A 106,071-nucleotide genomic window follows, 5' to 3' on the forward strand; every position below is an offset into this window, starting at 1 on the left:
GCACTGCTGAAGCCTTCAGAGCAGCTGCTACTTATGTCAATAGGAGGGGTCCTCTAGTTGCTGCAGTTAATCCACTTCTCTGAGAACTTGTCTACACTTACTGCGCAGTGGCACAGCTGCATTGGTGAAGATGCTACCTATGGGGACTTGGAGAGCTTCTCCTGTTGGCGTAGGTACTCCACTACGCGGAGACACCATAGCTATAGGCTTGTCTACACTCGCACTTATGCCGGCAAAACTTTTGGGTTTTTTTGTGGAAAAACTCTGCTCAATGACGTAAGTTTTGCCAGCATAAGCGTGAGTGTAGCTCTCTCCCGCTGACATAATAAAACCACCTAAATGAGCAGTGGTTGCTATGTTGGCAGGGGAGCTCTTCCACCAACATAGCACTATCTACACTATCCTGGCAACACTTATGTTTTTTCATACACCTGAGTGACAAAAGTTTTGCTGGCATATGTGCAAGTGCAGACAAGCTGTATGTCAATGAGAGAAGCCCTCCTGTTGAAATAGCTCTGTCTACACCAGAGGTTAGGTCAGTATAATTGTGTCACTCAAGAGTGTGGGTTTTTCACACCCCTGAGCAACAGTTACAGCAACATAAGTTTGTAGTGTAGGCCAAAGCTGAGAGATGGTAGCTAGGTTGAAGGAAGAATTCATGTATCAGCTTAAGGCTGTCTACACTAGGGGATAGGTTGGCATAGCTACATCTCTCAGAGATGTGGTTTTTTCATACCTCTGAGCAACTAGCTATGTGGATGTAAATTCCCAGTGTAAACTAGCCCTATGACATTTATAATCTTCCCTCCTTCTGCTGACTCCACAGGCTCAGAACAGAACCTCCATAGCTTTGCCTGGGCTAGAGTGTATGGTCCTGCTGTAACCCAAGTTAGTTTTTTGCCTCTTAACTAAAATTATTATAAATGTTAATCTAGGCATGCTGCAAATATTTGTTCTTGGTCTTGGGTGACTGTAGGTTGAGGCCTAAGAATGAGATGATAATATACATTTAACACACTTTTATATATTTTAATATATAAATCAAAGTAAATGAAATCTACAAAACAGAAATAATGTATGTATGGCATTGAACCACAATATATCTAATTTGCTGTCCCCACCAAAAACTGGAAAAGGTTTGTTTGCTGTGTTGCAGACCCTTTTTGAAACCATTAAACCATAACTGAATGGAACAGTAATGCTAAAAAGCAAGGTGTATGGTTACAGTTATTGAGAAACTGCACTGGTACCCACCTGGCTGTGTTAGAGATAGGGTTACAACCAATGTAACCAAATGCACTCGTGAAACAGAGCACCTGTATCACATAAGTAGACTAAAGTATTTAGAACTGGAAAATTTAATACTTACCTTCGGTACAAATTTAAAGAGCATCTACTATAACTCTAGCAGTGGGTCTAGCAAATGTTACCATTCACCTGCAATTGGTATTAGGGAGTATTGACATTGTAGCCATTTTCAGATTTTGTCCATTTATTGCAGCACTTCAGTTCATTTTTAATGACTGAAGTAAGTTTGCTTCTATTTCTGCTGAAGTTTATGTTGCTTTCAAATATGCTGTGAGAATTAGCTATACAATATTTTCATCACTTTGTGAGGCTAAGAAGATTTCTGGGTAGTGTACTGAAAGAATCTACAGTACTTTATATGACAAAATACAAGAGAACAGGAATGAATTCAAAGAAAGAGACTTTGGATCATCCGTGAGTACAGATGTGTGAGAAATGAATTATGCTCTGTGAGGTGAAGGATGAGAAATGAAATTGTATAGAACTTTTCTTAATTCAAAATGAAATGTAATCTGTTGAAATCCCCATGTTTGTATTGTGTTTCTAGCAGAAAGATGATATATGTGTTCACAAAGATTCAAAATATCTCTAGAAATCCTCCTTAAAGCAGCAGTAACAGTCCCTGGTGTGAGGGGAGCAGAAGACACATATGTTTTGGGTCCTATTATTCTGGTATATAACAAAATTCTGCTATCTGTAGAGGAATGTGGAAGAGTGCTTTTCATGTAAAAGGAATCACTAGTATCACTATTGTAGTAATGGGTAGGGGCCCTAATAGAGATTAGGTCCCCATTGTGCTGGGCTCTGTACGCACATATAATGAAAATATGTCCTTGACCCAAAGAGATTACAGTCAAAGGTCCTGGGAATTTTACCATTGACTTAAATAGAAGTAGAGTTAGGCCAACACTGAGTACCTTTAAAAGTCCCACCCATGTTCAGGATTGGCCTTAGAATTTCAGGGGCAAGCTGCTAGAGGAAGAGGTGAGGATCACTTTATGGATTTCTTTCTCCTTTGCCAGTCCCACTGAGAGAGGGAAGAGAAAGGAGATTTGAGAAGTCAATATAGGAGTTGGCATGTGCCCAGAACACTTTTAAAATAAGTGATTAACAATTATGAGCCTCGCACATTTAGAACACAAGTGTTCTGTAAAAGTAGGGGATGGCTCCTAACTTCCTCTCTTCCTTTCCAGCACCTGAGCTCTGTGTTATTCCATATCTCTGAACCTGTTTGTACAACACATTGTCAGCATTCAAGTAATAGCTATAAATAGCACCTATAAAGGTGAAAGCAGCAGCATACACTCTCATATGAAATATTGAGTATGCAATTAAAGGAATTTTTGAATTCCAGCTAATTAGAAAAGCTATTGTTCTTAGGTGACCAATAACAAACCACTCAGCACTTAGACTGCTCTGAGTTGTGCTGGCTGCAATGGTCAGCAAGCGGCAATTCCAGCATCTGAAGATTGCTTGTTTCTTCTCCCAATGCTGCGATATGGGTAACATAAGGCTGGCTACACCAGCTCTGTGCCACCAGTTGATGCCTGTTTACCTGGGAATCTTCAGATGGCTGGGTAAGCTGCTTTTACTGCTGTATTGGGGACAGAATCTATCCCTATTTGTAGAAAAATCCAGCTTCATGTTATGCTGATCTTGGCCCTTGTAATGCATAAAATATGGTCTTGTATTGTTATTGGCTCCATTACCGATTTCATCAATTTGATTTAGTTTGTAAACACTGCAGTTTACAAATTAGTTAAGACAAATAACCTGGTACTGTAGACTGTGGGCCACATCCTTTCCTCGGTAATTTTATATTTGTGTAACTCTATTGACTTCAATAGAGTTGATCCTGATTTATTCCACTGTAGCCAAGAGGAGAATCAGGCCCTTTCTGTACATGTCTTCCACTGAAGACTATGGAAGTTTGTGTGGAGAAGGACTGAAGAATCAGATCTAAGATATATGCTTATGCTTTCACTTCTGTATTATTCAGATATATTTAAATGTGAGCTAATTTTCTCATATATTACAGAATTTGATACCTACAATAATAAAAGCTCTACATGAAAAGTGAGGACCAATTAAATGTACATGGAGTATAATCAAGAAGACATACAGATTAGGACAAGTAAGAGCAGACAACTTGACTGGCTGAAAAAACAAGTGAATAACATATACTTAGATAACCTTGACTCTCCTGAGAATGCAACTGATGGGGAGCAAGAAGACTTACCTTATGATGGAGACCTAGAAGGAACTTATCAACACAATAATGAATCAGATAACGTAAAGGCCTCTATTTCTATAGAAAACATTTCTGCTAATTTTTTTAATTTGACCTGTTCTGAAATTAACAGAAGTTTAAAAGAAAAAGAAAAGTATAAAACACAACAGCTACCTCAAGAAAAAGTCTTCCACCACCATATACCTGCCACAAGAACAAATGGAATAACAATTGAAATGGCAACAGAGGCTCCTGTGAGTGGAATGTCTTTGGAGACGGAATTATCAGTTGGAGCTTGTAGCAGCCCGGGTAGGAAGGAACATTTCACCAACTCAAAAATTTCTGATGTTCTGTTGCGTCATTTTTCCAAAGAAGAGTTATTAAACACAAACCAATTAATTGATTGTGAGACTATCCCAGACACATCCTTTACTGAAAGTGTTGATGAAACTGTCCTCACTAAAACTAGGATTTCAGAATGCACCAAGACCACTTTACTAACAGAACAATGGGCAAAGTGTTTTGAAGACTATAATTTAAACAGACAAGAAGAAACATATGAACATGATTACAAAGATAAACATTTGCTAGATGAAAATAAATTTGTTATAAATGACAGAGCTACTTCTTATGATGATGAGGAAGACCACATACAAGAAAATTCACAGTTGATAGATGAAAATGAAGATACAAATAATTTCCAAAACATAACAAAAAAGCACCCTCACCAGAAATGTTTGTTTGAAAGAACAGGTTCATCTCATGAACTCAAATATGGCCAATGCCAAGTTAATTATTGTCTTCCTGACTTCTCTAAAGTTGCTCCAAAAGTCAAAATACCGAAAAGAAATAACAATGATAAATCAGGTCCTATAATGAAAAGAACCAAATTCTTACCTAATTTGGTTGGTAAATCAGCAATTGTGAAAGATGTTTTAGAAACTATGAATTATTTTGATTCTGTTGAAGTAAAGAATCAAGAAGAAGAAATAAGAATTCCTGAACTTGTACAACAGCTTGAGGTAAATGAGATCTTTTCAGATATCAGTCAAGTATTTCATAAAAACTGTATGCCAATGGAAGTTAAAGACACAATCCAGCAAAGCCTAATATGAGTAGTTTCTTATGCAAGTGGTCCCACTGAAGTCAGCGGTTCTACTAATTTAATTAAGAATTACTTACATGAGTAAAGGTTTGTAGGATTGGAATTTCAGTCCATAACTTCCATAAACAAATATTTTAAGATGTTATTTAGTGATATCTTCATGATTAATAATTTAAAAGTTTCCCTTCAAACTATTCTCACATAATTGGAAAATGTTGTTTCTAATACTGTAGGAAAATGTTTAAATCCCCCCAAAAAATTTAAATGTTTAAGATATTAAAAAAAAAAATTAAAAGATTGTTTTAATATTATGTTTGACCCTGATCCCATTTAAGTCAATGGTGACTTTGCCAATGGATCTTTAAACTTTATAAACATCTTTGGGGGTCACCTGTGCTGCATGATTGATTCCCTTTAAATCATTTGTTCCAATATTTTAGGATTTTCCTTTATTCTGGTTGTAAATAGATAATTTAATGGTCACTTTTCATATTTAGACCCAGTCATTGGGACTCCTCACATCTGTAAAGCTAAGCACATGCTTAAGTCTTTGTAGGATCAGGACCTTAGTATATAATTCTAAGGAAGACTTATTACAACATACTAATACTTTTTTCTTTATTATTTCTGGATTAATACAAGTTGCTGACAAAACATGCTGAGGCTCAGAATCGTATTGATCACTTGAGGTTTGATCCTAAGGTAAATCTACCAGAATATTATAAAATCAGATAAATTATTTAGGAGAGCTTTTTCTTAGTACAGTATATTTTCTCTCTAAGGGTCTGATATGAAGCATATGTTCTACTAAAGTACCTTTTATATTGCTGTTCCTATTTATAGAACTTCTCTAAAGATAGATTTGGCTAAGTAACTTGAGCTCTTTAGATGTCTAAATCACATACAGTGAGAATAGGCAAACTAGAAACATACATGTTCATAACTTGATGAATTTATGGGAAATAAACACAGATACTCTGACACTTTTCAATATGTTAATAAATAGAGAAAAAGAACATGGAATAAATTATCTGTGTAATTTAAATAACTCTTTCTAACCACTTCTGCAAGGATTATACAGTATTCAAAATAGTTTCCTTTTAGCATTCCAAATGAATATTTTTATATATAAAGCTGTTCTTATATTTTAAAATGCAATTTTGTATATTTTTAACAGATAGATCCTCATTCAGATTCTTCTAATTCAAACCTTCCCATTCACTCAAGATGTATGGGTGCAGCTTCTGAAGAGTCTACATTTCATCCCCTTAATGTTCCTGTAGAGCCTATGTTTGGTTTGTCTAAAACATCTTACTCAGGTCGTTGAAATTACAGTGGTTAAAAATTACTTATTTTACATTGTGCTCTTTGTTATTCTATCCCATAATTTGGGAAGCTGTATACAGAAATTTCAGTTGGTACTTTATTTTTTATTTTTATTATGTAATATAGGATTACAATCTGAGAGAATGATTGCATCATTACCATCAGCCAATGCTGCAGCAGAAATATACTGTTTAAATCCTTCTAACCTGTTGCAAAATACAACAAAAGGAGAAAAGATGTCTCAAATGCTAAAGGATCAAGCAGAGCAACTGAAAACTAAAGTAATATGAAAGAGATTTGGTTTTGTTTCAACACCTATATAATATTTATGCTCTTTTTTTAAATGAAGTCTAAAATCCCAATAAAATCTACCAATTTTCTATTGAAGGTGGAAGAATTTTCTAAATGTGTAACACAGGAGACCTTCCCTTTACAAGATCGCTATCTGGTAAATTATTTTTTTTACATGTATTGCAGTGATTTGAAACGTTTTAAATGGCATTGGACCTGTGTTTTTTATGGTGAAATTTTCAGTGTTGTTCAGAAAGATATATTTAGTAACAAATTAAACCTTTTCCTCCATTCCAGAATTAAGTTATAAGCATGTAAAAGGCTAAAGCCAAGTTTGAGATTGACAATATGTGTCTTACTCCCCTAGACTCCTTTGAAAATCTCAACCCAAACTATTTATGAAGGCAGCCCTTACTCAGGGAAATTGCCATTGAAGTTATAGTTTTGTATGAGCAAGACCTGAGTCAAGATCCCACAATTTAACACTCTATTTGTACATACGTTGTGGACCACAGAGTGTTAATTGGACAGAAAAATTATTAAGTAGTTTATTTATTAAGTAGTAAAATCATTCACTATTTAAATTTCTTTTATTGGTGAAGGTGTTAAAGGAGTTAAAAGGACACCTTGACACATTGGAACGGAATTATTTAGCCACTAAGGAGGAACATCGTGGTTTACAGCTACAGAACTACAATCACAAATCCATAAGCATTGGCGAGTTTGATCCTGACAGGTCAGAGATGTCTGCTAAATACTGTTTCAGTCTGTCTATGCTCCCATAATATATGAGCACCTGGGGGGGTGAAGGGGAGGGGGTCTTTGCCTCTCTGTCTCTTACCTGTTCTCAGTTTCTGTGTGTTTGCTCACACATGGTGCTAGTTTCTCAGAAGAATCTCTATTAGGCCTTGTTTTAGGTATATCCCCTTAATAGTTTCTTATAACTATCTTAAATGAAGGGCATGTTCACACATCAGTTTGAGTGAGGTTTTAACTCATCGCATAACGAGGTTTCAGCCAGCTCATAACAATATCTTAATTTTATACATTGGGAACTGAGGCACAGAAAGGTTAAGTGGCATGGCCAAAGTTATACATGGGGTCTGTGTCAGAATCAGGAATTGAATCACAATGTCCTGAGCCAAGGCCTTTATCACAAGACCATCCTTTCACTTATAATATGAATGTTCTCTGAGAGAGAGAGAGATGTCCTGATATATGAAATTTGGATGATACCTACCACCCATTGTTGTAAAGTGCTTTGAGACCTATAGATGAAAATTGTTTATAAATACAAAGTTACAAAACTTTTTTTGCCAAAATTGCTCTATTTAGTTTTGTTATATAATAAAATAAGACAAATTGCAGTGCTTATTTATATACTATAAATAAATCTGGCAAAGACTATATCTAGTAACCTATTCATACCCTAGTTAAAACTATATTAATGTAGCATACTGCTACACTTTATTTCCTATGCTAAGAAATTATTGAATATCATATGTATCCTAGTTATAGTTACACTGTATTCCCTGTACTAGAGCTACGCAGTACTGAGTAAATATTTAAGCACTTAACTGTGGTTTCATTTAATAAATGTAAGTTATGTTATTTTTATTTTATATAACTTTGATACTGCAGTGATATACAAAAAGCCAAAAGTTTATTGAAGAGCTGATTATATAACTCTGTATTTTGTATTTGGGTTTAGAAAGGTAGAGGGGAAAATATTTAGTCTTGGAATGCTGCTTGAAGACATGAAAGAGAAAATTGATGACAATATATGCAGTCCATGTCTATCTTTATTCACAACATCTCCTATGTCCCCTTCACTCACTCCATGTGAATCTGTGTGTTCATCCTGTTCTCTTCTTCCTGAGGTAACTCACCAAGTTCTATAATCTAGAGACCAAACTCTTTTTTCAGTTACACTTATGCAAATCCCATTAATTTTAAGGTAGTTGCGCAAGTGTACCCAAGGGGAGAATTTGTCCTTATGTTTCTAAGAGTGAGTATCTTGCTACAGTGCAGAATGTTAATTCAAGAAAGTAATATATCTTATTCCTGAAATTTAAACTTTAAAATAACTCATTAGTCGTGTTGATCAAAACCTAAATATGTGACTACAACTGCACTGGGGAGAAAAGATTCCCAACCTCAGTGAAAAAAATTGCATTTGTTTTCAGAATCACAAAAAACCAAAACATTCTAATCTTTGCAAAAAATTAAAAGCAGTTTTTGCAGGTGAATCACTGTCATTTAAAAGAGAAAAGCTATGAAAATGTTGACTTTCTGCTTCAGTGAGAGTCATAAAAATCAGTTTGGCTCAAGGGATCAAATTTTTTTGTGCCACAGAAAGCTAGTGAAAATGGTAACATTTAGTCCTGGATCATATGCTTACAAAGTGAAAATTTATGATTTCCTACTGTTCTACTTGTGACCAAAAATAGATTGTTAAATGCTTTCAAACTGTACTAATTGTTTGAAATATCATATGAGTTCTGATAAGAGTCCTTCTCTTAATCCTGAATTGCATAGATATTCAAGAAATCTTGGGTTGCAGGATGCAGTTAGGAAATACAATACATGGTCATTTATTGTGTCTTCTTGCTATCTATAATATGATTGTTTTGTACAGAGCCCTGTGGTGTCAAGTATTCGTGTTCCTCCAGAAAGGACAGCTATTAAAGTAAATTTTTTTAATAATGAAAGGAATGAAGGAGAGAATAGAAGTCATGCAATTGATGTGATTCCAAAGAAAACCAGTCAGCTTTCTTTACAAGATGACAATTCTGATCCTTTCCCTGAAGTGTAAGTGTTAAACTTGTGCTAGGTATTGAAGTAATTTACTAAAATGGATTTATAATTACTTACTAAATATGAAGACATTTATTGAGCATATCTGATCAAATGTCCACTCAAAAGAATCTCACTAATTTCACTTGGTGTTAGATCATGCCACTGCATGACCTTGATTATCACCATAGATATTCAAGATGGAAAAGACCTATTGGGTGACCTAATCCAACCATCCTTCCAGTACACAATTATTCCCTTTAGTACATTTTTTAAAAACAGATTGAAGGTATATCAATATCCAAAATCACTACCTATTCCATTCTTTAGTGACTCAGCAGAGTATTAATATTTCTGTGAGTTATGTCTTTGTTGAACCTTGTCTTGTTGGAGAATCACATGATACTAATCTTGTTAATGGGTTTAAAAAAACAGTATTTTTAAAGTGAAAATTGCTTTTTCCTTAGCCAGTTGGGATTACAAAAAAGAGATGCATCTGCCTGTGTAAAAGGAATGGAGCCTCTGGAAAAAGCAGGACTACTAGCAAAAAAGCTTTCTTCAGATGTAATGGTACAAGATCTATTTTCATGTGTAATTGAATTTTTTGGAAGAGCTTGTTTGGGTTTATTTTATCCAAGGAGGTAATTTATATTAGATTATATTCTAATGTCCCCAATGCTAAATTTGCACAAGGAATCAACTCAACTGTTGTTGTTCTTGAAGTAGTACTGTAAATTAAAACATTGCTGTACAAATGCCAAGTAAGATGATTCAGGTTTAGGAATGTTGCTGTCAAAATTTGTGAAACATTCATGATGTGCTTCAATTTGAGGGGAGCTGTCCTGAAGAAAGTTGCATAGGCAACTACTGGATTTTAAATAGGATCATTTGTGCTTGTTTAGGACTGTGAGGAAAAAAACCATGAATCCATGCCAGATCCTCTGAAATCTACACTAACAAAGTCATTTCACCTCTGTGTCTCAGTTTTCTTATCTATAGAATGGTGATAATGTGCAGAAATTGTGCAGTCCATTTTATATAGCCTAGAATTGTGAGTGGATGATAAAGCAACAAAAAGCATTGCTAAAGCCATAGAAAAATTATATCCAAATAGATGTGTTACTCACATTGTATTTCTTGAGAAGTACACAATAACATAAATAAGTGTATAAAAATCTTATGTTTTGGTTTGTGGTACAGCAGTGCTTCCATGCACCTGAGGCAGACAATGGAGTTGGAGGCCTAGAATCCCATAGGCAGCTTACATTAAGTCAAAAATTTAACACTGATCAGGAAAACCTAAAAGGGTAAGTGCTTTATGTATTTTGTTTTTTAATATTTTTAAACAGCCAAAATGAGTGTATGCATTCATGGATACATGTTTTGCTAATGAACTGTGTCTGAAATGCAATGCATTGTGGTGGCTTCAACTCAAAGTAAAGCAGATTGTCTTTGAACATATAAGAGTTAGCATGAGAAGATCTGGTTGGAAACAATTATTGTGTCTTTACATTTTACACAGGCAATACATCACATAGGGTGTGTAACACGGGGTTCTGTCTGGCCCCACAGTCGTGGCCCTTCTTTGGGCCCTGGCTCAGAGGAAGGCCACTACACCTTCCAAAAAGGGGAATGTTTGCTGCGAAATGAGTCTGGTGCCCCGGCCCTGAAGCAGAGCGGGCAGGCAAAGCAGTCTATCGCCCCGGCCCTCAGGCAGGGCGGGCGAGCAAAGCAGTCTATTGCCCTGGCCCTCAGGCAGGGCGGGCGAGCAAAGCAGTCTATCGCCCCGGCCCTCAGGCAGGGCGGGCGAGCAAAGCAGTGGTTCCAATTCGAGAGTGCAGGGAACGGTGCTCACTCTCTGGGTGGCAAGGGTAAGGGGGAGGGGAGGGAGATGCAGGCCCACCCAACTCCACTGCATCCCAGCCCAGGGCCCTAGCAGTGGCAAAGGCGTGCCACTAAGTCGGCGGGGCTCCTGATGCAACACGCCGACTGGAGCTTGCCACCGTCTCAGCCACCGTTATGGCCACCCCAGGCTACTTCCTCCCCGTATCCCCAGGTACCTGCATTTGTAGGTTCCTCAGAGTCACTGGGGTAGACTGCCCACGGCAGGCTCGCCAGTCCCTCAGCGTCCACCGACGGTAAGGCAGGAAGCTCCTCAGCTAGGGGCAGTTCCTCCGGGTCCCAGGGCTCAGGGAATGACTCGGCCTTCGGCAGCTCTTCAAGGTCCTGTCCCGTCTGGGGGAATGGCTCGGCCTCGGGGAGCTCCTCTAGGTCAGGTCCGGCCTCGGAAGGGGTCTCCCAGCCCTCCAGCTCAGGGAACTCCGTCCAGTCGCTAGGGCCTACAGGCTTGGCCCAGTCCAGGGGGCCTGTAGGCCTTGACCAGTCTAGGGGGCTGGGGTGCCCTACCTAGCCCTTAGCGGTTGGTCTCTTGGGCCGCTTCCGGGGTCTCTGCCCGGGGGGTGTCGCTCCTGTCAGCGGCCCGGCCCTAGTTCAGGCTTCAGCTGTAGCCGGCGGGGCCGCATGTCTGCCTCGGCAGCAGCTTCCTCCACTCTGAGTTGTGGGGCTTGCTTTTTGTAGTCTCCGTCTTGGCTGAGACTCCACCCCTCTGGTGCTGGATTGGTCGGCCAGCAGGCCGTATCGCGAGCCAGCCTCCCGGTTGCTGGGCAGACTGAGCTGCCGGCCCTTTCTCTGTCTGTCCTCGCAGTTGTGGCCCTTCTTCGGGCCCTGGCTTGGAGGAAGGCCACTTCACCGTTCTACAGGGTGGAATCCTGACCCAACTAAACATGGTAAAACTCCCTTTGACTTCAATGAAGATAGCATTTCACAAAGGGTACATCTTCACTGATGGTGGCAAATTTGCTGCCGTCAGTTTGATCTATCCAGATTGATTGAGCAGTCAGTGAAGACCCGCTCAATTGATCCGGAAGTCGACTTGTTAAAACCACCCCCTCAAGTGGTGCAGCACAGTGAAGATGCAGCACACAATGGAAGCTAAGAAATCGACAGGAGTTACGCAAGCTACTCCGTGTAGCTTGCGTAACTCCCTTCGACTCCCGCCGAATTTTAAGGTAAGTGTAGACAAGGCCTTAGAGTGAAATTCAGCTCTGTCCAGAGGACGAGCACAGGGCCTGTTACGCTACTTAAGTTCCACTTGCATGTTATTTTGTGGGCTTAAGTAGAGCATAGACCTTGGTTGCCCCCTGCACAGAAGTGAATTTTACCCATGGTAACCAAAAGTTAAGTCATAAATTGTTTCTACAAGCAAATTAAAATATTGGAGAAAAAATCCAACATCCAGATTAAAAAAGGGAGTTGCCAAAACAGTAACAAACACAAGGGAAAATATACTTTTGTGTAGACTTTCAGTGTTAAGTTTGGTTGTTTTACTTACAGAAGTATTAATGTGATAAAAATACGCTGTCTTGTTTATTCAGGAGTTTAAACTTCTGGCAGATGAACTCTCCACACAAAGCCAAACCTTACAATATTTTCAATTTGGAACATAAAATTATTTATCCAAATATGCAGCAAGAGCAAGGTAGGAGCAAGAAAAAAATGCGATGAGACTTTCAATTGTATTTAATAATTTGTATCATTTCATAACTCAGGTAGAACTCACCCACTATCCAATTCTTTCTTTTTTCCCTATCATTTTAGGAAATTTAGCACATCCCTCAGATCATTGTTTTTGTGGAAGGGTGGAAAACTGTCCAAATGAACATGATGCCACTCTACATCCCAAATGGAAAATACATTGGTCGAAAAAGGCAAAGAAAGAATTTTGTTCCTGTTCTGTCAAGAGGTGAGCATGTACTGACTAACCTCCATAAACTCCAAAACAACACAAAACATTAACAAACTTCAAATATAGTCTGGATGGTGTTATTAGAGTACTGTCTAACCATTCAACCTTCAAACCATTGTACTTGTCTGTGTTCATGTGTGCACATATATATAAATACACACACACATATAAGATTTCTTACGTGCTTTGCCAAATAGAGGTGGGATTACTCACATGCTTAACTTTCAGCATGTGTTTAAGTGCACTGCTGAATCAAGGTCTTAATGCCATGATCCATGCTATAATTCAAGGTGTAATATGATTTTTTCCCAAGATCAGACCATTTAGTGTGGATATATTTCCTATTATGAATAAATCTGTTTTTGCTGAATAATTAATTAATTTGGCAATATCAATAGGTCTTAATGCTCAAAAATTTTTCATACGATTGCTAACATTTAATGCAGGTCTTGTACTGTTTTTGTTTTTTACATGTAGAAATAAAAAGACAGAGGACAGAAAATCTGATAGAGAAAAGTCAAAATGTGAAAAGTATTCAGTCTTCATTCAGGAAAAAGCAGTGGAACTAGATTTGTCAGGTACTAACCTTTGGCAGTAGAGATTGCATACAATGGCCAGAACTGTATATTTAACTACTACTGACTCTTTATAGTACTTTGATGTTGTCTCACAAGACCTGCAGAGTATGAAGATCTTTATGGCCTTTTATCAAACTTTACTGGCTAGCCTACTAGAACCCTGTTTTTAAATAGGCTTTCAAAAAAGCACCCATAACATTTCCATGTGTAGAGTGGCACTGGGTTTGTATAAAATTCTGTTTTGCAAATGCATGTGCAGATTTTTGTAACTAATGCACTCCCAAATTTGGCACATCTCAGAGGACAGTTTGAAAACTTGGCACCTAAAGTATTTCAGAAATTCTGGGCCAGATTATCTCTTCTTCCACAAAAAAAGAGTGGGGAGGTTTTCATGAGAAAATCTCTGTATGGCATCCCTTGTCGAGATTATTCACCATCATTCTGCTGATGGGAAGAAGGGCAGAAATGCCATTTTCAAACCTCATGAATCTTTCATACAATCCTTGTCTCTCTCCCCTCCCTCCCCTCCCCCCCCCCCCCCCAGCTCCTTAACAGCAGCGTTCCATTGGAGCCACACTGCCAAGGATTTCCCCTGCCCCATTGGCAGAGCAGTTCCCAAGTCCCTCAGAAGTTCAGTTCACTTCTCTGGGGGCAGACGAAGGACAATAGGTAGTCCTATTTCCAGCCAACCCTGACTCCACACCCTCCCGCTACACTGTCCAGGGTTGGGGATGGTACTGTGAAGGTGGGCGTAACCGTATGTGAATTGGAAGGCATGAGCTGTTCCTAGGTTTGATTTCAGATCAGAACATGTGGGCTTGTTGTTCCACCTAAATTCTAGGTTGCTTTTGCCCTTCTTTTCTCTGTCATGCCCTTCCATTTAGACACACATTGGTAAATTTACCTATGGTAACTGGTTCTTTACCTCTGTAATCAGTATTGTTATATGGATCATCTAGTACAGGGTGTTATTTGAGTACCACACTCAGCACTGTCCGCCACTTTGTCTCTTTTGTGATCCCTTTGGTTTCCACTGGTTCTGGAGAGTCAGGTCCAAGCTTTAACAATTTTAAGGAAAAAAATTACTGAGTTTGACTTCAGTGGGACCACCTACCTTAAAACAGGAGGCTTGTCTTATGTAAAGACACAGTACTAACACTGGCGAGATCTGAGTTAAATTCCCAGCTTCAACACAGGCCTCCTATGTGACTTTGTGCAAGTCTTTGCATCTCTCTGCCTCAGTTCCCCATCTGTAAAATGGAGATGATAATATTTCTGTGCATCACAAGGAGGTTGTGGGGAGAAATTCATTCATGTTTTTGAGGCGCTCAGATCCTAGGGTGCTGGCAGTACCTTTTGAGTACCTAGATATAGTGCTGCAGCACTCAGCTAATGAGCTATAATATTTATATAAGACCTCTTTAATATAATTTTTGTTTTTAGGCAGTGATTCAGAAGACAGCTCATTCTGTGATTCATTTAATGAGTCACACAGTGATGAATTTCTGAAACACAGGACTGAAAATTACAAATCATGTAGAGTGGGATTAAAAGAACAAAGCAAAGGTATAATGGTTTCATAGCTACTAAAACATGTTTATGTAGAGATGTTGTCTGCAGTGTAATATTTTACCTGTATCACTTGTTTGCAGGTCTCAGCTGCAGGTGCAATAGGGGAAACAGAGATTGGTTTAAACTTGGGAATTATAAAAAATTGGTTCAGTCCTGCACCGTATGTAGAAATAAAAACCTCAGTTCAACTCGTGAGTATAGTACGCTGTCAAAAAAGTTGCAAACCAAAAGCTAAATTTTATATGGCACAAAGCCACACTGCACATACCAGCATTGAGGTGAAGGGCCACAGAAGTCAGTGCAGTTGCACTTACTCACTTACAGTGCACAGGCTGGTTTGACAAATCCAGCATAATACAGAGAGCTTGGATGGGAGAGATTGGCAAATCCACTTTTTATACACACAGCTGAGTTGCCCTTTGAGAACTGTCCATGTACTTCCCTACTTGTAGGATGCACATGCATGCTTGAAGAGTTCCAGAGGGGTAGCCGTGTTAGTCTGTATACAGCAAAAACAACGAGAGTTCTGTGGCACTTTAAAAACTAACAAATTTAACTAGAACCCTGTAACAAAGCAAAGTCCTTTGGGATCACACACCTGCTCTCATGTGTAAATGGAAGTGACTTTACTGTAACTAGAGGTTTTTAGCAATGTGTGGTTCCTATCTATTTAATCTGTGAGTGGAATACACATAGGGACCAGCACTTGAAGAAGATCTAAATATTTAGTTCCAAGACTACAAAAGGAGCAGCAGCCCATAGCCTAGCTTTACCTCAGTTCTTTCACAGCCACAGTGGACCTTTCCATTTTTCACTTGGTGGGGGGATGACATTTCCAGTTTTCCACCAACATCTTCAAAATACCAAAGTCACAGGCACTATGACACCAACTATCACTTGCTGTTGGCCCACCATGCAGTGTGGTCTAGAGAAATGAACTGGAATTCCTCAGTTCTTATTCCATCTCTGCCATTGACTTGTGTTACTTTCAGCAAGGCAGTGAGAGCCTGGTTTTCGGAAATGTTGGGTGCCCGAAGCTACTTTTGAAGTCTCTTAATTCTCTGCCTCAGTTTCCCCATCAGTACAGTGGAAATGAAGATACTTACCTGTTTCATAGGGCAAGAGGGAATATATATTAGGTAATGTTTGGGTATGTTATTTGGAAATGTAAAGTGTTATGTAAGTGTTCCCTAGTATTAATGTATTTATTATGATCATGCTAAGTTGTCATTCCAGTATGCTTTCTCAATAGCCTTACAATACAGGGATTGGAATACAAATGTCTGCACTAGTTGTCAAAGAAACAAATGCACCAGGGAATCTGACAAGAATAATATTGGTAAATGATCACAGATTATCAGTCTTAATTGTGTTAAAAATATTTTGCTTGGCAGTTATGCATTATAGATCATGTGCAAACTTTTAAAAAACACTTTGTATAAATAGTATAATGAAATGTGCAATATTAAACTGAAGTCTGATCTGATCAAGGAATGGATTTGGCTAAAGAGGGGTGGGCAAGTGAGAGAGCTCAGCATTTTGAAACACTGCTGGAAAGATGACATGAGAAGCAAACATTGTACCCAGTGTGTTTGAGAAATGCATCTAGGGCTAGGCAATGGGCTAGGATCCCAAAGTGCTTCCCAAACTGTGTACATAGAGCACCAATGAAATGCACTTTGATATTGCATAGTACATTGGAAAAGAATCGCACAGTGATCACAATCTTGGACTGTTTTCCCTTTCTGTTTTGACTTCCAGTTAGTGGGTACCTCAGAACATTATTAACCTATTCAGAGGTAAAATATGGGCACTCCTTTCCATTTGTCTGTTTGATATTTAGGGGACCTCTTAAATCTCCATATAGAGCATGGGTTGAGGGGAGCTGTTAAAGAAATTGGCCTGACTTCCACAGAAGAGATGAATGAAATATATTGGGGATAGAAGGAGAAGAGACCAAAAAAAAAAAAAAAAGATGAGAGGAGGATCAAGATACTTCACCTATACCGCTTCTTTCCCTGCCTTTTCCCTCCATTTCCTTTAATCTTTTTACTGTGTTCCTCCTCCTCCTCGTCTTTTGCTGTTTCAAGATTTGTTACTGTGCTCAGATCAATTTTCTAGAGCAATTATGAAGTAAAGGAGTTATTCCTAGAGATGATGTTGATGTATTTGCATGCAGTATTTCCAGCCTCAAATATTTAAAAATTATGAGTGAGCCCCCCCAAAAAAGCTTGAGATTTTCAAACAGACAAGGTTGCTTACCAGTAACTGATGTTCTTCGAGATGTGTTGCTCATGTCCATTCCAATATGGTGAGTGCACGCCACCGTGCATGGTTCCGGGAACGTTTTTCCCCTTAGCAGACCCCGTAGGGCCGGCTCTGGTGCCCCCTGGAGTCCCGCGCACATGCCGCGGTATATGAGGCACTGCCGGCCCTACGCCCCTTCAGTCCCTTCTTTCTGCCAACTCTGGCAGCAGGGACAGGGGGTGGGTTGTGGAATGGACATGAGCAACACATCTCGAAGAACATCAGTTACTGTAAGTAACCTTGTTTTCTTCTTTGAGTGATTGCGGACATTCCAATATAGGTGATTAATAAGCAGTACCCTGGAGGTGGGTAGGAGTTACCAGTGAGCTGCCCTCAGCATGGCTCTGCCAAATCCCGCGTCCCCTCTCATCTGCTGAACGATGGCATATTGGGACGCGAAGGCATGCACCGACGACCAGGCAGTCCTGTAGGGGCACTCTCTCCAGGAAGGCTGTAGACGAGGCTTGAGCTCTGGTTGAGTGTGCTGTGATGGTTCCCAGAAGCGGCACCCTTGTCTGCTCAGAGCAGAACTTGATGCATGATGTAATCTGTTAGGAGATGCCCTGGGTGGAGACAGGTGAGCCTTTCATCCAGTACTTCGAATAACAAAGAAGGGGAATGGTACTTGCTGCGAGCAAGGCTAATTCCAGTTTGACTGTCATGGGCAGAAAGAAGGAACTGAGGGGGCGTAGGGCCGGCAGTGCCTCATATACTGTGGCATGCGCGCAGGACTCCAGGGGGCACCAGAGCCGGCCCTACGGGGTCTGCTAAGGGGAAAAAAGTTCCCGGAATTATGCACGGTGGCGTGCACTCACCTATATTGGAATGGACATGAGCAATCACTTGAAGAAGAATGATACAATTTGAGTTCATTTGTCATCTCATTTTAAGCCTTTAGGGTACACTGAAGTCACAATTTCATTCTTTTTTCCACAATTATAAGGGCTAGAAATGTAATTTTTTAAATTAAATCTGAGATTTTCAAGTATTCAAACAACTTCTGCAACTGTGGCTTTAAGACAAACAGCAGTTATGATAAAGACATGATAAAATTAAGTGAGTTGGGAATGTTAGGTTTATTAAAGAAATCTCTCTTTTGGATATTGTTGTTGGTATTTTTCTAATGAAAATTAGAACTAGAGAAGGCATTTCCAACTTAGGCGTTTTTGCAGTGATTCCACTGACTGACTGGAGTTGCTGAGTTAGCAAATGTCAGGTCACACAAAGGATCCTAAGAGCAGAGGCTGTGGGATAGTAAACTGTTAAATTCCACCATGTGTTGTTGAACAGTTAGTATTTAACTGTAATTCATAGAGGTGGGAGAGGTACACTGTATGATGGTCTCTGGTAACATACCTAAAAACAGACTAACTGGCTCTGATCTTTTCATATTATGTGAGAGTAATTACATGCCTAATTTGTCCGTTCCATTACTGCAGTTGTCCATGGTATCTGAGCATTTAAAAAACTAGCCCATTATGTCCTTTGTGCTAAATATAAAAGAGTGTAGTTTTCTATATATTTGTTATATTTGTTTACTCTAATGATGGCCTCCAAAATTTCAGTTTCTTCACAGGAGAAAAGAATTGCACCTAATAGTGTTTGCACAAGTAAGCAACCAGATCAATTTGTCTACAGACTTTCTGACAAGTAAGTGTTACCAGTAGCTTTATATAAATTAGTACCACAGAAGATGTGATTATTAAAATAGTATGGGCCAAATTCACTAATGTCATAAGTGGACACAACTCATACCTGTACAATATGTTAGAATAGTAGTCACTAATGAAAGAAAAATATATAATGTAAATGCAAATTAGTACAGATTTTACTAATTTTTTCTGAAACTTTTCAATTACATGGAAAAACTAGAAATGTAGCTAATTTGTGTAGTCTAGTATCTAGTCAAGAGGTCTCTTTTCATTAACTAAATGTGTCATAATCATTCCAGCTAAGAAGCCTGGCAGTGACCAAACCATGTTGTCTGTAGCAATCATTGATATTGCAGTATTATTTATCCATCTCAGCTACGTCTTTTTTCTATTTCAGTGTAATATAGTCTAGCGTTTTTATTTTTAATAAGGAAAGAACTCTTTAACTCCCTTGGTGCTTTGTGCCCTGAAAGTTGCAAGTGCTTTCCTACTTTTACCTGTTACTAATATTAAATTAGATCTGGAGTAAATGAAGTAGGATAGATTCTTAATTATAGTGTTGACAGTGTGTGTGAGGATGGGGAAGGTTGGCAAAGAAATGACATAAATGAAAAGCTTTTTAAGCTTCTCTCCTGCCCTTCCAGAGCAGGCAGTGCTGAAAGTTCTAATGAGGAAATTTGTGATGCCAGATTCCCTGCTTCTTCACTGAGGTTTGTTTTCCTGTAACTATAAGATATATGGTATAAATGTAACACCACTAACTACACAGTTATATTTTATGATTAAACAAATGAGGAACTCTACTGAAATTATAATGCAAGGATGCTAAAAAGTTATAGACATTGAACACATCATTTAAACGTGTTTTGTTTTGTAACTATAAATTTTTATGAATATTTGATGTATTACCTTCTAGACACAATTTAGCGACTCCCAAAACCTGCTTCCCAAGGATGCATGATAAAATTATCCTTTCACCTCAATACCTAGCCAGCAGGAACGTTTATGGAAGTAAATCAATGATCAATATTAGAAACAGACACACCAATGATACTGACACAAAGGTAAGCATTTAGAATAAGGTTTTTAAAAATGCCTAAGTGACTCAGGAGCAACAAGTCCCACTGACTTTCAGTGGCACTTTTGAAAATCCCACCCATATATGCTAATGAGTATAATCTAGCTTGTCTTGCATTCAGTGGCTTGTAGGGTGCTAAATGGTGCCTTGTTGGCTTTTAAATATGCAAGTGTGTTATTTATTAACTTGTCATGCTGAAACTGTCTTATTCTTAACTTTGTCATTTGGCTTCAATAATAGTAGGTTCCATTTCACTCCATTAAGACAAACAAATATATCCCTAAAATAAACTTCAGCACAATGCAAAGGTATTGTAACTGAAGCAGTTGCAGGTTGCCATTGAGGGTGTTGCAGTGGCATGCCAAAGGGGGGGTGGGGGGGGTCATGACCCCGGGTGCCTGCCTGGGGGTGCACCAACCAGGCCTGCAGAGGAGGAGCTGCCGCCCGCTGTCACAGGCAGCCAGGAGCCGCTGGGCTTTAATATCCCCAGTGGCCATGCAGACCCCACCCAGCACAGGCCTACCAGTGGCCGAAGGCACCTGCTGTGAGGAGAGCAAACATCCCTCTGGCCCCTCCGCCTCCATGCTGGGTGCAAGAAGGGAGTTGTGGGGACCCTGGCTATGCAGCCAAAGGTGGGGCTCCAGGGTAGAGCCCATCACACTGCCCTTCCCCCCATTGGCCGGTCAGCCCAGGAACATCTGCCAGTCATTCCCGCTTCCTACTGCCCCCACAGCAGGGGGGGGAGTCGGAGAGAGCGGGAAACAGTCTGTAGACACCTGTGTGGTGCTGCTGCCGCTACCATTGCTACCAATGGGGGTGAGGGACACAAATGTAAGTATTGGCCCCAGGGCGCCGGACACCCACAGTACGCCACTGGGGTGTTGAGATACACCAGTCGCTCTTGGACATCTGGAATGAGATTCTGTGTTATACCTCTAAAATACACAGCACAGAACTTGCAACCTAGACAGACAGAGGTGAAAGTGGCTTTAAGACACTTTTGCGCTTTCCTGATTCTGGTATTCTTTGTCACAGTGTAATGTAGACTGCCCCAGAGGCCTGTCTAAACTACAGCAGCCTTCCTGGGATGCCCAGAATCTCCACAGTGCTATATATAGAGGCCTCGCCTTTGACACACGTCCCTCCCCCAGTGTGCCCCCTACACTAGGACTTGGAAGAGGATCCTTGGAAGGCAGTCTTACAGCTGTTGTCTGCAGTGTGTGCACTGGGGGGGAAATCCTCCTTTGGGTGGATACAGGGCTTTTAGGGGCTTTACCCAGAGTAAAGGGGCTAGAGCAGGGGCAGAGATCTGACCCTGGCTGTTATGGTTTACGTACCACTAGCTAAGAGGCAGTCACACTCTAAGCACCAGACTGGAACCCTGGGTGGCTCCTAAATGCCATACTCATGCAGTGGGAAAAGGAGGATTCTTTACTAAGACTAGCAATATGGAAGTATGAAAATCCCTTGGGTGGGATGACTTAAACAATTAAAAAAGAAAAGAAAAAAAGCATTAGCTAACTCAGGCCCTGGGGCAGCCCAGCACAGGGACTCTGGGGTAACTGTAATCTGAAGGGCTTCACTGTTCTAATCCTTCCAGTCCATCCCTTTCCTGGTGCCAGAATTCAGTTGTGTTGTCTGATCTCATGCAGGATCCCTCTCTGTTGTCCTTTCTAGTGACAATACATGCAGTTGCATCACACTTCTTAACTAACGGCTACTGCTGGCTTAGTTATCAATGGTTTGTGTCCCTACTCAGCTTTTCACCTAGCCATTCACAACGAAGTCTGAAGCTGCTGCCTCCAGTCATCAGGCTCTCTTCTTGAGCCAGATACCAATTAGTCCTCTGATTGTTGCTTTTTTTTTCCTGTTCTTCACATAGTCCAGATACTTAACTACATTCCTGTTCCTTCCAAAATGGCCTACAGCTCCCAATCCTTTTCTTCTAGTTCCTGTCCAAGAAGAAAAGGGTCCCCCGCATGGACAACCAGTTTCATTTTGGTTCAGTTGAAGAGGAATTTATTTTATCAAGGGTTTATTGGCAAAACAATTGTCTTCCAAAATGTCATTTGACAATATGCTTTTTCTAACCTTTGTAATAATGCAGGGTTACCTAAAGTATTATTTTAGATATTCTCTCACTGTCTTAATGGTATGATAATGGGTGTGTATTACGATAGTTTTTTAACCAGTAACAGTAGGGAACAGATTAATTCTCAAATGCTCCCAGTAATGTTTGCTACAATTAACAGTGTGTGCACTATGACTCAGGGGTGGCTTTAATGGGGATTCATGGATTCAACTGCACCCACTGAAATAATTAAACCAAATGTTCAAAACCAACCAAACAACACTTGAAGTCCAGTGTGGAGGGGAGGTGTGGTGGTTTGCAGAGCAAGCTTGCCCCAGTCTGATCTGGCCCTGCACAACAGGAGCTGCTGCTATGGGGCAAGCGCACTCTCTAGCTCCCCAGAGACTGGGCCAGGGTTAGGGTGGTGCTGTGTGTGGTTGGTACCCCTATTGAATCGGCAGGCTACATTTGCCCTTACTGCTATTTCTCCCCCTTATTTTGATTAATGGGGGAGTGCCACCTTCTCTGTGCTATGGGAGTTTCTTTGTAGCTGTGGAAGAGGATGCCATACAGTAGACCCGGCCCCCTCTAATACACAACCTCCTACCCAAGTCTGCATGTAACTCTATTGATAGCATAGTACACAGTTTTATATGCAGCCATAGAATAGACTACACACAGAAAAATACAACTACATGCCCCCCAAAAAAAGCAACCTGCAGCACTTTTCAAAATAGTTTAGGGTAGAAACTGTTAAAAATGGTACATAGATCTCCACTTGAACAGCTGTTCCCATGTGGTTTTGTTTCTCTTTCAAGCATGTGTGTAAAAGAAAGGTATTAACTATGCAACAATTTGACTGTTTTATGCCCGACAGATTTTAAACTCTACGTTGGATCAGGCCATACAGATTGCAAATAATTTGAAGGAAACTACAGAACGAATGGTACACGTTGTTGCAGAAGATCTAGCTAAAGTCAAAACCCATCGAAGTAAGCAGTTTTTTAGCTGGTCTGTTTCAAACATTTGAATTTGTGGCAGTTGAAATTCATAGACAGAGCTCTGTAATTGTGAAAAATGTGGATGTGCAAAAGTTAGGAGGGCAGCTGCCCTTAGGAGTGTTATTAGCAACAATTTAAGAACAGAAAAACAAATCAGAGTGCCAAGTTTATAAATCAAGAGCCTTTGAAAGTTACCTCTTATTAGTGAAGAATGGCACTATAGCTAAATTCCCGCAGGCTCCAATTAAGGTATTTCTTTACAGAATTGCTCTAGGTAACCAAGCCTAGCTGTGGTTTCTAAAATGATATCTTCCTAGCCTCAAATTACACATCTCAGTCACTATGACACTGCATGTTCTCAGCAACATCATAGCCCAGCTGTCTACTGCTTGATATTGAACTTCACACAGGGAAACAATTGAAGCCCTTTGTTCCTGGATAATCTTTTTTAAAGGAATTTTATCTGTGACAGTCAATTGTTGAAGGACATATTCAAAGAATGGTTTGTATTATAAAGCAAACCCTTTTGTGCATCTCCTCCCTCCTGTTTATATTCCAAACTGTGAGTATCTGTATTATGATATTCTTAGTAGCTGGTGGATTTGGCTTTCGTAATACAACTAATAGCTGAAGATTTGTACCTCAGCCTTATGAAAAAAATTGCAAATAGGCCAACCTTGTTCTAAAGCTGTAAGGAAATTTGTCACTAGCAAACTGATTGTATATGTATTATGAAATGCAGTGTGAGTGGCTTAGTGCATAAAAATTGTCCTTAAATAACAAGTTTAAAGAGATTAAGTACAGATCACACACATTAGATGCTACTAGCTTTCGTTCTAGCAACCTCACACATCAGGAAAACTATGCATATTTTGATTACACCTATATTTTTGGGCATAAAGGGGTGGGTCCTCAACACTGGCCTCAAAGATTAAAAACAAAGGCATATTGTACTAACTACGGTCACTGTGTAATACTTGGGTGAAGATTGCTGTTACTTTTCACGCTGTAGGTGTGGGTTAGATATCTGAACAATGAGATCTGTACTATGTCCCGTAAGACACTAAGATGGTCATAAGTCATGCAAAGTCTTACACACCCTACATTAGATTTGAGTGAGTCACTAACATTTTGTGGTTTATGTCCAAGTGAGTTTGTTTTGTTTTTTTTAAAGTTACTAGTGTAGCTATTTTCTCCATTAAATTAAAACCGTTCATTCTCAGCCTAGATGAACTTGTAAAGCAAAGCGATTTTTAAAAAAAATGTAAGTGTTCAGTTTTCATGTAATGCAACAACTCTAAAACGTGAGAAACAGCAATTATTTTGAGACTATGGTACAGTAATCAAATTTCCTGTTGTCAAACATCTCTATACAACCAGTTAATTCAGGCAATCATCTTTATTAGCCCTTTGCAAACGGAGAATGCTATATTTGGATTATTAAAACCATTTGGTTTTTTTTGTGCAGGTGTAGGGACTGAGACCATTTAAACAAACCAGGGAGGACTAATCCCATATTAGTGTTTAAAACACCAATTTTATCATTTGCCAGGGAGCAGGAAATATTTAAATAGATTTTAATCATGTTTTGCACATTTGTACTTCAATTAATTTTCCTAAAGAAAGGTTCATTCCCATTGAAATTGGTTGCAAATCAACATTATATAGCTTTTACTTTATATTTGAATACATAATATTGAGATTCATTTATTGAGATTCTTAACCTTTACATTCTGTTAGAAAATGGTGAATGATACATTTATTTACTAGCTTTATTTTACTTTGGATTTTGTGCCAAGCTGTAACTGGAGGGAAACAGATTGTCAATTTAATTTTAAACCATTTTAAAAAAGGAAAAGTATTTAAGCAAAATCTGATTTAAATAAAGAGGATTTTTTTAAAGTCACTGATTTTTCTCCACCCTGACAAACTGCTCACATTCACTCCTTTTTATTAAAAAAATACACTGGAATATGCCATTACCCCATGACATGACCAAACAAGGGGGGGAGGGGGTACTCAAATGCAGTGGCAATAAAAAAGTAGAACAGGTGAGATTATTTTTTTCCAAACTTTGCTCAGAAGTCTACTAAGGGGCACCAGTAAATCTGCATTAGATTAGTTCACAAGTAACTCAATTTACAAAATAGATTTACTGTGCACAGACAATAGTGGGGAAATTTTTTAATAAATCAAAGTTACTTAGTTGTTTTTGTGAAGACCACCATATGGGGAAAGTCCTAATGAGTACTGTTAATGCACTGAAACAGTTCATATAAGATGGACAAGCACATTCTCCAGAGTTCTTTATTGAAAGCAAAACCATTTTCTTTTAGTACTTCCATGATTAATTTCCCTCCCCTCACAATCTACCAACACAGAGTAATATTTTACCTTAGAATTTTTCACAAGACATTGTATGTTTCCATTTCTTAATATAAATGGTATTCATTGAATTTTACATATAGCAAGAGACATTACACTTATCTGATATAATCTTTACCATATGTTTGTATTTACAGCTTTTGCCTCTGAAACCTCCATATTTAAGTCTAGGGCCTTTTATGCCAGACAGCTTCAGAAAAACTCCAGTTTCCAGCATAGAAAACTTTCATAATTACTGAAAAAGCCATTAGTGTGTGTGTATATATATATATATAAACATGGATTTCTAAATTCTATCATGATTTATTACAGTAGTAAACATGCCTGTTTCAGAAAGCGTTTTACAGTGAAATGCTGTCAATACCCAAACACAATATAAAAACAAGGTGTTAGACACTTTCCCTCTGCTTCCTGCCTCTTACTCCAAAAAGAAAAGCAGAAAATTTAAATTATAAAAAATACTCCATTAGCTGGGGGTGTGTACTGTCCCAAATACATCATTGGAAAAGTTAATTCCATAAAAATATTTACATGCTATTTACATTACGTGATCTCTAAATTTTTAGTTAATCACCACTGAAATAGTACTGCTGGAACATTACAATTTCTCTTCATCCTTAATGCAAACTGTATCCTTTGGTCTATTAAGCATCTTTACATCATCCAGAAGTCTTCTGGGTGTCAAAATGTGAGTGGAACCTGGTAAAACAGAATACACTTTTAAATAGATGCAGCTAAATATGTATGATATGCAGACATTAGCACTACTCACAACCAAATCAAAATTGCATGTTAGGGTTTTTATTGTAACTTTCATATGTTAGATGCAGTAGTTTGAAATGCTTTACTTTAATGATTTTGATGCTGAATATGCAGTGATTATGAAAGCAAATGCTTCCCCAACCCTCCCAAGGTAGGAGGTGGCTTTGTGCCAGCAGGAGAAAACAAACCTTGGGGCCTCCTTCAAGGATTCCATTCTTAGTCTCCTCTCCCCCCACCCCTGCCACAAACCACATGGGCTTGGAGTGGGAGTCATATATTGAGTCAATATTTTAGAAATTACATTACTGCATTTCAGCAGCAAGACTGAGGTCTGAATTGTCTCATGTTGCTTATCAATTCTTCTTTAGGGATTTTCAGGATAATTGTGGGAACGTGTTTTTTTTAGAATAAGAAACTAAGGGCAATAGACAAAGGACCAACTCAGATCTAGGGATACTGAATGTAGTTTCAAAAGAGCATAGTGGCCATATTATGCACTTTCTAGACTGACCTATAGGACATGGGAAAATAGGTTTCTATTTTTCAGAAATGCACTTAAAAAGCTAAACTCTACGGGGCTCAAATGAAGCACCTCATCTCATCTACTACTGCCTCTTCCTTAGACAGGCTTACCAATTATAACTTCACAAGATTTGTAGGCTTGAGAAACTTCATAAGCACTGCGCATCTCAGAGTATGTGATGCCTCCAATTACAAAAACTATCAGCTTTGAACCACTCTTTCGCTCATCCATGTAACTAGTCTTGGGTTTCTGGCGAGCACTGTAAAATAGTTCATGAGAAAAACTGGTGAGAACATAAGAGCACAGTGATAAATTGCATCTGGCTTCATCACCCACATACTGTAAAATGCTAGTAAAAATGACTGAAAATTTCTATGTTTGCAGTATTGTGCCTTCAGAAGATGAGACTGGTAGCTTAAATTCATAACTTTGCTGGACACTAAATCATGGTCTTAATAAAACCCCTGCATTTATGGCTTATTACAACGATCTGTAATCCACTAACCCCCTTTTTTGTCTTATGAGGTGTTCATCAGTTACTTCACCTTGAATGATCCCTTAGAATGTGTAAACTATTTATGCTAAACAATCTGTTTCACCTCATAATTAGCTGTGACATTGACTACCTTTGCCAGATCTGAACTCTCTGCAGTTCAAAGGCTTCTCTTTCACCAACAAAAGCTGATCCAATAAAAGATTCTCACCTACCCTGTCACAGAAAATGTCCATGCAAGTCTGATCAATTAAACATTTCAGGAAAACGAAGAAAAATAGACAAGTATTTTTCATAGTTGTGTGCCAGAACATCCAATTATAATTTGAGTCAAAAGATAAATTACAAGAGGAAAGTCACAATTACTTTTTTTTTTTTTTTTTTTTTTTTGGAGGAGTGGGGGAAGAGATATAAAAAGTGTACTACATCATAAGTACAAATCTAAAAACTAGTTAACACGAGAGGGAAAAGTAAATACAAGTCAGAGACTTGAGATACACCTAGGCTATATATCCATGTTTCTCAGGGGAAAGCTTGAAAATTCTGAATGAGAATGATCAAATTACACCTTTCCCCAAAAAAAGTCTCATCTCTTTTAAGTCAGACAAACACCACTGTCCTAGCCTTCTCACTGCCTAGCTGTAAAGAGCAGCATGATGAACAGCATCTGGCCAACACTGAAGAAGACTGTCAGACATTGTGGTACAGCTGCTGGAGGACTGTTAGGGATGACATAGGTCACTCAGAGTCTACATTTACACTGTGTTGACCTCAGTGTTGTTCGGGGAGGTGGTGTTACTAAATCAGTCTGTAGCCTTGAACTCCCCAACCACTAATGCCCCAAAAGACACCCAACTTTAGATCTGTGACTAGCCAGAAAACTGTGCCCCTACCTACCAGACAAAGACCTGCCAACAATGACCAACATTTGTTACAGCCAACATTGATTATTGATTACATCTAGGAATGAATCCACATACTGAAGAAAACTAATTGGTACTACACAAAGATTCATTCAACATGCAACTCTCCTCCCCCCCTCCCTCCCCCCCATGCTCTCTCTGTTAGCTGTCCACTGAATACAGAATTTATCAAAGACTTTCATGGGACTGGCCCCACTGATCACCTCTCTCTCCAGGGCCAATTACTTCCACAAGAGTTAAATTCCATTAGGATAATTAAATTGTTCAGTAAGGGGAGGTTTGTGAGTACAGGAGACAGAACTTTCACAAAACTCAGACCTAGCCTACAGACTTCACTCAAGTCACTTTCTGAATTAAATGCAAAACACATTTCTTCAGCCTAATACAGATACACAAGACATGCATTCATAGACAAACGACCACTTATAAACTACTCAAGCTAATTCTTCTAAAGGTGACTTAATTCTGGTAATGATGAAAGACTTATTTCAATATGTGGAAGGCTCTCATACTAAAATTATGGGTTATGTAAGTAAACAGTTGGAGGCTCAGACAGCGAAGTTCCAGAGATTGTTTCAGAATAACAAACGCTTTTCAGTAGATTTCACATCACACCGAATAAAATTGTTACTTCGACCCCTAGTGTGCATTATTTCTCAAATTGAAAGTTACAGAATGCATGTAAAAAAAGTTACAGAATGCATGTAAATGAGAATGGTAAATTATTATACTGAATGTAAATTGTAACAATTTACCTTACTGCTCCTGAACCATTCCAGGCTGCAGGGCACTGGGAACAATAAGGCCATTCTTTTGAATCTAGTTTGTTTTCTATAGCATCCTGTAAGGAAAAAAACAAACATTCAATTTAATCAGTTAACTTGTAACATTATACATATACAGAACCCCATAAATTTCAACTCCTGACAAGACTGGCTAGTTGAGAACTTTGATTCAGAAGCAGTGACGTCAGATTTCACAAGAACTAGGGCTCATACTGTGAAAAAGACCAAGCATCACACCAGATCTATATTTAAAATTACTGTAGTGCTAAAAGTCATTTGTGACTTAGACTCCATGCATCATGACAAGGAAGAAAAACAGGGGCAAGCAATTTCTAACTAATTTTTAACACAACATTGATTTAATTGTTCAGATTTTACTTGTGATATTTTTTTATTTATAACTAACTGCCTTAACCTACTTAATTTCTTCACAAAGTGTGTGTGTGTGAGTGAGAGAGAGTGTGAGTGAGAGAGAGACTACATTACTAACTTTGAATGGATTTCCCAAGTGACTAATGGTATCCATTACATGAATTTTACATTTAAACTATAGTCTAAAGATCCACTAGACACAAAAAAAGGAGTTTAATTTAAAAAGAGCCTAATCTCAAACTCTACCAGCCATTGGAAAGGAAGTTAAAATTTCTCCCTCTCCCTTAATTTGCTTCAGCTAACTTTAAACTATTTTCCAGTTATACTTAACACTAAGTTTACCTTATAAATTTAATTTTCTATTTTAATATACTAACTAGAAATTTAGTGGCTGTGTGCACATGTACTCTCATTACTACACCAAACAACTTTTTTCTTAAAGAAAATTATGAAATATAAAATGTAATTAACCCAAAACTTTTATAATGGGATTTCAAAAGATCATCTTGGATAAACTGTTAACTTACAAAGTACTTAAGAATATTTCATTTAGGAAACAACTACATCCTTAGAGTTTACCTCCATAATATCTTTGATAACAGGTGTCCATCTAGAAAGCTGAAATGTTTCTTCTGAAGAGCGGTCCTTCCTTGATTGTCTACGTTGCTGAGAAGCAGACTAAATAAAGAGGTTTTTTTTAAAAAAAAAAGAGGCTATAGTTGTATTGTACTATTTCTTTTAAATCCATCCCAACAAAAGAATGAAAACTAAGGAAATTTTGCACCGTTTGCATCAAATTTTGTCTGTAGAGTACATTTTAGCTGCAATTCAAAATTTAAGTACTGGAAATCCCTATTGCAGAAACAAGCTGGATATACTGATGTTTACCAAAAAAGTGATTGTTTGAACGATGAAGCGTTTATAATACAATTGCTGAGCTAATGGCTTTCCACATATTTTTGCCCAGCTGTTGGACCCTAGGGTTTACAGAATACTGTCTTCACTCTGCAGTCCTGCAGCTGTTAAATGCTCAACTCCCTTCTGACCATAAGAGGACAAGACACCCCCATTAAAACAGGTTTAAAACCCTTCTATTCCCTTTGGCACTGCATATTCATTTTCTGTAATGCATTACCTGTTATATTACTCTTGTATTCCTTCAGTCATCAAGGAACTGATCCTGCAAGCTGCCGGACCTCTCTTCCCCTAACTCCCATTAGAGTCACTGGTATTGACTGGAAGGTGCCTATTTCTAAGCAGACATTCAGCATCTTGCAAGAACCAACCCACTGACTGAAGATTTTATTGTAAGGCACCTAGATACTTTGATAGAACAGTGCTACTGGAAAAAAGAGCATTTTCCAGGAAGTATGATTAAGTTATAAAGCAAAACATTGAATTTTTGTTACTATGAGACTGCCTGTCACACCTAAATGATCAGATTCTCTGAAATTAAGTGTAAGAAAACTGTAGAGTTTAGACATTACATTACACTGTACTCAAAGCCTGCATAACTTTGATAAGTTATAGAATAAGCAGCTTGCATCAAAATAAGATGATTTTGTAGAAATGTTAGATACTACTTTGAAAAGTAAACTGGTGTAAAACCAGTAAACTGTTTAAAAAGTTAGATATATTGCAAATTTTTGCAGTGAAAATTTCTCAAGAGTTCCTAGCAAAATAATTAACTGAGGCCTGAACCGGAGGCTGTGAACCAAAATCAGGCCATGTATTAAAGTAGATGCTTACAAGTACACTGTCTGATACATGACCTTTGCAAAGGTACTGCTAGTGTCGCTAAAACACAGGCACTCCTAGGAAGCAACAGATAGTGGGTGTGTGTGTGTGAACACATTCCAGATTATCAGTCCAGGTACATCCTGACATAATGCCAGATAAGAGAGTGACAAGAGATGAATAGGGAAGTTTTGCCCAAGACATCCGGAGCAAGGTACAGGAGGTAACAAGCAAGTGTCATAGAACACATAAGGTGGTACATAAAAGTTGTTTGTCTCAGTTTATAAATATTGGGGAACCTCACCGTAACCCTTTCTGCAGCTGAGGGGTCAGCAGAAATGCCCGCTGCTGACTGAGCCATTTTTTGCCACTGGGCACTCATGTGTTAGTGTATCCGTACCTCCTATGAGACACTAGTAATGTGCCTTGAGGATACTAAATCTGGCCAAGTGCTTGTGTCACCAAACCATTCCTGTGGTCTTCCTTTATAAGTAAAATCAAGGTTTGCTGAATTAGCAGGCTGAACTGTCAGTTATTGCTAATAATACTGGAACTTCAAGAAGAGAAGCACTGATCAGTTGAAACAGCTAAGTGGCCCCTGGACAACATTACCAGGGCAATAATATTCCAGCCTGCAGCACTTAACACCACTTACCGAGACCACAACAGGTATACCAAGGTATTTCCAATTTTTTATCATGTCGCTATCACTTTCTATCTGTACATTCTGGATCAGCTTGTCCAAATTTTCTTGTGTAGTTCCTTTTGCCATGAAGAAAAAACGAATAAGTTAGATTTTGAATTAATAAGTCCATCTGATATTTGAGGACAAAATTAGCTTTTGGTCCCAGGCATGCTAGGATTTTTGATAGAGAAATAGATCATAGTTTAATTAAGTCATAATAAATTCATCCTTTCAAATTTACCATAGTCTACTTCAGATACTGAAAATACTTGAAAATTCAAATTTCACATCATGCCAGTCTGAGAATATATTCATATCTTTATAAAAGTCACCATTTCCTTTACTCCAAGAGTAATTAGTACATTTCTGTAGAGCTCTGCATATCCGCAGATAAGGATATCCGCTGACCATTTTTGCAAATTGGATGCGGATACGAATTCTACATTTCTGGGCCCAGTACAGCATCTCTTGATAGTTCAGGGTTCCACTGGGAAAAATAATTCACTTTTGGGGGAACAAAGGTGGAAGGAAAGGCAAATCAAACCTCATTCGAAGCTTGACCATGTTACCAGTTGCTTAAGTTTCTGCTATTTAGTGCTTATGATTGAGAGCTCAGGACTGCATTTCCCTCTCTATTTCCTTTGTCACCACTTTTCCCCATCCACTCCATCTCCCAGGATGCACCTGACAGTAAGTGCAACCCCAAATCCTCCAAACTCTGAGCTGGGTAAGGAAAGGAGAATTCAAGCAAATAGCCCACGCCCCATGTACTGAAATACTGCTCATCTAATCTGTTGTAAAAATTTAATGTGCTTCTGCTGGATCACTTCAAGTCCTGTACGAGCAAGCTCTTCAAGAGGCATGTGAGGGAAAGGAGCTAATGTTATGGGCAGCATTTTCTTTTTAATCTTGCCATGACCTCGTATAATGTCTGGTCCATACCCAGTATTGGCCTCTGCACTAAAACCTAGTATTGAAATCTATAACCTATTGAAAAACAGAGGAACCTCTCATACCATTTGTGCTGAAGATATAAAGGAGGATAGCTCTTATTTTATCATAAGAATCATGGTTTTTGTTGAGTAGAACTGGAAGAAGGACTCTCATTGAGTCTTTCACTTTTTGGCCCTCTGCATCAGTTCCAAGAGCTAAATCCTAAGTTAAAAGCAAACAAAGTGAGCTTAGTGACCAATCATTAAAACAAATAGCATCAGTTTGTGGTTCTGAATTTAGTTCCGCCAAAATACTAGCGTTACCATTAATTTTTCTAACATTTCCATCATATCAATCAAGGTGGTAGACTTTCACTAATGATTCAATTCACACTCAACTTAAACTTAGGACCAAAGATCCTTTGTCTACACAACTAAAATAACTATGCCAAACTGTTATAGCTGTGCATTTTAGCTGTGGTATCAGAATTTGTATTTTTTTAAACCCTGTGGCAAAACCATTTTGACAGACCACGTTGGCCAGTCAAATCCTGTTAGAAAAACAGCTCTGCCAAAGACTTTCAGCTATAATTAAGCACAGCTGTTAGTAAGTTTCATCTGTACACACAGGGACTTAACAGCCCGAACATGAATATTTTCAAAACTGACAGGCTCTTACATTGTAAATATACTGTAAAAGTTTGGTTCAGATTTTGTTTAAAGTTGTATTACCAAGTTCCAGACCAAAGACTACTATAATGAAAGTTGCTTCTCATACCCATGTTATATTTTGCTACTGTAAGATAATATTTATGTTCATAATATTAAAAAAATAAGCTTAAGCACAACATTTTAAATATCATTTTGTACTTCATATGTTAGGTTAACAGTATTAGCTTGTTTATGGTAGTGCCCACAGGACACAAGCTGCTCTAAAGGGAGAGTATCAGCTCTGAGGAGCTCATAATCTAAGGAGAGACATAACTGGACAAGAAATTAGGGAAAAGGCAAAGACAAATTTGGATTTTTTATAATTTAAAAAATCAACTAGATTACCCATAGACCAAGATGGGTCTTTAACAGGGACTTAAATATTGACAAGACGAGAACCTTGGGGACCAAATCTTACAGTAAGACGACTGAGAGTAGACAATTAGAAAAAAAAAATCAACCATGAAAAAGACAGATACTGGTTTTGTAGCTTGTGTTATAAAAATGACTTTCTGCATAGTCTGCAAACATATTTTATTTACACTAATGACTTTCACATACCTGTTCAGTTTTGCACAGCTTTTCTATATTGGATTTAAACTTACTCATGCAGTCTTCTGCTATGTTAAGATGGACTACTTGCTGTAAGAGAACAAAACTTCTTTATTTCTTTGCAATACAGTTCATTTTTACTAATTACACAGCTATCTTTTGACTATCTAAGCTTAATTTTGTAAACACTTTGTGCTATCTGTTTTACCCCTCACTTAACAAGTGGTGGGTTTTTCAGTAAGGATCAAATTCCAAGTTTTCAGAGGCAGAAACGTTTTTGCAGGGTTTTTTTTTTTGGTTATTAAGACTATGAATGTGACAGCTGCAGGTTAAAGAAGTTAGTAATCTGTATGATTAGTAGCCATAGCCAAATATAACTTAGATCAGCGGTTCTCAACCAGTGGTACTTCGAAGAAGGCTGGGTGGTACGCGAGCCATACCCCGCCGCCACGAAACCCCACCGCCGCCGCAGCCGTACCCGAGTGGTACTTGGGGAAAAAAAGGTTGAGAACCGCTGACTTAGATGACCTCTCTTGGCACTAAAAGACAAAGCACAAATTGCTGTGTCCTGACAAGGTGTAGATCAGTCTCCAAGACATGAAATTTAGAAAGCCCAGTGTTCATATATTTCCATAACAGCCATCAGTCTGATTAAGGTGCAAGGAGGAGAAGATGATCAAAATTAATTTTGATCATCAACTCCTAGTTACAAGTCTACAATGAAATCACTGGAATCAAAGTTCCCATCCTTCTTCTCCCTTTAGTAGCTTCTTGTTTCTCAGAAAATGTCTATTAACAACCAACAGTAAAAGAAGAACCTTGTGTCCTCAGATTGGGAAGAATCGACTTATGATCTTGGCTTAGGATATGGGAATTAGTTGATGATTCTATATTTTGCTAGCTTCTAGTGACTGACTCGCCCTTCTTGACTAACCTCTTATATCCTTCCAGAAAAGCACAATGTGATTGATTATAAGATGATGCCATTCCATGAGGTTTTTTTTGTAAGGCTGCTTTATGATTATGAAAATTATGAAAATTCATTTATCTATCAAAACCAGTCTTTCCCAGTAATTTGAGTATTTTAATGTTGTGAGATTGTTATTAGGGAGGATTAAATTAATCTGGAGTATCTGAAATTCTAGCCCATTAGACTCTCTTTTCACAAATAACTAAGCTACACAATATGGTTTTCTAAATACCTTGGAATTAATGAAGTTTATAAAAATATAAGTTATGGCCCTGTATATTGCTGTTTTTCCACTAAAGGCATTACCAAAAATAAAAATGAAGATGGCACTTTAAAACAGGATTCTCTTTTAGGTGTTTGATTAGGTCATTTAACATGAGAATTTCAAGTTCTATCACCTGCTAGTCTCCATCTGCCACATCACTACTCTATTCCATGGAGTGAAAAACAAAAAAGGGCACCAGGAGAATGCCGTTCACAAAGATGTTTTGTTAGATGTCTAGGTACTATTATTCATATATACATACATACAAAAATACAGAGAGAGAGCGAGCACTCTCTCTCTCTCTCAACCAGCTTAAGCGATGAAGTGGTGACGTGCAACTGGCTAGAACCTGGTATCACTCAGGAGGCCACAGCATCCTACTAAGGGGAAATGTGTGCAAGAACAGTACATCTTTTTAAGTCTCTGTATTTCATTTCTACAATGCATGAAGATTCTTCAGTGGGTTTGTGATTGGCCACGCCTGGTAATTTATGATTACAGGTCAAGTGAGATCATGCTTTAGATATTTATTTTTGTAGATAGGTGATTCACTTCAGTTTTAATTGATGCGTCTTACACTACTTAACTTTAGAATCTTTACTAAGAAAAAAAAATACTATTGGGTAATGTTAAGTTTGACAATATACTAATTGTATATTGATCCTATTAATTTGAAATATTTCTTCCATTCATCACTGCAATATAAGAGAAAATAAAAGCCATACTGAAAAGCATTAACTGTTCAGACAGGTATCTGCAATCATAAGCAAAGTACATTGTTTACTTATCGATGCATCAAACTGAAGGATTAAACATTTCACATTGACAAAAATAAAGCCAACACACTTGTAAGTGGACTTACTCCTCATAAAATGTATTCACTCGGAACAAAAATATGAAGCACATAACATGAAAACTTGCATGACAAAAACTTAATATAAAAGTAACAGATTTTCCACCCTATGGTTCTTGTATTAAAATCATATCAAAATATAGCCTTTAAAACCAGAGATAAGCAGTGTAGCATATACAAAATGCTGCTTACCTTGGTAATTTGTTTACGGAAGTGGGGCATCTTTTTCATTAGCTGGGCCAGATTACTTAGTGATAACTGTGAAAACAGGACATACTTTAAACAGAACTGAAGTTTCACAAACAACAACTTTCACTTATTTCCCTTACTGCTGGAGGCTGGGATTTCCCAACACCACAGCTGATAAACCTGTATCCATGCCTCAAGTAGTTAAGAACCACTAATCAAATACAGAACTTTTAAATAAGCTTGTTGAAAAATACACTGGGTAGGCAATTAATAACTATTAGAAAAGAAATATTTAACAATAAGTCAGTAATAAGTAGCTACTACTTACTTTTCCTTCTGTTGCTTTTCTCTTTGATGCAACTTCTTTCAAAAGTTTTGGAATTTCCCTGTCAGAATAAGAAAAAGTAAAGGAATGCTTTACAATCAAACAAGTAGTTTATTATTTATAAATTAAATTCTTAAGTTAAAAATATGATACATCTCTTGAATTTACTGCTTTCTGGTTTCCAATTATCATAACTGGTTCTCAGTGAAAAATGAGGTTTTAAAAAATAGATCTCTTATTTAGATAATGTTTCCATACATTTCTAGGTAGAAGACTAAAGCTAAATATTCTCAGTGGGAATACCATAATGTTAAGGCAAACATTATGATATTCGATCCTGCAAAAATACTGATTTTGGATGGGATGAAATCTCTTCTTCATTTATGGCAAAGCTAAGTGCTCCTTAAATTCTAAATTCTCTCCTCAAAATTTAGATGAAGATGGTGAAGTCTCATCATCTTTGAAAGATAGAAATTTAAAATTAATTTCTACAAAGATTTCAATAAATATTGGTATATTATTTACATATATTTACATTTTCTGCCCTAACATCAGTTTTTGGACACTAGAATTTAATTTGTACAGCACTAAGTGGCCTGTAAATATAGACTATTGTCCCTTACTAGCTGGCCAAACCAGGTAATGTTATCCCCTTACAAACCTGTAATGTTTCTATAATTATTCTCTCTTTATACCTTTGTCAATTCTATTACTGTAGTATTTATTTTCTAATTAAATAATATCCCCAAAATGTATAAAGCATTATAAACATTAAGAACTTATTTACATACTCTAACACATCTGCAATATGTTTATGCCGAATTTTCACCCAGAGCTCATCCTCCTCCTCCAGAATTGCCTCCCTTTCCTTTCCATCTGTTTTATACCTACGGACAGGAAATCAGATTGTGAAATTAGATATTTCCAATATGTGCTTTACATAAAAGCAACTGAACACATATAATAAAAGTTAAGTTACTATTTTGAACATTGGCTAGTAATGCACAAACATTTTTTTTTTAAAAAGAAATGTGATTCTGAAACAATACGTACTATTTTAAGCATATTTTAGGCATAATGCACAAGGAAAGTTAAGGCTGATCTGAAGTCCTTAATAATTAAGGCAAAATGACATGAGATTTAAATTTTCTTATGAAATACCTGAGTTAAGGTTGGAAATCCATTTTAGCTGATCCTTTGAATATTCTGTAGGTTGTTGATTTAAAAAAAAAAACAACCAACAGATTTACATGGACTTTAATTTCCTGTAGGTTTTTGATTTTTCCCTTTTGAATTGAAGTTGTGTGCAAAGTCAAACACATTGGAGACCACAGAAAACAGACAGCATTAGAAGTCTATACACCTCTTGAGGTGCAGAAGGACTTCAGTGTATAACTCCATGTACAGCTCCAGAATAGACTTGTTTGGGACTAATTACTCCACATAAATTTACAGCTAATATACTTAGCATCACAGACTTCAATTATTAAGCAGTTTCCTGTGAACTGAAGGAATATGATGCAGCATATTAGGTATCTTAGCACACACAGTTTTCATTTATATTTGGATATAATTACAGAAACTCAAAAATAGTGGTTCAATAGAGATACAAGAGAAATGCAACTTTTTTTTTTTTTTTTTTAAATCAGATAGTGGCTCTACCTACTGGATAAAAATATACCCAGTAAGTTTGACTCACAAGAATATAAATTTAAATAAATGTTGCAAGTTTAGCATTATTTCTGAAACTTGTAAAATTCCCATACGATACATAGTTCTTAACAGATATTCAGATATCTGAAATGCATCCCATGAAGGTTGCCAGATAGCATGGTAGAAGCATGACGGCTTGTCTGTGACCAAAACAAACTTGGAAGCAGATTAATATCCTATAATGATGGAGACAGTCTTTTTATGGAAGAGATAGTATTTGAAGTAAATTAGATTTAAGACGCTGAGTTCATATCTGGATCTCAACTTCCATAAATATAACAAGTTCAGCTCCTGTAGTCACCAATTAAGATTTCAGATAGGTAGTAAATATAGGTACATCAGTTAGATGTCTGAATTTTTCTGATCACAAGATACACCAAAAATTGTTGCTGCTATGGACATGTTCCTCTCCTGCCATAGTTACCCTTAATTCTGTGACACACTCCCTCCCCACCGCCATCACCACCAAAATAGTTTTATTACCAAGGCAATCTTTGAAGGCCCACTCAGAAGCTTCAGTTAAGCAAGACAATGTAACCAATACCAATCAAGTTTTCAAAATCATCATCAAAAACATCTGACAAAGAGGACAGATGAAAAGTTTTTAAATAAACTGAAGCCATCTTTATACAGCATAAAGTAGCAAAAGAGCTGCAAAGGGAATTATTTGCTTACCTTTAATAGCTGTACAAATAAAGCAGATATCAAAGACAGTTTCTAAACTCAAGTGAGAATGAAGTGTTTAGATACAAAAAGTTATACTTGCTTGTATGTATCATTTTCAATTGGTAGCAGATCATATGCCATTGCTTGGAAGGTAAGTTCATGAAGTACGGTGGACACCGGGTCAAATCCACGATCAATTATTAACAACTGGGAGTGGGTTTTACCCTAAAAACATCAGAACAGCAAAACTTAAGATATACCTTACAAAGCTACAACACTCCAAATCTATTTGAAGCAATCAAGTTACATTCTAAGCCTTCTTGGAAAATGCGATAGCACCAAGCTGGTTTATTCTTTGATAGAGAGAAACATTTTTTATAATTCATAAACCCATTATAGTTAAGTTGCCATTAGCTATACTAAAGTGGCCCAACTACATATCAACCATGAATTAGGGAAGCTTTCTGTTTAAAGACAATATGCGTTCATAAAGGATGTTTTTTATGGATTGTGTCTTTAGGCACATTACAATCCTTTAATAAACTTTCACCTTAAAAGCAAAAATCCCCATTTAACTGGCCAAAGCAGAAAAAGTGTCTTAGGCCTGGTCTACATTAGACTGTTTTGTCAACCAGTCTGCTTTTTTGATAAAACAGTGCTGGTATACAAACTGCAATCATCCCCCAGCTGACAAAACTGCCCTGTTTTTTCAACAAAATAAAATCACCTCGATGAGAGGCGTAGAGCTTTTTTCAGCCATCTTAAAATCGAAGAAGTGTCAGTGTTGACATTGCTGTTGATTATGTTGTGGTAAATGGCCTCCGGAAGTGTTCCACAATGCCTATCCTGACTGCTCTGGCCATCAGTTTGAACTCTGCTGTTCTGCAGCCACCCGCCACTCCCCTCTTCAAGTCCTGGGAAGTTTTGAAATTTCCACTTCCTTCTTGGTCAACGTGGAGAGCTCACATCACATCTTCCCAGCTGACCATGGCGGCTCCATGCACCAAACACTCTCCCATTTGGAGCACACTGGAGCTGCTGGACTGATTAGCATTTGGGGAGAGTCAGATATGCAGTACCAGCTCTGCTCCAACCGAAGGACCTTTGATGCCTTTGGCCAAATTTCTCATGCCATGGCGTAGAAGGGCTATGATCGGGACATGCTGTAGTGCCAAGCAAAACATCTAGGAACTGCAGCAGAGATACCAGGAAGCCAGGGAAGCAAACCGTTGCTTTGGTGCAAAGCCAAAGAGCTGCTACTTCTATAAGGAGCTGGAAGCCATCCTCAGTGGCGACCTCACGTCCACCCCCAAGACACTCGTGGATACCTCCGCAGCCCCAGGGCCAGCAGACATCGGAATCAACCCCAAGGAAGAACTGATGAGAAGGTGGAGTTCGAGGGCAACTAGGAGCCGGGGACCGGTTTGTTTGATGAGGTTGGGAGTCAGGAGCTGTTGATCCCAGAAGGTTGCAGTCAGTACCAGACTTACAGCTCTGGCAAGTGTTTTTCTAAACTGATGCTGCTTGTGTATAGGAAGCATGGGGTCCTTTGCTTTGTTAAATCATACAGGTAGTTGAAGGGATAGAAATGCACAAGAGTAGCTGTGTTTATGTGGGCTTCCCATTCCCTTGCACAGCTAGGCAGTGTGACTGAGAAGCACGTTCATGCACACCGAGATCCCACATGCATCCTCCGGTGAGATCACTAGGAAACTTTCCTGGAGGTACTCGCCAATTCTCTGCCTTAGGTTCCTCAGGAGAGCGGCTCAGTTTCTTTCCCCATTGTAGGACACTTTCCCACGCCAATCTACAATCACTTGTACAGAGACCAAAGGGGGGCACAGGTGGCAGCATAGGGACCCGATTTGAAGCTGATCACATGGAGGAGATGCACCTAGCATCCCTGTTTACTCTCAGGAGTGAGATATCAACTTCTATGGCCCCTACCTGTGGAGAATGGTGGCACAACTTGAAATATTGTCCCTCTGTACCTGCATTTATGCCTCAAGCAACCACTGACCCAGAACCTCCACCCCAGTTAGATTGCCCATCTCCTGGAAAAATTCATCATACCCAGGCTGATCATGCAGCTGTGCTCTTCCCAGAGAACACTGAGAAAGAGGTGTTAACAGTAATGCATCTATCGTATTAGGGCATCCACAATAATACTTCTGTTCATTGTTTCTTGTACATCCACAGATGTGAACTTCACAGCTAGACCCCTACACCAGCAGAGCACCTCTGGTTGATAAGGAAGCGACCTCAGAAAAACAAGGAGGAGATGTTCCAGGAACTCCTCCAGTCCTCTGGAGGCGACCAAAAGAGAAAAAAAGAGCATGGAGACAATCAGTGTCCGAAACTCAGAAAATTGACAGACAGGAAAGGAAGGACAACCATGACTGTGTGATGGCAGGTCATGAGCGCATGATCAAGGCCATGGAGGAGCAGACAGACTGCTAAAGACAATCATGACAATGTAGACAAAGTTCATGCATGCTCGCCCATCTTGCAACCACTACAGAACTGCTTTCTGTGCACTCCCCCCTCCCTCACATTCCTCCCAAACTCCCAGTCCGTCTTGTTCCCCTTACACTCCACCCCCTTCAGACAACGACGAGAGTGACAGCTGGACTTTCACCCAGCTGTCATAGTTCACACTGCTTTCTCCCCTCCAGCCCTGTATGTTTTTTGTGCTGTGAACTTTTTTGCGTTTAATAAAGACAATCTGAGAGAACAAAAAGCACTATTTCTGTGCTGCATGCTGTACTTTCACCTGCCACAGATACACAGCTCAAGCTGGATAGCAGTCATGGAATGGCACCAGCACTGTTCACAAAAATACCTTATTGGCTCAGATTCTCAAAATAGGCCCTCAATGCCTCCCTGATCCGAATGGTCCCCCATTGTGCCCCTCTAATACCCCTAGCATCTGGCCGTTCATATGCAGATTCAAGATGATCTGCCTCTGCGGTCCACCCAGGGACAAACTTTTCACCCTTAGCGTCACATAAATTACAGAGAACACAGCAGGTGGCAATAACCTTGAGAATACTGTCCTCATTTAGGTCTAGCCTGCCATAAAGGCATCTCCAGCGAACTTTCAATATGGCAATGCACATTCAATAGTCATTCTGCACCTGCTCAGCCTGTTACTGAAGCATTTCTTGCTGCTATCCAGGTTGCCCATGTAAGGCTTCATGAGCCATGGCATTAATTAGTAGGCTGGGTCTCCCAGGATCACTATGGGCATCTCAACATCCCCCACTGGAATCTTTTGATCTGGAAAGAAAGTCCCTACTTACAGCTTCCTGTACAGGCCAATGTTCCTGAAGATACATGCATCATGCACTTTCCCTAACCAACCCACGCTAATGTCAGTGAAACACCCACGGTGAGTCACAAGCGCCTGCAGTACCATAGAGAAGTACCCCTTTCTATTGGTGTACTCCATCGCAAGATGATCCAGGGCCAAAATTGGGATGTGTGCACTATCTATTGCCCCACCACAGTTAGGGAATCCCATCGCCACGAAGCCATCCTGTATTTCACAAACATTGCCTCCAGTCAATTTGCAGCAGAATGTAGTTAATGGCCATGCACACTTGCGATTACACAACTCCAACGGCGGACTTCCCAACACCAAACTGATTAGCGACCGACCACTACCAGTCTGGATTTGCCAGCTTCCACACAGTGATCACCATGCGCTTCTCCACCAAGAGGGCAGGTCCATGAAGATAGTTTTGCACATTTTAAAGTTCTGCTGCCACTGCTTGTCATCCCAGACCTGCATAATGATGCAATCCCGCCAATCAGTGCTTGTTTCACATGACCAAAAGTGGCAGTGCACCGTGTGCAGATGCTCTGTGAATGTAAACAGTAATCCATTGCTGTTGGTTTGGATGGCACAAAGCAGGTCAGGTGCCTCGGATTCCTGTTCCGATTTTGAGCTCATGATACTGCGTGACCAGCCGTGATGTGTTCAGAACATTGACAGCAACAGTGGAGAGCAGTGCAGGATCCATCCTTTCAGATAGAGATGGTGGGCGCTCAGGAAGCAGGGGGCCATTGAAAAATGGCACGAAATACAGCCGGGAACACAATGAATGATGGGATGGAAATCAATGCATCATGGGACGTTGAGCCAGCACCCATGATGCACCGCGATCCTCTCTGCAGTTTCACAACTCCTAGTGGCAGAAGGTATCAAGTTGCACAGTGGGATAACTGCTCACAGTGCACTGCTCTCACTATTGATACTAGAGCACCAAGTGTGAATGCGCTTTGGTGACACGAGTGCTGTGTGGACAAGCTTAAATGCTGTAATTACAACAGTTTTGATCACTGATGTAATTACCATTAACAAAACTTTCTAGTGTAGGCAAGGCCTTAGGCTTAGCCTTAGTATGTCTTATGTAAGTAGAAAAGTATGTGTTATGCTTAGCCTTAACACCCAAAAACCATGGATATTATCTGAACATTAGACCAAAGAAGAGAACTTACAATTTTAAATGTGATAACCTGATCTAAATAACTTACAGTTTTGAATCCACATCAAGGAGTCAGTAGAAGCCCAGCATTATAAAAGCTCAGCACTTAAATCAAGTCAGAAGGTCAGCAAGACACAGGATCAAAGTGACTGAGCATTCAGAGTGGTACCAGAGGTTCCAGAAAATTCTTAATAAAAGAATCCACCAAGGTAAATTAACTGTCATGTTCAATGTCTGACTGGTTCCCAATCCTTTTATCAGAGGCTCTTCCTTCCCCACAACAGATTAGCAGACTGGAATTGGCCTCACTCCCAATTTTATATCCAATGAAGTTGCCACATTCTCCCCATTTCTGTTCATTTTCTCAGGTTCTTTGTCTTCCTCTCATTTCCTGATTTTTATTTTTTCTTATGTTTTTGTTTGCTCCAGTTTGTGCTCCCACTCTCTTGGTGGTTGTGCCCACCCCATTTCTCCAAACACTAGAAAAGGACTTCATGTTTGGGTTGGGCGGAGTATCTACTGGTGGCACAGAGGACTCAGTTGCATTTGTTCCTGAGGCTGAGCTGGGTGCCATGGAATCAGGGATGGTTGGGTCAGTGGGCTGCTACCTAAGCATTCAATCCTGTACATAAACTACCCCTATGACAAACTATTAGGGGTTACTGGGGGGAGGAGAAACAAAGGATGGTAGGCAGATGGGATCTCTCTGTGCATTATTACCAACATAGAGCACCAATTCTGGTTTTTTTGGATAAGAAACCTACTGCACAAGTTATCTTCCACTTTTCCACCCTCTCTTTAAAATTAAACAAAGGCAACAGAAAGGACAATCTGTTTTCTATATTTAGTTACCAAATATTTCTTTTTTTAAAAACAGCAGTCTGTCTCCTAACATCCTTTAACAATTTCCTTTGTTTACAAAAATAAAGCAAGCACTGGATGTCATTTTCACTTTACCTTTATTTGGCTTTTCTCATCAATTTTAAAGTAGTTTTCAAGCTTATTTTCAACTAGCTCTGCGAGTTTGCTGGCATTATCCAATGGCTTGCTAGAGGAAAAAAGGAAAATGTCTCAAATACTGTTTATTAAATTTCTGTTATAAGACATTTTAGTGGCAAAGTGTTCTACAATGTGACTACTTAGCTTCAAACATCTGTAGTTTCAGAACGCCTACTTAATTTTAAAACATTTCCAATACATTTTTGCCATACTGCAAATTTATAGTACTTTCCCTCAATTGTGACGTAAGACAGATACAAGAGCTTGAACCTAAACACACCTAAGCATGTGAATAACTTTATTCTTATTTTCTTATCAAAACCAAGTATCTGTATGATCAAGCCCTAAATCGTTACCTTGTACTCAAAACAAAGTGTACACAGGTTTTTCTTTAAAGAAATACATACAAGATCAAAATGGATAGCTAAAGTGGCAAGTCTTACCTACCTGTACAATACTCAATAAGAAGAGTAGAAGAACAATAACTGAATGGTCCTTCAGTTCTAGCTGCAGAAATACTTGAGTGAAAAATTTCAATTTTTCCCCCTATAATTCTAGGTGAAAAATTATTTGTGATTAGCCTAACTAAAAATCGGAATATTATATATATATATAGTGTATTTTTAGTTTAGATGCTATAAGATAAACCATAGGCAAACCAAACTAAAGGCGGTTTAACTATCAAAATCTTTTAGGAGTTTAACTTCAAAAAATGCTGCTTGTTGAAAATTTGTGTACAAACTTATGTGCCCATTACACATGCACAAAAGCCAACCAGGAAACTGATTCTACTTTTAATTTCCTATTTAAAAACACAAACTTGTTTAGTGCTGGATTCCTAGTGCATTGTAGTGAATGATAGCTTTTGAGATTGTATGCTGAAGTGGCAGAGAAATATAATAATCTGCATTTCTATTATGCCTTTCAGCAGACAAGATCACAGAAATATTAATGCATTTAGGCCCCAATTCAGAAAAGCATCCTAATTCAAAACACATGTGTTCAGACATATGCTTACAGTACTTTACTGAATAGGGATGCACTGAAACATGTGCTTAAATACTTTCTTGAATCAACCTAGAGATTGAAACACGTCTGTGAGTACAACGTTACCAATTTTAAAGCCAAGGAAGCGGACAGATAGAAAAGTTAAGACTAGTCTTAGGTTACAGAGCAAGTCTGTGGCAGATCCAGGAATAAAAGTCAGACGTTCTGGCTCTCTTTTCTCCAGAAAGAGTAAGTAGCTACTAAAGAGACAAGGTAGGTGAGGTAATATCTTTTATTGGAGCAACTTCTGTTGGAGAGAGAGAGAGAAGCTTTCAAACTTACAGAGTTCTTCTTCTGGTCTAAGCAACAGGCAGGCAGACAAGATGTTTTTGCTTAACCATTTTACCAGACAATGAAATACTATTTAAATAAATGACACTATTCCAAATGGTCTGGGCTTGTACTATAATAATTTCCCAGCACAACCACCAAATAACATTAGAACAAAAACAAAATGGATTTAAAATACCAGTGAGATTTGACATCCATAAAAAGCTCAAATATTCAATGTTAGAACTCAGATAATCTCCTCACTATGCCATCCTGGACACAGGGGAAAAAATGGAAACTTAAAGGGACAACTTTAATTTTTTTTAAAATAACAAATTTGAGTTTCTGGTATAATACCAGCCTTAAAGTCTGTTGGTGTTTAAATTTTCAAGTTTTAGTTCTTAAAGGTTTTTCTGCTCCCCTACAAATTTTTTAATCATCTTTTCAGCTAAGGAGAGTGGGCAAGCTTGAGAAATCAAATGTGCTCAGGCCTGCCTCTCCATTTCCACCCCATCAACAGTCTAAATCCTCCCCCATGAACTGCAAACGACTCCAGGAGAATGAAGTTGGGAGCTTTTGTGGACCCCCAAAGATCAATTGCTCCCTGCTCTGTGGAGGGGTTCAGAAAGCGAAGTTGACTCTTCACTCTCCTCCCCCTGCTTCTAAGCCACACAGGTCTCAGACCTCAGCTGTTTCCCTTCTCTTCTGGCTCCTGTTGCTTCCCAAATCCATGCAGGGATCGCAGAAAAGGCAGACATCCTCCTGGGCTCAAACTTAGTAACAGAAGTTCTGTTTCTGGATTACTGTTAAACACTCTCATGCAGGACTTCAGGCTTGCAAGTTTCCCCCCAGTGCAGTACATGAGAATGAAGTCATCCTAGCAAATGAGACACTAAGAGCAAATGACCAGCAATAAAACACGGAGAGACTATGTACAAAAAAAAGTTGTCAAATGCTCAAAGGAAACAAAGACATAATCCACACCAGACTTATTTTAATATGTGGACTCATACCAACTTATTTAATTATCGTTAAGGATTAAATATTTATTAAAAGCTATCAGAAGATGGAACACTGCAGTTTCTGAATAGCACTGCAAGTAGGAACTCATAACACTACAATAATTAAACAATTTTCTGCCCCACCTTTTATATCTTACTCCTGGGTTTTCATCTAAAGTTGCACATAATGTAACAATTTGTTCAGCCATTGATTCCATGATAGCATCTTTATCATTTGTCTTTTCCACAGTTGGACTGTAACAGCAGAAGAATGCATCTGGGACATCGAGAGTAAATACCTAAGTAAAGCATAGCCATGAAAGAGTTTAGCATTGTACATAGCTTTAGAACATCTGGTGTAAGACTATAACAGTCAAAGGGTTGAGGATCTTATTTTGTAACAAAAAATGCATGCATAAGAAAATACATATCTAAGCTAACATGGCCTAATGATACCATTTTGTTTTTACCTCAGTCATCTTTCCTTTTCTCTGTCCTCTTGAGCTCATCTTTGTTTCTTGTTCTCACTCTCCTTTCCTCTATTACTCTCCTCCATTTTCTCTTCTCACTTACAGACATTATTGTATATTTCAACCTGTTCACTACCTGTACAGATGGAGGAACCTGAGGCAGTCAGAACTAAATACCATCCAATGTCTGGCATGGAGCAATACAGTGCAATGCCAAAGTAATGATAAAAGTACACATTTAAACCTGCTTAGGCCCACAATTTGACATCTATTTAAGAAATTATAGTCTAGGATGGAAAAAAAAATCCTCATTCTAACGCACACACACTTTTAGAACTTCGGCAAAAGATCTTACTTTTTTTTGACACTATTAAAAGCCACTGACTGTTCCCCAGTTAAGCAAGTTGTTGCCAACGACTCTCACAATCTTTGAATCAATGGGCTCTCTCACCAACTTAAAATTGCCTCCATAGCTATGTAGCCAAATTCCTAATAGAAATTTCCTCTGCAGATAAAAGTGCAAAATGCTTATTTCCTTCTTGCAGTGCATGGCCACTCAAACCTGTCCCAGGATGAAGTCTGACTCAACCCAAACCTATCACCATGCAAACTCAGGTGAATGTCATCAGGAGAAGCATATCAGCCAGCCAGCAAAGCAAGCAAAAAATGCCTTTTAGTGCATATCTAGGATTCACAAAGGCTTCCTTGACCACAAGGCCTTAAAAAAGAAGCCACCAAAGGAAAAGGGATATGGGTTCCGCTTGCTTTCTACATTAGAAAACCAGTTATCAATTTATCAGTTTCTGATGGGGCTCAGTGGAGGACCAGGATAGTGAAATCCCACAACAGGCTGAAGCTTTCACAGTTGATTTTGGATGCAGATGTTTCAGCAAGCTACATTTTTTTTTTGTTTGTTAAAAGCAGTTTAATAAAAACAATCTCTGACAAACAGTTGTGATAAAAGCCCTTTGTGTAAGTCAACATTAGGAAGAAGATTCTCATTCCATTACTACAACCCCATGATTCACCCAATAAAAAGTAGTGAGAGGGTATGGAAAGGAGTCCTTCACTTAGGAAGCTTCTTTACCAGAAAATAATTGGAGACAGGAGCCTCTCCAACACTCATATACCAGATGGGGTACAAGAGTTTGTGACCCTAGCAGGGTGGCACATAATGGGGAAAGGGAAGATACACAGAAAACAGGGAAAAGTAACATGAAAAAGAGTAATCCTCAGACAATTCTACAACTTCCTACAGTGAAGCAAGGGTTTTTGGCCTTGTGGGCTTCCCTTTGTTGGCCAGTGTTGATTTAATACTTCATTTTTTCATATAGGATATGAAATGCATAAGTGACATATCTACTATTGCAGATAGTTTTCAGCCTCATTCATTGGTTGATTTCACGCTAACTGGTGATTATCCTCAACCTGTGTCTTCATATTACTAATCTTAAATGTATCATTTAACCATGTCTTTTTTTTGCTTTTAGAGTCCTAAATTGTCTAAATTGTGTGCTCTTGCTAAATTCTCATCTCTCAATGAGTAGTTGATTCTGGAGTCTTAACTAATCCTATCCATCAAGCTACCTAGTAACATATCAGGATAACAATATTGCAAAATAGTAAGTAGTGCAGTTTGGCATTGCTTAAAACAAGCCAGAACTCATTTGCTGTTCTGAATGACAAAAAGATTTGTATGTCAACTGAACCCAGTCATGCAATGAAGACAATTGCAAATAAGCTTTTGAGTTCAATAGCAATTTGTTTTCATCTTGCAAATACATTGGAAATAAACTAAAATGGTGGTGGGCTTTTGTGTACTATTTGTCATGATTTCTGAAAAATATATCTAAATAAAAAACAGCTACATTTCAGGATTATACACTTAGAAATATAAGATGAAGTAAAATTTCTGGAGTTATGCTAATATAAAGACTAAAAATTACCTGAGATTCATATGGAAAGAAGGAAACATTTATTTCTTTGCACCTTCTTATAGCCCTTGAGCAGGAGGACTTCAATTTATTAAAGAGACTGTCAGGGCAAACTGGGGGAAAAAATTGAAGATTATGAAGCCATTTTATAATTATTTCATCGAGTTAATTCATTCAAATTTAAGTTTGCAACATAAAAACCTCATTTATTTATAAATCTTGTTCTTTAAGAGTGAGATTTGTTTCAGTGAATTACCATGAGTCTGTGGTTCCAGCATGTGATCAGACAGGAACTCACCCAGCTAGAAAATTCTGAACTCTTAGAAACCAGAAACATGCCCATTGCTCAGTGCATCAGGTTGGCCTACAGAATTCCAGTGTCAGTTCCTTTCAAAAGAGAGGCTGAAACAAGAGTCAATTACTAATAATGAATAAAAATATTATAGAACCATCCCCCAAAAGAAAGATAGACTGTTTTAACCCATTAGGTTTGGGATCTCTTTTCAGAGAAGAGTTACAGGTACTTTTCTTTCCAGTGGATTCCAACTTTTGGACAGGGAAGCTTGAGGAAGATTTCTAACAAATTTAACATACACTGGATCAAACAGTAATGAGAAGAAAAACTAATGTACCACATCCTGAACACTGAAAACAGCAACAAAAGGGTTTTTGTGTATATTCTCTTTCTCCCCCATCATATGAGTAGCAAGGTACCTCCCCCCCAAAAAAAAAAAAAAATCTCCTTTTTGTAATAAAGAACCCCCCCCCCCCTCAAAAAAAATAATGGGCAAAATACATCCCCAAATAAAATATAAAACAGGTAAAAGTTTGGTTGCACTTATCTCAGAAATATATTCTGCAACACTGATAGGTTAAACTTGGATTCTTGCCTAGAACCTGAATTTAAAGCAATGATTGGTAAATATATCCAGAGAAGACCATGTGGGTGCTAAGCAAATTCCTTGAACAGAAGTAGAGCTGAGACAGAGCCAAAACTGTTTTTCCTCAAATTAAATAAATGGACAAACCTTTAAGTTGCAGGTCTGTAAACCTGTAACAGGGAGATATACTGTCAGACAGCCATTAAGAAATGGGTTCTCTTAGGACACCAGAACCTATTATGAGTGTCAAATGGAACAAAAAGTCAAGTGGATTTTAAGGGCTTTAGAGACTATTCCAGCTAAAACCTGAGACAAAGATCACCAGGTTTTGAAGTTTGTTCAGTTTTCCGGGTGGCTGTGACTTGAGAAGACCTTCCATTTTATAAAAAACCCTTCAAGTACTAAGCAGCTCTACATGGATGAAACGTGGATTATCAGGTAAGCCAATTTTGAAGCACCAGTGGATAGTAACCAAATAATCAGAGGCCAACAACAAATAAATTGCTTCATATAGGAAGACAAAGGCCTGAAGTTCACTAGATACCCAGATGCAAAAACAAAAACAAAAAAGGGAGATTAGAACCAATGCCCATCATTAAAATCCTGAATCCAGTCTTAATTGTATCTTGCTTTTTCCCTGGTTCCCTCAATAAGGCAAGAGAAGGAGTACTGTACAAAAGACCCAATGAAACCAACAACAGCTTTGGTTATTTGACCGCTGTCAGATTTGCTTCCCCTTTCTCCTCCCCGAGATTCCTTTCATCATTCAGTAGGCCCTCAACATTCTGATAAACCTCCACAGGAAGGCTGATGATAAACATTTACACCTGCAAATACTGGTGCCAGACACAGCCATTTTCATTGACTGTGTCACTAAAATGTATCACCAAACCAGATGTCTGCGTCCGTGCCCTATCAATGGTGGTGTTTCAATGTGAATTTCTCCTATACAAGAGACTAAGCAAAGAAGTAGAAGTTTTCTTCCATAGCTTTAACTTGACATAACTAATGAAAGTGAAGAAGCTGTGCTGCATGGCCTCTGATTGTACCTGTACAGAAGCGAACATCAAAGCAAAATCCTAAAACCCAGCATGGGAGCTAAATTCTGTTCTTTACTTTATACTAAAGCCTTTGAGACTTTCTGGATGAGCCAACCACAAGTCTTATCGAAGATCACAAGGGATCTGAGGCACTCATAAGACCTGATGACTCAGGGGGCTATCTGGGAACAGAACTTATACCCGAGTCAGTAACAGTCCTTATCCAAATGGCATAGTACATATACACATCCCTGATGTTGCACTGAACATCTTCTGAAGCAGCTGCTATATCTACCTCCCTCATTTTTGCAAGAGAAGTGGCAACTAAAGTGAGCAGCACAGCACCAAAGTGCATTGATGAATGATGTACTAATTACACTGCACAGATCCAAAGTTCAGTAAAGGCCCAGAAAATGGAGCTGAAGGGATGGAATCTTAAGACCACTGAGAAAAATCAGTGAAGCACCTCTGTGATAAGAGAGGTATTAAGTACTCCCAAAAGTACTTTAAAAGGCTCTGCCGTTTGTTGGCATATCTAGAAATTATGCCAAGAAATTAGGGCCAAAGCTTCAAGTGTGTCAAGAATGCAAACTACTAGCATGAAGAAGCACTGAAAGGAGAAGCACACAGAGAATGAAGCCCCAACAATTGTTGCTGCTGGTTTGGCGGTTGTTCTGAGACAGAGTAGTTTGCTAACGAAGCAAGCCAAAAATATGCTTTGGGCAAAGAATGACAAGGAATTGGGGGGGAAGAGAGAAGGACCCAAAATAAAACACACCAGTAAAAGATGCTGGAAATCAGTGGGAAATAGATATTGAAGCTATAAGTTGGAACCTTCACCACAAAATGCTGGCTGGTCCCACAGAACTCTCATCTACAGTCAGAAAGGAGCAGATCTTGGAATTTTGGAGGCACCATGAAGCACACACACAGAGAATATGGAACGTCCTCTGGGGGAGATTTCACCTGACAATGTGCTGGAAACACAGGCCCAACAACAGAAATTGGCTATATTAAGTATCTCTTTATAAAGTTTCTGTACTGTTCTCATTTTAACATTTTAAGATATTCTACCACAGCTCTACCACAACAGCATAACAGACACACACGCGTGCACACTAGAACATGACATCACAATTCATAAATCAAACAGCAGAATGAAGTTTAGCCTTCGGGAGAGGGGGGCAATGGGAAGGAGGGTTAGTTTAGTAATGGATTTGCATTAGAGCTCTTTTTAGATAGAGAGGCCTCTTGTAATCTGGCCTGTGTAACAGCAAGTGTGTAGCTGCACAGCTCCAAGAGTAGACTAGGGAACCAAACTGATGCAGCCAAAATTCAGTGTCTGCTTCCCATGGGGAACTAGAACATAAGAATGGCCATATTTGGTCTGCCAGATACTTCAGAGGGAATGAACAGAACAGGGTAATTAGCAAGTGATCCACCACTGTCATCCAGTCCCAGTTCTGGCAGTCAAAAGTTTAGGGATACCGAGACCATGGGTGTCCTTTTCCTAGCACAATTTACTTTCCCCTCCACATTCTTTCAGCTGTGCTTCATACTTGCACAGACTGGGGAGTACCTGTGGAATGGCAGCTGTTCTTTCCTTTGCGTTGCAACCTCTGATACAGGAAGACTATGCAGAGGAATTATGCAGAGGGCACTTTATACTTCCTTACTCCCCTGTAAGCGTGTGGAGGCCAGCTCACAACTGAGTTCATAGTGAATAGGTAAAATATAACCAAACTTCAAACCACTGTCCTTGCAGCACAGCAAACTGTCATCCCAAAAACGTTATTTTTGGTGTTATTTCTGCATAGGATTGTATGTTTGTGTACCTCATAATTTTGCTCAAAGCTTCTTCCTCTATATTCTATAGCATATAAATACAGCCAGAATGTTATAAAAATAAAACTGAAACATTTAATATTGAAAGCTAAAGCATGAAATGCAAAGGTCATACTTATTCTGGGAAATAAAAAGCCGCAGCGCCACACTGAACAGAAACTCTTCTATATCCTGTGGCTTTCCATTTCTGGCTACAATGCCTTACAGCATAACTAACAGGCAAAGACAGAATTATGGGTGGGTTTTTTGTTGTTTTTTTTTAAATACCTCAACTTAAATTCTTAACTCTTGTAAACAAGCTGAGTCTCAAAATTCCCCTCACAGCTTAATGCTGTAGTTAATATTTCACATATGCACCAACTAAAAAATTAGACTATATTAGTAGTAAGCTAAGACTGATAACCACTTTTATTTATAAATTCATAGTTCTCAAATTCAATAAAAAATTACTTACAGTCAGTGAAGTAGACATATGCTGCTTTGTACTTGCTGGATGATTTACTTACAAAGTCATTTATAAGCCCATCTACAGACTTAAGAAAAATGCTAAATTTTAATTTACTATAAAGAAAATAATTCATTAGTGATTATTTTGCCTGCTGTTAGAACAAACTTTTCTTGGTCTATATTTTTGAAAAGATAATTTTTTTTATTGATCAGTGTGAAATTAGAAATATTGTAATCACAGTCACATGGGAAAGAAAAACACTGAACTATAATATTTATATTTCCAGCCCAAGGATGACAAAACAATGAAAGAAAATCAGTAATATTTTCATCTGTAGAAGCCGTACAAAAGATTGCTTTAAGGAAGCAAAGAAAGCAAAGGGGAGAAGGGGAATCTTATATTGTTATAGATTCTCCAATTATTAAATCATATTCATTCTCTTCTGAGCATTTCTGTAGTACCAGTAGAGCCAACTCTTCTCCATAGCCATTATTTTGAATGGCAGCTTTTAATAGCTCAGTATGTAATATTACAATGGTTTAGTGTACTACATGCTTTCTGTGCTACAAATAAAGATTAAAAAGCAAAACTAAGTTAAAAATTTGCTGTGTTATTTTCTTCAAAATACTAACCTTCTTGGTTGGAGTGATGAGATAAATTGCCTTCATGTGTGGGACAGGCTCACGGTTTTTATAAACATTCTCCACAGCTACAATATATAAAGTTACTCATTTCAAAATATAATTCTTTCTCTCTCTCTTTATTAATGAAGTTTGGAAAACTACACTGAAAACCAAGATTTTTAAACAAAAAAGAAAGCTAATGCATTCTGGATTGTATCTTCCAATAATGCTCCATTTGACTAGAGATTGTATTTTACATTAGTATTTCCATAAGCTAAAATGGGTGTGAAACACATTCTATGAAGAGAGGTGAATTACACTTTTAATTGACTAAGGTCTGTGGGTGGGGCCAACAAAACTAGGGGCCAGAATCCCCATTTTTTACACTGGGAGGTTATAAGAAAGACAGAATAGAACAGAGTTACGTCCTAACTAAACCTCTAGATCCCAATCTTGCAAGTTGTTCTGTGCAGGTAAACCTCTGCCCTTACATACAGCCCCAGGGAAATCAATGAACCTCCATACATGGGCCAGCATGTGAACAGCAGCTTCAGGATTGTAACTTTAGTAAAATGATTCTTGTATTCAGCATCAGAAAAAGCGATGCAGAGCACGTTTCGGATTCTAACCTTTTCTGTCCTTTGGCCATTTCCTGTGCAATTAACCAATTGGACATGTAACTGAATGCACACATTGGTCATTTTTTAAAAAAACCAACAATTTCATGTAACCCATGTCCTTCCGATGGCTTCTCTGTTTAGCTTAGTCATTACACTACACATAGAGGATTTCCTGAGACAGGGCTGCAATGCATTGGTGGGATAACGTGGGAAAACTTGCCTTGCTTCCGATCATGCCATAGCTTTTGTAAATAAAAAGAAAACTTCAATCTCCAAGATTGTCAGTCTGGTTATTTAGGCAGCACTTGATTCACTTAGTGGATAAGAAAAGTTATACACATTTGTTCTGAAATATTTTCAGATGGTAACAGCAAAGCAGTTTACCATGAGTAAAATACCCTTGAAAAGTGAATTACAGCTGACATTTGAGCTTACTGCTCTTTCTAAAGTGGCATGTGTGACACTGGAGGTATGGCAAGACAGTATCAGAGTATATAAGCAGCCTTAAAGTGGGAAAGATTTAATAGCAATGTTTAAATGTACACATTAAGGGTCCACTCATGCAATCTCTTCCTTACTTTAAGTAGCCCCACTGACTACTCATGTGAGCAAGAATTGTGACATTAGGATCCTAAATACTATCTGAGCATAAAACATTGATTTAAAAAAAAATCAGAACAGGTTGAAAACTGCTTTCATAAAGTTTAATATATTCACTACCAATTTCAACTGTCACTTTTCACCAGGATGATTTACAATCAGGCATCACAGAAATTAAACACATTGCAAATAAAAGTACTCTTCACTAGAAAACTTTACTTTTTGAACTTTAAGACTCCTGAGCCAAGGAAAACGTAAGCATTCCCTTTAAAAAATATTTTTTATAGGCTATAAAGTTCGTGATTGCAGTGTTTCATCTTCTCAAGTACAGAGGTAAATCTAGTCTTAAATATATCATATAGGAATTACATTATGAAATGAAACCTCATCTGGTATTCTTCTTCTGACAGAGGTCAATACTAAATGCTTCAGAGGAAGGCACAAGAAACTCCATAATGGACAGTTATGGAATAGCCTCTGCTTATCAGGGTTCTTTCTCTTTAAACACTATCAGAAAGTGACTGCCTGATTTATAGCCTTCATTTTTTATTCTAGCTAATGTAACCAAGAATATCCTCATTATCCATTTTTAATCTTTTTTATCTTGGAAAGCTCTTGGACTCTGACATTGTGACAGTGAGTTCCATAGGTTAATTCTGCGTTGTGTAGAAGGATTTCCTTTTAGTACTTAAATGTTACCTTTTAGTTTCACTGGATGTCCCCCTTGTTCTCTATTTCAAAGCTTCTCAACCAGTGAAACGCGTACCCCTGGGGGTACACAGAGGTCTTCCAGGGGGTACATCAACTCATCCAGACATTTGCCTAGTTTTACAACAGGCTACATAAAAAGCACTAGCAAAGTTGGTACAAACTAAAATTTCATACAGACAATGACTTGTTTATACTGCTCTATATACTATATCAATGGTTCTCAAACTGTATTTTGTTTTAATGGGGTCACTGGGGCCAGCGTTAGACTCACTGGACCCAGGGCAGAAAGCCCAAGCCCAAACCTCGCCGGGCTGAAGCCCAAGTTGTGTACCCCAAGTTTCACCTCACTTAAAGTAAATCAGGCTATTGAAAGGGGTACAGTAGTCTGGAAAGATTGAGAACCATTGCTCTAGTCTATACCATTGTTTTATTCAAAGCTATCATGTCCCTTCTCCTCAACTCTAAACTTAAATAGTCCTTAGTCTTTCCATTCTTCCCAGGAGACTGTATCGTGATGCAGAAAAAAAGGTTTGTTGTTCCAGTAACCCTGACAGCTATATCTGCAGGGTTTTAAATCCTGATAGGGGTACACAATCTGGACATGTCACAGAGTAGAGACCAGAGAAAAAGGACAACCACCCCTCCTTGTAAAAAAAGTTATAGAAACACAACGAAGTATTCTGGATAATGGCATGATGGGCAGGGATGGCAGAGCCTTGTCCATGACTTAAAGAGTGTCTGATGGCATGGGAAGGATTCAGATTCAGTCTTTTCTATAGGAAAGTCTTTCCATGCCTTCAATAATTTTGGTTTCTCTTCTCTGGATGGTACATCATTCAAGGTGAGGGCATTCCATTGATTTATATGCTGGTGCTAGAAAATCCTGAGAATATTCTATCTTGTTCTTCATACATTCTAATATTTTGTTTTTCTTTGTCGTCCTCTCTACAATGAACACATTTTCACTGAGCTAATGACAACTGAAAAGACATAATTCTCAAGACGTTCATCTTGTGTTTGACCATATACTTGATTTGCTGATATCCTGAAAGTACAGGGGAGCTTCTAATCACTTAAATTACACAAAAAAACACCAAAGACGACTTTGCCCAGAAGCTAAGTCTCCAAATGAACAAAAGTTAACTATCAGCCGACTGTAAAGTTCTTTCATGTAAGGCTTAAACCATCAAGTCTTTCTATACTGAACCTTCAAATATGATCAAGCATACCAGGATTTAAGGAGGGCAGACAGGCAAAAGGCACATCTCTGAATTGACAGTGTAGAGTTTCAAGAGTAAACAGCCAGTCAGCTATGGGAGACCAGTTTCTGGAATTTACAAACATTACATTTGCCTACATGCTACTTTGCAGCACAGGTGCTGCAGGCTCCTTTCAGGAGAGAAGCAGTAAATGCAATTTTGCAATTAACAGCCATGGAATATTAAACAAGTAAATAAAGAAACATTCCCATGACTTTTTTCTCCTTTATAAGAAGAGTAATAGTATCTAGCACACATTTATTAGCCCAACATTTTCATCTGCCCCTAGATTTAAAAAAAAAAAAAAAAAAGCATCTTTAACAACTACTTTACACTTACCAGTGATGCCTTCTGCCAGTAAATCAGTCATTTTGATGCAGGATGACAGTAGTTTAGTGGTAAAGTCATCTAAAATAACTATCTAAATGTAAAATCAAATGAAACAGCATTTAGGCAAATAATTCAGTATCAGCTACAGCTACTGTAAGACAAGTTATATTTCACTCTTTCATTCTCTTTCATTGGTAAGCAGCTGTGAAAGCTTGAAACTGAAATTTATTTTCTTACCAATTTATTTTCCCCATCACTCACTTTATTACTGTAAGCAGGGCTGGCCCAAGACTAAATGGTGCCCAGGCAAGGAGCATCTTTGGCATCTCCCCTCCCCGCGTTTGTTAAACTTTTGCATATCACGCTGGGCTCTCACTTCAGTTCATTCTTATATCTGACAGATTGGCTATGTCCTGTCCCTTATATACCCGCAGGGGCAGGACTAACAACATTCTAGGACGTTCAAGGAAAATGTAGTTCTCAGAAGTCCGGAAGGTTCCATGAGATTCTACAAAGGTCCAGAACATTCTAGGAGGTTAGTGGAGAAAAAAAAATCCACATACGGAATACCTGAACATTTTACTTCAAACATTCTATTTTCCCTTTTGTCTCTAACAAAAACACCCTGAGCCTGGTATCCCTTCCAAGACAGTTGAGATCAATCTGGTTAGCCTTACTCAACATTCCAAATTTCCATCTAGCTTGGATAAGAACTTCTTGGCTCAGAGAGCTATCTGCAGAATTCACTACCTCAGAAGATCTGTCTGAATCTGCAGTAGCTGTCTTAATTGTATTTGGGTTAGTATAAAACCTTCCTCTTCTGATCACTTTATCCTGAATTATTTTAAGCTTCTACTCCAAATCTGCCTGGGCAATTTTTATTTCTTATAGATTTTTGTTCATGGCAAGAAAAGCTGAATCACAACAATGGGAGTATTTTTATTGTTTGTGGTAATAACCCTGATGTTTTTGTGATTTAAAACCTCCCCAACGTTCTAAATAAAAAGTACTAGCCTCTACAATGTCCCATAAGCTGTTTTCATACAGACATGATCAAACCCCAAAGGATTTGCTGCATCAGTTCTACACATTTTTAAAGGAAGAACTTGCATTTGGGTCTAACTTCCATGTTAAAGAAAAACTGAAAAGTTTTTTAAAAAATTAGGTTTTGTATTAACAGGACGAATTAAAATAACTTTTAATTTCCAATTAATTAGGGAATAACTGCAGACCTCTCCAATGTCAATCCTATCAGTTCTACACTAGGGAATAAATGACTAAACCTTTTTGCTAAAAATATCCCACCATTGCAACAACCGGTGCAGTTTCACTGATGACGACAGATATGTCAGTGTACACAAGGATCTAGGCTGCTGCCAGCATTTAAAGCTCCACAATGTCTCACCCTGCTCAAAACAAATACACACAAGAGACTTTAAGGTTATGTCTACACTGAAATTAAAAAAACAGCAGGGTTTGTGGGACTTGGGCTAAGGGGCTGTTTAATTGTGGTGTAAATGAGACCCTGCAAGGCAGAAGGGTCTCAGAGCTCAGCCAGAGCCCAAATTTCTGCACCAAAATTGAACAGCCCCTTACTCTGAGCTCAAGCCAGCTGGCACAGGCCAACTGCGGGACATACCCTATAAGACCACCACACACCAATACCTTGTCTGCACCAGCATTCCCATCAGTGGAAATGAATTAGTGGGAAGTTAGAGAAATGAGTGAGGCTGTTGTGTCTTTCAGGAAAATGGGGTAAGATGAGACATGAATTTCTAAAGTGTAAAAAGCAACAGAATCACCTTTCAGGCATTCTTTCTACATCACTAGGAACCAAGACAACAAATCCATTTACCCATCTACTACAGGTCATTTATTGGAAGTGTTGTGAAGAAATCTCAGTCAAGGAAACAAACATTGAGTTAGTGTACTTAATGACACAGATGATTTATTTTAGTAATTCTAAACTGTTACAAAAAGCAAAATCTATACCTTCCATTCTTCTTCCTTCCTACAATCATCAAATACTGACGATTTTAGCTCTGTAAAAAAAAAAAAGTCAGTTTAAAGACATACAAGAATATACACCATAACTACTTATTCAGCAATAGTTATGTTTATGAAGATGTCGAAAAACACAAGATGTAATATTCTATTAGTTTCCAGAAGTACCGTTTTTGCAACTAGTCCTTTGCTCTGTTACAAAAGTAGTATCAGACTTGACAGCTCAGTTTTCATTTGAACCAATTAGTTTCAAAATTTATAGATCTATATAGAATCATAGAATATTAGAGTTGGAAGGGACCTCAGGAGGTCATCTACCCAACCCCCTGCTCAAAGCAGGACTAACCTCAGCTATATCATCCCAGCCAGGGCTTTGTCAAGCCTAAGCTTAAAAACCTCTAAAGATGGAGATTCCACGACCTCTCTAGGTAACCCATTCCAGTGCTTTACCACCCTCCTAGTGAAAAACCTTTCCCTAATGTCCAATCTAGACCTCCCCAACTGCAACTTGAGACCATTGCTCCTTGTTCTGTCATCTGCCACCATCAAGAACAGCCTAGCCCCATTCTCCCTGGAACCCCCTTTCAGGTAGTTAAAGGCTGCTATCAAATCTCCCCTCATTCTTCTCTTTTGCAGACTAAACAAGCCCAGTTCTCTTACCCTTTCCTCACATAATCAGTCCAAATTATCACCCCAATCCTGCAAACATTTAGTCACATTAATAACTTAAAAAACAAAACCGACCCCCCACCCCCCCCCCCCCCAAAAAAAAAAAAAAAACCCAACAACACACAATGAGTCCTGTAGCACTTTAAAGACTAAGAAATTTAATTTCTGCAGGCATAGGCTTTTGTGGGCTGCAACCAAACTTCATCATATGGAAGAAATAGAAATCAGATTGGGGTGTGTGTGTGTATGTGTGTGTGAGGAATAACAATGGGGAGGGTAGGTGTTAGCAAAGTCTATTCAGTTAGAGCAGATGAGGCCTACTTACAACCATTGATTAGAAGGTGAGAATGTGTGAACAGTGACAATTACTTCTTGTAATGAGAGAACTATTCCAAGTCCCTATTCAGACCCATTTTGACTGCAAACTTGACACACTTTGCTAACACCTACCCTCCCCGTTGTGTACGTGTGTGTGTGTACACCCCCTATCTGATTTCTATTTCTTCCATATGATGAAGTTGGGTTGCAGCCCACAAAAGCTTATGCCTCCAGAAATTAAATTTGTTAATCTTTAAAGTGCTATAGGACTCTCGTTTTTGTTGTATACAGACTAACACGGCTACCCTTCTGGAACTATTCATAACTTTGTTAGTTAACAGTTCCTACTGAATTCAACAAGACTATCCATGTGCATAATATTAAGCTAACACTTAGGCATATACACGATCAGGCCTATATATACACAAATTAAAGTATGCAAAAAACACATTTCATGCTTTAAAATATATAGCTAGAGATCTTTGCTTTATTATACCATCCCAAGAGTAACCTATGAAAAATACTTATTATTTTAGAGAACAAAAAAAACCCAAATGCTTAGAAGTATGATTCCTTTTATACTGTAAGCTCAATGGGGCAGCAACTTTCATTTGTTATGTTGGTACATCGCCTAGCTGTAAGTGATATATGGAACAAATATGCCTTGATTAATAACTACTGATTCCTTCTGGCCCTTAAAAATTGGAAAAGCTATCCACTGCTGTTTATCCCAAAATAAGATTCACCTAGGAAGACAATAAGAAAATGGTTCACATCATGTGAGACATTTTATCTAAGGACCCACAGTCAAACTCAGGAATTCCTCTCTCCAAGAATAAAAACTAAAATGGCTAAATGAGAATACTGTAATCAACTAGGCAAGAGATAAAACCTCTTTCTCCCTCCCAACCTAGCTAAAAAGAACTCCAAGTTACCAAGTAAGGGGTAACTGCTTTCTTATGCAGTGTGCTGCTTTCTTATGCAAAGTGACCCATTGCACTTTGAGAGAGGATCAAGAAACAAGTGGGGAAGATGCAAGTTAAGCAAACTAGAAATGGGTCAGTAAGACTGAAGGTCAAATTGAACAAATTACCCGTTACTCCAAGAAATCCAAATTACATTTTCACTCCAAACTACACACTATTTACGGTATATTTTGATTTTACAAAGAAAACAATCTTTCACCCTATATTAGAATCTGCCTATTTGTTTGCTTGGAGAGTCAGATTTACAACCTTCTAATGTGGAAGATCTCTTGTTCTATTGCAAGTCCCACAGAATGTGAAATGCATATGCATAATCAAAGAATGTATGGGAAATTTGGAAGATTAAGGATTTTGTTGGTTTTCATTGTAAATAATTGTTGCACATAGAAGTAATAGGAATTGTCTGCCACAAGAAAGAAATATTAAAAAATATACACCAGGGCATAATTTAGGATATTAAGAGAAATTGCTTGGGGGGGGGGGGGTGTTGGTTGTTCCCAATTGATACCAGGAGCTTGAAACCAGGAGCTACCAATCCTTGAAACGAACCAAAAACTTAAAAATCCTCCAAAAAGAAAAGGATTGAATACATTTGTTATACACCATTACCATCTATTGGATACTGATGGAAACCAAAGAAAGCGAAAGAGCTAAAACTTAAGCACTCACTTGTCCAATAGGAATAAGAGGGTGGCTCCCTCTTATAAATCTTGAAACTAGGATATATAAACTGAAATCATCATATGCGAGAGTTGACTGAACCCAGCAAGCTGAAGATCTGAGTGTGACACCTGGACCAGCCGTATGGAAAAGACTCTCCCCCATCCAAAAGTTAAGAGAATAAGAAGAAGTGATGAGATTTCATTTCAAAGATTATATTCAAGAATAGAAGGGGAAATATAAACAGTAGGTTTTCTTGAAGAGTCTGCCCTCTGTAGTGAGACCTCAAGTAACCATATTTTAATTTTAATTCCTTTATAAATCCAAGCAAATTGGCTTGAGAGAGATTGAAAAGAATTGCTTTAAGCCAGGGATGTCAAACATTTGGCCTTCAGGCCGGATACGGCCCTTCAACCTTTTTGGACCAGCCCATGTAGTCTCTCTCCACGTGCTGCTGCGAGATCTCGCGGCATTGTACTGGCAGTGTCACGCGGTGCTGCGAGATCTGTTGTACACTCTGGCGGCAGCGCACGCTGCTGTGAAATCTCACAGCATCCCGTGCTGCTGTGAGATCTGTATACTCTGGCGGCAGCGCATGGAGCGCTGTATGCATGAGACCCAGCGTTCCAAAAGGCGGGATAGGGACAGTGTGGGCTTGGGGCATTGCGCAGAGCGCTGTCTGTGCGAGACTGCACTCCAAAAGGAAAGGAGAGGAGAGGAGAGGAGAGGAGAGGAGAGAGTGTGGTCTCGGGGCAACGCAGAGGGCAGAACTGCTTCTGCAGCTGAAAGTAGCATGTGTTTTGAAGTGAGTGGGCTGTGAAGAAAAACCTTCCTACAGTTGCTCAGTTTACCATTTTCTCCCACTTCAGTTGCTATTGCCACCCATACATCTTTCCAGAAGAAATGTCCCAAAAATACATTGGCAAATAGCTTAGGAAAGATAGAAGCCAATTGTTATATTAGATTTGTTCAGACTGAAAGTTATATGCTCCTTCTCTCTCTGGTGCCTAGTAAAGGCATCTCTTCCACTGCACAATTCTGGGGTTCTCCTATAGAACAACAAGTCTACAAAATATCACTGTAGTCCTGCAAAGTAAAATACCACCAAACTGTGATAGTTCCACACATTGTAGCAGGATTTTACAGCTAAGTAATTGAGACAAACAATACCTTGTGGAATCGCAGAGTGCTGTGTATGCCAGACTGTTATGATGATATCTCGCGTACACAATCTTGTGTAAGCTGGGCCTTGTATATACATACACAGCCTTGTGTGGGGCCTTGTAATTATGTTATCGAAGAAAAATAGACAAAGAATGTCGTGTGGTTCAAGAGAAGTGGAAAATTTGTATTTCTTTGCCTAACTGAATGGAAAGCCAACATGTTTGATTTGTATGCAACATGTAGCTGTTGCCAAAGAGTACAATGTTCGGAGGCACTAGGATACCAAGCATGCTAAGCAGTATGATAAATATATTGGGAAGTTGCGTGAGGACAAAGTTTCTGAATTGGAAAAGTTCTTGGAAAAGCAGTAATCACTATTTACAAACGCCCATCAAGTAAGTGAAGCTGCAGTTAAAGCAAGCTACATGATTGTGCATGAACTAGCACAGTCATCAAAACCTTTTTCAGATGGGGAAATTATAAAGAAATGTATGTTAATAACTGCAGAATTAATATGTCCAGATAAACAGCAAGCCTTTGCAAATATAAGTCTCTCAAGAAACACAGTCGCTGAGAGAATCAGTGATTTGTCAGAGAACCTTAACAATCAACAAAAGGACAGAGTCAAATCCTTTATTGCATTTTCAATTGCAGTTGATGACAGCACGGATGTTACTGATGTGACACAACTTGCAATTTTCATTCGTGGTGTTGATTAAAAAATGCGCATAACAGAAGAGTTTGTAAAATTGGTTCCGATGAAAGATGCAACAGGTGACGATACCTTCAATAATTTGGTGGAAACTTTGGACAAATCAGGTGTAGACTGGATGCAAGCTGTGAGTCTGGCTACAGACAGAGTACCACAAATGGTGGGTAGAAAAGCTGGAGGTGCTGCAAAGTTGAAGGAAAAATTGCTTGCTGTCAATACGCAACATCAGTTTTGTAATTTACATTGCATTTTACACCAAGAAGCACTATGTAGTAAAACACTGAAACTGGATAGTATTTTGGATGTGGTTATAAGAACAGTTAGTTTTATACGAGCAAGAAGCCTTAACCACAGGCAGTTCAACTGCCTTCTGGAAGTAACTGAGAAACCCCATGGGTTACCATATCACACTGATGTTCATTGGCTAAGTCGGGGGGCTGTACTGAAACGCTTTGACGAATTACGTGGTGAAATACAATTGTTTTTGAATCAGAAAGGAAAGGTTATGCCTGAACTGCAGGATAATGAATGGGCTTCAAAATCTTGCTTTTATGGTGGACATCACGGAACACCTGAACTGTCTCAACACAAAGATGCAGGGGTGCAATAAATAGGTGACCGATGTTTTTGACAGCATTAGTGCTTTTGAGATTAAGCTTCAGCTTTGGGAAAAAATCAACTTTCAGATAATCATCATGCACACTTTCCAACTTTAAAATCTCGATGTAACACTGCTGAGTTTCATTGTGATGCTCTCACAAAGAAGTACAGCAGCAAAATTTCCAACTTAAGAAATGAATTCCAAACAAGGTTTTCTGACTTCAAATACCTTGAGAAAGACTTTGCAATTTTCCATAACCCATTTTCTGTCATTGTGCACGAGGTCTCAGAGGAACTTCAGATGGAAATAATCGAACTGCAGTGTGATTCTGTTTTGAGGGATAAGTTTTCCAGTGTTGATGTTGGAACATTTTATCAGCATGTAGGACCAAATTATCCCAGGCTGAAGTCTTTTGCTTCAAAAATTCTGCCCATGTATGTCTGTGAACAGCTCTTTTCTGTAATGAGCATCAACAAGTCAAGATTTCGTTCTCAATTTACTCACACACACCTGAACGCAATACTCAAGCTTGCCACAGCCCAGTCCCTTGCTCCAGACTTTGATGCAGTGGTCCAAAGTGAGAAGTGTCAGGCATCAGGAAGCAGCAGTAGCAGTAAATAAAGTACTATAATTCTTAATCATTGATCAATTTTCTTTTAATTGTAAAATAATAGTTGTATAAGTGACTTTACTGCAGTTTTTATATCACGGATATCTAGCAAATAAAATATAATACTACATAAAATGGTTGTGCCTAGTATTTCGATTTATGGTATGTATGGCCCAGCTGAAGTACATTTAATTCAAATCTGGCCCACCATAGCAAATGAATTTGACACCCCTGCTTTAAGCAAATCCTTTTAATATTCTAAACTTGTCCTTTTGGGACCAATCCATTCAAACTGTATTGACTGCACTCTTCAAAGTGCCTTAAAGACAAGTGCATCCCTGGAAGCATAACAAACGTGTTAGGCACTAAAGAATTGATTATCATAAGTAAATATGGTAATAAATCTTAGTCATTTCCACTGTTCCTTAACAGAACTGCTGAGCCTCAACTCTAGTCTATGATAATTGCTTGAACAACTGTATTGTTTGATTAGTACACAATTGGTTGTGTCTACATTTGAGTGGTGAGTGTTGATTATATATTAATGTGGCCCTGTCTGAATAAATAAATTATTGGTTGGTTAATAAGCAGCAAGTTTTCTGATTTGAGAAATACTGTTCAAGTTTAAAGTTTACTTGAAAAGAACCCAGCATTAAAACTAGTAAGCTAATGATCTCTGGACTCAATAAATAGGGGTCATCCTACTAGATTCTATTATATACTGGCAAATGTAGTTAAAAATCTAACTGGCACTCTAGCAAATTCATAAATTCATCCCCTTTTATGCTTACATAGCACAACGGGATACAGTCTGGTTGTTGCCCCTAGGTGCCACCACTTTATAAATGTTTAAATAAAGAAGTCTGAAAGCTATTCTGTTCTCTATTTCCAAAAAGCTCAATTTCAGTTAGATAAATATCCACTATGTTAAGTGTCAGAAGTATGTCAGACAATTTATTCAAAAGAAAACAAAAAAGCAAGGAAATCTGAGTTTTCTGAAAATATGAACCAACAGCTCAACCTACATTGAGGAAGTACTGCAAAATGCATGGTAAAGTTTCAGGATGGTAGGAGGGCATGCAGCTCAGAGAGCATCCATCTGTATAGTGTTTGTACATATCCAACAACCCAATGTCTGCCATGATTATTACATGGCTGCATAATTTATCCCAATTGTTTTTCTTCTTTTCAATAACACAAATCTGTAAGTAGTACAGGAGTAAAGCTTCCCTGTCTTGCATACCTTAAGGATGCCATATGCTGCCTCCTCCTTATCTAGGCCTCTCTCTATTATATTTTCACTTTGTGTGCATTTTTAGAATTTCACTAAAATTGAAATGATTTTGTCACACAATTCAACTCTGCCACACTGCATATTTTAACTCTTACTGTGCTGCACAGTGAGATCACTCAACATCACGTTTACAGTTGTTTCAGAGGGGATGTAACCTGGCATGTTGTGTTCATTCTGTTAATGAACATAACTTTAGAGTTTAGAAAAACTATTAAACTTCTCTACTTATATAAGCCTCTCTCATTCCTTGCAATTGCCTTCTGGGTTGTTTCCAATTAAAAATATTCAACATTCTTTTCATATTACACAATCCAAAACTGTGCATAATGCTCCAGGTGTGGTCTCCTTAGACTTTTGTACAGAGACCCAGTGATCCCTTTGATTTGTTCCCTTACGAAAAAATGTCAATATCCATTTTCTCTCTGTATTTGTGGCCAGAAAAGTAACTGATAGTTTTAAGTTTGTTAGCTATTAGCATGAGAGATTTTTCCTGATCAGCACCTAGCACACTAATTGTTGTATCATACTTGTTATTTTTATAACACTATACTTATCACCTTACATTCTTCTAGACCTCTGTTGCAGAAGATCAGAAAAGATGGGAATTTTTAAAGTGTAATGAAATCTGAAAGTACTCTATTTTCATTCCAACGAATACTCAGCCCAGTGATCCAATTTTAAATTAGATCTTACACGGTATAAAGACCACATTCTTAGTTCCTTGGCCAAAATCTAAAACAAAATGTTTAAAGTAAATGCCTAACCCAGTTGATAGCCCATGTCCTGGATCTCATCTACCTATTATTGATATTAGCTGGCATTCCCACTCATGACATCTGAACAATTCTTCCAAGCCATCCACGTATCATGTGAACATCACCCGCATGGCACTCCAGTTGTTGTATCTCCCATTCCTGGATCTGTAACAATTCGTCAAATTCACAGGCCTAGTTTGCCAAGAAAGTTGATTATTTCACCACCAACTGTTCTGAAAGCCTTCAAGTCTTTAGTTATCTGTCTCTCTCAGGCATTTCAAATGCACCTATCACCATAGTATTTAGGCAGTAATTATGAATGCAATCATGTCTAGTACCACACCCTTGTCCACACTCATTTCCTGAACCCCTTTTAGAATTTTTTTTTAAAATGAGGCAACATCCTTGTGTATGGAAGGAGAACAGGCAGTTCGGATAATCTCCCTATATATGTTCAAGTACAGTAGAATCGCAGAGTTACGAACACCAGAGTTACAAACTGACCAGTCAACCATTTGGGATCAGAATTACACAATCAGACAGCAGCAGAGACAACAACAACAACAAAGTGAATACAGTACAGCATTGTGTTAAACATAACCTACTAACAAAAATAAAGGGAAAGCAGCATTTTTCTTCATAGTAAAGTTTCAAGGCTGTATTAAGTCAGTGTTCAGTTTGAAAGAACAGCCATAACGTTTTGTTCAGAGTTACAAACAGCCTCTATTCCCAAAGTGTTTGTAACTGAGACTATACTACTATAAAAGTGTTCTTTTATGCATTCTCTCTCTTAGTGCCTGATCCTGTGAAATAATCAAGAGGACCACACACCTCTGGCAGAATGGTGTCGGTGATATAAACAACTGTTTAATTCAAACTAAAACGCACTTTCAATTTTCCTTTAAAAAAAAAAAAAAAAAAACAGCTGTAAGTGAACCAAAAGTCAATTATCTGCCCCGTTCTACTAGTGCTATCTAAAGCATTATTTCTACAAGTCACTTCACATACTTTATTTTTACAAGTTCAATATGCAAAATCATTCACTGTAAACTTCACTTGTCTACATTTTTAATCTGATTATGCTCTCTCTTACACAATGATGTCACTTTTAGCCCCAATTCATATCTTCCTCTCATCCTGAGGTCTTCATTCATACTATTCCCTATGCCTGAAATAATCTAATACCAGCATGCCAGATCCCCCTTGTTGTCCTCATTCAAACTCCTCCTAAAAATCCATTTTCTTCTAGAACCCCAAATCAATGAAATGTCCAATCAATTCACTATAATGTGAGAGAGCGAAAAAGAGTGGAAAGTAGTAAAGAAGTAATTCTAAAGATTAGATTATAAGAAGCTCAAATACTAAATACATAATCCCATCTACACATACAAGATGATGGGGTCTTCATAAGCTTTTACCACTCAAGAGATCATGGAGTCACAATGGATAGTTCTCCAAAAACATCTGCTCAACATGCAGCAGTAGTCAAAAAAGAAAGGGATAGATAAGATAACAGAAAAATATAATGCCACTATATAAAGCCACTGTGCACTCACACCTTCAATATTGTGTGCAGTTCTGATCAGGCCTTTTAAAAAAATTAGAACCAGAAAAGGTACAGAAAAGGGCAACAAAAATTATTAGGAGTATGGAACAACTTCCAGATGAGGAGCGATTAAAAAGACTGGGACTGTTCAGTTTACAAAAGAGATGATTAATAAGGAGTGGGGGGGGACATGAGAGAGGTCTATAACCTCATGAATGGTGTGGAGAAAGTGAATAGGGAAGTATTCTTCCTCCCTTTACGTACCACAGTAGGGGGTCACCAAATGAAATTAATAGGCAGCAGGTTTAAAACAAACATAAGGAAGTATTTCTTCACACAATACACTGTCAACTTATGGAACTCATTGCCAGGAGATGTTGTGAAGGTCAAAAGTATAACTGGATTCAAAAAAGAATTAGGTAAGTTCATGGAGGATAGACCCACAAACAGTTATTAGCCAAGATGCTCATAAATGCAACCCCATGCTCTTGGTATCCCTAAACCTCTGACTGCCAGAAGCTACGAGTGGACAACCAGGGATAGATCACTTGATAAATTGCCCTGTTCGGTTCATTCCCTCTGAAACATCTAGCACCAACCACTGTCGGAAGACAGGATACTTGGCTAGATGGACCACTGGTCTGACCCAGTATGGCAAGTCTTATCTTACATCAAGAAGAACAGACAGCAATACCATTAAGTAGCGTGTATAATTTACATCAAATCTCAAAGTTGTTCTTGCAACCCTAACCTTTCCTTCCATTGTCCCCATATGCAGTCATCCTTACTCATTGTTTCATGTATATGACTATAAACTCCTCAGACCCAGGTCCTATTTGTAACATTTATTTATATGACATAAATTAACTTAATTTGTACTGCCTAACTACTGTACAAAATATATATAAAATGTACTGAAATGTAGAGATAGCACTTCTCCCAAAAGCCCCTGAAGAAAATGACTGTTCAGCTAAAGTGCACACTACCAACCAACTTCAACATCTGTCATTGACAAGTTTGTCCTGCAATAGGCGCTCAACTTGGTGAACACTATCTACACCAAGACAACTGTTTTCCTCACTTATTGCAGAAGGGAGGTGTTGCAGGGTTGACTGAAGAAAGGTTGAGCCGGGTGGAGTAATAAGGAGCATTTATTCGGTTACAGCCTCTAGTCCACTCGTTTCCCTTCGCCTCACAACCAACGAAATGAGCCCCGAGTTAACTACTCTACAATTTTTTATTTAAAATAATATATAAATGCACACACTTCTACAACGTTCCATAAAACCCTTATTTTGTAATATAAATGATTATAAACTAAATATTAATGGCTATGGGAGGCATATAATTATACCCACCCATTTGTTATTTACAAGATCTCTTCACAGAGCACAGGCACATTACCTTGAAAACTAACATTTTTTAAAATATGCAAGGGAGGGAAAGATGATAATGCCTTCTTCCCACCCAAGGTCTTGCGCAAAGGGGGTTGGGGGGGATGGAGGACAACACAGTTACTTTGTTAGCCTCATTCCCTCTGCAGGTGGCCAGGAAGGGAGGGAAAAGAGATAACATGACTAACTAGACATTATACCAACTCCATTCCCATGGTATCCCTCCCTAACTCCAAGGCTAGGAAGCTGCTGTGTGATCAGCACATGATTATTGCTCGTGTAGTACATGGCCTTCTTAACCCAAGTTAGGAGAACAATTTGTACCCAAAGCCTGGGACCAATTCCCAGCCCCATAGGAATTTGGCCCAGCGCTGACCTCCTTTGTCCCCGCACCCACAGGAGGAAGAGTAGAAGCTTTGGTAGCTGAGCTATTCCCTCATAATTTTCCAATGAAAAATGATGATTAAAACAAAGACTAAACTAAATAAACTAGTGTAAACTGGAACACAGAGGAGAATTTAAGAATAGAGACCGGTTGTCAGTGTAAGTCAGTTCTGCTTCCCAGCACCTGAAGGCACTTTAGCACTTCTCTAAGGAAATGAGCGTAAACGTGGTTCCTGCTATAATAAAGCCAACAGAATTTCCCAGGCCAGTGTAGACAGGACCCAGATGTGGCAAAAACCACATTTTTCATTATCACACACTATTACTGCACGTCCACGAGACGTTTTCTACAGGCCCCTGCCTTCACTGCCCAGGGACCCTTCGAACAAGTGCGCGGCTCCGCAGGCGAGCGTTACGCGGCTTCCAAGTCACTAGGCAGAGGCAGAAGCTCAGGCCTAGCACCGGTGGGGCCAGCGGCTGCCTCCAGTCTCGGAAGGCACGGTCCATCTCCCCGCAGCAGCCAGCACCTGACCCTGCATCGGGGCGAAGCCTGCCGCTCCGCACGCTCTCGGACTGCGGCCCGGGAGCGCAGAGGCGGAATGCAGCGACCCATCCCGGGGGGGAGGCACACGGATGAAAGCCCTAAAGGGGTGGGTCGGGTCGGTTCGGGGCCCCAGCCCAAGCCTCCCCCTCGCTGGGGCAGCCGGGCTCGGGGCAGCCGCAGTGCGGGCACTACTGGTGCCCCAGGGCCGGGACTCGCTATTTCGGCGCCGGAGCCGTCGGTCCTTCCCTGCGGAGAGGAAGCAGCAGAGACCCGCGGGGACGAGAAGGGAACCCGGATGCCCCGGACTTACTCTGCCACACCAGGCTCTTGAGACTCCGCTCCCCGGACGCGGCCCTCACCGCGGCAGGCGCCATCTTGCCCCTAAAATTCCCCTTCCAGGCTTCTACTTCCACCCCTAAAGTCACAAGCTAAGCACTCCCGTTTACGCTTCATCCTACGTCATCACGATCCATCATCCTGGCCCCTCGCGAGGCCCACCCACTGACCCCGGCGTGACCCCGAAGAAGCGTTGCCGTTCTCTGGGAGCCACGCCCTTCTGTGACGGCGCCGTGACGCGCCAAGCGCCTAGCGCCACCGGAGTGGGTGTGGTGGCGGCGGCTTCGGGGGGAGGGGCAGGCAGCAGTTGGGGCTGCGAACCGGGCCGCGAAGGAGACGGGCCGGAGGGGGCGCGGCGCGGCGCGGCGGCAGGTGTTGGTTAGTGGGAGGACCGGGGTGGTTCTCACGGGCACGGCTCCGAGCAAGGGCTTACTGACGGGAACCGAGCGTTGCCGATGGGGCTCGTGCCCGCTCTCACAGGAGAGGGACATTACATTCCCCTCCACCACAAAGCGCTGCAGGACCCACACCAGACTCACTCTCGCAGGCAGACCCCCCTGCACCAGCAGCCCCCGTCTCCCCATAATAAGTAGCGCTCAGCGCACTACTTCCGAAGCTGTCCTAAAGACAGTCCTGTAGCAGCTGAGAAGCACGCATCCAAACTCCGGGAGCCGCTTGTGGTGCCTTGCCAGCTCTACAGCCCCTTCTTCGCATCAAACACACACCATCCTATTCTCCAGCTTTCCTGTTGCTGGAGAACAACATGCACCTGTATGAAGCAGCTGGCTGAAACTAGCCTTTGGCAAAGATGGACAAGTATGTAAGTGGGGAAAGTTACACGAAAGAAATGGTTATAACTGCATAAGTCACGCTCACCTGAAGAAGTCTTACCCTGTAATCATCAAGGTGGGTCATGGCCTTGGGATTCTTCTAGACTCTGCTTCTTCTGGATATACAAATTAGCTATAATGGCTAGAAATGCCTCTTACTAGCTCCAACTGCCCAGGGGGCTGCATCCTGTCCTATTGTATAGAGAGACCTGGCCATGATGTATTCCAATGCACTCTATTGAGGTTGAGAGTAAAAGCTTTACACACCAGCTGGTCAAACGTGGAATGGTGGCTTAGCTACTAACATAGGATGCGTGATGATACAAGCACAACAGTCCAATGCTCCAAAACCTACAGTGGCTTAGTTGTGTATCTGATGTCCTGCCTAGCTTGCCGTAGCTAATATAGCTAGAATATTATGGGACAACTCAGTCAGTTCTGTCTAGTTTTAGAGTTGGAAAATAAACACAGTCTCTGTGTGTTTCTATCACCCCGTGTTCCTGTCTGCTGCTTTCTCTCTGAGTGCAAGTAACTTCCAAGTATCCAAATATAACAGGTTCCCTGTCCAATATGAGATTCAGTTCCAAGTCCTAGTCTTGATCTTCAGATCCCTCAGTGAGGTGAACCCATATGAACACAGGAACAGCCTTTTTCTCTGTGATTTACTACAGCAATTACATTTTTAAGGACAAGGTCAATGGAAAGGATTACAGGAGCAAGAGGCTAACTAATTCCATCAAAAACTGTAATGACCATGGTTTTACAACTTTCAGATACAAATATAAGACTCATCTAGTTGCACTTGCTGTTCCATAAAACAGCTGAAAGACTCTGCATTGCTTCCCCAAACATAACAAATAATGTAATGTAAAACTATTTTTGCATACTTTAACCAAACAAAAAAGATTAATGAAGAAAAAGTGGCAAATACAGTATTCAGATGGACTGTTTTATGTAGTTTTGTTAGTGAATGGATATCATGGTATTGGGCACATTAGATATAGCTAAAGCAGATAAACTGCTATAGATGTCTACACAGAGGGTTACTCTTGCAGATTCCTTGCCACAGTGAAATATGAGAAATATATGTAGACTCTTAACAAATAAAGAATCCCGTACCATGAACTATAATAATAATGTGGAGACATAAGGAAAACCAAAGATGAATATTTGACCAACCACACTAGAGACATTAAAAACTGAAAGTCACTTCTACTTCTGTATCCACTATACAAAGAAGTATAAGAAAGATATTCAAGTTATTAAATATAATATGACATTTTCCTATTAAAATAGAGAACAAAACCTAAGCATAATTTTGGACAAAAAGATAAGAGATGGTACTTGGTAGAAATAGCATCACAATATGTAGTGAACCAATAAGACCAAAGTCCAATATACATATTTTGATTGGGCTCAATTTTGCTATCTATTACATATGTGCAATACAGGAATTGCACCTGTGTAACAGAGATAAGAACAGAACACAGTCTGCCCATGGAACATTTCTCTGCCTTTTCAGTTGGACACAGTATGCTTCATTTCATTAAATATTTCATGCAGCTGTTTATAGGTCAGCCCAAATGGGGAAGGAGGAGCTACAGCCAAATTTTTTTTTCCACTGTCTCAAAGACTAGTTTTAACAACACTTTATGACTGCTCTTTATGGGGTATCTGATTGCTCTCATTCAGACATCAAGTGTGGAATAAAAATTATGTTTGACAAGATGTGCAGTGGAAAAGGTAAATCTTTGGTACTTACTGGAATTATCCTTATCAGTCTTGAAATGGTGAGTTTGGTTTTGTTCTCAAACATTTTTAAGAATGACATGTCCTTTTTAAAAATAAACCAAAAGCAACCCGTTTATCAAATGTTTATTTTTATTTTTTATTATTATGTTTTTGTAAGAGTTTTACAATTACTTTTTGTCTGACTCATGTAACAGACCCATTGGAGAAAAGCTATGTTGTTATACTTTTAGAACACTATGTCTTTTAAAGTCAATCAGCAACTGCAAACTTTCCCTTCTGAATCAATGGCTAGATTCAGAGAGGTTAATGAAATAGTAATGTGAGCTGCATACCTATGCTAAATCCCATTAGTAACAGCCTTGTAGATTCACCTTACTACTGCACATACTTTTGCATGCTTAAATAAACTGAACAAATAAGTAAAATTGCACATTAGTAAGCTGTGTTTAAAAAATATAGTTTTAAAGAAGTCATTGCTATTACTGCTAAAAGTTAAATGGTTTCCCTTTTCCCAAAATAAATTTTCACTTTGTGATTCTAATGTTCTAAATCTTTTTTTTCAGGTTGTTTCAGCTAACACAGGTAAAGTCTCAGAAAGGTATTTGTACCAGTTTATTTTTAAATGGACACTAAGAGAACATAGACATCTCTAATTACTAATCCAAATCAACTTTTAAATTCTAGTAACTTTGCAAACAAAAGTTTCTTAACTAAAATGAAATCAGACTCAGAAAATATACAGAATCATATGTTAGTTTATATAATATAAAATAAATGTTTAAAAACATGTTTTGAAAAATAGTTATCTAACCTAATTTGCATAAGCTTTCTAACATACTTCTTACTTTATGACACTAAAGATTTCCTAAGGCTACACTCAACCTGCACTGAACAATACCGTCTCAGACTATATCCAGTATCTACACAATCTATTCAGTGTTTGCATGTCGTCTTTGATATTTTCCCTCTCTTAAAATAGCACAATTTTTGTTTGTTTTAAAAATTAAAGATAAATACGCCATACAATTTCCCTTTTCCTTTTCTTCAATCTTGTGTTCTTTGTGCACCCAGAACTCCTATTGACTGCAGTGTGAGTTTTGGCTGAGCTAGGAATGCAGGATTGGACTCCTACAAGTCATCCATTTAGTATATATTGTAGCAATATATTAGTATATATTACAAAATTCTAGACTCCTAACCATTATGTATTACCATAGAGTTACTACAGTTTTGGGGCAATTACCTCAGCATACCATATTCTTTTCACAGAAAGTTTACAAACCACAGGCCTGATCCTGCAAGCTCTTAATGCCAGGAACTCTCATTGATGTCAGAGGGGTTTCCATGCAGAGTGGTACAGGATTAGGCTCACTATTTGCAAGATTAAAAAATCCTGTATGTAAATAATAGCAGTATTGCCAACCTCAGATGTTAAAAAATCATGAGGCAGCCCTCTAAAAATCATGAGATTTAAAAAAAAAACATACTATATTTTGGCTTCTTTTTATTTGCCTTCTGGTTTTTAAGCCTTTAGGATACATTTGGGTCACATTTTCATCCTTTTTTTCTGCAGCTATGAGAGCAAGAAACTCAATCTTTTTAAAATGAAAGGTGAGATTTTCAAGTATTTAGAAAATTCCAGTAGCTGGAGCTTTAGTAAAATAGCAATTATCACAAGACCTGCAATATTATCATGAGAGTTGGCAACACACTACAGTATATAATGGGTGCTAGAAATGAGCAGAGAAAATTATTTCAGTTAATTTGTTTAATGAAAAGTTTAATATTCAAAAGAGACTATTGATTTTGAGTGCCCTTCTTGAGGCCCCTTAAAGGGGCCTGATTTCCAAAAGTGCTGAATACCTGCCTTCTGAAAATCAGGCTACTTAAATATTTTTAAAAGTCTTGTCCATAGAGTCTGTCCAGGAGTACATTTCAAGTTTCAAAGGCTAAAATGGGTGTGGTATTTTTTGTAGGTTTCACTATATCTATATATAACGTGACATCAAGAAACATTTATCTCAGATGGTCCAAGTTTTCAGGAGCCTTTTCCTACAAAATCACAGCGACGCCCATGAACACAGTAGGTCACTCTTTGTTGGTGCATTTCAATGATGTTACTCTTACAGGCATTCTTACTTCACTAACTCCCAACACAGTCCATGCTGTAAAAGTGGAAGCCATTGATAAGAATGGAATTATCCTGGTGGAAGCACAGACTATGCAGTTAACAGGTTAGTATGGGATGGTTTGCTAAGCAAGATTGCTATTGACTTCAGTAGGGCCCTGTATATTTTATTTTACTTTTAGGGCTGAATCCTACTATTGAAGTCTATGGAAGTTTTCCCACTGACTTCAGTGGAAACATGATCAGCCCTTTCTGTCTCTTGTTTGTGTGTGTGTGCGCATCCTTTGCATCAATGTTTCCCTAATCACAACTTTCAAAATCAGCTGCCTTGTTTTTAACTGAAGAACACTAAAGTGAAGCCATAGAAATGTGAAAAACTGACCTTCTTATTTCCATTTAGAACCTGATTCTGTATCATTTAAGTCAGCCTTGGGCAATATAGAGGAACCTAGACAGACAGTATTCCCTCTTCCACAACTGATATTTTGTTTAAAAACAGTCAGTTGAAAAAACACTTTAGACATATCCTTGTTTCTTTTCAGCAAAATTTTCATCTTATTGAGGAAATAAATAAAATGAAATTCATGGAAATAAATGAAAGTTTAAAATATAATCTACCCCTTTTTCACCCCCTGGTTACCTTAATCATGGCAGAAATGGCATAATGTTTTAATGTTCGGTAAAGTAGTTCTGAAATAAATAATATACTATGAATCCACTCCTGCAAGTCCCCAGGGCACACAGCTCCCTTTGACTTGTATAAGAGTTCTCTTTGTGGAAGGTTTACAGGATTGGTCCCAGATTAAGGCTGAAATCCTGCAGTCATTTCTCAGCCAAACTCCCATAGACTTAATTTAAATTTGAATTTCCACAATATTTTAAAAGAAAAATGTAGAAATGTAGAAAATAGTTTTTTTGTAACTTTTACAAATGGTGGAAAAGGGAGGGGTCATGCCTGGCTAATGCTGAATGAAAGATGTTTGGGCCTAATACAGTGGAGATACTGTTCAAGAAGAGTTCATACTTGTGAAAATATTACACCTGTAATGCTGCCAAAGTCTCTTAACTCAAGGGTTAGTTGCCTTGAAATTAGTAGCTGTGCTTCAAGGTGCATGCTTACATTCTGGATACTTTTTCATTTTACATTTAGTGCAGTTGGATCACTTGTATCCATTTTGTGAGATTTCATGCTCTTTTTGGTCTTTTACAGCTTTATGACTAAAGTTGAGATTTTGTCATGGTTATTTTTAGTAAAAGTCACGGTCAGGTCACAGACTCTGTGAATTTGTGTTTATTGCCGGTGACCTGTCTGTGACTTTATGAAAAATAACTTTGGGAAGGGGGGGGAGAATACTGAGGGGAGGAATGACAGCTGGAACCCCATTGGGGGGGCTGGCTGCCCAACAGCTGTTTGGCAGGGGCGAGATGGCCACTGACCAGCTGTTTGGGCCCCCGAGGCTGGCCCTGGATCAGCTTTTGGGGGTGCCCCTGGGGTTGGATGCTGATCAGCTTTTTGGTAGCAGCAGGGGGGAGGGCTGGCTGCCAATCAGCTGTTTGGTGGCAGCCCTGAGCTGGCCCTGGATCAGCTGTTCTGGGACCCCAAGGCTGGCCCTGGATCAGCTGTTTGGGCCTCCTGGCTAGCTGCTGATCTACTGTTCAACCAGGGGGAGCACTGGCTGATGATCAGCTGTTTGGGACCCACTGGAGCTGGCCGCCCATCAGTTGTTCAGTAGCGGACGGGGGCTGGCCGCCCATCAGCTGTTCGGGTGTAGGGGGAGGTTGATCACCGAACAACTGATCGGCAGCAGAGGGGGACTGGCTGCCAATAGCTGATCAGCGACCCTGGGGCGGCCGCTGCTGTCAACCCCAGAGCTGACAGCTGCTCCAGCCCTGCCCCAGAAGTCACAGAGGTTACAGATTCGTATCCTTACTTACGACATGTTGAAACTATTAAATGGGCTCATTCGAGGCCCAAAATCCTGATTGCTGAAGATTAGTTGGGAGAGTTACACTTTTCTGACTGAAGTACATGACATTTAGTTTTCTGAATGGCTCGCAGTAAGGGCTGTTAGAAAAAGGTTCCTTTGGTTGCAGTATCTGATATATAGTATCTAGGATTCAGTCTTCCCATTTTAGATTGTTTTGTAGAAAGGGAAGCTATTTCCTGTTGATTATCATACAAACACCTTCCAAGACTGGCTACACAGCAACAAGGAAAAGATGCACTTAGATTATGTAGTGTGACCATGATCAGAAGGTTAGTATCATCATTAGTAACTTCAAGATGACAAAGAGCTATTCATTATAAATTAAATAATGATCTAGAATAAATCCAGTCTTGCATGTACTGTTAGTATGTATTTAAACTTGTTTAAAACCTACATTAGTAGCACCTTTTACACTGGTAAGTCATAGTGCTTGTTTGAAAGACTACAGAAGGACACATGTGTCCCCAAAGGTGCTGGGTAGTTAGCATTCCCTCTTCCTCCGGTTAGAAGATGATCACCTTGGGGGGCTGCAATATTCTGGTGACTGAAGCAATGCTGGGCCAAATTTATCCTTGATGTCATTTTACTGAAGTCAATGGAATTGCATCAAGGAATAATTTGGCCCACTTTTTACATCCTTTTAGACATTTGATTGTCTGTCAGCTGGTCATTAGGCACATGAAGGATTAGATTAGACAAAATGAAGTAGATATAGCTCAGAGTTAGGGAAACCAGAAACCCAGCTACATCACTCAGTAAGATACAGAGGGGAATAACATATGCAGAATAGGAACTGCCCAAGAGACTACACAAAGCAATCATTCTCCAAAGTCAAACTTCCTGAACTGGTTAATGTACCATTGCTTCTCTTTGAAGACCAATCTGAGGACATACGTACATTGCATATAACGAGTGCTAGCTTTATGTAATTTTTCATTGCTATTTGCACTGTGGACACTGAACAAATTTCTTTTGTTTCATGGAACAAATAAAAACAGTTATATTTTTATGCAATTTAAATTTGCTATTTGATTTAAAGAAGTGAAATAAAAAAAAATTACAATAAATGCTCAGTGCACTCACCACCTAACAGCAATAGGTCCTTATGTTTGAACATGATTATGGATTTTGAATTGACCATAATTTCATTTTTAGCTCCCGAGGTACCTGTTATTGACCAAGCTTATTCAAAACTGAGCAACAGTATCACAGTGGAATGGGCAGCTGTTCCTGGGGCTACCAGTTATCTACTGACTGCACAGGATGGAGAGTCTTTCATTGAAACTATAGTAATAAATTCACCAGGCACAGTGACCAGGTTGAAGGCTGCTACACTATACAAAATCACCATCAGATCTATAAACTCTGGAGGAAGAAGCCAGCCTTCGCCTTCAAAGAAGGCAAAGACAGGTATTTTATATAACAACTGTAGTATTATTACAGTGCAGAATATACATGGCTCATGGAATTTTTTAACTGTATCTTTTAAAATTCTAGTACAGAAAGTAAAAATAGTTCAGTCATTTACTGGTGATGAATTAGTGCATTCTTGTATTTTAAAGCTTGAACATATCACCATTGCAGTGTTCAAGAATATAACAATAGGTATGTAGATGTAGTGGGCTCATGGCCAGTGCATGGGACTGGATTTCTGAATTCAGTTCTCAGCTCTGCTTCTTTACTTAACTTCTCTGTACTTTCATTTCTCATTTGTATATAATATGGATAATGGCAGTAAGGGCTTAATGTTTTCAAAGAGCTTTAACATCCTTGGGTGGAAGGTGCTATGTAAGTGAAAAGTAAACCAACCTGCATGTAGTGGTGATATCCAGCTGATAGGTTACAATGCCATATGATACATTACATTTATCACTCACATTTGACCAGTTCTCCAAATTTGGCTTTGGCTCAAGATGAGCAGTATTCAGGCCTGGACCAATGGTAAAGTCTAATATCTAATTTCCCATCAGGACTAGAAATGGGAGCTTTATACATTCAGGAAAGAAAGATTCCCAGTCTGCCTGTGAGACATAGCACTGAGAGATTGGGCCTTAAAATTAGGACAATTTTATGAACAGATAAATTATGTTGGGTAAATTTTATAGATTTCTGAAGTGTGAGAATTACAATTTTTCTCTAAGGCATGGAGAGTTGGCCTTGGGAGTCTGCCTTTATAGGCAAAAAATATTAAAACAGTACCAATTAAAATATTTTAAACTCTTTATGACATTTAAATATATATATGGCAGATACAGAAAACATGATGGGAGGCTTGGTATAAAAAAATTATTGGAACCCATTTGGGTGACCTGCATAATTTACGCATGGTATAAGTAACTTTGCTGTCCAAACCCATGCCAATAAAACCTTTATATGTCTTCTCTTTATATATTGTTTAGTGAGTCTGTGTAAACTTGTGGCTTTGCCTTCCAATAGAAGACATATATACTGACATACTTAGGGAGTAGAAGGAATGGGGAAGCAACTGAAAGGAGGGTAAGATAATAGGACAAAGTAAGAGGGGGGTCTAACTGATCTGATACACTCCGTTTAGTTGCTTTTCTTGTTGCACTCATCCACCTTTTACTCTTTGGTGTGCCAGTCATATTCATTATGCAAGTCTACTAAATAGTAAATTGGTACAAACTATGCTAATTTTCCCACTTCATTCTCTGATCAGCTTATACTACTATTTATATCACCACTGAATTTGGCCCACAGAATTCCATGAAACTTGATTCTGTTTACCCTATTTGGCTCTTCTAACTTTTAGACAGAATGGCTTTTAATGGAAATCCCTCAAATTGATGTATATTTGTAATTAACAGTCTTGGCTGCTCCGATCCTGTCTGCAAGTTCTCCAAGTTACGACTCCATAGTGGTGAACTGGGGAACTGTATATACGGCAGTTGGATTTTCTGTGTCCATCATGAGATCAGATGGTTTAGGCAGTATGGTGAAAGAGAACACCACCCATACTTCCTTGGTATTTACCAATCTAGATCCAGGAACTCTCTATACCATCAAGGCACATGCCTGGAATGTCAATGGGATACCTGGAGATGATTTTACATACAACCAAATAACAAGTAAGAACTGTTTTCTCATCTGAAACCAAAGTTGGTGTAAATCATTCATATATCATTCAAAATTATATTTATAGTAGTGTGTGTGTTTTTGACAAGATACATTGGGCCAGATCCTCAGCTGGTGTAAATTGTCCAAATGGAGTTACGACAATTTACTCCAGTTCTAGGCTCAGGAAAGTTCTATAAACTTTATGTAGGCAGATCTACCATTGACTTCAATTATAGTTTTGTCTGAGCAAGAACGGAGTAAAGGAGTTTAGGATTTGTCCAGTAAATATTTATATAAATATTGGAATTTCAACAGAAATGTTTGTGTCAGAGCAAAACTGGAATCATTGTTTAAAAAATTCTGTGTAACTATAATAGGAATAACAAGGTGGTTGGGGCCTATGCCACAAAAGTTACATTTGTATGCAATTTTTCCCAAAATTTGGGGATGTTTGGATCCAGGGGTCTGGTTGAGGATCATCTCTAAAAAAAGCCAGATACTAAGTGTATTTACAGTTGTTTCTAACTAATGTAGGTCCTCATGCACCAGCAGATGTTCAAGTTACTTTTGAGAGTGGAACTTTGAGGGCCACTGTTTCTTGGATGCCAACAGAGGGAACTTTAGATTACAATGTGACAGCCAGCAATGGAGCCTCCAAACTGAATTGTAACACATCTTCCACTTCCTGCACTTTGGCTTCACTCCAGTGTGGATCTGAGTACTCTATCTATGTCATAGCAAATAATGGTGCTGGATCCAGTAAACCTACAGATGGAGTGGGTTTAAAAACTGGTATGTGAACTATAGTGACCCTTGTATAGCACATAATATTATCTCTTTTTTGCCATAAAATGAGGGAAGAAACGAAAAGTTGCCTAAATTTTAGCTTAATATTAAATAGTTTTAGGGAAATTTGCTATACTAATCATTAAGATATTTCAGAACAATTGCATACTGTCAATGCCTGCCCCGCACATGGTATTACACTCACAACTTTTAAAAAAAGATTCCATTATTATGTATATGAACTGCCTACTCTTAGCTGTCCATTGCAGCATTCTTTTAAGTGCTGATGTTCCCATAAGGCAGTGCTGGAGGTGAATTTCAATTCCGGTACTGTTCACTGAAAAACTGTTTTGCTGTTGCCTTTTACTTCATGGGAAATATTTTAAAAAGAAACTGAGCTGTATTTTGCTCTGTGACACCAATATAAATCTGAAGTAGCTCCACTAAAGTCAAGTAACAAAGAGAAGAATCTGGTCTATCATGTTTATATTAACATATTGTTTTATCTCTAGCTTTTTAATTATTTTATTTATATTTGTAAGTTTGGGGAAATCAGCATTGGACCAATTTGATCTTTACAGATGATGTAAATTGCACCTGTCTTTATCAGCCTGGCTTCTTGCATCCCTTGGAGATTTCTCACCCAGAGTAGGGTGGGTAGTGTTTTACCACCATTGCCCCCCAGGGATTATTTCAGGGAAGGTCAATTTAAATTTCCCTGTGGGTTTATAAGTAGAGATGCATGCCCTGGCCATATCCTTTTTAGCCATTGCCATCCTCTTTTGGGGAAATCTTGGTCTCAAGTCCCTCAAGGAAGGGAAGGTTGTAGGCACCTTTGCCATTATCTCCCTCCTGCAGAATTTCCACCTCCAGTGCCATTTGCCAGGATCTGTGCTACTGAAAGCCATGCAGACCCCAGGTGAACTTGAACCATCATTTGTGTGGAGGTAGAAGGAGAAAGACCCTTGGCTTTGAATGTGACCTACAGGAGCTTGTGTTGTTCCTGTTAAATATTGAGATATTGTGTGTCTTTTATAAGAAAACTAAACCCTGTGTTGAAAAAAGTCTGTTTCTGTGGCTGTCATGTAATTGTGGCACTTAGTGTGTATTCTGAAACTTCTGTTGTGTTTCATGCATGAAGCTTCACATTTGCCCTCTGACTCCAGTGGTAACTTTATTTTGGTGTCTTTGGATTAATTTGAGAATGGCATATTTAATTGGCAGATACAACAGGCCTGATTTTCCCCTCTCACTAGTGAGAATCAGAAGCAACTCCAGTGAAGTCAATAGAGTTACACCAGTCTAAAACTGGTCGAAGTAAGAGGAGAACAAGCCCAACAAAAGTAGATGCTGTGCAAGCTTCCTCATACTGAGTGAGAAAGGGTAGTCTTGTGGTTAAGGTATGGGACTATGAGTCAGGAGACCAGTATTCTGTTCCTGTTTCTGCCACAGACTCCCTCTGTAACCTTGGGAAAATCATTTAACGTATTTGTACCTCAGTTTATAATGCTGCCACTTTACCCTAATTCACTCACTGGAGAGTTTGTAAGACCTAATGTGAGAGTATTAGAAAAGTGGATTGAAAGTCGTCAAAAAATATGTTGTATAAATGCAAAATATTATCAAGTTCTGCCAACATACCCAGTTCTGGTCTCCAGTGCTCCTATTATTTTTGTCCTTTTAAATCAAAGACTATATTTTCCTGTTTGTACAGTGCTGACCACAAGCCATGGTCCTGACTGGGCCTTTGGGTGCTACCTCAAATACAGATGATTAATAATGCAAAATTGGTTGTTGGTAAGATTGACAAGCCTCCATTTCCAGCTAGAGTGGCACCATTACATTGAATTTCTTGCTTGTGATGTAAACCCCTGAACCAGGGAGGGAAGAGCTATTAAACCAATGAACCACATAGTCCTCATTTGTGAGTGTTATTTTGGGATGCCACCATAAAATGAAACCTAAGCAAAAAGACCAAGCTTTTGATGAGGTATAGAGTCAGCAAGTGATCTGATGCCAATACACAAGGTGTTCTTGTGTGCAGGCCTTCCCTTGCCAACTGTTATTCAATCCATTTTGCTGAATGCCATCCAAACCTACAATTTGCTATCATAGGATATGCCATTTCCTTGTTGAAATACTGCATGATGCCTGTGCTGTCATTTGTGTGGCTCTTAAAATGGGATCATTTTTCCTGCATGTGACTGAAGTAACATATAGTTTGTTTTATAGAAATTGTATAAATTATACGCTCTTTTAGTCATTGCACACTCCTATTTTCACATGGCAACATGTTAAAATAACAACATACATGTCATCCCAGCATCCTTACAAATCCAGATGAGCTGCTCTTTTCTTTTCTAAACTGGACATGTGCCAGCTATTCAAGTCAAACATATTAGACAAATTCTATATATCTGTCATTGATGTTTATGTAGTAAAAATGTTGCTTAAATAAAATCATGAGTACAGTTGTAACTTTCTTTCCCCGTTTTTGTTTTAAATCTGCTTTCCCAGTCCCTTGTGCACCAGAAAGTATAACAATTGATGAGGACAACCCTGGTAACTTGTCAGTATCATGGTCTAATGTAGATCTTGGTGATTATTATGTGGTTTTTGTGAAGAGTGATGATGGCTTGGAAGTGCACTGCAACACATCCCATACCCAATGCCACTTCCAATCAGACTGCGGTTTCACCTACTTCATTAGTGTATTTGCATATAACAAGGCAGGACAGAGTCCTTTAGGGGATATATTCAATTATACTTCTGGTAAGTAGCACTTTATTTATGCAAACATATTTGGTGAGTCCTGAAGTATTAACAATAGAGCTAGTTGGAATTTTTTTTTCCTTCAGAAAATATCAGTCTTTTGGTGAGAAATTGAAAACTGAAAATGTTGGCTGCTATCCCAAAAGTTTGGGCAGAAACCTTTCAGTTTAAAACAGCCTTTAGATTTGGAAATGCTGTCCCATGGGAGTTGTAATTCAAGTGCCACATGCTCCCATTTTCCTGTGTGGGCTGGGCTCCCTGGCTGGACTATATCTCCCATAATGCACCACATTCTCATCTCTTTCTGATCTACCATGGTAAATCATCAGAGTCCCTGGCCATGGTATGTCCTGGGAGATACAGGGTCGCTGGGGAACTTGGCCTATAGAGGCAAATGGGAGGATGAGACACTGTGGTGGCATTTCCACAGAGAATTTTTTCAATGTTTTGGTGTTCAGTTTTTCAACAGAAAGTTGAAATTTCCTGCAGAAAGCAGATACTTGTCACAAAAAATAATTAATTTAGTCAAAAACCCAATTTTCCATTGGAAACAAAATTTAAACAAAAAAATTTTGACCAGCCCTAACTAACAACAATAACCGATGCTTTAGTAAATATATTTTTAAAAGGGAAAAGGGTTAAACTTTAAATTGTTTATTTGAATTTTAATGTTTATTTGAGTAGCCAGTTTTTCAGTCAAGTATGACAACACCAGTTTATAAATTAAAAGATTTGATCATTTGATCATTCTAAAACATGTTGAAAAAGTGGGGAAGGATGGTCTTATGGATGCACAGGACTGGGAGTCAAGATATCTGAATTCTAGTTCTGGCTGTGCCATAGCTTTGCTGTGTAATCTAACCTTCCCTGTACCTGTTCACGATGTATAAAATGAGAAAATACCTGATTATGAGGCTTAGTTTGGTGATTTATAAATGTTTGAGATCCTAAAATGGAAAGTGCAATATGAGTGTAAAGTATTATTTCAGATTAATGGATTATTACTGAATGCTATTGTAGGGACTTTAAAGAGATGTAAGAATATACTTTAACTAAAAGAAGGGTATACAATAGAATTCTATTTGTCCAAATAGGATGAGAGACATGCCACTTATTTGGATAGATTAAGTTTTGGATAAATGAAGGACTTCAATGTGGGGAACATAATTCATTTTGTGATAGTGGAGGTTTCACGTAAGAGATGTTTGTGTAAACAAGTCACTATTCTGTTTAATATATAGTATTTTTCAGTTCATTAATGCTGTTGACATGTCCTCTCTATCTTGCCTTTTTTTTTTTAGCACCTTGTTGCCCCACTGACTTTAACCCAGTGTTTGTGTCCAGTGATACAGTTGAGATTGTCTGGTCTCCTGTCCGTGGTGCTGAAATGTATGAAACTAAAGCTGTTGATGGGGTTGGTGTAGTATTGTGTAATGACACGGCCACAATTTGCATCCTCTCTGCATTGCAGTGTAACACCCAGTATAACATCAGTGTGTATTCTTTCAGTGAAATCAGGGGCAGCAATACATCATGTGTATCTAAATATGTGGCAACAGGTATATGGCTATTTTCCTCACTTTTCTTCACACACATAATAATTAGTTGTTTGCCATGTTGTGGTTGGTTGGTTAGTTAAATAATTAGCAGTCGTAAAGAGCTTTGAAGATGAAAAGCATGATGTGAGTGCTAATTAAGGTTATTATAATTTATAGTTGGAAATAAAAAGCAAATCTGTCCAAATTTTTAAAAAATGGATGTCTAATATTGGATTCTTAAATCCATAATCAGGAACCTAAATAAAGGGCTGGATTGAAAGCTGCTAGGTAATCAGCATTTCTGAAAAAATTAGATTTGTGATTCCAGTATATATTTTTGTATGCAAAACTAAAAGTGTCAGTTTTTCAAGAGTTTTTGCCTGTAAAACCCATTTAAAGCTTATATGTTCTTAAACTGTTCCAAATTAGTCATATTATTGACTAGCATGTCACTAAGTCAGAGTGATTTTGTCAAATATCTACAATAATCTACAGCTATTGACACCGCTATAAAATATAAAATGGAAGTTATTTACTGATAACAATACATCTTAAATCTGCTCTATCTAAAATCTTTCAGCTCCATGCAGTCCTGTAATAAAAAACATCTCAAAGGATGCTCTTTCCATAATTAGTGTGCACTGGCAAGCCACTAACGATGAAGCTATATACACTGTCACTGCTAAAGGAGAGGCTGGATTGTGGCGTTGCTCAAGCTCTGGAAATTCCTGTAGCATAACTAATCTTCCCTGTGGATCAGTTTTCTCTATTAGTGCTGTGGCAAGCACAATAGCAGGCCAGAGCTTACCTAGTTATAGTGTCCCTTTAGAGACAGGTATGTGGCAATTAATATGTAATTGAAAATATAACTGTTTTCATATATATTTTCCACAATGTGTTTGTGCATGTATTACTGTTTCCTACAGGATGGAATGGCATCTGCTCAAATGTGTGTATGAGAGAGAGATCATGTCACTCTTTAGGGGCTGCATCTTGCTGGGAAATCCTAATACAGGCATTAATGTTTCCTGGGTCACTGCTAATTAAACTATAATGGCATAATTATAAACTATAATGGCATTATGCAGTGCATGGCTTCCTTGTCAGCACTTTGATCCTTAAGGTGGCTGAGAAAACTACTGAGATTCTGATGCATTGAAGATATTTTTTTTTTATTACCAGCATTTGCCAGCTGGAACAATCTTCACATCATAATCCTAGGGTAATAACTGTTTCACCTGATGGGTGAAGAGGGAATATATCATTTATCATATCCTGGTATTCTTTATATTAGAAGGTAGCTAGTTTAGCATGCTGAAGTTTAATATCTGACTATTTTGGTAATTTTAGATAAAAAGTATTTAGTTTTCCTCTTCCCCCGCCCCCCTCGAATTGCTATAAGTTTATTTTTCTTCCAAAGGGCCTGATCCATCTCCCACTGAAGTCAATGAAAGATTCACCCAGACTTCAATAAGAGCTAGATCAGGCCTTAAGAACAGTAAGAATGTGGTTGAGAAAACTGGCAGTTTTTGAATATATTTTAAATAAACTATTTCTAAAATAAAATCATTGACAAAAATGTCTGCATAGGACATCCATGAACACATAATAAAGTTGACTTCCCTTTCTTTGTTTCCTTTTAAGCTCCTTGTTGCCCTAATGATCTGACAATAATGCAAGTGATGCAGTCTATAACAAATATCAGCTGGTCTATTGGGACTGGTGCACACACATATGTACCATTACTAGAATCATCAAAAGGACAGGCCAAGTGCCACACTCTCCAAAATCACTGTCTCCTGGGATGCATTACATGTGGCACCAACTATACTGTGTCTTTGAAAGTGATTAGTGAAACTGGTTTGGCCTCACACTGCACATATCAAGACTATTCTTCCAGTACGTAAACGATAAATGCAATTGAAAAGAAAAAAAATCACAATATATTAGGTAGATGATTTATTTTCATATTAAGGTTATATGTGAGTTTAAAAATATAGCTAAAAATCTTGCAGTTACCTATTTTAAATAGTTAAATATACTTATGAAATTCATGCAAGACCCTCTGTATCACTTAAACCCCATGGTGGGGCTGAGGCAGACTGACTGTGCTTGGTGACTTCTTCTCCCTTTGTGCACTGTGGAAGGGGGCTGCATACTAGAACCAAACAGGCCAATATCTAGTTGAAGTCTGGAGATGAGGGAGAGGCCAGGTTCTACAACTGTGTGGATCCAGTACTCCTAACATTCCCCATAGTGGGTGGGGAGCAATAGTGACCAGTATTCCAACGTATGATCCTAAACAGTGTCTGCAGAGGGGCTGTATGCCAGCCCCACTGCCTCATTGTGAGCTTGCAGGGTGATTTTTATCCCCCTACTCTCCACCGTTGTCTTGTACAATTACCCTGGCTTTGTGTGAGATGGTGAACCTTTGTAGTTCAAATGTAGGTATCAGGTGTGAAACCTGTTAAGAAAATTTATAATTTTCTTCCAAGAACAAGCATAATCTGTGTTTTATATTTAATCTTGTTTACTTTCTATTTTAGGTGCTTGCTGTCCTTCTGCGGTGAAATTATATAGACTGGGCAATAATGGTATCCGAATATACTGGCGAGCTTCTGCAGGGTGGATAAACTATAGTACAGATTTATATGGATCAAAAGGCAATTTCACCTGTACCCCTACATCAGGTTTGAATTATTGTGATGTCACCGAGATACCATGTGGAGATGTCTATACAGTGGTGGTGTCTCCAGTTCCTGAGAAAGGATCAAAGCTTACATTTTGCCCTAAAAAAATATATTCAGGTAAAACTCATAGTCCTTAAACTATGTATATTTTATTAGATGTATGTCAGTGTAATTCAAAGGCTACTTATATAGGGTCAAATTCTGGCTGATAGTCGCGTCTGTGCATATTCCAGAAAAGGAGGAAACAAAGATACAGCAGGGAACAGAAGTTTTCTATCCCAATGCTGGCTCACCACGTAACTAACAAAAAGGCTACCCGACAGTATGCAAAAATGAGTTACAGAGGGGCATTTCTGGGCCATGGCTTAGAAATCAAATACATTTTCTACATATGTGACTAGGAGTAAAATGACACACTCTAACCCACATGGATTTCTCTTGATCCTGACTTGAGTAATCTGTTTTGGAGCAAAGGGCTGTGTGTGTTGAGTTTGGATTAGTGGTTAGTATGTAGATGCAAAGGAATGACAAAAAATACCCGACAATGCTATTTGCAGCATGATTTACACTCTTTTGGGGATCAGTTCTGTGGTGGGTCCCAAACTCTTATTTGCTTTTTTCTTTGTCTGTTTTTAAATTAATGTAATTCTTCATATGTACTGGTTTTCAAATATCTGAATGCTCTCTTTTTAATTAAAAAAAATTAAAACCAACACTGATGAGCCTCCCTTATAAAAATAAACTGTATGGACAATCTTCCTGTTAGAATGATGTTTCATTTTAGCAGAATTAGCTGGGAAGCACCGAAAACAAACAAACAAGAATTTATTTTTTTCTTGGTAGAAATTCAAATCCATTTATGAAATTATTTTTAAATATACTAAAATTCAGATTGCCTAGTTGTATAATATGGCCCTTATTATAGAAATTGCTAATGTTTTTCAGCTTATAGTTATACACTTACCATTCATGCCCTTTCTTTGTATTTCATTTTAGTGACCTGCTCTGGAAGTTCTGTTGGAATGGGTATGAGAATGCTGTCAGAATTTCACTTTTAATGAAAATGGTGGTTCTAGTGAGATGTTTCTCTTAGAATGAAAAGTACTTTACCTTTAAATAACTTATATATTTTCTGGTAGGAGAACTCTCTTAATTCTATCATAGATAAGACATTTACTCCCAACATAATATGTATTACAACTTCTGTAAGCTACGTTGTATGAAACATATATACCCTGGCCCAGATCCTCAGCTGGAGATAAGAAACACACAGAATGACTCAGGAGGGAGTGTGCAAAGATTGTTTTGGTCCCCTAATTCTGGGGCTGCTCTGTGCCAATCCAGTCCTCCAGTGTAAATCAGAACATCCAGAAGGCTGCTGCAAAGTACAATGCCTGCCAAAGGGCTCTTACAGCAGCCAGGGATTGCAGAGGTCCAGGGAAATCCTAGCCATTTCCGTTTTCTCTTGGCTACAGACCCAACTACAGCTGTAAGGGGAGGTTGGCAAAGCAACTGTCATGCCATCTTTAGAAAAAGAGGATTCTTCTAAAACCCAGAGGATTCCCCTCCATGGTACTCACCCTGCTAAAAAAGGACTTAAATCCATGAGAGAATCTGGCCTCATATATGTGCAAGTGAGATCCATGGAATTTACTTGAAGACAAATTATAACAGCACAGATGTAATATATTTATCTTGTGCCTATCTGCCCTGTGCCCAATAAAATTCAAATTTTTAACAGTGAGAGTAAAAACCATTGGAACATCTTACCTGAGGATGTGATGTTCTGCCACTTAGTCTTTAAATCAAGACTGGATGTCTAACTTGCCAAAATTCTGAGGCATTTCAACCAGCCATGAACAAAACAAAAAAACAACTTGTCAAGGAAATATTTCATCGTTGTTCCCCAAATGTGCAATTACAAATTATACCTTTCTGAGATCCAGGAGAGGCAAGATTCAGCTCTGAGCTATTAACAGCTTTTTCTAGACAAAAGTGCCACAGTTGTGAAGTTTAAGATCTCACAGCCTTACACAGAGAGAAAAACAGGGTTACTTATCAGTAACTGTTGTTCTTCGAGATGTGTTGCTCATATCCATTCCAATATAGGTGAGTGCGCGCCCCATGCACTGGTTCCCGGAACTTTTTTGCCCTTAGCAAGCCCCGTAGGGCTGGCTCAGGCTGCAATATATCAGGCTGTCAGCCCTGAGGGCCCTCAGTCCCTTCTTTCTGCCGACTCTGACAGCAGGGATGGAGGGTGGGTGTGGAATGGATATGAGCAACACATCTTGAAGAACAACAGTTACTGGTAAGTAACCCTGTTTTCTACTTCGAGTGATTGCTCATATCCATTCCAATATAGGTGATTAAATAGCCATACCTTGGAGGTGGGTAGGAGTCAGCGTCGAGCTACTCTCATCAATACGGCCCTGCCGAAGGCCGCGTCCTCTCTCACCTGCTGCATGATGGCGTAGTGGGACGTGAAGGTACCGACGACCAGGTCACTGCCTTGCAGATGTCCTGCAGGGGCACTCTTTCCAGGAAGGCCGCCGACGAGGCCTGTGCTCTGGTTGAGTGCGCTGACACAGCACCTGGGAGCGGCACCTTCGCCTACTCATAGCAGGTCCTGATGCAGGCGGTGATCCAGGCAGAGATGCGCTGGGTGGAGACAGGTGAGCCCTTCATCTGGTCCGCCACTGCCACAAACAGCTGCGTTGACTTCTGGAACGGCTGCATCCGCTCGATGTAGTAGGCCAGGGCTCGTCTCACATCCAGCAAGTGCCATCTCCGCTCCTCCTCCGAACCATGCGGTTTAGGAAAAAACACGGGGAGAAAGATATCCTGGTTATAATGAAACTGGGACACCACCTTAGACAGGAAGGCTGGGTGGGGTCTCAGCCGCACCTTGTGTTTATAAAAGACGGTGTAGAGGGGGTTCCGAGGTTAAAGCTCTTACCTCGGAGACCCGCCTAGCTGATGTAATGGCCACCAGGAAGGCTACCTTCCACAAAAGGACAAGCAGCGGGCATGTAGCCATGGGCTCGAAGAGGGGTCCCGTCAGAACGGTGAGAACCAGGTTCAAATCCCAGGGAGGCATCGGGTCACGGACCTGCGGATACAGCCTCTCCACCCCCTTGAGGAACCTGACTGACATGGGGTGCGAGAATAGTGACCAACCTTCCATCGGCTGGTGGAAGGCCGAGATGGCCTCCAGGTGCACCTTCAGGGAGGCCAGTGCTAGACCCTGGAGCTTCAGATGGAGCAGGTACTCCAAGATTGCTTGTATGGGCGAACAGCTCGGTGGGATACCCCGGGACTCCACCCAACAGGTAAAGCGCTTCCATTTGGCCCGGCACACCACCTGAGTGGAAGGCTTTCTGCTACCCAACAGAACCTGTTGGACCTGCACCGAGCAGGCTCTCTCTCCCTCCGTCAGCTACAGTCTCCCCATGCTGTCAGGTGGAGGGAGTTCAGGTCCGGGTGCAGTAGGCGACTCTGGTCCTGACAGAGCAGGTCGTAACGCCTCGGGAGCGGCATCGGTGTGGCGATAGACAGGTCCAGCAACATGCTGAACCAGTGCTGTCTCGGCCAGGCAGGGGTGATCAATATGATGTCCGCTTTGTCCCTCTTGATCTTCAAGAGGACTTTGGGCAGCAGCGGAATGGGGGGAAACACGTATATGAGGGTCCCCATCCAGTCTATGAGGAACGTGTCAGAGATGAAACCTGGCTCGCGACCCTGAAGCAAGCAGAACCTCGGGCATTTCCTGTTCCAGGACGACGTGAACAGGTCCACTTGAAGAACACACCACTTGCGGAAAATGGAAGTCACCACCTCTGGGTGTAGTGACCAGTCGTGGCGGGGGAGAAACAACCTGCTGAGAAAGTCCGCCTCGTCGTTCCTGACCCCTGGGAGGTGATAGGCAGATATGTGGAAGTCATGCCTCACCGCAAGGTCCCAAAGATGAATGGCCTCCTGGCAAAGGGCCGAGGAGCGCACCCCCTCTTGTCTGTTCATGTAGAACATGGCCGCTGTGTTGTCCGTGAGGACCTGCACCATCCTGCCCCTCAGGAATCTGAGGAACACCTTGCAGGCCAGGCGGACTGCCCTGAGCTCCCAGGCATTGATGTGGAGACACCTCTCCTGTGCCGACCAGAGCCCCTGGGTGCTGAGGTCGCCACTCATGTGGGCCCCCCAGCCTGCATCCGAGGCATCCATGATAAGAGTTATCGATGGTGCCAAGTCTCTGAAGGGAACACCCCTCAGAACCTCCCCTGGGTCCCTCTACCAATCCAGGGAGGTCAGTATCTGAGTGGGAACCGTGACCGCTTTGTTCAACCAGTGCCTGGCTGGTGCATACACGGAGGCTAGTCACGCCTGGAGCGGTCTGAGTTTCAGGCGAGCTAGCCTCACCACATACGTACAAGCTGCCATGTGTCCCAACAGCTGAAGGCAATGCCTGGCTGTCAGTGTTGATGGAGGCTAGGGAAACCATACGGAACCTGAGGCGTCTGATGAATTTGTTCAGACGGCAGAGGTCCAATATGGGCCTCAGGCCCCCCTTTGCCTTGGGAATGAGGAAGTAATGTGAGTAAAAACCCTTTCCCCTTTCCCGTGGAGGAACCTCTTCCATAGCTACCAGGTAGAGGAGAGAATTCACCTCCTGTATGTGGAGTTGCTCGTGAGAGGGGTCCCTGAAGAGGTATGGGGTAGGGGGAGAGTCCAGGGGGAAGGCCATAAGCTGGTGCCCCTGCGAACTACACCAAGGACCCAGCGGTCTGAGGTACTGTTTTGCCACTCAGTGTAGTATGGCCTGAGGTTGTGGGTAAACGATAGGGTAGATCCAGTGGGAAGGGAAGAGTGCCACCCTCAGGCGCACCATCAAAACAGCCGCTTGTTATTATTCCCGGCTGGGCCTTATAGGGGGCCCACCAAGGATCCCTGGCGGTCGCGGCAGTTAGGTGGCCTATATCTGCCCTGGCCCCTCCGGGGTTGAGCGGGTCTGGGAGGCGGCCGAGGGGCAGGTTGGGGCTGGCACTGGGCTTGCAGCTGAGATTGACGCCTCGAGGCCTATGGGGCGTAAAGCCCTAGTGACTTCAATGTAGCCCTGGAGTCTTTGAGGGCGTGCAGTTTGTCATCTGTCCTTTCAGAGAAGAGGCCAGCGCCATCAAAAGGTAGGTCCTGGATGGACTGCTTGACCTCTTGTGACAGCCCCGAAGACTGCAGCCAAGCACACCACGATGCCCAACACCATCGCTCTGCTAGCAACATCTGCTGCATCGCTGGTTGACTGTAGGGCCACCCCTGCCACTGCAGCGCCCTCCTCGATGACCGTGGTGGAATCTGCCGCCTGGTCTTGGGCAACGCCTGCACGAACCTCTGCAAGGAGGACCAGAGGTTCAGGTTATAATGGCCAAGGAGCCATGGTGGTTGATGATCCTCAGCTGGAGGGCCCCCGTAGAGTAGACCTTGTGGTGCATGTCCGCTGTTGCCAGCATCTGGAACGGCATCGCCTGTCCTTATCATCGGGTACCGGGATCCACGCCGTGCTGCGAGCCGGGGATCTGGACTGGTGCCGAGCTCATTTGGTCTCCCCAGGCGATGGGAGCCACAGCGGACTGCGGGTCTGGGATCAGGACCGGTGCAGTCGAGCCGCCTCTGTCGCCGGGCTGCGTGCCAGGGATTGGGAACGGCGCCAAGCATGTCAGGCCTCTTCGGCCCCTGGGATCCACGCCGGGCTACATGCCGGGGATCGAGACTGGTGCCGTGCTGGACTCGGTGTCGGGGTACGAGATCCTGAAGTGCGATCCCCACGCGAGGTGGAACTGTAGCGGCGTCGCCTCGCACTTGAGCCTTGGGACCTGCCGCGGTGCCGAGGAGTTCGACGACTCTGAGTCGGAGCTGGGAGGGGAGCCCGCACTCTCTACCCTCCGTGACTGTCTGGGGGGAGACCTTGACTCCTGCCTCGACCACCCACTGGGGCAACCCAGCGTGAGTTTACCCCGAGACACCGGTCCCTGCGCCCTCAGCCGAGGGGGGGACAGAGGCATGGGCATACCCATGAGGGTGCATGCCGCAGCGAACACCTCCAGCGTCGATGGCCCTTGCAAGGGCGCTTCCCCACCCCCAGGAGTCGGGGAAGGCTCCCTGCGAGGAGATGCTGGTGCCGGAGTACTCTCCACAGCACGTGGCTGGGGCATCTCCTGACTAGCCCCCGACCTGACCGGCAGTGCGGGGGAGTCCTTGGGAGTGGCCTCCTGCTGCTGCTTCTTCCTCGGCACCAAAGGTTGCTGCTGGCGCTCTGGTGCTGGTAGGGCGCAGCGCACCGAGGAGACGCTCGGTGCCGCTGGGGATCGTGCCGGTTCGGAGTCCGGCTGGAGCGCGGACTCCATCTGGATGGCCTTCAAGCGGGCGTCCTTCTCCTTCTGGGTCCGCGGCTTGAAGGCCTTGCAAATTTTACACTTGTCTTTTCAGTGCTGCTCTCCGAGACAACGGAGGCAGCGGTCGTGAGGGTCGCTCACTGGAAAAGCCTTGCCGCAAGCAGCACAGGCCTTAAAACTGGTTGAGTCAGGCATGGCCCAGCCTAAAGCCCCTGAGGTCTATCTATCTATTGTCTAACTCTAACACTTAACTATTCACACTTAACTGCTATACTTAACTACTAGGAACTAATTAACCACGTAACAATGAAGAACGGGGAAGCTACTTGCTATTAGCAAGAGGCAAACGTTCAACAACCGTCACGGGCGAAAAGAAGGAACTGAGAGCCTTCAGGGCTGGCGGCATCTGATATACCGCGGCATGAGCGCAGCACTCCAGGGGGCGCCAGAGCCAGCCCTATGGGGCTTGCTAATGGCAAAAAAGTTCCAGGAACCAGTGCACGGGGCGCGCACTCACCTATATTGGAATGGATATGAGCAATCACTCGAAGTAGAACAAGAGCTTCATACCATTAAGGAGATTTTCTCCTTTCCAGTAAGAACCAGGACTTCTAAGGGTAAGGTAGGGCAGAGATATTACACTTTAATGTTGTGTCATCTTTATATATAGAAAAGTTATTTTACACCATTTTTGGAAATGGCTTCCTTTGAGTTTTGCACAGGTTGGACTCATGGTATCTAGCTTTACAAGCATACGGTTACAAAAAATGGTCCTAATTAATGTTTTTAAAACTCATAAACATTTCTAAAATATTTTTTCTCCAACATATGTTTCACATACAGAACACATGATTAGTGTGGTGTGGTATAAAGGTTCTTTTTAGTTGAGGATGGTATCCATCTCTGGCTTCACCCCTCTTGTTTATTGGGGCCATTCCACTCATTTGGATAAAGCCTTGTTAACACAGCACATCATCATGTATTCTTAAACTCAAAATAGAGTTAAATGGGATTTGAGTGATTCACAACCCTTGTGCTGGTCCCCCTGCACAGGAGTGATTTCACCATAAATAGCTATCTATATATATCAGGGGTGGCCAAATTTATTGACCCCCCCCCCCCCCCCCCCGGCCCCTCTCCCTGCTGGGCAGAATCCTCTAACCCCACCACTCTCCCGCAGAGCAGAAGCTCTGAGCTCCCCACCCTAGTGTGGTAGGCGGAGAATGGGTGGGGGAGATAGGAGGCCCTGCGAGCAGCACTTTTAAGTTTGGTCATTTGATGTATATCTTGAAAAATTAGATTAATATTGTTGTGTGTTATACAAATATTACCTATATTTTGGCTGCAGCCATACTATGTAAGGCTGTGATCTCACTAGTTCTTATAAGCCAAGCATTGTCAGACCTAGTCAGCGCTTAGGTAGAAGACCTGGAAAAACAGAGTGCTAGCAACAGTGTGTTGGTGTTTAATTTAAGCAACATTACACTCTCTGAAACTGTACTGTCCCCGTAGCCCAGCTTGAGACATTTATGAGCATGAGACAGTGCTATGAGATATTTATACTCTTGTATGAGACCTAAACCTGAGGTCTGAGCCACTCATGGTCATCAAAGAGCCCCTGGCACTTTTTGAAGGTGTGTTCTCTATCTTTTATGGCCTGGCCATGTTATGATTATTAATTAAATTGAGCTATAGTGTGCTACTAATTTTGAAGCAGCACTTACTTTCTGCTAACAAATTGCTGACACTATATGGTCCATTCTGTCTTAAGTTTTTCTGCGGTTTCAAATGGATGTAATCTTTCCCTTTGATTTCCTGACAAACTGCAAGGAACACCTGCCTAAGCAACTATTCAAACAAACATTTCTTTAGTATGTTGTTCATTTATGTTTTGCTCTCCTGAATTTATGTAACCCTCTAAATTTTTGTTGTAGTGATCTATAGAGGAAAGAGAAGTGCAGAATAACATTTGTCTGGATGGAAATATTGATTCAGATAAGCAGGTAAGAAAAAGTTTGTTACACATGAACCCAGCTGTAATTGGGATGTACTAACCAAATTAAAATGTTATTCACTTTTATGAATCCTTAGGAACCTCGGGATAAATTCACTCATCCTTCTTAAACTGCACTGACATTCTGAGGAGCAGTATACTCATCAGGGTACCTTGTGTTGTGTCTAACCCCATATCCAATGTGCTCTGTCCTCCTCTCCTGCATAATTCTCCTTCTGTCCCCTCTTCGATAAGAGCCATTCTCTACCTCATTAGCCTTTCCTAATACCATGCTGTGATCATTGAATACCCCATAACTCCAAGCAGGTGAGGAGACTGTATCACTCTGTATCACTCACTTCTTGCTGTATTTGGGCTGAGGGCAATGGGTAACTCTAGGTAGCAGTCCTGACTAGTTCTGCTTACCAATGGTCACAAACCCTTTCTGCTTCCCATACCACTCTCCTTTGTCGTCCTAGACGAGTGAGATGTGGATCTGAGCCACACCACAAGATATGAGCGGCCCCCAGCTTTTGGGAAGTTTAGCATGCAGACGTACATCTCCTACTGGACACGTGGTCATTGAAGTATGCACAGAACTATCACAGTAATCTGAGGCTATAAATCTCTGTAATGCAGTCAATGATAAGAGCTATATGAGGGTGCTACAAGTGGCCTGCTAAGGTTAATAAGCTAAGCAGGTCTATGTCCAATATAAGCAGTTGTTCTGGAACTAGTCAGTCAATGAATTAGGGAGGAATGGATGGGGAGAACCACTACCTCCCAAGAAAACAAAGCACGTTCTGCCTTCAGAAAAACTGATGCCCAACCAGTTCTAAAATATTACTTTTTTTTTTTTTCTTTTTAGCTGTCTAATTTATGTAACTGGAAAGTAGTCTATGCTTTTGTTTCTTTTCTTCACAGAATACAGCTATGCAACTCTAATGGGCACCTGAATAATCAGTTCAAGTTACTTACGCAGAGCCATCAGATGAAACATTGACACTTCAAGGCATTTTTTTTATCAGCCGTACTAAAAATATTGTTTGTTAATAAAAATGTTTTTTGTTCACTGTCAAATACAAGTTTTCCTCTTTAGGAAATTGTATGTTTTAAAAATAACTGAATTGCACTACTTAGTAAGAAACAGCTAGTTTTTATTTCCAATTTAGGATTTGAAAAGGAGTAAGAATTTAGAAATAAATGTTTGTTCTGTTTGCAACCTCCTCCCCCCAGTGTTAATGCAGCATTTTCAAACATGGGTCCCTAAACTTGGACATGTACATAAGTGGTCTTGAGCCTGCTTTTCAGTTCCTAAGTAGTCAGTTTCTACTTATGTCAGGGACAAACTTGGACCATAGCTTTTATCTTGCATACAAACAACTCTATTAAAAATATACATTAGAACACAAATATCAGAGTTCCATACAAAAGCACTATTGACTTTTGGCAGTTAGTTTAATTTACATCCAGAAATATATGTATTGGTTGGAGAGGGTTGACAAATTACACACCATTATAATCTTTATCATGTGGGCCAACTATTATTTTTGTGTTGGTGTTTTTAATTCTTAGACATTTCCACTGAGGGAAGTTAAGTGTAATAAGAGTGGAGGACTAAATCATGATCCTATGCAGAAAAAATTGCAGGAGAGCCAGACAACTCAAAGAAAACAAATTTTTCCTCTGAATTCTTCTATTAGGCAGAGGTAGGGTTTACCTTTCCCAACCCCACTAGGGAAAAAGAATGAAATTCAGACCAAGAACTGACCATTTGTGGGAGGCTGGCTGAAACCCAGATCTTTCCAGCCACAGGCTATGTACCTCTACAACAGTTCCTATAGCCCCAACTGTCCCATCTTGGCTGTACAGGTGCATTGGAAGCTTCGCTACCATGGACTCAGTCAGCCACCATCACTAGGTTACCTATTTTCCTAAAAGCAGGTTCATAATAGGCAGGCAGTGGGTTGTGCCAACAATTAATACAGCTGATGCACTATTAAATTCTTGAGCCCCCAGCCCTTTGAAAGCTTCTCTGTAGAGTCTAGAGGAAGTTTGGGAAAGATGACAGTTGTCTCACCTCTTCCATATGCAAGATAAGCTTAGATAAATGCACTGTACCTGTTTTTATAGTTGTAGAAAAACTTAACTGGGTGCACTTCTCAAGATGAAGGCCAGCTAGGTTTAGCATGGATGTTGCATTCACTAGTTGCTCCCAAACTTTTAAACTGGATTTTTACCCTCCCATTGAAGAAAAAAGAAAAAAAAAAGTTGCAACCACTTTTGAAAACTAAATCCCATCTTCAGGAGCATAAAACCAATCATCCCATATTTTAAGGCCCAGTTCTCTTAACATACATGTTTTCTGCACTCTCCCCTGGGCTAGTTCTCCTATGTAGCTGTCTCTCCCCACCATCTACTCTCATACACACAAGCAAAAATGCAGATCTGCATTACATAATCCCTCTCCTTTCTGACATGTTTTGGTAGTTAATGTTGACATTTAAAACGTTATTGGCACCTAAATTACCATCCATTGAGATAAATGAGCCAGTTCACAGGGCAAAGTTATTATTGCAGGCTTTCTGCATAAGTTACACTGGCTTTGTGCTTTGAAAGTTGTGTGTGTCACCATTACAGCTACCAACTTATTTTTTTTTTAAAAATTAAATGTAGAAAACAATGGATAAGTCTAGCGATGCTACTCCATAAATAGTTTTTGTACCTCATAGCCTTGTCACATCTAAACAGGATGTCTAGCCATTAGGTTTAATGAAACTAGTAGCACAGGAGTTTACATGACTAACTTTTCACCCTTGATTCAGATAAGATTTTTTCTGTTGAGTAAAGTAGCAGGCTGCATGAATAATGATGTTAATAAAGTGAGAAATAGACTGTCAAGAAAAATACCAATAAACAGTGTAGGCACACTATGTTGGCACACTAATTGTAAGAGAATACCTTTAGGATGGTCCTTGATAAAATCAAATTAATTACATTTAATCAAAACCACCAACTGTATAAATTTGCATATCTTAATTACCTATCAGTCCTCATTAAAGTCAAGCATACTTATAGAAATGACTTTATATAAGAGAATGAGAACTTTAATTAGATTTAAATATGTAGTAGTAGAACAGCTGCAAACAACATAATTACACCCAGTTCTACCAAAAAAAGTTCATATTTAAAATACTCAAATATGTATGTAACTGCCGGTATCTGATATAGAATAAAATTAAACAGATGTTAATATTTAAATGGCCAGAATTTTGTTCCTAATTAAGCAAATGGCAAAATTCCCTTTTGATTCCAATTGGATGAGGATTTAGTCCACTTTTTGGAATTATTTATTTAGAGCAGTTTTTGGAAAACTCAGCCTGAACCTTGATCTTCAAGGTTTTTATGAAAAGCAAAATTTAAAAACTGTTTTGACCATGAAGATAGCTTTCTAAAGAGCATCAGGTGTTATTACAGGATTGAGGTCTAATGCTTCTGCCACTGACTTCCTGTGCGGGTTTGTCCTGTTTCCCCCCATGTAAAGTGAGGATAAACACTACTTAACCACTCACTCCAGAGGGGCGTAGGAAGAATTAGTGAGTATAGCTAGAACATTCAAAGAAATCTAAGGGACTCACCTCCACCCAAATTTCATTGAAATTCAGTGGAAGTGGGCACCTAGTGCCCAAATGCCCAGCCTGTCTGAACGCTGCACTGCATATGTAAAGACCTATATAAATGCTAAATATCACCTCTAATATTTGTGCATTAATATATGATCAAAACTTTAGATTTTTTGTTAAATGTTTATCATAACATAGCACAACAAGCTGAGATGTTCTGAGGCGGAACTACATTAGCTAAGAAGAAGATTCTTGAGCACAGGAACGGGCAGTTAGGCATGTTAGCCTTATTCAGTCTCCCGTGAGTAGGAGTAACTAGTTATGCAAGAAGTGACCCTTGCATTCCACTCTTTTGGGGCCAGGATTTAAACAAAGCCTAGGCATCTGCACGCAACCTCAAGACATATAGAACAGGACATAAATTTCCTCAGTATACAAAGAGTTGTTCAGGCTGGGAAAAGACAAGTATCCACAGATAAGGAATTCCTTGTGTACCTGTTATGATATGCAAAATACCTCTGTGGAATGATGCAAGCTAATGGTATGTAGCTGCTCAGTTAGAGAGTTTTCTTTTTCCAATACACAGAGAACGTCAAGTCAAGCCTGCATTCACAGAACACCTAAAATTAAGGTATGACCCTTAATGCGTATCAGCAAGAGAAACTATTCCATTTTTATGCAAAGAACCTGCCTAATTATATATTACCTACAACAGGAAAGACATTTTTTCCTTTTTTTGTTACTAATTGTGTAGTGAGAGTCCTGAATACAGCACTAGACCCAGATAAATACTAGGTATGAGAGGGTGGAAAGCAGGGTACATAACACGCCTCCCCGTTTTAAATAAGTAAAGTTATGGCTTGCTGCTTCAGTCCATCCTGTGTGTATTGTTCATTCGTGTGCCCTGACCAAAGTTCACCAACAGCCATAGCTATCTACCATGCATTAGTAGGTAAGTCTGTCTTTGGGTATGATGCAGTAAATTAATTTATGAAAGGACTTATCAATACATATCTACCAAAAAGGATACAGTATTGTCATGGTATCTCAATTTACTCATTACATGACTAATGAAGCCTCCCTTGAAGTGAATATGAGAGTGTTCTTTGTTCCATTAGTTTATTAAAACAGCTTTCTCACAGCCACAACATTCACTCTTACAAAGGTAAGGTGGTGCTTAGTCAGAATCCTGGATTTCTTCCCAAGGGGGTCTCTCACTTTCATCAAGATTAATTTGCCAGGATTTTTCTTAGAACACATGCTCACATAGGTGAGTCACAGATGCACACTTTCGGTGTTAAAAGAGCACCGTCTTATGTTAGCAGAAGCAAAAAATGCAGGAAGTCTCCTAATCCTTGATTCATGTGCAAACAGCCATAAGCAACACAGATTCCATGTCCATTTTCATATTATGAGGTACTGCTCAAACTATCCCCCAAACAGAAATTATTACACAGAGGACACTAAGAAATGATGGTTATTTATCTATAACAAGTTATTCAAGATGGACCTATATATTCATACTCCCCACCCATATTCCTCAGACTCCTAATTAAATCTTGGACCTGAGAGGGCTAGAGCACAATGCTCCCTCTTATAGCCTCCCCTTCAGAACTTTCAGGAACATTGGGGGCGGGAGTGAACCAATGGGGACCGCTATTAAAAGGTTCCACAATCATGGCATCCCATGACTGGAAATATGCAGAGTCCATCCCTAAGAACTCCTGTAACCAACCATTGGGGTTCTTTTTGCAGGTACTATATTATCACTCATCTACTGCATCCCATGCTTTCCATCTCTTTCTTCTATCAACCATAGAAAGGCAGTATATATCTGCAAAGCCTGCTTCCTCGAGTAGGCCCAATATTGAAAGATCACCTGAGCCCCACTGAAGTCAGTAGGATTCTGTGCAGGCACAGGGCTCCATCTGCACAGCTCAGCTTGTAAAATCTAGGCCTTTCCAGACAAAATTGGCAGGGTTCACCAGACCATTAACTTAGGTTTTGTTTGTTTGTTTGTTTTTTTTTGGGGGGGGTGGGGAGGAGGGCAGAAGGGAGAATATTTTTAAAAAGCTAGGCATTTTAATATGCCTGCCAAGTCTCCCAATAAATAGAATACAGATAGTGGGACAAATCCTGCTAACTTTACACAAAAGTAGTCCTATAGACTACAGGGGGGCTATTCACATGAACAAGTCAAGCAAGATTTGGCTTGGTGCTCCCCATTACTTGCACTTTGTGGTTCTTTATAAAGTATAAAAATCTCAAGGTTTTTCTTCTTGCCTTTTTAAAGTAGAAATGTAGTTTAATTGAAGACTTTATAGATAATGCAATAACTAGTACAGAATTAGGGCATCAAATACAGAGGAACTGAAACCTGATAGGAGTGATCTTTAGTCAAGCCATTTAAAACAGTTTGCCTTTAACACCAATTTAACACACACTTGGGGAAAAATGATTTGTGAAGGCTTCAAACCCTCAATCGTCCTGTTAAGTGTTGAGGAAGATCCCACTACACACTTCTGAGATGTCCCAAGTCCTCCAATAAAAGACAGAATTTATATTCCATATATTCACCAAGTCAGCTGAAATACCATAAAAAGTACTGGGAGTTAGCACTGGCTATGTCCCATTCCACACATAGCAAGACAGCCCAGGCCTAGCTAACAGGGCCAATGGCAAGTTTCTTGAGGAATCATGGTGCCAGGAAAGTAGCACAAGTCTATATATGGCTATATAAGAACTAGGAATTATTAATATGGACTTATAATTTTGATTCCCCACCTTTCCTTGGGTTTAGTTGGGTTTGGAGACCACAAACCCTTCCCTTTCTAAGTGAGGTATTAATCAGAAGCACTACTATATTTGCTTTGCATAATTTTATTGCCCTCCTTCCTTCTCTCCCCCCTACAGATTTTACCAGGGAAAGGTAAGATACTGCATAAAGGATGGCAGGATTTATTTGTAGTACATTTATTTGTTCTATAGTGTTTGGCAAGGGTTCAGCTTGTCCTTCTTTCCCCTATTTAATGTAAATATATTAACCATTGTGTTAGGCTTGTTAGACTTGTTCAAATGTGTAGGTGGCATCTCATCCACTGGAACATTGTCTAATGCTTGAAATGTATTTGTCACACATACATATAAAAGGAATTACTGCATTAAGGGATTTAAATTTAGGCATTTAGACCACACTAATCACTGATTTTTTAACTGAAAAATACTATGATTATGATATACGGCACTGTATTGATACTCAGAAGAAAATGCCCCATCATTGCTGGCCACTAATCACTATAGACAATTAAGCAGCAGCTTCAGACTTAGAAGAGAATTCTTTCCAATTTTCTTCAGCCAGAGGAATACCAACTGAAAAACAGGGTTTGAACACAAGGGAATCAAGTCATAAAAACAGAAAGATTCTCATTCAGTCCATCCCTTTATCAATTCCATCTTCCCAGATACACACTTTTTGCCTGAGTAATGTAAAAGCTCTATGGTATGGCATGCCAGCCTATGCTATGCATCCAAAAGGTAAGCTGAGAACCATTGCCAAACTATAGTCTATTTGGTGGTGGTCTGCAGAGCAGACTTAAGAGGGTGACAGCTTTTAAGTATAATTAAGACTACTAAAATACTTTTCTAATATTTTTCCATGAAAACTAACTTTAGTTGGCACACGATGATTATGTTCACATATGGAAGGGGAGATTATCCATAAGAATCTCTATTAAAATATGAATCCAAAATCTGAGAAAATAAGAGAAGCTGTGAGGGGTATAAGTTTGGGTATATTTGGGTGTTCACTGTTTTTTGCTTTTGAAGGCAAAAACTGAGGATTTTATTCACTTTTAATTGGCAAACTGTTATTGCTGATAGTTATAAAGGATATAGTAAATCACTGAATTAATCAGCATGCAGTGTTGTAAGTTACAGAGCAGCATCCATCCACAAAAAACTTTTATCCACCATATAAACTATCCAACTCACTAGGTTTGAGAGAATCTACAGAAAAGAATCACAGGACTACAGCAGAGGTTTTGCACATTAGGAGCAAGGCAGCAGTAGCTGAGTTGTGGAAGAGGTACCATAGGCCTACCAGCTCCTTGACCACCCTGTGTTACTAGTTTCTCACTAATCTTTCCTAACTGTGACCTTGCAAGTCTGTCTCATTTTCTAATTCCATCCACTTCTTGCTTTCATTCGTCACATCATATCTCCAGTCAGACTGTAAGCTCCAAAGGTCAGGACACACTTATTTGTGGGAAACATCCACCATAATGTGTACTGTATTACTGAATGGAATTTGAAGTGTCACATTATTTAGCTAAATGTAAACAATAGAAATCTGGTCTCAATCAGCGTAACAAGGGAGGAAAACAAATGGAAAGATGTATTAACAAACTGATCTGTATCTGCTAAGCCCTGTTCCAATTCACCAATAGAAGTAAAACATTGCAAAAAACAGGCAACTACTGAGATCAGGATAAATGAGTAACAATGATTTGAACTACCATCTACATTTTTGTTGACAGCCCCTCCCATCCCATAAATCAAAAATAAACTAAAATAATCAAAATTGCAAAAAAGATGCTGATTATAAATTCATTTTCTGACAGCAAACATTTGGGACATTTTGGGTTGCTTCTATTTTTAAAGGAAGAGAACAATATAGAGCAGTTTGTGTTTTTTACTGTAGTGGGTAGCTCTCATACTTATACACGTTTCTTCCCAAACTTCCATGTCAAACTCAATTACTACCAATCATCTTAAAAATCACAAACGAGTAGCACCTGAAGCACCTCAATACTAAAAAGTTCTTCTCAACTGCTGGAGGGAAAACCAGGAAGATTAACAATACATTTAGAATTAAAGGTGACTGGAAGAAAAAAATTGAGTTTGTGCTACCTTTATTTCCATATTAATGAAGTAAACTGATTTCCCCCCGTCTCAAAAATATTATTTTTCTTTTTACCCTAGAAATTCAGGCATTATTTATTCTGCAAG

At 39.6% G+C, this 106,071-nt stretch overlaps 3 protein-coding genes across 3 annotated transcripts; 2 read left to right on the forward strand and 1 right to left on the reverse strand.

The window, feature by feature from the left end:
* Positions 1 to 3,405: 3,405 nt before the first annotated feature.
* AKNAD1 (AKNA domain containing 1) lies at positions 3,406 to 23,615 on the forward strand. Its single transcript, XM_067538324.1, has 18 exons — positions 3,406 to 4,560; positions 5,286 to 5,345; positions 5,821 to 5,962; positions 6,096 to 6,250; positions 6,358 to 6,417; positions 6,863 to 6,996; positions 7,972 to 8,140; positions 8,899 to 9,071; positions 9,524 to 9,626; positions 10,257 to 10,363; positions 12,491 to 12,594; positions 12,714 to 12,858; positions 13,339 to 13,439; positions 14,883 to 15,005; positions 16,264 to 16,350; positions 18,884 to 18,968; positions 19,887 to 20,034; positions 22,997 to 23,615. Exons 1-18 carry the CDS (start codon positions 3,406 to 3,408, stop codon positions 23,147 to 23,149), a joined length of 3,204 nt encoding a protein of 1,067 aa, XP_067394425.1. The 3' UTR covers positions 23,150 to 23,615.
* Positions 23,616 to 25,401: 1,786 nt separating this feature from the next.
* Positions 25,402 to 71,619, reverse strand: STXBP3 (syntaxin binding protein 3). The gene is made up of 19 exons (XM_067538325.1): positions 71,481 to 71,619; positions 59,522 to 59,571; positions 57,539 to 57,620; positions 54,019 to 54,095; positions 53,393 to 53,471; positions 49,185 to 49,285; positions 46,913 to 47,067; positions 44,409 to 44,499; positions 39,062 to 39,186; positions 37,374 to 37,469; positions 36,586 to 36,643; positions 36,261 to 36,326; positions 33,990 to 34,070; positions 32,802 to 32,940; positions 31,756 to 31,862; positions 29,943 to 30,041; positions 28,962 to 29,047; positions 26,901 to 27,049; positions 25,402 to 26,204 (listed from the first exon to the last, which is right to left on the reverse strand). The coding sequence occupies exons 1-19, from the start codon at positions 71,542 to 71,544 to the stop codon at positions 26,104 to 26,106; spliced, it is 1,806 nt and encodes a 601-aa protein (XP_067394426.1). The 5' UTR covers positions 71,545 to 71,619; the 3' UTR covers positions 25,402 to 26,103.
* Positions 71,620 to 74,063: 2,444 nt separating this feature from the next.
* On the forward strand, positions 74,064 to 99,220 carry FNDC7 (fibronectin type III domain containing 7). Its single transcript, XM_067538230.1, has 14 exons — positions 74,064 to 74,126; positions 74,652 to 74,670; positions 76,065 to 76,322; positions 79,360 to 79,614; positions 81,033 to 81,293; positions 81,817 to 82,074; positions 84,586 to 84,840; positions 86,142 to 86,399; positions 86,959 to 87,213; positions 88,023 to 88,277; positions 88,925 to 89,185; positions 90,065 to 90,094; positions 97,383 to 97,451; positions 98,366 to 99,220. The coding sequence occupies exons 1-13, from the start codon at positions 74,064 to 74,066 to the stop codon at positions 97,412 to 97,414; spliced, it is 2,460 nt and encodes an 819-aa protein (XP_067394331.1). The 3' UTR covers positions 97,415 to 97,451; positions 98,366 to 99,220.
* Positions 99,221 to 106,071: the final 6,851 nt, after the last annotated feature.

The sequence above is a fragment of the Emydura macquarii genome, unplaced genomic scaffold, assembly GCF_026122565.2.
Source record: "Emydura macquarii macquarii isolate MOO-44397 ecotype Brisbane River unplaced genomic scaffold, CSIRO-AGI_Emac_v2 contig_480, whole genome shotgun sequence".
In the NCBI taxonomy this organism is placed as follows: domain Eukaryota; kingdom Metazoa; phylum Chordata; order Testudines; family Chelidae; genus Emydura; species Emydura macquarii.

Excerpts from the sequence above, each read along its gene's own strand:
- AKNAD1 (XM_067538324.1), top strand. The coding sequence starts at position 3,406 with ATGGAGTATAATCAAGAAGACATACAGATTAGGACAAGTAAGAGCAGA. Across the intron at positions 4,561-5,285 it reads AACTTGTACAACAGCTTGAG|TTGCTGACAAAACATGCTGA; the intron begins GTAAATGAGATC and ends GATTAATACAAG. Across the intron at positions 13,440-14,882 it reads AGTGGAACTAGATTTGTCAG|GCAGTGATTCAGAAGACAGC; the intron begins GTACTAACCTTT and ends TTTTGTTTTTAG.
- STXBP3 (XM_067538325.1), bottom strand. The coding sequence starts at position 71,544 with ATGGCGCCTGCCGCGGTGAGGGCCGCGTCCGGGGAGCGGAGTCTCAAG. Across the intron at positions 47,068-49,184 it reads TCTTTCCATATGAATCTCAG|GTATTTACTCTCGATGTCCC; the intron begins GTAATTTTTAGT and ends TGCTTTACTTAG. Across the intron at positions 36,644-37,373 it reads CATATTGCAGATGTGTTAGA|GGAAATTCCAAAACTTTTGA; the intron begins GTATGTAAATAA and ends TTATTCTGACAG.
- FNDC7 (XM_067538230.1), top strand. The coding sequence starts at position 74,064 with ATGTGCAGTGGAAAAGGTAAATCTTTGGTACTTACTGGAATTATCCTT. Across the intron at positions 84,841-86,141 it reads TATATTCAATTATACTTCTG|CACCTTGTTGCCCCACTGAC; the intron begins GTAAGTAGCACT and ends TTTTTTTTTTAG. Across the intron at positions 86,400-86,958 it reads ATCTAAATATGTGGCAACAG|CTCCATGCAGTCCTGTAATA; the intron begins GTATATGGCTAT and ends AAAATCTTTCAG.